This window comes from Atheta coriaria, unplaced genomic scaffold (assembly GCF_025399875.1).
Source record: "Atheta coriaria isolate IRGN ID8LTWV9N9 unplaced genomic scaffold, Caltech_Dcor_3.1 hic_scaffold_10_pilon, whole genome shotgun sequence".
Lineage (NCBI taxonomy): Eukaryota > Metazoa > Arthropoda > Insecta > Coleoptera > Staphylinidae > Dalotia > Dalotia coriaria.
The window spans coordinates 3594603-3709574 of record NW_027045452.1 but is presented as its reverse complement, the minus strand read 5'-3'; the positions used below and the strand labels follow the sequence as shown (position 1 = coordinate 3709574).

Genomic DNA, 114972 nt, shown 5'->3' with positions numbered 1-114972 from the left:
ACTTTTAAAATATGAACTAATATGAATTAAATTTTATAACCTTTACACCACGACTTATTTTCTTGTCGTATCTTATAAGGAATTCGTTTGTTGCTATCTCTTTTAGTTCAAGAGATATTAATTATCAAAAATCGTCTATAAAGTATCAAGCACCCCCCCTTGGCACTAGGATGCACGTTTACGCGTTAAATATTGCTTGTCGGTGGTAGTGAGTGCACACCATGTCCGTGTGCGACCACGCGATTTCGCACAAGAGATAAGTTTGTTTACCTGCAGATATCACATCGTTGTAGTTTATATTGGCATCGTAAATTTAAGCAAGTATTCTTCAATTCTCAAATCATGAATATAACTAACAATTTTACATTAGGTGTAATAGTTTATTATAAAAATCATCATCAGCAAAACATTTTTATCTTCAGCAGATGACTTAAGCAGATATCACTTAAATATTTGATGTAAAATCTGGCACTTTGTCCGCATACGAAATCATAATTACGCAAATCGAATTTTAATTTTTCATTAAATTTTCATTTAATTTTACGCAACAATTAAGTTTTCTTTTGCTTTTTTTGTTGGTTTCTAGGTCTTTCCGTTTTGGTAGCATTCATATTAAACTGCGTGTATTATTTTTAATTTATTGAGTATGAGTAGCATATTTAAATATAGGTCAATAATTCGGGCAGTGGTGGCAGTAGGCATTTATTTGCAGTAAAGATGATTTGTTTGTGGTAGTATGTGCGCATTGTGCCGGTGTGATATCACGCGATTTCGCGCAAGAGATAAACTTGTTTACATACAAAAATCGAATCTTCGTTTTACGCTACGAGTTCATTCTAAGAATTATCGTCGTCGAAAAAAAGTATCAAGCACCCCCCCCCTTGGCATTTTTTTCTTAGGAATTAAAATTTTATCTCCCAGTTTTCCGTTTTAACTAGCCTATCTTATAGAGAATAGTCCGTAGAATAAGACGCAGCGATCAGATCTTAATTATCTCTTTTAGTTTACGAGATATTCGCGTTTGAATAAAATGGGCAAAAATTGAAAAATGTCACTTTTTAGCACTTTTAGTCGCGTTTTTCGACCTTTTACTGTAGGAAATATACTTATTTTATATTTTTATCCGATAGGGAATTTTTCAATCTTTCATAATCAACGATTCGTTGGTAGCTATCGCGTTTAGTTTAAAAGATATTAATTATCAAAAATCGTCGAAAAAAAGTATCAAGCACCCCCCCTTGGCATTTTTTTCTTAAGAATTAAAATTTTATCTCCCACATTTCCGTTTTAACTAGCCTATCTTATAGAGATTAGTCCGTAGAATAAGACGCTGCGATCAGATCTTAATTATCTCTTTTAGTTTACGAGATATTCGCGTTTGAATAAAATGGGCAAAAATTGAAAAATGTCACTTTTTAGCACTTTTAGTCGCGTTTTTCGACCTTTTACTGTAGGAAATATACTTATTTTATATTTTTATCCGATAGGGAATTTTTCAATCTTTCATAATCAACGATTCGTTGGTAGCTATCGCGTTTAGTTTAAAAGATATTAATTATCAAAAATCGTCGAAAAAAAGTATCAAGCACCCCCCCCTTGGCATTTTTTCTTAAGAATTAAAATTTTATCTCCTACATTTCCGTTTTAACTAGCCTATCTTATAGAGAATAGTCCGTAGAATAAGACGCTGCGATCAGATCTTAATTATCTCTTTTAGTTTACGAGATATTCGCGTTTGAATAAAATGGGCAAAAATTGAAAAATGTCACTTTTTAGCACTTTCAGTCGCGTTTTTCGACCTTTTACTGTAGGAAATTTAATTATTTTATATTTTTATCTGAAAGAGAATTTTTCAATCTTTCATAATCAACGATTCGTTGGTAGCTATCGCGTTTAGTTTAAGAGATATTAATTATCAAAAATCGTCGAAAAAAAGTATCAAGCACCCCCCCTTGGCATTTTTTTTCTTAAGAATTAAAATTTCATCTCCCAGATTTTCGTTTTAACTAGCCTATCTTATAGAGAATAGTCCGTAGAATAAGACGCTGCGATCAGATCTTAATTATCTCTTTTAGTTTACGAGATATTCGCGTTTGAATAAAATGGGCAAAAATTGAAAAATGTCACTTTTTAGCACTTTCAGTCGCGTTTTTCGACCTTTTACTGTAGGAAATTTAATTATTTTATATTTTTATCTGAAAGAGAATTTTTCAATCTTTCATAATCAACGATTCGTTGGTAGCTATCGCGTTTAGTTTAAGAGATATTAATTATCAAAAATCGTCGAAAAAAAGTATCAAGCACCCCCCCTTGGCATTTTTTTTCTTAAGAATTAAAATTTCATCTCCCAGATTTTCGTTTTAACTAGCCTATCTTATAGAGAATAGTCCGTAGAATAAGACGCTGCGATCAGATCTTAATTATCTCTTTTAGTTTACGAGATATTCGCGTTTGAATAAAATGGGCAAAAATTGAAAAATGTCACTTTTTAGCACTTTCAGTCGCGTTTTTCGACCTTTTACTGTAGGAAATTTAATTATTTTATATTTTTATCTGAAAGAGAATTTTTCAATCTTTCATAATCAACGATTCGTTGGTAGCTATCGCGTTTAGTTTAAGAGATATTAATTATCAAAAATCGTCGAAAAAAGTATCAAGCACCCCCCCTTGGCATTTTTTCTTAAGAATTAAAATTTCATCTCCCAGATTTTCGTTTTAACTAGCCTATCTTATAGAGAATAGTCCGTAGAATAAGACGCTGCGATCAGATCTTAATTATCTCTTTTAGTTTACGAGATATTCGCGTTTGAATAAAATGGGCAAAAATTGAAAAATGTCACTTTTTAGCACTTTCAGTCGCGTTTTTCGACCTTTTACTGTAGGAAATTTAATTATTTTATATTTTTATCTGATAGAGAATTTTTCAATCTTTCATAATCAACGATTCGTTGGTAGCTATCGCGTTTAGTTTAAAAGATATTAATTATCAAAAATCGTCGAAAAAAAGTATCAAGCACCCCCCCTTGGCATTTTTTTTCGTAGGAATTAAAATTTTATCTCCCAGATTTCCGTTTTAACTAGCCTATCTTATAGAGAATAGTCCGTAGAATAAGACGCTGCGATCAGATCTTAATTATCTCTTTTAGTTTACGAGATATTCGCGTTTGAATAAAATGGGCAAAAATTGAAAAATGTCACTTTTTAGCACTTTTAGTCGCGTTTTTCGACCTTTTACTGTAGGAAATTTAATTATTTTATATTTTTATCTGAAAGAGAATTTTTCAATCTTTCATAATCAACGATTCGTTGGTAGCTATCGCGTTTAGTTTAAGAGATATTAATTATCAAAAATCGTCGAAAAAAAGTATCAAGCACACCCCCCCTTGGCATTTTTTTTCGTAGGAATTAAAATTTTATCTCCCAGATTTCCGTTTTAACTAGCCTATCTTATAGAGAATAGTCCGTAGAATAAGACGCTGCCATCAGATCTTAATTATCTCTTTTAGTTTACGAGATATTCGCGTTTGAATAAAATGGGCAAAAATTGAAAAATGTCACTTTTTAGCACTTTTAGTCGCGTTTTTCGACCTTTTACTGTAGGAAATATACTTATTTTATATTTTTATCCGATAGGGAATTTTTCAATCTTTCATAATCAACGATTCGTTGGTAGCTATCGCGTTTAGTTTAAAAGATATTAATTATCAAAAATCGTCGAAAAAAAGTATCAAGCACCCCCCCTTGGCATTTTTTTTTCTTAAGAATTAAAATTTCGCTAGGTCAATCAGATGCATATTGCTGCCATGCTGCTTCCTTAGGAGGTCCCTTTGGGTAATAGTCGGTTAGATGCCACTACGATGCACGATTTCGCGTTAAATATTGCTTGTTGGTGGTAGTGAGTGCACACCGTGTCCGTGTGCGACCACGTGAATTCGCACAAGAGATAAGTTTGTTTACCTGTAGATATATCACATCGTTGTAGTTTGTATTGCCATCGTAAATTTAAGCAAGAATTCTTCAATTCGCGAATCATGAATCTAACTTACAATTTTACAATCGGTGAAATACTTTATTATAAAATTATCATCAGCAAAACATTTTTATCATCAGCAGATCACTTAAGCAGATATCACTTAAATATTTGATGTAAAATCTGGCACTCTGTCCGCATAAGAAATCATAATAACGCAAATCGAATTTTAATTTTTCATTAATTTATCATTGAATTTTACGCGACAATTAAGTTTTCTTTTTTTTTTTGTTGGTTTCTAGTAGAGACCGACCGAAATTTCGGTTTCGGTTTCGGTTTCGGCCAATTTCGGCCAAGAATTAGCCAAGAATTATATTCGTCATCCGCAGAAGATAGAACCGCTTGAATAATTTTACCAATCGGAGTATTATCACAGGTAGTCAACATTTTAATGTATTATTTCCGTTGGATGCGAATTTAGTAGTATATTCGCCAGTACGTGACTAAGGAATACTTGCCGACGGGCCGCAGATTGAGATAAGATTTTGATTTACCAAACAAGCGCAATATTACCATATTGCGCGTGGAACCCGGAATTGCAAATTACGCAGGTGTTTTCCGTCGTACACGTTTCATGCCGCGTACAGTTTATTCTAGTTTAGTTTAGATCACCTGTATTGTGCCTATGGATAGTTGCCTGTTTTAAATTTTTTTAAAGTTCAACGCGGCGTTTAGAGATACAAAATTAAATTTCGGATGGTATTTATTTGTTGCCGGAATTCGACCTGCAACCCGCGAAAATTTGTTTAAAAGTCTAATTTTTCAACCCTTTTTTGTGAAATGTTTGTGTTATTTCGGGTTTGCACGACATCTGGGCGACGTAGTAATTTTATCGTGGCGTCTAGAGATGCGAAATTGAATCCTTCGTCGCGTGGTCTTTAATTGTTGCAGGAATTCGACCTGCAACCCTCGAAAATGTGCAGATAAGAGTAATTTTTCAACCCTTTTTTGTGAAATGTTTGTGTTTTTTCGAGTTTGCACGCGATCTAGGCGGCGGACTAACTTCATCGTGGCATCCAAAGATGCGTAATTAAATTCTCCGTCGCGTGGTTTTAAATTGTTGCAGAAATTTGACCTGCAACCGGCAAAAATTTGCATATAAGAGTCATTTTTCCACCCTTTTTTTATGAAATGATTGTGTTTTTTCGGGTTAGCACGCGATCTGGGCGGTGTAGTAATTTCAGTGTGACGTCTAGAGATGCGGAATTAAATTCTCCGTCGGATGGTATTTAATTGTTGCAGGAATTCAAACTTGCAACCCGCGAAAATGTGCATATAAGAGTAATTTTTCAACCCTTTTTTGTGAAATGTTTGTGTTTTTTCGGGTTTGCACGCGATCTAGGAGGCGTAGTAATTTCAGCGTGACGTCTAGAGATGCGGAATTAAATTTTCCGTCGAGTGGTATTTAATTATTGCATGAATTCGACCTACAACCAGCGTAAATTTGCATATAAGAGTAATATTTCAACCCTTTTTTGTGAAATGTTTGTGTTTTTTCGGGTTTGCACGCGATCTGGACAGCGTAGTAATTTCAGCGTGACGTCTAGAGATGCGGAATTAAATTTTCCGTCGAGTGGTATTTAGCTGTTGCAGGAATTCGACCTGCAACCCGCGAAAATTTGCTTATAAGAGTAATTTTTCAACCCTTTTTTGTTAAATGTTTGTGTTTTTTTGGGTTTGCACGCGATCTAGGCGGCGTAGTAATTTCAGCGTGGCATCTAGAGATGTGGAATTAAATTCTCCGTCGCGTGGTATTTAATCGTTGCAGGAATTCGACCTGCAACCCGCGAAAATTTGCTTATAAGTGTAATTTTTCAACTATTTTTTGTGAAATGTTTGTGTCTTTTAGGGTTTGCACGCAATCTAGGCGGCGTAGTAATTTCATCGTGACATTTAAAGATGCGTAATTAAATTCTCCGTCGGGCGATATTTAATTGTTGCAGGAATTAAATCTGCAACCCACGTAGATTTGCATATACGCGTAATATTTCATCCTTTTTTGGGAAATGTTTGTGTTTTTTTGGGTTTGCACGCGATCTAGGCGGCGTAGTAACTTCAGCATGGCGTCTAGAGATGCGGAATTAAATTTTCCGTCGAGTGGTATTTAGTTGTTGCAGGAATTCGACCTGCAACCCGCGAAAATTTGCTTATAAGAGTAATTTTTCAACCTTTTTTTGTGAAATGTTTGTGTTTTTTCGGGTTTGCACGCGATCTAGACGGCGAAGTAACTTCAGCATGGCGTCTAGAGATGCGGAATTAAATTTTCCGTCTTGTGTTAGTATTGCTTTAAAAGATGTCATATAAAATTATAATTATTTGTAAATGTATTATTTATTATGTTTCTCTCCCCGCACATATCACTTTTAGATATCCAGGAGGAAACAGTTAATAACACTTGTATTTTTGATTTTCTTTTTCTATCACCTTGTATATAAATTTTCTTTAATGCCCAGTGAAAAATGAGCAATCTATATTGTTTTGGGTGATTTTCTTTTTTAATTGAAGATTTTCTTTTGATACACCCTGTATATAATTTTCCACTGATGTCACGCGAAAACAGGGCCTAATTTGCTATTTTCCAGTGTTATCTTTTGTAATTTCGCAGCAGTTAGCATAGCGCGGCTATGCAGGTCATAAACATGTTTTACAATGACGTCATTGTTCTCTAGATATTGAACTTGCAAGTTCTGAAGTTGTATTGTATTTAATTTGTTAATAAAGAAATGTAAAAGGCAATGGTAATGTCATATGATTTGTGCACCTCTCCTTTCTATCATTTCAGGTATAGGTCAGAACAGGAGTGCATTTCTTAGTTAGTTTTGTCGTCGATTCTGAAAGAGACGACACTTGGAAATATATCTACAAGTCCTTATAAGGAGTTCTCCCACTCGGGGGATGATCCCCACTATAAAAATTGTTAAGGTATCCTGTATGATTTGTGTACTCCATCTTTCATTTCAGGTACAGGTAAGAACTTGTAAGAATATTTTGAAGTGTCCCCTCCCTTGAGGCGACTTAAAAATTAGAAATATTTTTACAAGTTCTTAAAAGGCTGTCCTTATAAGGAGTTCCCTCTCTCTGGGGATGATCCCCCACCATAAAAATTGTTGATATGCCTGATAATTCCGGGGATGAAGCGCAGAGACATCGTAGCTGTAGGATGGGCCGGGAGCAATGGACGCATCGAAGCAGTGGGCGATGTCTTATAACGACACGTGCCAAAAAATTTAAAAATTCTGTCACCCCTATTCTCTTTTCTTCCTGTACTCTCTTCTCTATTCTCTTCTTGTTTCTCCTATTCTCTCCTGCTGCCTCTCTACTTACTCTCCTTTTTCCTTACTCCTCCGCCATCTCTTCTACTTATTCTTATTGTTGCTTCGTCGTACTCTGCTTTTCAAGATATTTCTAACAAATGAATCTTGAATTTTGGTGGTCTGCAACCCACATTTCGTAAATTTCTTATTATTTAATAAAACTACTTCGTACAACTGAGATTCGATCCATGAACCTCCAGCATGCTAGCATATGCACATGCCACCTGAGCCACAACGCTCACTTATCAAATGCTATTCGTTTCAGGTATAAATGTTGTTCTATACCTAACCTTTTTAAAAACATCAACATTTATACATCACTTATACGCATTTCAAACACAGGTAATCAAATATAATTTTTAAATCAAATCCTGAAAACGACAATAGGAACACAGAGAGATAACTGCTTCAAAATATACTATTAAATTATATTTTATTCAAACTCATTTAATCAAGACAGTACATACACAAATTTAAGTACATGTGTTCAACGTTACTTACAAAAGTGACTAAAGTTACAAGTTACACTTACTTGAATGTTTAATCTTCACAAACTGGTACGGATTAGATTTTACGGACTTCATTCCACACGGGAAACAATCGAAAATATTTCCACGTTTGAATTATTTAATAAATGTACTAAAATATATAAATCCAGTAAGAATTCTTCGTGTCGATATCCGACGGCCGACGGCAAAAACGTGCGCACAATGTAAAACTGCACAATTCTGGCTTCCACGCGCGATAATCCATTAACTGCACGCCGCACTAGCCCGTTAATTCTAAATGTTATCTTTGCTGATCGATTCTAATTCAACTATCGACTTAAAATCACAAGAAACGCGCAAACTAGTTACGAAGATCGACTTGTGATCCAAACACGTGTATACCGAACAACATCGCACGATCGACTAAACAAGGAAAAGATATAGCAGGCTACGTGAACGGAGCAGATATAAAAATGATAAGAATTTCAATACTCACAATTGAATGCGGGCACGATTGCACGATCTCGTGCACCGAGATCACGTTCAACTCCTTGACGTCTAAAAACAAACACAAATTAGATGCGCTGTGATTTGTGACTTCAATTCATTTTTAATTCGCAAATTTAACTAAAACTTTATAGCACCCAAATATAAAGATAACAAAAATATGATTTAATATGGTAATAATATATTACTTACTATGTAAATTTTCTCATCACAATAGTCTTCAACAAATGTTGCATCCACATTGTAATATCCGCCTGAAGAAACTTACAAGAAGACAATAAATTAGCGCATTTATGAAAATTTCAAACAATTAATCGTAACTCATTTGTCATTAACTGCAGTTGATTGCCAATTGAATATTGCACTTTAAAAACACGAGATGTAATACCACGGATATGCGCTAAGACTGCACAATTAACACTGCCGGAGCCAAGGACAGATGACAATATTGAGTGCGCAAGCAAAGTAAAGTATGCAGCGCATGCGTACATGATGGATTCTACCGGTAAGTGCGTATATAGAAGGAAACATAGAAACAATCAATGGGAATTTATATCTGTAAAAGTTGTATTGAGGGTTTTTGTTTTCGCCGCAAGAATCGCAGCCAATTTCTTCATCATAATCGTTCTTTTTTTACAATAATCATATTGATATTCATTATAAATCGTTTAAAACACACAACTCAAGGTGCAAGCAAACATAAACAGAAGTAACAGACACATTAGTACATAGGGAAAACAACACAAGTCTCATACACAATTAAACAAGAATTCAACTTCAACATGAATAACACAAAGAAGGCAAAAAAAAGGAAATGTAGAATACAGGATCACACGCACATACACAAAATGTATCTATGCGCACACTGCTGCCTAAGCTTTTATAATAAACAATGACAACCCGACGGAGAAGTTAATTCCGCATCATTTAACGCCACGCTTATGTTACTGAGACGACGAGACAGCGCGCAAACCCGAAAAAACAATGAAAAATCACAATTTTAAGCAAATTTTCGCGAGTTGCAGGTCGAATTCCTGCAACAATCATATACCACGAGCCGGAGAATTTAATTCCGCATCTCAAGACGTCGCGCTAAAGTTAATGAAACGCCAAGATCGTGTGCAAACTCGAAAAAAAAAAAAACATTTCACGATAAAAGGTAAGAAAATCGCAATTTTATGCAAATTTTCGCGGGTTGCAGGCGGAATTCCAGCAACAAACATATACCACCCGACGGAAAATTTAATTCCGCATCTCTAGACGCCGCGCTAAAGTTAATGATCCGCCAAGATCGCGTGCAAACCCGAAAAATTACAAACATTTCACGATAAAAGGTGAAAAAATCGCAGTTTTATTCAAATTTTCGCGGGTTGCAGGTCGTATTCCTGCAACAAACAAATATAACCCGACGGAAAATTTAATTCCGCATCTCCAGACGCCGCGCTGACGTTAGTGAGCCGCCTAGATCCCGCGCAAACACGAAAAAATGCAAACGATTCACGAGAAAGGTTGATAAAAATCACATTTGCATGCAAATTTTCGCGGGTTGCAGGTCGAATTCCTGCAACAAACAAATACAACCCGACGGAGAATTTAATACCGCATCTCTAAACGCCACGCTGAAGATAGTGAGCCGCCTAGATCGCGAGCAAACCTGAAAAAACACAAATATTTCACGTAAAAGGGTTGAAAATTTACACTTATTTGCAAATTTTCGCGGGTTGTAGGCCGAATTCCTGCAACAAACAAATACCACCCGACGGAGAATTTTATTGCGCATCTCTAGACGCTGAAGTTATTTCGCCGCCTAGATCGCGTGCAAACCCGGTAATATACAAATATTTCACGAAATGGAGTGAAAAAATTACCCTTTTATGTAAATTTTTACCGGGTTCATACGGTGCCCTGAACACGAGTCACTGCTACCGCTAGTTTCCTATGGTGCCCTGAATCGAGTCACTTCTACCGCTAGCTTCGTAAGATGCCCAGAATCGGGTGACTTCTACCGCTACTTTCATACGGTGCGCTGAACACGAGTCACTTCCACCGCTAGCTTCGTAAGGTGCCCAGAATCGAGTCACTTCTACCGCTAAAAAATACAACCCAACGGAAAATTTAATTCTGCATCTTTCTACGCCACGGTGAAGTTACTGAGCCGCTTAGATTTCGTGTAAACCCGAAAATATACAAATATTTCACGGAAAAGTGTGAAAAAGTTACCCTTTATGTAAATTTTCGCGGGTTACAAGTCGAATTCTTGCAACAAACTAATAAAACCCCACAGAGTTTAATTTGACAACTCTAGAGACGCCCCCTTCGCGAGTCAAAGCTAGACGACAACAGTGCGGCAACTACCAAATACCCTTATCCGAATTACTACCAACAAATGAAACGCAAACTCGCCCCATTAGCGCGACAAGCAATAATGCGATACAGTAAAAGTCGTGAGGCGATTAAATGTGCAATACAATGTAAACTCTTGATAACATTGTTTTATAATGACCTAGAAATATGTAGACATTTTGTGGCAAATTCCGTCCTATATCAACTAATTTTAGTAAGAATCGTTATAAAGAGTTTACACTGCATGTTATTCCACAAGCATTCATCAAATTAATTATCAAAGGGCCCTTAATATATACCATTCTAATTATAAGTGAAATAAATAAATGCGTTCGTGGTTTATAAGACGGGAAGTATTTTTTGTCTCCTTCCTTGTGCGCATTATTTGTATTAGTTAGAAAATATTGTCCGGGCGCAAGAAATGATTGCAAGATAAGGGACAAAGATATCGCATCCCATCAAAACGTAGCTGCTCTCCACCAGACAGGTAGGTGTTCTTTTGGTTGATGTCGGGGCAGGCGATTCTCGAGTGTATTTTCCACCGCAATATGCATCAGTGGATGTTTTACACTCCAAATTCTAAAATTAAATAAATATTAATCATGATAGAAGTGGACAAGTGTACACATATAATATTGTAATAAAAATACATGTGATGCTAAATTAACTGGCGCGTATAAATGAAATGGAATTGAATATAAACAGTATATACTAGACACAAACAGAAAAGCATGTTCACAACAATAACAAGATAAGATATTGTTCCAACGCGACATAAGCGTATCGATAAAACTTTTAGAACAATGAATGCACGAATAAGTGAATTAAACAAGGACAATAATTTCAGAAAACGAAAAAAAGAAAGTCTGCATTTTACCGTTCTTTCTAGGCTTTCATGGAGAACATTGTCCATGTTCCCGGGGCAAGATTACTTGCGTACATATAGTCAGCAAAATTCCATACACTAACTAAATAATATCACAACAAACGTTGCAAGACGTTGCAGGTTCATACTACCTGTACCTCGCGAGCGTTAAGTGTAAACAAGTTTATAGCAAAAAATTAACGATTGTGTATGGTTGACACCCGATTACCTACTAATAAAACACTAAACACGTCAGTAATAACTAAATATAGATGATGGACAATCGAAATGAACGCGGTTTACCGAATTACAAATCCAATACAAACAACGCCGGCACAAAACTACGCTGAGCACCCCACGCACGACATCAGCGCCGGCATGCTGCAACATTCGATAATACTGCGCGAACGCCGCAAAACAACACGCACAACAAGGTCGCATGCAAGATAGCCAACTCAGGGAATGCGACTAGAAAACTTGTTTAGTGGAACTCCGCATGCAAAATCCAATTAAAAAGTTTCAATACAAATGGCAAAAATGAGCACAAAATGCAATCGCCGAATTATTGCATTAAACGAATGAAACTCTTCAAAATACTTCGTGTGACGATAAATGCGTATAAACCAGCGATAGGAAGTGACTCGGTATATTGGAATAATACTATTACCGAATTAAGAAATAACCTTGGTGAGCAGCGACTGCCATCACTAAACGAGGAACAAACTTTAAAACCGGCGAACGTCGTACAACGACGACACACAAATTAAGACTGACTGAAAATAAATTGCAAAATAAATAAACATGAAAAAGCAAACATCGCCATCTATCGGCACACATAATGACGATGAAAAAAGTAACATATCATTTTAAAAGGCATGTAATTAAACGAACTTTATTTTTTCGATTTTTAACTTGTCAATTCATTAAATGCACTTATAAATAATGTTTGCACTTAAAAATACAGAACTGAACTTAAAAATAAATATTTGCACTTTGAAAAATGAATTCCACTTGAATAAAATGCTTTCCACTATGAAATAAATACTTTGCACTTATAAAACTTGCAGTATTAAGTACGTGCCGTACTCTTAGCCGGCCCCTTCTATCACCCTCCGCCACACAAATAATACCAAACAAGGTAGCCTACCTCGCTAAACACGCTCGCTACCACGCTAAAGTAAACAATTCTTATCCGCCATTCATATATTTCCTACTGCAGAGGAAGAATGCAAGCACGTATAGGAGGATGTTTGACATTTTGCAGTTTTGCAGTTGACTAATGCATAGTGGCGCGCTCTATTGGCGAATGTTTGGTTAAGAATACGGCACGTACTTAATACTGCCAGTTTTATAAGTGCAAAGTATTAATTTCATAGTGGAAAGCATTTTATTCAAGTGGAATTATTTTTTCAAAGTGCAAATATTTATTTTTAAGTTCAGTTCTGTATTTTTAAGTGCAAACATTAATTATAAGTGCATTTCATGAATTGACAAGTTAAAAATCGAAAAAATAAAGTTCGTTTAATTACATGCCAATTATAAAGTTTCAATTTAAAAAGTTGATTCAAAGCAAATTTAAGCTTAAACCTGAATATATAAGTGCATTGTATTAAAATATAAGTTATACAATCTATAGTGCATAATATGCATTTCTTAGTGCAAAGTATGAAAACTTAAGTGCGGCTGTTCAAGTGGATTGTATTTTAACTAAAGTGCATTTAATATATCCCCATTTTAAAATTATTAGCGCCATCTAGTGGCAGATGTCGGAATGGCTTGATTTTTCTAGAAAACTGTAATTGCGTACAGTATTTGACCGGAACCTGTAATGTTTTTTGTGGCGTAACCAGATTGACATCCGCAAAAAATTTAATTCAACAACAATTTTTATACAATGAAAAATTAAATTTATAAGAAAGGAAACTTAATTGTCTTACTTTTGATATGTGTTCTAACCATTATAGTACAGCCCTTTGAGCTGTTTAAGTTTTAAAACAAACAAAAAACATATAAATCAGACAAAACATGCAAAAACATTCAAATGCCTTGTATTAATATTCAATCAATTATTTAGATAATCCATTGATCACTGTTTGAGTTTTAAATAAAACCATGAAGCGATAAATTTGACTAATTATCGATGAGTATACAGATCCGTGGTATTCCTTCATTATCAAGGGTTAACGTAGCCTTATAACTTTCACTTTATAAATGTTATAACCTGTTCAACTTGCTCGTTCCCGTCCCCTGGCCCTTGAAAGCTTTTTAAGCCATAGACATATTTTTCTTACAATGCCTACAAACGGCGAGAAATACACGTTTGCTAATTTAATAAGCGAAATTAGATACGAGTAATACTGTTTGATTTCCTAGAACTTGAAATTATTTCACAACATTTCTGATTGTTTTAGAAAACTTCATCGATCTTATGATATTGCCCTGAGGACAGTGCAAATTGTAGAGGAGATTATAACAGATGAAGAATGGAAAACAGCTCAGTATGTCTCACAATATTGAATACTTCTAATATTAAATATTTATTTTTAGAGAGCTTATAAACATTATTAAGGAACAACTTAATCTCATCACTGAAACACTACCTTTTGCCACAATCCCCACAAATGTAATAAGACACATTCTAAAACTGATCAGGGAAATCTACACAACAACCTACAATGCTGAGAAGCATAAGCAGGCACAGAGAATTAATGATTTGCAGCAGTCATTGCATCATCTAGTTACAGCCCATTCAACTGACAGTATGGGTAATTTTAATCAAGAGCTGGTTTCTTTAAGGAGCAGTTTAAAGGACCACTTGTCAGAATACAAGGTGGAGCTTGAAACAGCTGCTTCCAATATAGCTGAACAAGCCTCTGAGCATATTCATTCTAATGAAATAATTTTAACTGTGGGCAAATCAAATTTGGTAACAAGATTTTTGAAGAATGCAGCCAAGACAAGAAATTTTCAAGTTATTGTTGTAGAAAATGCACCAGATTATAAACAGGTATATTATTATTACATAATTATGAAGTAATTTTCAAATTGAAAGCAATTTCAGGGCCAAATGATGGCAACTGAATTGGCAAATGGTAAAATTCATACTACTGTTGTGCCTGACAGTGCTGTATTTGCTATTATGTCCAGGGTGAATAAAGTCATCATTGGCGTGCATTCAATTATGGCTAATGGTGGATTGAGGGCTTCAAGTGGAGTGCAATCTGTTGCACTGGCAGCTAAGGAATGTTCAGTACCAGTAAGATAAATAACTAGATTAAAATTATTAATATCTTGTCTTTAATTTGTCTATATTTATATAGGTAATGGTTTTGTCACATTTATACAAGCTAACACCACAATATGTGTGTTCCTATGAGCAGGAAGCCTTTAATAATATAGCATCACCTTCATATGTTCTGCCATATTCGAGTGGTAAAGTGCTTGATGTTGCACATGTTTATAATCCAGTATTTGACTATGTGCCACCTGAGTTGGTTACTTTGTTTATAACCCATCAGTAAGTAAAGCTCACAGTGCGTGATTTTTAATGTTGTTTAATAATTGTTTTATGTTATAGAGGTGGCAACGCAACTTCTTATGTCTATCGATTATTATCGGAGTTGTACCATCCTGATGATTATCAGTTATAATTTGTTAAAATTATTGCAGTAATAAAAAGGTGAACAGTTTTTTTTTTCATTTTAATTCGATTTTGTTTGAACAAATAATATCTCTGCGCCGTAGAAATATTATGCAGTGAGAAGTTTGTATGTCGAACAATTTATTCGACAATTATTTTAAAATTTCGGTTTAGTCATAATTCGTACACATTTTTTTACCCAGGTGGCTATTACTCAAATGTATCTGAACTAACGCTAACATAATTCTATCAAAAATGATAGTGGCTTATTGAATTCCCATTCCAAAAACTCATTTGAATATTGTGATCAATTTGCTTTTATTTATTCATAAAACAATGCGATTGAGTTCAATTAAACGATCATTTTGCTTGATATAATTATAATGATACAAACGTATAAATTAAGGATAATATCATAGAAAATATTAATACGTGCGGAGACGCAGTAGAGAATGTTGGCGTATAGTATAGAGTTGTCTCTAAATTTGCTCATAAAAGTAATTGCTACTGTTAATTTCCAGCATGATCAGTGTATTGCGCATTACAGCCCTAATCCACGCAGCATTTCACCTTTATCAGATTCATTTCCAGTAGTTCTAAATGACTATCAATGCAAACACGGATGCCGTCAATATATAGTTGAAAACCCGCTCAAGTATATTCCAAATAATAAGCGTGGTCAAATCAATTTTAACCCATTTAAAACCTGCATGGTCCAACAAAGGAACAGCGATATGAAAGCAATCATTATTCTGAATACCAAGTCCCTTCAGGCGTATCTTAACAATCCTGGTAACTTCGGCATCAATGTAGTTATCATTATGTCAAACGACAAATATTTCTATATTTTTGGTCATACTGATCTCGCACGAAAGAAACTTGTTGTATTGAATCGCTGGGAGATTATAAAAACTCGATTTACGGATGAACCTGGTTCGGTTGGTATCGATGGGTTCTTCGATGATAGGTGGACGAAGTATCCTAATGCCGCTATTAAACTTCAAATTCACGCATATTATCCACTCAAAATAATAACAAACTCAGGGTATTTACATGGAGTAGACTCATATATCATTGAACACTTTGCAACATATTTAAAAGTTTTGCTCCACCCAGAAGTCATAAATGAAGATTTTATTGCAATTGCAAATGAAAAAGGAGCATTTCTATTAGCCGACAGGACCTCAAATCAAGCTCAATTTCCACAAACATATCCAGCCACTATTTTTTCACAAGTATTCGTAGTTCCAAAACCAGGGTAAGTTGCAAAATATAGTATGCACTACAATAAGAGTGTGTCGAGTAATAACTTTGTAATTTTATATAAAAAATCGTAGATTAGCCAATCATTGGTTGCAACTCATACAAGTGTTTGAAATTCCACTATGGACATTGATACTACTTTCAGCACTATTTACATTGGGATACTTTTGGTTAGAACTAGGTCTAAAGCAATCTATTGCCAACACACCAGTTTTGATCGTTTTGCGTTTGTTTTTATTGCAACCATTGACTAACTATGAAACACCACGTCATTTCCGTCCCCGTTTTATCCTTGCCCTTGTATTAATGTTACTAGTAATATATTCATCATTATTTTCATCGAGCGTTGTTACTCAAATGGTGATGCCTAAGTATGAGCCTGGAATTAAAACAGAAGATGACATTGAGAAACATGGTTTGATAAAAGTTTTTATAGCACGTTAGGTAGTGCAATATTTGATAAAACGAGAAATGTTCTTGAGGTAAGTTCGTATATTTTGTATGCTCAATAATGACGTTTTCTATTTAATTAGAACATAAATGAGTTCAGAAAAATTGCTAAATACGCTATTGATCTTGAGCGAAAAGTAAAGAATGGTGCTCGAGTAGCTGAGCAAACGTTTATAACCGGAACAGGAAGTACGGGATATGCGATAGGTTTGGTATAATTAATATTTTTATGTGTTCGTTCTAGTTTCATTAGATTTACGTACAATCAATGTTATAAACTATCAACTCCTAAAAGATGGAACTCAATTGGCTTTTACTCATATTATGGCACGAAACAGTGTGTATGCTTCTTTACTACCCGAATTAAATGATTTTATCTTGAGATGCAGAGAAACGGGATTAACTATATTCTGGGAATGGCATATGTACCGGAAACAGTTTACAATATATGAACTTTTAAGGTTTTTAGACCACAGCCCGGAAGCAATCCAACCAAAGAAACTAACACTGGAAATCTTACAAGCGCCATTTTGGTTTTTACTTATTGGCACGCTCCTTGCAACTTCTATTTTTTTGGTTGAAATGATGTGTAGCTTGGTTAAACAAATCAATGGCTTAATTTTTATAACTATTTAAAAATCTCACTGTTTGTTAAAATATGTTTGAATGTATTAATGTTTGTAATTTAGTAAGAGCTGCACTACTGAAATCTATATTAGATATGGCATAAATATGATTAAAATAGATTATTATCTGCGAGACGTTTGCTGAAAATTGTTGTGATTGTTCTGGATTCATTTTATCACAATTTTACATGGGGCTCATTTGTGGCTTAATTGTGGTTGCCATCCTGATTACCACAATAAGCTTTTCCTCATACTAGCAATTCTGCAAAGACTATCAAAGGAGACTAAAGAAAAGTTACTGCGCCCAGCAACCTATTTTATAAAAAACCCTCAAAACATAAATCTAGGACTAAGAAAATATCAACCGAATAATGCAATACTGAATTCGCGTGAATTTTGTAGTCTAAAAATTTAAGAGTTATATAAGAGAGTTATATATGAGAGTCACTTTTACCGCTACCCTTGTACGGTGCTCTGAACAAAAGTCACTTCTACCGCTAGCCTCGGACGGTGCTCTGAACCGAGTCACTTCTACTGCTACCCTTGTACGGTACCCTGAAAAGAGTCACTTCTACCGCTACTCTTGTACGGTGCTTTGAACACGAGTCACTTCTACCACTACCGTCGTTCGGTACCCTGAATAAGAGTCACTTATACCGCTGCCCTCATACGGTGCCCTGAACACTAGTCACTTCTACCGCTAGCCTCGTACGGTATATATATATATATATATATACATATATATATATATATATATATATATATATATTATATATATATATATATATATATATATATATATATATATATATACCGTACGAGGCTAGCGTTAGAAGTGACTCGTGTTCAGGGTACCGTACGATGGTAGCGGTAGATGAGACTCGGGTTCAAAGCCCGTACAAGAGTAGCGGTAGATATATATATATATATATATTTAAGAGTTATATAATAATTCTAGTGAGAGTTACATTTCTGTATATGATTCAAGAAATAAACAAATAAATTATGTTTGAAAACAAATTTAGTAATGATATAAAAAATATTGTATTATTTGCGATATTATACACATTAAAAAGAAACATTGTTTTTTTGGCAACCTTTGAACACATTATTCCCCAAGTAGCTATTTATCAAATGTATTTGAACAAACGCTAACAGAATACTATCAAAAAAGAGAGTGGCATATCGAATGTCCATTCCAAAAACTCATTTGTATAAAGTGATCGATTTGCTTAAATTTACTAGTAAAACAATGTGCACAAATTCAATTAAGTGATCATTTTACTTGATCCAATTACAATGATACATACGCATAAATTATAATAAATTAATTCTTTTAGAACATGATATCATTGAAAAATATTAGTACGTGCGGAGATACCGATGAGAATGTTGCGGTATACTGTAGAGTTGTCTGTGAATATGCTTATCCGGTTAATTGCCACTGTTCATTTCCAGCATGATCAGTGCATTGCGTACTACAGTCCTTTTCCATACAGAATTACACCTTTATCAGATTCCTTTCCAGTAGTTCTAAATGACTACGAATGCAAACATGGATGCCGTCAATACATCGTTGAAAATCCGATCCATTATAAACGAAATAATAGGCACGAGGAAGTCAAATTTAATCCATTTCAAAACTGCATGATCGAAAAAAGGAACAGCGATATGAAGGCACCGAAATCATCTTTAATGCTACCGCACGCGCAAGCAAAAACATTATAATATCAAATCAAAAGCCGGCTGGGTCATCTTCACCGACGCCGGCGACGGACGATGCGCCCATCAGCATCATAACCAGGCAAATTGTATAATTATTTTAAAACCCTGGTCAGCATCGCCGCAAAATAATGGGCAACACTGCTGCCGTGACAATGACTTTGCAAATGCAATTATTTTAATGGAAACAAATTAATAAACAAATTGCCGTGCAATTAATAAATTAATTAAAAAAATATGTTCATGGAACAGTCATGTTCAATTAACATTTTAAATAATGGAAATGAATGGACACGCCGCAAAATGGAATTGAATTTTGTGGAATTGGAATGCTGGAAAATTTTTAACACTTTGTTGTGTGTAACTGGAATGGAATAATGGAATATGGAATGTTCTTTTGTTAATTTTAAAATTGTCAATTGGACAATTTTGAATAATTATTTTAAATGGAATTGGACAATGGACAAATGCTGCAGTTTCTGCAGACAAAGGTGGGGTAAAAAATGGACAATTGGTGTAATGGAATAATTGAATGGAAATGCATAAATTTAATTTTATGTCAGTGGCAATTATCATGCCAAATGGGCATTACGTTGTTATCGAAACACTGACTTACGGTTAATCTATTTTAAATGAAATATAAATTGCCACGCACACAGTTCTGGTAATGTTTGTTAAATGGTGCATTTTAAATGCATAACGCAGTGAATGTTAAATTTTAAAACTGCCGCTTTAAATTGCACTGAAAGCGTTATCGAAAACGTAACATGTTGGCCTACCTGCCCGCAAAATGCAGTCTATTGAAAATGCAATGCACGCGAAAATGACAACCTACCCACTTTGCCAACGTTGTATCATCTACAAACCATCACCGGACGTCTGACGTCACGTTTTGCGGATGCAAAGGAACTGGCAAACACTGCTGTGTCATGAAATTTCGCAAAATTAGGTAAAAATTGGCAAAAATAAACAAATTAAAAATAATGGAATATTTAAAACGGAACAATAAATGTGTTTGATTTAATTAAAACAATTTAATAACAAAAAATAATTTTAAATATGAAATAATGCCTGGAAATATCTATGTCACTTTTGTTGCCGCACACCGCTTCTGGCCGCTACCGGCATTTAACCTGTTATGATGGTGCACACGCCTGCTGGTTACATTAACTCAAACGTCACTGTGTTTGCACTTGGTAATGACAAATTGTTCAACTGGGTAATTTGGTTAATTTAATGGTCATGATGCCAATTGTGATCTGGACACTTTGATGTCCTGGACTGCCATAACCAGATTCAGCGGAATAAATACAGGAGAATATTATACAGTAGAGTCCGGCTATAATGACATCGAAGGGAATTCGCCGACAAACACGTCATAATAAGACGTCATACAAAGCGTTTGTGAAATGAAACCTCTTTTTATGTAAATATGTACATATACATACATATTAAATCAAAATCAAAATTGCACGTAATCAGCATATTATAACACATACAAGTGTATTTTTTACTTCAAGTAATCTGTAATTTTTGTCTGCTTTTGTTTTTTCATTTAATTAATTTTCAGGATTTTCGAAGCCTCTTCGGTTTCAAAACATTTGAATCGAACGATTGCTTAATGCGGTTCTTGTTTTTAAAAGCATTGAGATTAAATGAATGACCCACGCCAAATTCGGATTAATTGAAAATACGGATTAAGTCGTGGACAAGGTACTGCTGCCCGAATGCTTATATTTATTATTTAAGCATTTGGTCTTTCCGATAGTAAATACATAAAAGTAATTTGACAATCATAAAAGAAATGTAGCAATAAATATAAAAAAGTTCGCCACGTGTCGAACGTCGTCGGGTATCAACGAACATTACCGGTGGTGTAAAGAATCATGTTGGTCAATATAACCGGACATAATCTGTTAAAAATGGGTCATAATAAGCGACATGTCACTGTAAGCGAAGTCATTATATCCGACTTTTTTTATACAGAATTTTATATGAAAACCAAACTTGGTAGTGTAGGTACGTCATAATAACCGGTTGGTCAATATAAGCGGAGTCATAATAAACGGATTCTACTGTATAAACAAATTTCTAGTTGGTTCCTAATTGGAGTTGCTTTAGGTTTGTAAGGGGATATCGTCCGCCATGTTTCAAGTTGGATCGTTGGAACGCCTTTATGTATTCTCACCTGACGGCAAGGCTCCTCCTTTGCAAGTACTTACTCGTACATGCTGTAATACCAAACGCACATGAACCGCTCGACTTAATATTATCAATAGAGGGGCTTGGTTCCACATACCTGGTTATAGACGGAAACAACGACTTTTGTCTTGACCATGCCAAGCTGCTTTTCTACTTGTGTTTGTTTCTTCGTAGTTTCTTCCTTGCTTTTTCTTGTGTTTGGTTGAAAATAATGAAGTTTTAACTCTTAAACTGTAGCAAATCATTTAATTTTTGTATTTAATATTAGTCCGTTTTACATATAAACATTAAAAACAATGATCATATCACACATTACTACATTCCTCTGAAGATTTGTCATGTTTTTATTGTTTAGTTTTATTTTAAATTATTATGCACTTACAAATGTAGATTTTACGTTAAAAAAGTGTTTAAGATGTAGTTGAAATTACCTGTAACTGTAAAGTTAAGTTGTTTACAATTAATTTTAAGAGTTAAATGCAAAAAATCATTAATTTTATTATTGTATAAAAGCCCTATCCTTGGCCTGTAATCGTAGGTTGCAGAGCGCCGCTTTTATTTTAATCTTTATGGTTTATATTTTAATAACGGGCGGTCAAAGCACACGCGCACGGTATTTTATGGTAACTTAAGCACTTTTGTGTGATTGTATGATGCATTGATATGTCGTAATTTAATGATGTAATTCATTTTCTGTTGATTATTGCTTCTCCAGCATACATTTTGCGATTAAAATAAATTACAAAACACCACTTTAATAGTTAATCTTTCATTAATTTTAATAATCTAAATCATAATATAGAGTTGTATTGTTTATTCCTATATTTATTGGCAAACGTGAGCATTCGACACGAGAATTATATTTGTTTTGAATACAATTTACACTTTCTTATCGCATTCCCGTGTGTCGTCGTTGAAATCTCCTCACGCCACATGCAACATATTCAAGTTTAGTTTAGATCGCAGGTATTATGCCTATTGCAATTCACGCACAAGGTCACCGAACGTCGCACCACCCCAACGCACAAAATAAGACTGAACATAATTTAAATAAATTGTAGAGTAAAATAAACTGTAAAACAAGCATGCAGCGCCGTCTATCGGCCCACGACATAACAACGACGAAGTCCACCTGATTACACACACTCCACCTTCACCTAACCTTCTTCTGATGATTACAAAAACAAACTCACATGTTTACATGGTAAATAACCAAGCGACCATGGAAGATGAAATAGATGTGGATTCCAATAATGACATGGCTGAAAGAGTCATTAATCATCTCAACTCAATTATTAAAAACCCAATTACAATGTAAGAAGTTATCATCTTGCTTGTCCTACTTGCTTTAATGATAATTAAATTGTTTTCAGTGATGATTTCAGTATCATCACTTCAACAACGAATTCGCTAGACCGTAACGTCTCACCAGTCCATTATGTCGAGTCTGAACATTGCCTTGGCTTGGAATCATGGTGTGTAAAGCAGGTATTCAGATATTCTCAAGTTCAAATCCTAAAGTTACGTAAAATGATTATAAAAAGGCCTACTACTGAAGATGTTGAAAATCTCAACAAGTATATTAATGTAGCTCTACTAATTCAAGCAGAGGTAAATACTTTTTGGAATATAAAGAGAGAATTATTTACATATTTGTCTTATGAACAAGAAATGCACTTTACCAAGTTAGTTTTGAGCTATAAACCAAAATCCCTACAAGCCTACACATACAGAGTATGGCTAATTAATAAACAGCAACAATGTAATTATTCTGAAGTTCTTGCCAATGAGTTTTTAATAATAAAAAAGGCTGTTGCTGCCTCAGCAAACAATTACCATGGTTGGAATCATAGAATCTGGTGTATGGAGAAATTATTCCCACTCATTCATGATTCTAATATCATCATAGATGAACTGATTTATTCACAAGAGTTTATATCTCAGCATGTTTCCGAGCATTCCGGTTTTCATTACCGGCAATACGCTGTGCGTCAATTTAAGCATAAAATGTTTGCTTCAGAAAAATTGACTCAGATATTACATAATTTTAGATTTGTTGATTATTATCATACTATAATGCCTTTAGACAATGAAGGGCACAATAATATTGATGTGAAATCTTTTGTGATGACTAACCATTACTTGAATTTGTTACTGTATGAACTGTTTGAGGTGTGTAAGCAGTTGCATGTGTATTATCCAGGGCATGAAGCAATTTGGTATCACAGAAGGTTTATTTTTTATGAAATAATTTCATTGTTGAATAATATTTATGGCATTAACAGGCATACAATGCAATCTGTATCACTTGTTTGTAACTTGGGCAGGGAAAATGAAAATATGAATATGGAAAGTGATGGTAGACTACTTGTGATGCACGAGTCGAAACTGTACAAGAATTTGGTGCGTTACGAACAAAATTTCATTAGTTTTCTTTGTACAAATAATAAAAATAATGAGAGTGATACTAGAAATATTGAAAAACATCAGAGATGGTTGATGCATTGTCTACGTATTGATTTAAATGCTAATATTTCTCTGAATAATGGAGAAGTGTTGTTTCAACTGTAATTATTTGATTTTACAAGTTGGATTAATAAAGGATTTATTATTTAAGCCCTTTACAGTTTTCCTACTTTTCCCATCATCAGAAGAGTAATGAAAATAAAATTTTCATTGGTTAATGTATATATTTATATAATATTAATAAGAATCATCCGAATAATTTTACAATTATATTAAAAAGTAATAAAGCAATTGTAGAATTAAAGAATGATCAACAAAACAAATTTACAAATACATAAATATAGTAATCATATCACAGGTTCATCTAGATAACTATCATACTTAAATATTAAATCAAATCAAATCAATCAAATTGAATTGGCCTTCAAATGTACTTTACAAAACATCCGTTTGGCGATATTAAAATAACAAATAAATATTAGTGTTAATCATCATACCAAAGCATTATACAAAATAGTGTAGTACCACACGAACGATATTGTATTAAATCAACAAGAAACAACAAAGTGGACATCAATTATAATGAAAAGATCAATAGTAAAGTCTGATCCATTTTACTATTGGCTGACATATTCTTAATGTTCACATTGGTTTACAGCTGTTACCAACACAGATTTGATATCAATCCTATCTCAATACAGTTCTACGGGTGTGAACGAAACAAACTGTTTGCTCTTTTTTTTTTCAAACAGCGATGGAATTTATATAATATATAATGATGGTAAAGTTACATTTTGTATTTAGTTACGCCCTTGCATCTGCGCAAATGTCTGGATTACCCTAAACATTCATATTTGTTAATGCAATCTAAGATTATAGTTAAACTTTGAAAAGAATCGTTTGAAACAATAAACATGTCATCACTCGGATTCGGTGTGTTGTTGAATATGCACGCCGAGAATGTTTCGTGAAAACTTGAAATCAACGGTGACTAGAATTTGAAGTTGCCTATTGCACCCAATTAATTGGTAGACAAAGTTGCCACAACATGTATGAGGTGTGAACAAAATGCATCTTCTTTTTTATGTTTATAACAATAAAATCTGGCAATTGTGCAGTGTGCCATTCATTGAGCTTGATAGTTGTAATGGTCGGCCCAAATTCCAAAAATTATTACCGATTTGTTTTCAATATGAACTACTTCATTCGCAATACAATTCACAATTGAATGAATTTAAAACGAGTTGAGCGCATATGTTCCTCCTAAACACACCTCGTGTCGCTTGTAAGTACGATTTCCCCTTAGGCTTCCCAAACTTATTTTTTTCATTGTCGCTATCCGTTGACATCAACAGCAAGTGTATGACCAACGTGTTTGCCACTCCCATCGTATTTATCACATTGTATACGCATAACAGGCAGTCTTGTAAATTGCTAACCCCATGCACCGTCATCGTACTCAACTACTTCATTCTACTGGTTAAGTTCACGTTTAGTGTATTTTATCCCATAGCTAATCAACACTCGATTTTAAACTTAGCTACCACATTGAGTTACTTACTCTCTTCTTAACCTGTTACAATAAATTAACTAACACAATATTATACAGTAGATCTCACTCAGTTACAGCAATCAATCCTTCAACATTGGATTTACTTCTAAAAACCAAATAAAAGCTAAGTTTCGTAAAATTGCATGTTATGCTGCGCGTTGGTTGGTTTCAACATGTCTTTTTAGTGCCAATATTAAACATGAAATTAAAATATATTTATATAGAGAACATTTCTGTCTGTTCTGACAATCTCTGGCGTGGTTTCTTGTTGCAATTTCTTACATGTGTGTCCTATTACCTTTTAAATTAGTTTTCAGTACGCTAAAAGGTATATCCACTAGGTTGTAATAGTTAAACATCAATTACATTTATCGATAGCTTATCACACAAGCTACGACATGCGCCTAGTACAACCAGTTACTCGTTTGTATTTGACAATTAAATGTAAAACGTTTCCTGGAACTTCATATTCATAAAGTTACTTGATTTTTGGCCACTGCAGTTGTTAACGACGCTACCCTAGGCGTTACAACATAAGAGGTACATTCAGTTTGTCGCATCGACGCTCAGATGACGTGTTTCATTGCGCGACGTTCGATTGCAATGAACAGTAGTGTTGGTTAACTGTTGTCGGTGTCGATCGGATTCGCGGCGGTCGTTGAGCCACCACCGTGACCGTTCGGTATTAATAACGTGGACAGTGCTTCTAACGACTGTCTTACCTACTCATAGAAAATATAATAATCATTCTTATAAGAAATTTATCAAGAAAAACTTACTTTGGCAATTTGATCTAAATTCGTATCAAGAAAACTATGCACGGCGCCGGCCGACTTGGAATGTAAGTGTGTTTGCCACTGCAGCAGCTCACCGTATACATCGTCGCTGTCAGACAATACAAAATTATCCTAAAACAAATAAAACAAATAAAAAAATGTTACTTTTGCTAGAAATTAAAAAAGAAGCATTTGCAGTTGCATACCTGTAGTGCCTGAGTATACCTATTCTGAACTTGGCCAATTCTATAGAGTAATATAGCTGCAGAGAGGAACAATATGATGAGAATGAACGTCGTCACGTACAAGAACATGTTCTGTCGACTCGCTGAGGCGAATTTCAGATAGGTCTCCCTGAACAACGACGGTTTTTCCTCGACTGCCTTTTCCACCGTTTTACCTGCAACCAACATAGCACATCAACGACAATTCTTCACCGCTGATTTACAATGGCACATACTTTCCACTGGAGCGTAATTTTCAGTCGGTTTGTTCGTGCATTTCCTGAAGCGGGACGTCACGTCCGACGCCGACTCTCTCCCGCTCTCCTCGCGCGTCTCGCTGCTTTCGCTCAGGTCGGAGACATGCTCCTGCAAATTTAGAGCCAAATTTAATTTCCTTGTGTGAATCGTGGACATCTATGCCCTACCATTAGTCCTTCCGATGGCGGAGGCGACGGGATGGCGTTCTCGTCGCACATCTCCTTCTTGGCGGTCTCCCACACCTCGTTCATGTATCTGTAGGTGGCATCTCTGGATATCAAACTGCCGAAGACGTGCTTGTCCTCGAAAGTTTTAATGCCGACGGCGTTCGGGATGATGCGTGCGGTTTTCTCTTTGGAGATCGCCTCCACTGATTGCATCGGTATCAGCAACTACGCACACACAACGGTAATTAGTTACCTTATCTTATCGAGAATTACAACAGCTGGGCAAATATTGCGGGCGAATGAGTAAAAGCCTAGGTTTGGTTGAAATTACAACGAAATAAAAATGCCTAGTTACCTTTGTTACATATCCGAAAACATTCGAATAAAACGCGAAGTAGTTCTTGGTAATATAGAGATGTCCTTGGAGCAGAATGTCGCCGATAAGGGCGCAGGAATAATCTGCGAATTATATTAATTAGTACATGTTTTGAGGAAAGTTTTTTTTTTATTTTTTTGCAAGCGTACAGTTTAAGACATCGTCCGTAACGGCGGCCGGAAAATGGCGGTGAAACTTCTTCTGTTTGGCCTTGTAAGGCACCGCCTTGATCTCCTTGACGCCCTTCGGGCTCGGCGGTTCAGGCGATTGAGCTTGGGCAGTCATGATGGGCGCCGAGGTCGACAGTTGTTTTATATTTCCTCTGCAACAATCAAAAATCACGTTATGTGTGTTTTATGCTGAATAGTTGGAGAATAAATCGAAAACTTATCGCAACTTTGTACATTTCGCTGTGGAATATTGAAGGAACATCCAAAAGAGGATGTGCGTACAGTTTGCAATAAAATTAAAAATAACCCAACGTAAAACTTCTAAAAAAACATGAAATGTAACTGAACGCAATAAAAATCATCACGATTGATTTACATTCATTGATTCACGCTTTCATGTTGCCGAAATTAGTTTTTTTTATGCTTGTTTGTAATTATTAGATAACGCTCATAATTGCAAACCTAGATTTTCGATTACAGCATTTCGTTCGCTCTCAGGCGTCTACAGCAACATTACTTTATGATTTATTACTTAACTTGCTTGCCGACAGGCCGGGCGGCTCTTACAACAACTTTTCATGCACAGATTTGTTTGAATTCAACATGCCATTAATAACGTCCGCGGCAATTACGTCTCTTTATGGCAACAATAACGCACAATTAAGCTGAGTTCGCGCAAAACGAACAAAATTGCAAAACAAACAGAATGCACATTTTGCAAGCGCCTTCAAAACGTTATCACAAGTTAGTTTAATATATCCATATCTTCATCAAATACACCGCAAATTAATAAAATAAATATTTTCGATCAAAGCTTACTCAACAATACAAAAGTCACTCTGTGAACTACGCGGAGAATTATCTCTGGAATCAGCGTTACTGCCCTCCTCACTTTCGCTTCTTTCTTGTTGATCCGCATCTGCATCACCATCATCATCCTGTGTGGATGATTTTTTATAGACTGCGGCGTCAAGGTTTCGACTGTTCCCGCTGCCGCTGTTACCACTCATGACTCTCATCATTCTTCGAAATGAAACGCGCACGTCCACTTTCATGGATTCAAATACACTAACCGCTATTTCAAATTCACAACAATTCACAAACCATGAATTAAATTCTCCACAGCTCAATGTTCCGGAATGAGTACTGGAAATCACACATCGAATCCGCTGGCGAAAACATAACAAACACCGTAACAATAAATTAACGTGTATACGCTGTTCTTCCAACCATTGCACTTCAACTTTTATTATTTCCCGGTTTACGTGTCTCAAATGAATGAAATCAAACTCGTTTCGTCGGCGATACTGCGTCGTAAATGTAAATTAATTTTACGTAATTTTGCGGCGTTTTATGTGTCGTGCGCTTTGCTTTGGTCGCGAGTCTACTGAATGAATGCCAAAATGAATCCGAGAGTTCCCCCGAAAACAAGCCGTACGCGACGCACACCTGCCATTTATTTATTCTGTACTATATAGAGATGATGTTATCACCCGAATGATAACGTTAAAACTAAACATGAGAATATTCTACCGCTTGTATAGAAACTTTTGAGTACTATCAGGTATATTTAAATTATAATACAGTTATTTACTTATTAATATTATATGCGCACTGTATATGTAGATAAATATTAAGTTAAAATGTTTTGCATGGTGCAGTCTTTGGAATAACAGATATTTATGTTACTATTTTTGTTACAACCGAAAACGTAGAAATTTCATAGAAATTCCGGTCAAAAATCAACTTCCAAGTAATTTACAGGAAGTTTGCATAGTGTAAACATTTCTGTGATTACGTCATTTGTGATATGACAAGACTAGAGTTAAATATCTCATTTTCTTAATGGAAATAAAGTAAAGACTGATTACAGTCAAGTAAAATTATTTAAAAAAAGTTTTTCTTTACTAAATATTATAATTATTTAAACTACCTGTTGTCATCTGTTTGCTTCATAATACATAATCCAAAACACTTTTTCATGAAGCGCACACACACAGTTATTCAAATTTTATAATTTTCCGGTTTTCCGACGTCAACCCGTTGATTTCGATGAATTTCGTCCATCGATTTGCTTCGATTGCAACCGCACAACTGCTTCGACATCATCGAACCACCTGACGAACCAACGTACAAGTTGGTAATAAATGTGCACCATGGCATCACATACAACTATGACCATAATTGATGACATTGAATCGACGCAAAAACTAAACCACACAAAGTCCAAGTTGATGTATAATTTTCCAAAAGGATTCGATCATTACTCGCGATGATGGCAGCAAAATAAAAATAAAAAACAACCGATGATACAACTTATAATTATTATACTAATGACCTAACGCAAAAGCAAAACATTTGTTTTATGCAAACACACGTAAAATGACCGGTTTTATGTAAATCTATTAAATAATTGGTGGAAGTTGTAAAACCAGTCGTGAAACGCCTTCATAGGTATGTCATGGTAAGTCATAAAAATTTAAAAATACATTAAAACAATGCCTATCCAAAAATATCGATCAGATAAAAATGATTAGAAGCTATTAATAAACACATACTTTGTGACGTTTAAAGAATTAGCGATTGCACAAGTATATAAAACGTAGGAATAAAAATATAAATAATTTACTCTAGGCTACACCTGCCTAGAGATTATTATCAATTGAATAGTTCTCAGGTGCGTCTAGCAGGTGGTTTTTATCACATGTTACGTGTACCACATGTTTGATTCAAGTGACGTATGAATTTGTAATTGATTATTTGTATGATTACTCACTTATCGGATTTGGAAAAGATGCTGTGACTTGGACTCCGCGGCAAACTGCTGGGTGGCGATGCGCCAGGATTGCATTCAGAGGCGATTCCAGCGAGTAGTGACGGTCCGATCGCTGTTGTTTGCGGGGTACTTGGAGCAGAACGCGCCCCCGCGCTCCCAAAGTTACCCGAAGACCTGCAAAGTGAAATAATTTATTTGGTTTGATATTAAATTTAGATATTAAATACAAAAATGGAAATATGAATTACTAGCTTTAACCCGCGGCTTCGCTCGCGAATATCTAAAATAATGAAGTTGCTTCCGTACGCGTCTGTAGTCACAGAAGAAGTAACAATGAAGTAGAATGGCGGGAAGTTTAAAATGGCTGAGAGTGTAGTCTATGGAAGTATAGTGTACAGTCTCCATTACGGACGGACTTTGCTGGTGATAATGTGGGTTGCTGGATGCAGATTCAAGTCGGGAAAGGACCATGGGCATCAGAAGTATCTGGTCTTGTTAAAATTGGTCAAACTATGACTATGGTCTTGGCTATCAAGGACGACGACTCTAAATTTGACATGTTGGTCCGTAACTGTATGGCCCATGATGGTAAACGGGCACCAATTCAATTGGTTGACCAGAAAGGTTGTGTAACTCGGCCGAAATTAATGTCTAGGTTTACTAAGATTAAAAACTTTGGAGCTTCCGCTTCAGTGCTGAGTTACGCCCACTTCCAGGCGTTTAAATTCCCTGATTCCATGGAGGTACACTTCCAATGTACAATTCAGATCTGCAGATATCAATGTCCCGATCAATGCAGTGATAATACCGCGCAGATTGGTTTACACAGTGGTCTCTTGGATGTTTCTTCTCATCAATCACCGGATACGCAATATGGTCCCCCACCTGCCTTACCACATGATGCCTTTTTACACGGAGGTGTTCCACGTGATGAACGCAGAGTACGAAGAGCAGTAGACCCCACGGATCCTGAAAAAGAAGTTGGCGTTAATCGTATTATCCGCGTTGTGTCAACTGGTGACCTAACTTTCAGTTTGGATGAAAATAGCACGACACCAACGCCACCTACAATGGTATTCCCTGCGAAAGAAGAACTCACACAGGGTGGGCTTATCTGCATGACAACACCGGGTTTCGCGGCGACTTTGGTCGTCCTTCTCGCCATACTTGTCGTTTCGTGTTTGATGTCTGCTTTCCTCTGCGTGCGGCTGCGGCCGTTTGCCAACGACAAAACCGCTGGCTTCAATCATCCGCATCACTCCAAGGATAAGAAACTGACGAAGAGCAACTGCTTCTATTCATAGAACTAAATAACAATCAAACAAGCGTATAACATAGTAATCTCGGCTACGTGCATGATCGAACGCCATATTCACTCGCGTGATTGTTCAGTTTTTGACAGAAAGACTGCGCAATCATTGAGGTTATAAATTGCAACTTGTGTGTCACTTGAAAAGTAAACGAAAAACGCTTTGATCATGCATCGTATCCGCAAGTTCTTCAATTTTTTGGAAGAATTTATAACATAGTTAGTTAGGTTACCTAATACTAAGCAAAAATCACGTTTATAGATACAAACAAACGCTTAAACGACAACAAAACAGTTTCAACAGTAACTAACTACTAGATAAGTGCACTATTCGCAGCCAAATGGGTTGCCTATCAGACAGAACAAGAAAGAAAACTGTAAATATAAGACTTCTATGCATAGAATTAGTGCGTAAGTAAAGGATTCTAATCTAATAATTTTTACGTTTGGAATTATCAGTACGATGTGGTTTCGGTCGGTTTTGGTTTTAATTATCGAATTAAATTAATTGGTGCGACTTGAATGCGTTGAATTTATTTAGCAGCGATGAAAATTAGATTCGCGCAATCAGTGAATGTGCGTGACTAACTTATTTATTTATTTATTGAAAATTTATTTATTTATTTATTTATGCATACACACAGTACGTAACAAAATTAGTACCTGTAAATGTTGTAGTTTGAAGATGAAGATAAATGAAAAAAATGAAGAAAAAAAACACATACAGCAATTGTTTTATTATTTTATTATAAATTCTGATTCTATTTTTGTACATTCAGTCATATAATTAAAAAAAACAACTTTAATTGGTGGACTTTACTGTTAATAATTTTATAGCATTTTAATTGATCCTGAATTTTAACGTGAAATGCAGAGCAGACGGTTTATAAATGTTTATGTAGAGTGGAACCAAATACAGAATAAAGAGTATAATAACGTAAGAGTGTAGTACGTCTGATGAATGTTTATAATTATTAGCTGTCAGGCTAACAGAGCTAATTATTTTAGTAGGTAACGTTTTGCAGACGTGCCGCATCTGCCCGCCGGGCGTCGAGAATTAAATTACAGTGTTTGATCTTTGGTTTATAACGCGAATTGTAGTGTAGTCAATTGGATCTGATGTTGACGTAGCTGTCGGTAATACAGTGTGATAATACAGTGTGATGGTAGTATAGTACTTAGGTTTGAGCTTCATTGCTGGAATGCTAGATGGCGTTAAAGTAGTCAAATAGCCAGATGCAGAGGTATTATTGGCTAAACAATTTCTTCATTTTATTTAAAAAATAAGTTTTTTTATTAAATAAAAAGTAGCCTATTACCATTCGGGGACCACTAAGAATATGTGTACAAATTTTCATAATGATCGGTTAAGTAGTTTTTGCGTGAAAGTGTAACAAACATCTGGACTTTCGCATTTATAATATTAGTAGGGATTTTACAATTGGGTAGTGCAGGGCTTTTGTATGTGTTAATTTTTGATTAATTACATTTGCAGGTCGAAATTAGTTTCATGCAAATAAGTAAGTATCAAAATAAACAATTAAAATACGACACCAGTAATAATTGACGATATATCAAAAACGCGCGACCTTGACGTTGAAAATTTAATTGTTTACGTATTTAAATGAACAAAATTAAATTACATTTTATTCATCATTAATTAATGAAGCCATTAAACTAATTAAAACCCACTTTTCAGCTTAAATTAATTTTTTTTAAGTTAACAAAAATAATATTCACACAGTTTATAATTTTTATTGGTTTAAAGTTCTATTTTTTAGCACACCCTGTATAAATTTCCAGTCCAGTCAATTGAGATCACACACAGTACCAACGCGAATTGTAATTCCTAGGATTCTAAAATATCCTGCATTTGTATTTACTAGTGACCCACTTTTAAAACTCAAACACCGCCCGACAATATGCGATGTTTCCAAAACGTCGAAAAACGAAGTCAAGACATCGAAGTAAACACATTCACCGCACTATTATTAGCAAAGTTTAAATGCATTACGAGTATGCGTACGACAAACATTTGAACCACTTAGCGAATATGATAAACCAACTCATTATGGACGCATGTGAACCCGACTTATGCCCACAACGTCAATGTTTACATAATACATCTACAAACTGCGCTGATTTATTAATGACACTAATGCACTAGTTGCATGTCGCGTTCACATCTCATACTCGTACGCTATTTTTAAATTAGGTATAAGATTATAGGATCAGTGACTGCACTTTCGTTTCATATTTATGATAAATATATGTGTAAATACGTTTGTAAATATAGAATAAAACTGAAAATTTTCGGTTATGTGGTATGTAGAATGTTTGTGTTGCAGTTATAAGAGGTGGAATCCTTGGAGATGGCTGTGAAATAAAGCAGCGGGATGAAACCGACGGAAAGCAGAAATAGCTGCATTTCATTACGTTTTAAATTGTGCGAATATTGCGACCATGGAGAATGAAAGCGTGAGTAACTGATTCTCGGAAATGTTCTAATTGGTTCTCACTGAAAGTGATTTGACTGCATATTATTTATAAATATTTTTTTTTCTGAGGAAAAATGTGCCAATTGTGTTGAGCAACAAAGAAAATAAAAACGAGATATAGAAAAATATTTTTTCTACTTCCACCTTGAAAACGGCATTTTTTCTATGGTTTTGAGACACAAAAAAGTGGTACTCTAAACACGGACAGCCAAAACCGTGACTAAAGTACTTTAAAAATGAGTTTTAGTCACAGGGTGGCGCTTACACGAAAAACAAAGCAAAAGTTTAAAAAATTATTTTTATAATTAATATGCAATCGCGAAAATATTGAAATGTTGTAGGAAATGGCCCCATTACATATAATTTAGGAAACTAAAAATATGTTTGAAAATAAAATGCGAAATTTATTATTGAAACCGCCAAAATCTAGTTCATTGGCATTCAAATAAAAATATAAATTAATAAATCTCTTTCTGGCAAATCAAAAATAAACCAATTTGACTAATTTTCAATACTTCTCTTCCTCTTGATTTTATTACAAAATATTATTGTTATGAAACTAAAATAATTGAACCAATTGAGCTAAATTCATACGTTTGCCCAAAATATTTCCAACAATTTAACTATAATATAGATCTATGTCATCATTCTCACCGAGTCCACGTCCATTTAGCAATTTATTTTAATTTGTTCTCATCCTGTTTGTCTCACCGCTAGAATTCGTCACCTCCAGCCCATGAAACAAAAACACAGCACCTATTTCAATAGAGTCGAATATATTTTTGGCACTCCTCGATTTTTCACATTAAAATTCACACCGTGTCCACTGTATCGCACAGGTCGCCGAAACAATAGAATATTCTAAGCTTCACGAAATGCTGGCCAATTTATACGCAATGTGTTCCATGCCCCGCCTGCACGTGTACACTTCCATTATGGTTTTGAAAGCGGTTAAAAGGTTGCACTCGAGAAAAATACAATATATCCTATGTTACACACACAATGTTGCCACTCGGAGCCGCATTTTGTTTTCGTTATTTCACGTGGGAGCCTAGTGTAAACTGTACAACCCGCACAGGATTTGCGAATACAGCAGCGCAAGAGTCTGCGCACGGCCTTGTTTCATGACCTCCATCATTCGTTACAATTACGGCGAGTGTGTCGCGAATTTTATAACGCCCACGGAATTAAATTACAACCGAACAACACAATGGGAGAATATCATGAATCATTCACAGTTCAATCTGCTCTTTGTTAACACCGAATTAAATTCCAGGTTTTTATATGAAAAATATAAGAAAAGATTGTAAGAAATAAAATTTAAAAAAAATTCTCAACTGAATTCGTTTTGATATAAATTTTGTGTTGTTGTCGTAACAGTTTAATTGAGCAAACAGGAAATGGACGTTATTTCAAAGCGATTGAAGACGATTATTAAACATAACCATGCGTTGAGTTAAGTGCGTCGTGCGTAATATCCGTTTGTCTATGGGCAATGTTTAAATATTTCAATATTCAGCCACGCGTATATTATCCACGTGCTTATAACATAAATATTATGTTTTATCTTGATTTTCTTTACAATTATCCTGTTATAAAGGATATTGCCAAAGAAACAAAATTACACTGATTAAGTTGAATGTAAAATTTTGTAAATTAAACCATTTTTTATGATTTTTATTGGAGACTAGCTTTAATCCGCGGCTTCACTCGCGAATATTTAAAAATAATGAAGTTGCTTCCGTACGCGTCTGTGGTCAGAGAAGAAGTAACAATGAAGTAGAATGGCGGGAAGTTTAAAATGGCTGAAAGTATAGTCTATGGAAGTATAGTGTACAGTCTCCATAGTGTAGTCAATTGGATTTGATGTTGACGTAGCTGTCGGTAATACAGTGTGATAATACACTGTGATGGTACTATAGTACTTAGGTTTGAGCTTCATTGCTGGAATGCTAGATGGCGTTAAAGTTGTCAAATAACCAGATGCAGAGGTATTATTGGCTCAACAATTTCTTTATTTTATTTAAAAAAAAATTTTATTAAATAAAAAGTAGCCTATAACCATTCGGGGACCACTAAGAATATGTGTACAAATTTTCATGATGATCGGTTAAGTAGTTTTTGCATGAAAGTGTAACAAACATCAGGACTTTCGCATTTATAATATTAGTAGGGATTTTCGATTTTTTTATTTTATACGATAATATAACTAACGTCTTATAACTTTTAAAGAAAAATTATTCATTTGTTTTACTGAATGTCCGTGGTGGTTTTCATCAAAAACGTTAACAATTTCGCGAATTTATTCATGCGAAGTTTATTCGCGGTCGTTGACTATCTCGACTCCTCACAATTCGTCACTGCGTTCCGTCTCAACGACGGAAAACACAAAGAAATGAAATGTTATAACGACCACCGTAAAATCCGCACACTCATCCGTTATATTTCACTGTTTCATTAAATTAGCACGCATCGCATAATTTCAACAAACTGCGTTGTATTTTTGCTCAAAAATCACTTCCGACGTGTCATTAGCATTAGCATATTTAAACAATTGATAATAAACAAAATTATGCATATGCGACAAAACCACGTACACAGACATGTAGGTATTGATAATTAATTATGTACCTATTATTATTATTCTAGACACTTGCTCAAACGTCACTTTCAATTGTTTATATTTTTGTCTAGTAATATGCTGATGTATTGAAATATAAATTGAGGTTTTGCATGTTTTGCTTTCAAAACATATTTAGGAGTTCAATCGAATACATTTGTTCCAAAATAACTTCGAAAGACAAATTATGTTCGGGTTGACACTAACATATTATTGCATTATTTCACATAATGACTTTTAGTTTCCGTTTAACGAATAATCGTGGATAACAAGAATAATTTATTACCGTCCATCAGTAGTTCACGAAAAGTGTAATCAGTAAAATCATAAACATATGATTAGGTAATTATCAAATATGTCAAGAGACCGACAGGTGTCACGTGTAAGTGAATCACATGAAAGTTTTTTTTCAGCTATTCAATCTGATAAACGATATGAATCACTAAGAAATAAGTGGGAAAGTTTTTAAAGAAAAGGTTTTAAAGATTTAAGGAGAGTTAGTTTCCAACTGTCCGAAATCCGAAAAACTTTCAGGACGTTTAAATCATTCTAGATCATAAACTTTTAGTTAAAAAAATAATTTGTGGCAGTAATTGACACTATTATTTCTTTTATCGATGTTAATATTTAAAATTAAGTAAATTTAAAAGTAATTTCAATAATTATTTCGATCTGATCAAGTAAAGTGAAAAGAAATATTTAGACTAGACTAATGGGACAAAAATGCCAAAACAAGCATGACGTCAACTGTCAATCAACGAAAAAAAAATAGGGAACAACACTTATTTTACAAAAATGTTTGTTTAATTTCCGTACACCTATAGAAAGAAAATTTTCTAGTCCATATTATAGTCAAGTTCTAACAACCTTTTTTATCCGACAAAATATTATTATTATGCAGAGTCTGGAAACTTCCGCAGCTCATCGAATTTTCATGAATATTGTGTGAACGGTAAACACACATACATGTCACGTATGTGAACGCGAGGACAAGGACACAATTCGATCCTTAAACAGTTCCCACGACCTTTTCTAATGAAAATGAAAATCTTTAATTATTATCGATAGAAACACAGAGTAGGCATACTTGTTGACAATTCCTAAATAATCCGAAAAAGGACATTAGTTTACTTTTTCCCCATGTTTGTATCACATGAAAATCATTTTAAGAATACGTTTTATTGAAAACCTATCACTATAAATGATTGGTGGTCATTTTGTAACCATTGTAGGTGTACATAAAAGGAATGTCCTTTATTTCCTGTTTCATCGATTGCGATCGAATGTAATCGAACCCATCAAAAGGTTTATAGTGTTGTGTTCATTCAAGCATCAACGAGTGGCTCAGGTAATCATTTTTAAGTAAATTGATTTATCGTTTGCTCAATGACCTTTTATCCAATCAAAACAAAACAAAACGCGTTGTTATTATTGAAAAACACGTCGATATTAATATTTTTACGTTGGTAGTTGAAATTGAGATGTGGGCTATCCAAAAAATTAGATTATATTACAATTGGAAAGATTCTGTGCGTAACAAAGCAATTGTTAAAGTCACCTTGACTTTTTGTGATCGTTGTGTTAGAGTACTTCGCCGTCGTGTTAATTACACGCTAGTAGGTCATTGTTACTGTTGCGTCCGAGGGGTCTGACACGTTTGCATTGTTTACTATTCAATTATTCAAATATTTTAATATTTTCCATTACAACCCGATCATTTATTGCAAAATTTGTGTTCCAATGCATTGTTAATGTTTTATAGTAAAATATGAATATTCGGTGTGTTATGAAACTTTTACACATTTTTACACAAAATTTAACAAAAAATATATAAACACTTTAATATGTTGTGGGAATAAAAATTTAACGAATTGACGCATTGGTCGCAATGTAATTTTTACAGTGTTTATGTCTATGTTGAACGAAAATATTTTATTTTTTACCCAGTGTCAAATATCTTTTCTGCCTGCGTGCCTGCTTGGCAGTTAATAAATCTTGGGCGTATTTCACATTCGTAATTTATATCTGAGACGCAGAACTGGCTCAAAACGCAGTTATAACAAGCAACGGCTCGGTGGTTTGGTGGAATTGTGAAAATCTCCAAATCCACTTCTAGCGCCCGTGTAAAAACTGCCGCTGGCAAGCGATAAGGATTCGCGTTCCTGGCGGTTCCTGCTGCCCGACAAAGCACACACGCACGCACAGGCGTAACGAAAATGTACGAGCTGTTGGTGTTTCATCATTACGGCGCGGTCGCGTAGAAAGCAAAAGCACGTTTTCGGGAGGAGTGTGAGGCGGTTTGCGGGCGGCAGCGACAAGCCGAAACACGAATACGAGGATATTTTGATGTGTTCATCATGGACTGATGCCAGATAATGCTAAATGAACGAATTCTAACATTTCACACAAAAATAATAAACAAAAGTGAAATAATATGCTAATAGCATAGCGCCTAAATGTAGGCAACTTAAAATTCACAACATTTACATTATTGGCTAGTTTATCGATGTGTTGATAGTAAATAAATTAACACGAACGTAATCAGATGAATAAATAAACACGAATTGTAAATGTTCAAATTTTCAGAAGAAATCAGAAGTATTTGTGTTGTTTTTCGCACAAATATTATTCCTTGAATCATCGTGCTAAATTTCCACGAAAATCTTCATTCGAGAAAAGTTAAGATGAAACAGCGGGAAATTTTAGCTGTCATCCCAGAGAGAAAAAATTATTGTCCCGCATGAGTGGACTGGCTATTCTAGTAAGTTGACCTTTATTCATTAATATTGCGAGAGGCTGCGGTGACTCAGTTTATGTTGTGAAACTCACCCAACATGATAGTTTAGATAATTATTTTGATCTAGGTGAAAATCTGATAGATTACCAACATACCTGCAACAGAACAAAAATAGATTATTAATTAATTGGAAAATAAATAATAAAATGCATATTAATATAATTAAACGACGTGAATTGCTTAAAATGCAAACAATTTAGCATTATATTCATGTGTATCAAGGAATTGTATTCAAAATGGTTTTTGGACGCACAAAGTTAAAGTATAGCCTAAAGAGCCAAAAGTACGCAATAAACATTGGAACATAAACTAAAGTTAGAAAATTTGCAGCGCGCAATTCGTTTTTAAATGGGTATTATGTTGCCATGCAACAGGAGATTAAAACGGCAATTTTTAGCCATTCCGACTTCATCAGTGGCCGTAAAATTTAATAATCTAAACATCAAAAGTATCGCTATAAAGACAAACCAACATAACTCCCGAATCTATTAAAATTAAATTCACCCTGAAAGAACCTATATTCCGCAAACTAAATACTAAATAAAGTGATGTCATGTATGTACCTACTTAAATTTAATACTAACAAGCCAAGAATGTGCAAATGGTAATGGAATGTGAAAAAGGTATTTTCTTGGAATGACGTGTCCATTTGGTTGTTTTCATTAAGCTATTTTCGATTTAATCCGATGCATGAACTCGTGTACCGCATAGACTAGCCAAGTTAGCAAATAATCAATGAATAAAATTAACGCTGAATGAAAATTTATTCGAGAGTGAATTGCGAATATTAGTATAATGTAGATTAAATTTTATTTTTTACGTCCTTTGACGCTGGGACTCTTTGAAAGCGAATATTTGGTTAACCCTGGCGAATTTAAAATTCATTTCGTGTGTTTCATTGAGAATATCAATGCTTGTGTGAGTTGCTTTCGAATAATAAACAAGCCACGTATTCGCACGCTGCGTAAACATTTCATGTTGGGTTGTTTCAGGCGAGGGTACAGTGATCTTTACTTTTTTCACGCATTTACACTAAATATCTTAAAAGAAATTGTAAAATATTAAATAAAAAAGTGCAAAATGCGTGTTGATGAAAGTTAACGCAATTAATATGTAATTTATGCATAAGGCAACTGCGCAGCCGCAAACTCCATCCCGTGACTAAAGCCCGTGACTAAAGAATTTTAATCACGGCATTGGCCGTCCGTGTTTAAAATACCACTTTTTATGTCTAAAAACGGTGAAAAACTGGCGATTTTAAAGATGGAAGTAAAAGACATTGTAAAATATTAAATGAAAAAGTGTAAAATGCGTGTTAATATCTCAAAATTAACGTAATTAAAATACAATTTACGTAAAAATTCGAGAAGTATTACAATGTATATAATAAAATTATCATCTACCCTCTAACCTGAGTTAATTCACAACAATAATCATCAGCAATAACTTAATCAACTATTAATACAAATCAATACAAATTGAAATTTTAAATATTAATCAATTTTACCAACGCAACATCGAATACATTATCGAACATGGTGAATAAATAAACTCGCAAGTTGATGTTTCAACCCGCGACACATTGAGTTAAGCGCGCGATGAATAAAAAAAAAAATCGAATTGGACGAGCATTACAAATCGCCGGCGATGATAATTAATGATAATCGACGATTGTCCGATGAACACATGCGCCATCGAAAGTGTATACGCATCGAGGTCAATCGCATCTAATCGCCAAACAAACTGCGCATTGCGGACAATGAATGAATCACAACAAATCCACGCATGTGAAATTTTTAAATATTTAGAAAGGAAAAATTAGCGAATACAGGAAGTTGCTTAAGGTAGCTTGTTATTTTATGTCATCCTGGATTTATTTATAAATTAAGAAAAAGGATAAGAATAACAAGTGCGGTGGATGATTTAATTTTAACTTCTTTTCATCATGCTACGAGTACAAAAAGTTGTATATGTATACTTGTATAGTCTGGCTGTCAGGATATCTTCGTGTCAACTCTCATCGTGTGAATAACTTGAGCTTAAATAAAGCAAATATAGAATAGAAATAAACATGTTCAAACGTTAATTATACCACATCTTGTCTCATTAGTCACTTTGGAATAATTTTAAATATAAAATGAAAGTTGGAAGTTAACTAAGAACAACTAAAATAGAATTTAAGGCGGAAACTAAGCAGCTAAGTCTTCCTGGTGACAGGAATGTGAAAAAAGATCTGAGAAGTGTAATTTAATCTCTAAATCAAAGTTAAAATTAAATTTACAAATAGACAAACTCGTAGAGAATTTAATTTGCGGATATATGAACGTTTAGAAGGCAGGTAGAAGCAGCTGTTGGAACTTGTTTCGTTTGCAGTGCATGTAGCAGTTTGAAAGGTTTCAGAGCAGAGTGCAATGGACCTGCAGTGCGTGCAGAAATTGCACCTGTCGGATACAAATCAAAGAAGTGTAACTTTTTGAGTGTTAATTTGTATAATATATTTGTAGGAAGTAGCCACAGATGAGTTAAAAGTTAGTTAACAACTAAAATTGATATAAAAGACTTTGCGTGATAAATTTTGTTGAGTTATTCGCGCAGTTATGCAACTGTAAATGTCGTTCGTTTCTACTGACGAAGTTACGGAAGATGTAATTTAATTATCACCTTCCATCTTTTGCAGTAAAATAAATGTTATAATTTAATGATGAGAAAAAACTGTCTTCTTTTTTTAATGGGTTATTACGTCAGTAGAACTCGTTATATTTGATGATACGAGTGTGAAGCGCAACACCGATCGGAAGTTGTGCAATCATTTATAACGACGTTTTGATATTCCACGAATATTGATGATTTGGGACTGGGGCATCAAATTCAATGCATGGATTTAATGGTTATGAAGAGCATCTACTAAGAAATTGTTAATTAAATTTATAGTGGAATTAAAAAAGAGAATTTATTTTCAACTCTGATTGAAAGCTCCTAGAATATTTAATTAAGCCAGGAAAAAAACATAAAAATGTGCAATGACGATATTTGCAGAATAAAATAATCCATAAATATTTTATGTATAAAAAACGTTGTTAGAAGGCGCAAGCTCCGCCCCGTGACTAAAGCCCGTGAGTAAAGTACTTTAGTCACTGCCTTGACTGTCCGTGGTTAAAATACCACTTTTTGTGTTCCAAAACGTAGAAAAACTGACGTTTTAAAAGTGGAAGTAGAAAAAAATACATTTTACAATCGTAAATAAAAATAAAAACTCGGAAATTGTAAAAAAAAATATTTAAAAATCGCAATAAACACAATATATCATGTTATCATCGAGTTAGCATGTCCATCCTATCGGTAAATTCGAATGAACAGATGAGTGCAATTTGAATTTAAATAATAAATGCATCTGCATTTATTACAAATTCATAAACATTCATTTAACTGTAAAATCATGCAACATGCCTCCACGAGAATAGCGAAATTAATGCGTTTATTCATTCATACGTTCATTCATTTTCAAATTTCATTTTCATATAAAATAGGTACCTACAAAAAACCGGCAAATAACACACATTAATAAAATTCGTGTTAATTAAATTCCACATGTAAAACACTATTTAAAAACTACATTTTTAATGAATCCATAACATACATAATTTCGCACATCCTTTGAAAAACTTTCTAACCGACTAACCTAACAACTTTTCACTTTCTACAATGTCTATAAGTTGTTAATTATGTATTTTTAAGAATTTGAATAATTGAATTGTAAAGTGTACATTATCCATTGCAAGAAAGTTGAAAACTCCCACACAAGAATGAACATTTAATGTATTAATTAAAATTTATATGGATTAATCAATAGAATACACTAAGGTAAGGATTAATTCTCATCAAATGTATGAGTATGCACCTTGCAAAAATTCGCATAAGAATAGTAATTTTTGAAAACAGGTTTCTTATTTCTTATGACTTGCATGTCAAACTCAATTACAATCTACATAAATCAGTAAATCTGTGGTGAAAGAAATTATGCAAATCTAAACTGTAACGACCGATAAGGAACTTAAGTGTAATAACTACTTAACAAATGTATATTATACACACTCATTAATAAATTACGTAAGAATTATTGTTTCCAGCATAAAAAAATGTTTAACCACTAATCAGATTTAATTTACTATTGAAAATCGTAGTAAACTTAATTGGATTTAAACATTTCATCAGTTCGTACATGGTTAAGTAAGTATCGCAGCAGTCGTTGCCATCATGGGGCGCCGGATATGTCGCCACTTGTAGGGTGCATCGATTTCTCATTAATATTCCATAAAAAACGTGGTGTGCAAGGGCGTGGGTGGCGGTTCCACGTAAACGCAGGAAACACGAGAAGGGTGTTACACAGGACACAACTCAATGAAAGCAAAAAATAATAATAATAAAAATTGCAGTACAAACATGGTGAGTAATCCTCGCAAAAAATACCAACTGCAAAAAAACTAATCAAATGAAATTGCAAAGCCCTTTGGGCTTTTGTATTTCGAGTTCTTTCAACCTAAACCAACATTATAATTTACAACTAGGTAAAAAACTGTTTTTCATCAGTGCTGCTCGTAAATATTTAATGGCAATCTGGACTTTTCCCAAGATTGGATCGAAACAATCACACAATGTGAAAATCCACATTATTTTTGATTTAAAATAAAAAATAGAAAAATATTCATGAAGATGCGCATTTTTTCCGAAACTCTTTGGTTTGAAGTATAAAGAATCGTATAAACAAAGTCGACCTTCATGGTCTGTTGATTTCTCAGACTCATTTCCGTTTTTTAAAGACTACACAGCAATTGTAACGTTTTTTAATCTCCTTCGCAATTGTTAAGATCTACCTTATTGTAGATTCCGCTTGTGAAATTGAACAAATACGAGCTGTAAATCAGCCAGCCAGTTATAACGCTAGCAAGAATTATCGTTCGACTGTTCTACAAACAAGTAGTTCAGCTACTTAGTACTGGTTTATGCTGCTGTGATGAAATATTACATTCGTTAAACTACCGCGGGCATCGTGACAACATCATAACTTGATCTTTGTTGACTGCGAGGATTAAATGTCATCACAAACCATAATATAATACTAAGAGGTCGCAAAAAGAAGAGAAATTAACACGGCTTACCGTGACTTTCGCAGGAATTTGTTTTTGACCATGCGTAATTTGTTCTCTTTGATATCCTTCGTCGTAATCCCATCTTTGTTGTCCTTCGCCTCGAAGGATTGCACGAAACACAACATCACAGAGTCACTGGTCGTCGTGGTCATGCATGTGTTTTTGACGTTGACGGGTCAGTTATTTCAAAAAAATGCCAAATTCTACTCTACTGCGACGTATATTGGCGAATATGTGCACGAAAGCAAAACGTTCGCGTTCCAATTTCTATTTTATGCCATAAACGGTTTACAAAACCACCGTCAGCTAGAGTTTGATCAAGAAGTGTTGCCACGATTACGCGGAGAGAAGGTGAACAACGCAACACAATGAAAAAACCGCGTGTACCAGAACCGAGGAGAAACAAAAATTGCAAAACGGTTTACGGCGGGCCGGTGCTGGTTACGGCATTGTTGCTGATCGAGTTCGTAGCCGACACGGAGGAGGAGATCGGTCGATGGTCGGCCGCACGCGTTGCGGACTCTACTAGCACGTGAAGCGCAACCAACGCCCGACGGAGAACAACTGCGGCATGGCTGGTACGGAGTTCCGAATGTGTGCGGTGTGCGCGGCGCACACCAAAGAAGCAGCGACGGCGCAACTTCCATGCCTACCAGTCCGTCCGTCCGCACAGTCAGCTGCTTGCGAGCTACGCCTGATATGAATTCAAAGCAAGTAGTCACCATTCACAACAGAGTTGGACATTCACCTAGAGTGTGATAGTGACTGCGACGAAGCGAAGACGACTTGAGACAAGTCGACTGACTTTACTTCACGACAAACGGATACAAACAAAAAATAAAAATAAAAACGTGCGGTGAGTGCTAAGAAGAGACAATTCAGGCAACCAAACTTACACACAACAAGAATACTAGGAGCCACAACCGCCGCAAAATGACGCGCCTGCGCAATGGCACTTGGTCCTTTTTTCAACATCTCAAAACTTGATAAGTGTGAAAGCGGAGAAGAAAATCGAGCTTAGCCTGCATAGAAATCAATTAGTTTTTAAAAAAAGTTGAGTAATTCGTTTCCTGGTATTAGCAGCAACGGTTATCCCCCAAATTGACTTTACTTGTATAGAATTTCAATGCAGACCACGGCGTTCGCTGGGTCTCTAACCCCTTTCGGCGCGCATCGACGTGAAACGTTTTCGCACTAAATTCCCTTCTCGTGTAGACGTCTCGCGCGCATCATCAGTTATTCGAGAACGTTCCTCGGCGGCTTCCATTTTCATGGCGTTCGGTTTCGCTCGTTTAGCTAATGCGGCAAAAGTTGCTAAAGTGACAAATGGATTCTGTGGCCCGGGCGTTTTTGATCCACGCACAATATATTAGACGCGTTTGATCAACAAGAGACGCATTTACTTTCCGCACGCAATGAAGCAGCGCAAATTGTTGCAAAGGGCAAGAAACCAGCAAGCAGCGGCTTCAACTTGCTGATGAGATGATGAGATGTCATTCCGGTTTTTTTTCGTTATGATGGCAATTTATATAAGATATTAGGCAGTTAGAGATAAAAAAAATATTTTTTAGATAAATATTTATCTACTGAGTTTAATGTAAATAAAATCCCATTGTCCAGTGGCAATAACCTTAAACTTTAAATAATAATATTCTCTATCTGTTGAATTAAAATAAACAAATTTAATTATTTTTTTCTAATGAACTTGATAAACTTGAACTTTTTAATGGATTATAACGCGATATAAAGCATAAAATATGTAGCTAACAACATACTAAAGCAATTATACTTATTGTACATCGTTGGCGCAGTTTTCATGAATGAAAACATGAAAATTGCGTGCGACAAATCACATTGGACTTTGTTCCGACATTGTACTGGCCTAAGGTTGATCGTTGGTATTAATGTCAAAAGGGCTTTGACCACAATACTGTTTTGTTATGATCCAATATAAAAATGTAAACAATGGTTACATTTTTTCATTATTTGCTCACGTCCCTACTAATATTATAAATGCGAAAGTCCTGATGTTTGTTGCACTTTCACGCATAAACTACTTAACCGATCATCATGAAAATTTGTACACATACTCTTAGTGGTCCCGGAATGGTTATAGGCTACTTTTTATTTAAGAAAAAAATTATTTTTTAAATATAATAAAGAAATTGTTTAGCCAATAATACCTCTGCACCTGGCTAATTGACTACTTTAACGCCATCTAGCATTCCAGCAATGAAGCTCAAACCTAAGTACTATAGTACCATCACATTGTATTATCACACTGTATTACCGACAGCTACGTCAACATCAAATCCTTTTGACTACACTATGGAGACTGTACACTATACTTCCATAGACTATACTTTCAGCCATTTTAAACTTCCCGCCATTCTACTTCATTGTTACTTCTTCTGTGACTACAGACGCGTACGGAAGCAACTTCATTATTTTAGATATTCGCGAGCGAAGCCGAGGGTTAAAGCAAGTATGCTATAATTTCATGGTAATATTGAACCAAACAAAGTATATTATAGTTTATTACTAACATGAAACAAAAGAGAATTCAGTAGATGGCAAACTGCACCGCAATGCACTAAAAATTGTCGCGAAAAGCTCTAAAATACGAAAATTACGATCTAAAGCGCAGATATCAAAAGCTTTTACGTTTAATTAACGCGAAGCCAAACAAGCCCGCCTTCCGCTTTCATATTAGAGTTATCGTTATCAATTTATTGTTTGCTTCAACTGTTTCCTTTATTCCACCTACCGTCATATACATATACCAACTGGTTGAGTATTATACAACTACCAGTTATACAATAATATTAAAGTATAATGTGTTGCATACTTAAATTTTTTCTTCGGTAAATTAAATAATTTTAGAATAATTTTTATAAATTTTATAGATTTATGACTGTTATAAAGACACACTGTATATTTAAGTATAATATGTGTAGGTGTATGATGAAAAGGACCATGATCATGATCGTTAAACAGTGCAGTCAAAACAAAATGGCTTCGCGACTGTACGAACCCAAACAACAAATCTATTCAGCATTTCTACCGTTTATTAGATAATAGCCGCGGTGCTGTCGGTTGGAGTAATTGGCTTCATTCAAAAAACGCTTTCAATTAAAATTTACGATTCATTGGTGCACTAAACAATAATTACGCTAAGTGATATCAAGCATATAATGTTAAAAACAACATAAAATGGTTTTATTTTTTCATCAATTGCACCAAATTGGATTCTCTTTAGAGGATTTGTGTTTATCTGCGCGTTATCTGCTCGTTCCAGACTTCCATTTATTACAGCTGCTACTGTTTCATCTCTGCGCTCATTTCGGGCAGCGTTTAATCGACATCGTCGAATGATATGATGTCGAGACGGGTACTCAATCGAGCGCGTTCATCGCTTTACGATGTCCCAGCGCATCAACGGTCGACGACACGAAATCGCTGATTCGTTCATATTAATTATTTGGTCCAGCTGCAGCGATCAACGTAATTAAAACCGGCGCATTTTGAGATGGCTAATTTTCGCAACTTGCAGCAAACAACGTGAATGATCAAAGGTTGAAAGCAAAAGTGACAGCGACGAAACAGTATAAATACGTGTTTGAGGGCAAACTTGAACAAGGCTTAACTAGTTGTTGTATATATCGGTCTTCCCTGGCTCTCCCTGACCCAAATACGTTTCGTGGGCGGGTACGCTCATGTCGCTAAATTTACGCTTGCAACGCTTGCAACTACTCCATTCAAACGAATTCATGTTTGCGAACGCGGAACACACCGCATATTTCTAGTTGGCGAAAGGCACACGCGTGTAATTAGCTTTGGATCAACTTCAAATGCCCACCAAAATCGGAAATAATTTGTGTTTTGTGAAAGTGGGTTACGCGAATTCAACTCCCACCCTATGTTTAGTCATTTTGTGTAAGTAAGTTGTAGTATCTCGTAGCAATGTTGATTTAGTGATTTGGAATCTTTATCGGAAGTGATCAGCAAATATTATTAAAGTGCATTTACATGCAATCTCTAAATTTGATTGCATTTTCGTATTAATGTTGGGAGAATTAGCAAATTGTAACTGTTAAAAGTTATTTACGATTGAAATTAAACGAAGGGGATTCAAATAACTGCCCTAAATTGATTTTCCACTCTGATCCACATCCAGCAGAATTGCAGGCGTACTGCTTCAACAAAACATGGGCTTGAGTGCTGCGATTGACATACTAATCTAATTCTTTTAATTGAACTAATTCCTACTGAAAATCCACATAATAATCCAAAATAATTCAAAATATTTACGTTAAATTAAACGCTATTATCTTCTCTACGCAAATGCAGGTTTTATGTAAGCCACAAATTAAATTTCAATTGCATTTGGTTTTTATTCTCCTAGAGTTTGGTATAAAATAGCATTTAAAGTCAAATGAAAAAGGCATGCTCTGAAAATTGTGCCAATTCCTGGCACAAGAGTGTTGCCATGCTCACAGCCACTGAACCAACCCCCACTGTAGAAATGTGCGAAATTCTGCTGGTGGTTGTGGTCCGCTGCTCTCGCCGAACGAGATCGATAACCGCGTCTGGTACAGGCTGTAGGCGAGAAAGACTCAACCAGATAAAACAACCATGCTGATTAAACACCGAGTGTTATCATATTACACGTAGTCCAGCATTATCCAACCATCAATAATTACAAGAGAATTTGATAGGTATTTAACCAAAATTAAACAAAAAAAACATAAAAACTGAAAAAGTACGAAATTTAGTCTACCATTGAGTTACAATATGTTTAGAGGTAATAAAACCGATGGAATATACGTGTAATATATTCTAGCTGGCTTTCCACGTCGTCTATCAAGCTTATTATAAATTTTTTCCTGCAATCTCATCGTAAAGTTGCATTGCATGACAATACAATTTTATTGCGTTGAATTTCAAAGCTGACTCCTGCAAAATTCCCACCAGTGTTGAATTCAATGTCAGTAGATCAATATTACATTTCCCATGGTTCATAATGAATGGATGCAAGCCAGCCGCCCCTGTTCCATAATTAATGCCGACTTTCTGCTTTATTCGCCATGTCAGTGTTTTGTGTCGTCGCAGGAGACGCGCAGTCATGCCCGCCGGAGTTATCCTTTTGATATCCCAATAAAATTAATAGCGTCCGGGTTCAAGGAACTGTGCGCCGGCGAGCTTTCCAGTTTCATGTCTGGAATTGCAGCCTTTCTTAGATAACTTGATATTTTTTGTGACAATGTCCTCTAGAACTTTATCTCTAGGGTTGTGTTGCCTAATAGGCTGGAAAACTCAACATGAACATCAAGAGATAGATGAAAAACTTACAGCGAAAAACAATATAACCATAAATGAAAGTTGGTAGAGAAGATGAAAATCGAAAGCAAACAGTTTCTGAGTTAGATTTTCGTAGTTGTTTGATGAAAATAATGTATTAAAATAATACAAATGTCAACAACACAGTTTTATTCAATATTTTAGGTTAAATATTAAATTTTAGGGTAGAATGCAAAACCGGCTAGCTTTTTAACAATAATTTGTTGTAAACCAAATGTATATTTACCTAAACAACTATTTTATGCAATAAATCTATTATAAAACGTTTAACTTCAGAATAATTGATTAATAACTGCGAGTTGAAAACTTAAATTGTATTTGTGACATAGGCAACCAACACTGCATCACAATTTCCTACATTCCCACAGATTTCTTCCATTCAAAATTTATCCGTTCGTTTATTTTATTATAAATTCCGTAATGTAACCTTGCGTTTGCCCGCGGCTGTGTTATGTGTTCATTTCGACTTTTGGTTTGTCTACATAACCGCTCAAAATTCAACAAACACCAGCTGTTTGCCGCATACTCACCAGAACGTCCACGATGAGCGCCTTTTGATTTTCTTCTTCGTGTATACAAGCACCCGCAGCACCGGCATACTGAATCTCCGCTTATCCTTGCCTTTATCCACCAACTTAACTTTCTGTTTGTTTTTCTTCTCCCGCTCGAGTTTGCGCTTCTTTTCGTGGTTCTTATCAAGCTCCTCTGAATCTTCATCGAGATTATCATCTTTTAAATCCATTATTTTGCACTAACTTAATTAAAATCAACGAATTCAACGATCAACATTTCACTACAAACGTCTGGCACGAATCTCAAAAGTTGTCCACGTTTAGTTTTCATAACGACTGGGTGATCATGTTCCGAGTGTTGAGCGTTCGCGCTCAAATGGCGTTTATAAAATAAAAGCGTTAGTTATACCACAGCCGGTCGTCCTTCGCACGATTTTGGGAGATTTCGTCGCGATGTGTGCGTGTTGCTCGTTTCGATACTTTCGCGATGCCGAAAAAAAAGCACGTTGACTAATACTCAGCTGTGACCCAGCGTAGGTGATATAAATCAAGTGGTTTTTAAACTTTTTATCGCCCACACACGAAAAAATTCACTTTTCTTGAATAGATATTTTAATCAGTGTCAAAAATTTCGAGCGGTACGCGCGCGAAACCGTTAAAACGCAAATTTATTGTTCCAAAGTAATTAGCGCGAACATATAACACAAAGTCGCATTTTACGAACGTATGAAAATAGACTTCTACCGGCGAGTGTGCTTCACACGGCAAGAAATGAACAAGTCATGCGAAAAATTTCACTACACTTCATTTATACACCACAGCAGAAACGGAATTAAATTTTTATACTTTTTTTTTACTTAAGTTAATAGTGCCATTTGCGTTAAATCACCACAGAACTACTAAAGTCACTAATGATAAAATTACAAAACTGGATTTGCATACAACTACAACGAATAGTTTAGCTTTATTTGAACGAATTTCTTATTTGCATCTTGATGGTTTTAGCGTTGTTTTAATACTGTCCGCTAATGTTGAATTAAGCAAAATATCACGATACGCGCAACATGTTGCGTCAAACATTCTGGAGCATGAAAAAAGCTTTGTGACGACAGACAGCCAGCAGAAGCAGTGGAATTGTCGCTGGTGATGCGTACACACATGGGATTGTGATCATTTTTGTTTATTTTCGCGCATACAGTGCGACAATAATCACCACAACTAACTAGTTGAACAAAAGCAATAGTGGTTGATATTGTAACACTTTGTATTAACGTTTAACTCAGCTCAAGTTATGACTCCGTTGAGATTTCCTATCGAGGTTATCGTAATTCATATTTTATCCGCATGTGTTTAAATTTATTGGATGTGTGCTGTGTAAATCGTTGAAAATTATAATTTATACTCCGCTAAAGTTATCCTTGATAATTTTATGTTAAATTCTCGTATAATTTTCGTCATTTGCATTGAAATTTTTGGTTTTGAATGCTTTGATGAAGTTTTCGCTTGGTATGCAACTTGTTATACACGTATAACTTACCCATTAAGGAGCGCGGGATCGAGATGATGTTTTATGTCTTCCAGAGCGTCGCCGGCGTCGTCATTATTGGCACAAGTTTTGTCTTTCTCTTCGGAGAATACACAACTGTCAACTGGAAAAAGCGCAGCTGTCTCGGCTGTTCCAGTACTAAAACACAAATAAATAAATTAAATTTTAATATTTTAACTCGGAAATATTCTTAGATACTAAATTGATTGTTCAACTTACAAACATTCGGAGGGTAAATTTATCATGCTTCTAGTTTTAGTCTTAAATCTTATATTAAACATGTTTTTTTAAATAAAAATTAAGAAAAACGCGCAAAAAATGAAAGATTTTTCACTCTTGGAAGCAGAAAAATAAGCTGAACCAACATCCGTCGGTAATCACACACTATTGATAACAGAATACAATGGAGCGACTGTGATCACCACAGTGTGGAAGCAAACAATACACGCGGTAATACTTTCTTGTTTCATAACGACCACGTTTTACGTCTCAATTCGTACGTATCACAGGTATAATTTAATATTTATTTGCTTTAGAATGCGTAAAAATTTAGCACATGCGTCATCACATTGAAATATATTTAAATACACATAAATTTATGTTCATTATAAACTTTATAATGAAATAATAATGAAATATAATCCTCGTGTTGATGATTTTATTAACGATTTATTTTGATTGTTTTAGTTGCAAGTTGTAAAACATCCGGACACTTATCACTATGTGGACGAACACGCCATTACATGAACGCGGAACGAAAGTATTATATGTTGTACTGTTTTACTGTTGGTGAAAAAAAAAAAAAAAAACTGTTGGTATGGAAGCCTGATAAGTACGCCACATGAAGTATTACGGTATATAATTATGTGTACATTAAATAGGTTCGTATTTGTTGAGAGAAAAAAATATACAAAACACGTTGGAAACGTTGCGCAACACGGTGAAACTTAATTAACACCTTCTCGTTCATGAACTTGGTCGATATCGTAACGAGCCAACAAGATTACATGAGTAAGTCCAGCAGATGAAATTAACCTAACTTCAAAAATGTTAAAATGGTGTTTCGGCAACTTGTAAAACAATAATTCACAATTTATGCGGGAAAGTGATAGTTTCTTTCATTATTCGATAGGTGGCGCTGGTGTGGATCAAATTATGCCACTTTCTAACCACATTTGAACAAAAAAAAATTTTGCGTGAATAAAATATTTGTATTTGAAGAATTTTCATTCATTTTTCGAAATAGTATTTGCATGGCCTTTAGAGATTCGAATTTCATCACGATATTCAAGGTATTCTGAAATCCAGTAAAGCATGCAAAAAAATAATGCGCCTGTTTTGTTCACATGAACATGCATCACGTGTAATTGGCCCTGGCAAGTCGCTAAGAGCGTAATATTTCAGTAGACTGGATGACATAAAGTCGATTAAACGCTTTTTCATTTTTAGAAGTTTCTACCTATATTCATGTTGGTTATGCTACCAAAACGAGCAAATAAACTGAATCGTTACACATAAAACTCGTAAAACGTTCTGGGAGCATTACATTTTCTATAAACTGCTTCTAACAACGCATTAACATTAAAAATACACAAAATATTATATCATACAGCAATTTCCGTAAAACTGTAAGTTGGGTTGCATAAATTTATGATATGATTTTTAAAAATCTACGTCAAAATATTGCAAAGTTTAGTGTTACTTGCGTCTAAATATAGATAGTCGTTAAATTCTGGTTAACAATGCACCCGCGCGCGCCCACATACAATGCATTATGCAAAAATCGCTCAGATTCCGCCTACATCCCCACGTTTCGAATTGCAATCATTAAAAATAAAATCCGAACAAACCAATACAATATAAAAATGATATATGCAACTTTTTATGCATATGTGCATTAATCTAACCTTAAAATAAATTATAATAACTCAGAATATACATAATTGTTAAGTGTGTGAATAACTGCAATCAATATTTCAATGAATACTTCGCATTGCGATTCAAAACGATATTCACATCGCTCACGATTCTCTCATTCTCTTGTTCCAGCATCTCCACATCCTGCAAACGGTGAAATCTGGCTCGCGCTCAATTCCATCCCGTTCCACTATTCAGCCAGCGAACATCTCTAGACGTCCACAATCTAGAACAATCCGAGGCACGTTCGCTTCTCTGAACTGCCTCCTACGAATGAAACCCGGGCGAGAAACAAGAATAACGAATGGCTGCTTGCGCCTTTTTTTTCTTTCACTCAAGGTCAAAAGTTTTCCACACAATTTTCAACACATAGCATTCGTTAATGTAAAACGGCAAAATTTAAACGAAATTTTTAATCAAAAAAAGAATAAAAATTCTAGACATTTATTAAATGCATGCATCTAATGGAAAAATATAACCTTGAAATATAATAAAATACCTTTGCCGAGCTTTACGCTCGTGTTACCGATTAATCACTATGATTTTAAGCAGCTAACCACAGTCTTTATATTTGGGAACACGTTACGTTGATTTTCAGTTGTGTGTGTTTGTTGTGTTGTGCGTTTGAATTGCAATTATTACTGGTTTTGATTTGCTTGTGGAGAGTTTTGAGCTTGCATTTGTTTAGCGCCAAAAGATGCAAATGCGTATGAGTGTGAATTTTGAGAGTTGACTTGGTCAGACCGCCCGACCGCTCGACGAGCGATAGTAAAATGGTTGTTTTGGTAGTCGGCTGGTCTGGAGCGGCCGGGCATCGAATTGGATCCTGCGTAGTGGATGAACTTGTGCAGGACACGGCCGGCTGGATCGTTGCGAGCTACGCAGTCGCGCAAACGCTGCCACCACCATCACTAGGGACCGACTGGTTGCCGAGGTTTGAGGCGCGCCGGTCACTTAGCGGATTACACGGCTTGATTATTACTATTCTTAAAGTATTTAATATTAAACTAAATAAAGCTTGTTATCGCATCAATTAATAAATTCTAAATACGGAATTTGGCATATTATTATTAGATTTAATATTATTTTTGATTTTTAACGATTTTTTTCAATAAATTTCAATCAATTTTAATAAATTTCAACTAAAATATGATTATTTGCACATATGGTTGCATATAGTCGTGTTTTTTCCCTCAACGTAATTTATTTGCACATTTTTTGCACAAAAATAGATATTTCAATGCAGGTTTTCTAAAAAAAAAACATTTTTCTCCTTTGAAGTCATTCATTCATACATTTTTTTCTTGCCCATTGTATTCAAATTGTATTTGTGTGTCTCCGCACGTGTCTTATCGACATAACAAGCCCCCGGCCTGACTGAATCTTTAAATGCGAGATAAAGCATTAAAAATTGTGTGTGCTTTATCGCCGACAAATATTCGAGATATCCCTGGCCTCGAGCTAAATCGATACCAGCCGAGCAGACGCAATGAGCGAAGACGTGGGGTGCGTGGCGGCGCGGGGTGGAACCGGAAGGAAATTTCCACATTCAACTACCACTTCGAATGCGCTAAGCATGACACTCGCACACCCACCACTGCAAACACTGATAGTGTTGATAATAGTGGTGCAGGAGACGAGAATGCAAATGATAGTGAATGATAAATTCAAGGTCGCGTATACAATTAGTCAATATTACTTGTTTACAACTTGTAATCAATGCATATCTAACCTCTGGGTTGAGATTTGTTATTTTTTTAAGTTAAATATTAATACTTACACGAGTAAATTGATGCAGTTTGGTCTTTCAGGTCTTTTTCCGTTTGTTTCATGATTTAATGGACCTGCTGATACAGCACGACGTTCCCTGGATCTACCACGCACGCGTAGAACGACATCTAACGGCGAGGAAGATGGACGTTCATCTGGAGTTTTAACTGGACTTCCATTCGGTGCTTAAAATAACAAACACCAAGTAGGAATATTAAACAATCTCAAAATTATGTTTTAATTTATTATATGCAACCAGTTACACGTGCTGCGTGTTATTTTGCTAATAAATCCCTACTAATATTAGAAATGCGAAAGTCCTGATGTTTGTTACAGTTTCACGCAAAAACTACTTAACCGATCATCATGAAAATTTGTACACATATTCTTAGTGGTCCCCGAATGGTTATAGGCAACTTTCTATTTAATAAAAAAATAATTTTTTAAATAAAATAAAGAAATTGTTTAGCCAATAATACCTCTGCATCTGGCTATTTGACTACTTTAACGCCATCTAGCATTCCAGCAATGAAGCTCAAACCTAAGTACTATAGTACCATCACACTGTATTATCACACTGTATTACCGACAGCTACGTCAACATCAAATCCAATTGACTACACTATGGAGACTGTAAACTATACTTCCATAGACTATACTTTCACATAGACTATACTATAGGTTATACGAGTATTCAACTAACCTGAACGTATTTCAATACTTTTAGACCGGAAACTCATGCGTTTACTCCATGTCCGTGTCAGAGTTTTCCTAAACGAACGTTTTTTTCGTTATTCGTTGCACTTCTTCATCTTCTTGCACTTTACTTAAACTGTTGCACCTGCGCCGTGGACCTTCGCTCTCTTCCTGCGGCACTTCTAATAAAATACGCGGTGGTAACACAAGTTGATCAACCATTTTGCACGCAAAATATTATCGCAAACAGCACGATGTAATTAATTGACTTTTTTTGTCATTGATTTATTTTTCTATTCACTTAGATTCACTTGAATGGCTTGTTGAGTTCGCTCAATTAGTGAAACAAGTGTGCATTGTGTCGAATATGTGCTCTGCGACCCTCGATTAAGCCACAATTACCAGTTTCTTATCTCGTTTATCAAATATCTAGTGCTGTACTATTCCAATGATAAAGATAATTTGTTCATTTGTTTGCTGATTGTATATGTATTAATTTCACAAATTTGCTTGTAATATTTTTGTTGATATATTTTCCATAATTCCATAAAATATGTTGCAAGCTCACTTTTTATTTACACTTTTATTTATATTTCATTTATTCACTTTGCTTGCTTAGTAATTTTCCTGTTTTCTTTCATTTTCTGTTCCAGAATGCACGCGCAATCAATCGAATACAACATAAACGTGATTACAATTGAATCCACGAGATAACTCCGTCGACGCACGTATTGTTCATCATGTATTCCGTAATAACAAAATATTATCTCTGTCTCGGTGCGATGATAACGAATAATACAATTTATACGCACTGCTGCAAGCCGAGTGATGTTTGGTAACGGTCACTGTAACCGTTCGCGAACTTTGTAGTGCCGAAAACGCGATTCACGCGACTGAGACTCAAGTACACTACTAAACTTAAACGATTATATTTTTGTCGCATTTATTACACCAGGTGCTTTAGTGTGTTCAGTCTTTTTAGTGTCTGATAAACACTGAGCCTTTAAATAAACACAATAAAATAAAATCAGTATTATTTCAAGTGTGTATTGTTGGTTGCCTATAGTCACTGCTGGTAAATTCAATTTTTAAGTTTTTAAATCACTAATTTAACGTTTGATAACACCCTGAGATGGGAATTCATGAACGTTGGCAAGCTATCAACCACACAACGTTCATTACAGAACTAAAACAAACCACCAAGTTATATTTCAAGTGTATTTGTATGCCAGGAACACGTTTGTTTACTTAATAACAAAGCAATAAATTCCAACACTTTATTTAAGCACTTTTTTTTTTGCATTAAAATTATTCACTGCAGTATTAATGATTGGTGTGTTGGTGCGTTTAGTTAGTCGATCGGATGTTTGATTAATTCATGTCTATCTATTGGAGCGAGTTAACGGAAGCTTTGGTCGAAACTCCTTTCGGAGCGGGCACGCGCTGACTGGACAGTGGTGTCGGCAGTGGAACGAACAGAACACTTATTTACTATTTATCTCTACCCCGGCGCGTGACGATAAAAGAAATCGAATCAAATCGAATCGAAGCTATCGAAAATGAAGGCGAGTGACGGCGACAGCGACGCATCAAACGGAAACAAATTGACATTGGGAGTGTGCGATTGCGATTGCTATTGCCTCAAGCGCCAAAGGACGATTTATATTCCTATATATAAATCTTACTACGCGTGACATTCATGGTGCCTTTTTTAATTTTGGATCGTCTATTTCTGTTAGTTTTTTAAAGGTTCAGTTAAAATATATTATAATAATAAAACTATAAGAATACAATACTTTACCGTCATTTTTTCGTTGAAGAAAATGCTTGTAAACTTCGAAATGAGTTTAAAATTATTTTATACGTGTCTAACACACAAACTAACTCATTTTGTACCATTTGGTGTTTAAAATAAGAAACGTCAAGTAATATTGTCAAACAACCTCCAAAAATGACATTTTCATTTAATATATGCAACCAATTACACATGTTGCATGTTATTTAGCAAGTCTAGGTTATATTCAACTAATCTGAACAATTTTCGATACTTTTCAATCGAAAACTCATACGTTTTCTCATTTATAATATTTATAAGTATAAACCAATACTTTTTCCTAAATGTTTTTGAAATTAAAGGTTAGTTTAACACAAAATTTGAATTTTTATAACCTTATGCATCTTAAACGTGCATGAAACCTGTTTCTTGTTAATAACTAAATTAATTATTTGAAAACCATTGAAACCATTTATTAATTATATACATTTACATACTGCTTCCATAATAATAGTGTGTAATTGTAATTATTGTTAATATATGTAAGAGTAGTTATGTGGTGTTTGTTTTTAATGTAAGTGCGCCTGTCACAGAATACTCGCATCACTACAATGACTACAAGTTTTTTTTATCGAGTTGATAATTAGTCTACGTGTGTATCATTTGCTTGTTTCGTTTGTATGCGAATTCAACAAATATCCAACAATCTAATAGGAATACACCAACAAAAAACTATTCATCACTTAATTATTTAAACCTCCGAATGAATAATAAACCAAAAACAGTGCATGTTAAGTTGCATACATTAATCCGCATAGAAATAAAATATTTAACATTTACATATCATAATTTCTTAAGTATTTAATATTACTAATAATAAATTAAACTTATAGTACTAATAAAGCTTAGATTTGTTGTCTGCAACGTCAACATATTCAAAAATAGCGTCAAGCGTAGGAAAAGTCCGCTTTAATTCAAAGGGTTAAAGATTAAGATGAAAAAATATACAACTATTTGTTTCTGCATTGTTTAAAGTGTCTACAAACTACCGTTAGTGTTTGTATCTTATTTGTTTCATTGATTCGTTTACATTTTACATCATTAAAAGCTACTTTGACTAATAATTACGTTTCCACCATGTTCTTTCTTTTTGTGTCATTCTACAAGACTTGTTTATGTACAAAACTTAGTTTTATAAACTGAGCATAATCATAGAGCATTAGTTTAAACTTTTAACGACCGAGGAACAAGAACTATGTTTTATGTTTTGTTAGAAACTGATGTACGAACAAAAGAGGTGCTCTAATTGTTTATTCGTCCATGTGTCTTTCATTATTTGTTTAATGTACTGGTTTTTAGTTTAACTACCACTCACTGCTTAAGCCTATATCACAAACCCTTGTTTTACACTTTAATTTTGTTTCATTTTAGTACCAACCAAAACAAAACCGAAAAACTATGCTGATTGTTATTGAAAACATCGCTCGCAAAAATATCAATCCTCAATTGTTTTATTCTTGCATGTTTTTGCAATATTTATCTGATTATGTTGAAATAATTGATTTTGTCATCGCCATTTTGTAATTTTTGGATTTTATGTAATTTTACCTTAGAGCGTTTTTATCTCTGCATTCAAGAAGAGGAAATAAGCGTCGTACAATTATTACACTATTGTTATTACATATTATTTGCCTATCTACATTAGAAGTTTATTAATTGTTGCATGTTACCAATGTGTGTAATGTGGGTGTATGAGTGTGTAATAATATCTAAATGTAATTCTGTTCATCTGAGTATCTTGCACGTTGTATTCGTTTCGTTAAAAATGAACAAGTTTGTCAAAGTCAATTCAATTACAACATTTGGAACTTTAACATTCTTGTATGTTTTTTTCAAGTTCATTGTCTGTTTCTTTATAGGTTATTGTATGTCCAACATGGCGTACATTTTCTTTCACTTTCTTCATAAAGCATCTTAAGGTTAAGTTTTGTTTTTTTTCTTCTTCTGCGGGTTAACAGAGCACATTTATTTGTTTTGCATATTCTAATGAAAACCAATCACATTCACATTCGACGAATATGAAAGTTTTGTTTCTTGTTGTTGTTTTTTATACTTTTTTAGGTTTTATATTAGTTGATGCATTACGTTTTGGTTATACATAGAATAATTGGTTGTTGAGTAAAATGTATAATATTATCAGTCTAGGTTATAATTGTGTGTTGTTTAGCAAATGTATGTTCTCTTTTTTGATTCGATGACATTCAAAACAAAATGGCCGTTTGATGACTACTACCACTATGAGTGTGTGAAACACAATGACTAAAGCACCTATTAAAAATCCGGCACTATCTGTAGCACTGACTACAAAGGCCACTAAAAACTCTAAAACGGCGGCCATTTTGGTTGCAAGATGACAACTACAAGGACACTACACATTTGGTAATGCATATTTTTGGCTTGGGGGTTAGTTTGCGTTTGTGGGAACTAGACTGATTTGTACGCGTGTGTGTACTTTCACAATAGGCAACCAAGTTTACTCGCGCAGCTTGTGCCAGTCTGCGATTTGACGGCGCGGCGAGTTGCACACTTCGTTCCAGTGATGTAACGCTGAGCCAGTGCATTTAGATCCACCCAAATCCAACCTTCCAATAACCTTAAAATCAGTCAATTTATTAAATGCATTATTTGTAATAATTAGTGTAGAATAAGTTGCCTACCTCATTCTTAGTTACTCTATCCCAATCCAACAGCAAAAACTCCAAACTGACTTGTTCCAAAGATCCCTCGCCGTTGGCAGGGATGTCAAAAACAAAGCTTTCATTGAAGACTGGACTAAGCGTACGCTTCTTCACGTGAGTCTTCTTTTTGGCAATACGCTGACCATTGTAAAGCAAGTAGATCTTAACGTACGGATCAGCCAAACCAGTGACGTCCATTTTAGGAAGATTACGAGCCTTCAACACTACAACAGTAAGTCGAGTGGCCGCTGGTTGCCAACAAAGAGAAACCAAGAGTTCTCCTCGACCTTGACTTTTAATCTATAATAAAACACCCAAAAATTAATACATCATCATTTTCAGAAGAAAAAAACTAATACCTTCAAACTACGTGGTTGAATCTCTCGACACAAAGCCGTCTGCTGTTTCTCTGCCTGCGATAAATCCACGGTATTCAAAGCACAGAACACCTCGCCGATAATATCATCACGAGAGTATCGATCGAAACTCAACACAACAAAGTGCAGAGTAATACCCGGGAGCTGATTGAAGTTGAGCCCGTAAAAAGTAAAATCTTCATCGTAGACAGGGTTTCTGGTCTTGCGCAGGACGCGAGTCTTCACTTTGTGCTGCTTATCCGGAAGCAATTGCAGTTTGACATAGGGATCACTTGATCCCAAGTTCGGATCCTTCGCTGGTAAGTCACGACAACGCACGACGGAAACAATCAAAGCATTTTTATCCGTTTTGTACCTGAATAATCAAAATTATTAAAAATAGTATTAAAATGTACACAGAATTAAAGTTAGGTTAACTAACCTCAATTTAAAGACCAATTGTCCAAGATAACTTGCACTTTGCGCCGTGTTTTTCTCGTTTGTTTCGACTTCCTCACGATTTGGAGATTGCAGCTCGGTTTCAGTGGTGAAAACAATATCCTTCTGTACCGGGAGGTGGTTCACCTGGCTCACCTGGTCCATATGACTGTTGACACCCGCCTCCAATGCGCCGGGCATATTCCCGGTTGGACTGGGCGTGTTGTGCCCAGACATCTGCGCATAAAAATTGGTCATAACCTGACGACCTTTCAAACAGCACGCGAAGTAAAACTGCTTTCGTTGCAGTCGTCACGAACGGAAGCGGTCATAAAACTGGAGTTAAAGTTTAATATGCTGCCATAGATCATATTAAAATGCAGCTCTTGGAATATTTACAACATTGTGTAGTGTATACAATGAAATTTAGTCTAAAGTTACTTACACCAGGTGGAGAACGTCCTGGACCAGTCGGAGATGGACTCTTCTTAAGGTAGTGAGAACTGGCACCCGCCGGACTCTTGACGGCCGTTGGGCGGCGATGCGAGTGAAATGCCAAGGGTTGTTCAGGGCCCTGCCGCTTACCGTTCGCCGCCCGACGGCGGCGATAACAGAAGCACGTTGCCGCTACCATGCACACCCCGAAGACAGCTCCGGCCAAACATAGTGCAATTACCGTCGAGGGATTCACTGAAAACATTAATTAATTAATTTAATAATTTATTTCAGTAACAATCGACTAAAAATGATTAAAAATTTATTTTTTTAGGAACACACTGTATATATACGCGTGTTGGCGTGTGTAAAACGGGTGGAGGGTGCAAAACGTAATTATGTTTGCCTGCGTGCTACTCGACGCGGCCTTATCGATAAACTATGTGTGTAATAAGGTGAAAAATCTCAAATTTTAATTATTTAATTCGTATGCCTCAATTATTGCCTCCTGGTTCCTGGGGGTGAAATATTCAAGGATAAATTTAATACAACATTGTTATGCCATGTTTAATTTATCGATTTCAACAGAAACAAAATTCCATTTGAATTTATATTCAACTTTGTTATACAATCCAATTAACTGAAAAGTTGTATAAAAAATGTTTGCCTAATCAATGGCGGGTTCCTTTTTTTACCCAATTTTATCCTGCGTCCTACACCCACATTCAAAACCCAAATTAACATTTTTTGTTTTAACAACCCTGCGAAACTTTAGTTATCGGTGAAAGTTTGTCGTTCGATGTTCAAACAACGTTTATAAAGTCCTGTTTAAAGTTTGAAAGTCCTGCCTGCCACACAATGGCAATCATAACAACATTACAGGCTTTTTGTTGAAAAGTACGGCTTCTTTTCTTTAGAAACAAAAGTCACAAGGTGAGGGAATAAAGGCGACTTGGTAAATCATGTTAAAACTTTGGTATTTTATTCTTGTCGAGTTGACTTTGTGTGAAAACATTCAAAACGTTAATTTTCTCTTAATTTATTAACAACTTGTTTTCAGCTTTGGTTTCTATAGAGTACTTGAATTTCCATGTACTTTAAAGCAGGATTTCATGAATAAAAATGGGAAAATCGTTTAATATTTGCATTCTAAAGTTAAAAAATGCCAGAAACATCAGTTTTTATTTTAATATGTGATTAAAATTAAAAGACGTGACTAAAACCTGTGACTAAAGTACTTTAGTCACGGTCGTGTATAAAGTACCATTTTTTGTGTCTAAAAACAAGAAAAATAGAAAAATTGTAATTAAAAAGTTGAAATGATTGCAAAAAATGCGTCTCAGCGCCATCTATGAAGTATTTACTGAGATATATTACCGACAACTATTTATTTCATTATTCACCTCTAGGAACAAATTATTTTATGTAAAACTTTCTCCTAAATCTAATCCCATTGCACAATTATTGGTACTTAAAGCACCATTAGAAGTATTCTACAATTAATTAGCACAAATGTACGAGTTATCCAACATTTACTTATAAAGCGATATACACTCAACAACAAGTAGTAGGTAACTTGTTGATTACTCTGTTTGTTGTTGTTTTGTTTTACTACTCAACAGTTGATTGCCGCTTGTTTTCGTTTATCTACGTCAGAGTGTATCAATAATGCCGCGCTATTATGTTGTAATTTCACCGAGTTTGCTTTGGCTATTGCCCTGATCATTAATCTGCACTCAAGATGTAACAATCAACTAATTCATTTACCGATTACCCAATTAGAAAGTTGAATGTGGGTTGAATTGATTTTCCTCTTGATTATTGTTTGTTCAACACCCCTGGAGATTGAATTCGCAGCCAAAGATAAAATGAGATATGAATCAAGGATACAAAATGGCCGCTGGTGTTGTATGTTTGTTTTGTACGAGTAGACAATTAAATCAAAGCTTTGTGGCGATTGAATCTTGTACAGACACGGACAACATGAGATTAGTAACTATACAAAGTGTCACTTGAAGTTTAATTTGATTGTAGTGCAGCATAGTGTATGTAATTACATTCTGGCAGCGAGTTAAGATCATGGGCGGGCGAGGAAATTCGAATAATTCGATTTGCTGGCAGCGAAGCTCAGTTTTGGCGTGGGACTGAACGTTGACTGAACGTCGTCAAGCGGTACATCTCCAGAAGACACGAGACGATAGATAATTAAATTTGTAATTAAGAGTTGAAATTGCTTTACAACTTTTTTCGTCTAATTTTCTAACACAGTAACAATGTTACCGCGATTTACATTTAATTTCATGTTCATACTCGTACATGATAAACTTTTTATAAACACGGACAAAAGAAAACATGACTAAAGTAAAATACTTTAGTCACGGGGTTTAGTCATGGGGTAGGGTTTGCGCATGCGCATAAAAAGATTATTTTACGATCTTATTCAAGGATAATAAAGCGATGAAAGTTGATTTTCTTTGACTTTGTTTACAATAAATTTGCATATATATTACTTATTATTATTATTATTATTAATTATAAACAATGATGTGCTTGGGTATGTTGAAATTCTGTCCTCGCGGGACCCGTGACAAACGTGACATTTGCGAACGCTGTAAATAATCTACATAAACACATAGACACACATAGTTGTTGCGAAGGGAAACGAAAATCAAAAGATAACCGAGATTCATCCCGACGTATAAGACTGAACGCAAAAGGTTTTACTCTTCGTAACAGAATAGTACAAAGGCAAAGCGAGACCAATAGAAAACTGAAGAGCGTATTCCTTTGAACTGTTTTTTGTACACAGGTATCAAAGAACAAAATCGCAAACTACTGAGCATAATTGACAAAATTCAAAACTACAGAATGCACATTTATATAATATAAAAATTGTTACAATCATTATAATAGAAAATTATGGAGTCAATTACACATTTTGAATCATTAATAATGCAAAAATGTAAATTATTACTGAGCAAAAACCCGCCTGGAATTTTTTGCTCTTCAGTCTGTTTTTGCATTTTTGTATGTTTTTTTTTCCTTTCGTCGAGTTCGCTTTGCATGTAAATGAACACGACGTGGCGGTTCTCTTCGTATACGCGTGCCCGGAATTGAATTACCACTCGAGTCAAATCTGCAGATGTCTACAGACACGCGTTTCCCTTCCGGTGATGATGCCCTGATCACGATTCCCACCTATTTCAGCTTTCAACATAATCTCATATTTTTCACATTGGTTCAATGCGAAATGAATTCCCTTTGGAGAAAAACGCAATAACTATCTAAAAATATGCAGATTGGAATTTAAGATGGCGCGTGGCATTTAAGATGGTCTTGTGCTGCACTGTAGACAAATGCGCTGGCGTAAACATTCCATCGTGACTAAAACCCGTGACTAAAGTACTTTAGTCATGGCCTTAGCCAAAATACTACTTTTTGTGTCTCAAAACAGTGAAAACCCCGTTTTAAAAGTGAATGTAGCAAAATATAAGTCAAGTTTTATTGAATTTGCTATCAATTGGAAGCGGAAACTTGATTTTAGTAACTCGTACTTCTAAGGTTCTTTCAGCATGCCATATTATAAAATAGAAAACTAGTTTTTGTAATGCAGTACGCGTATACATTTCTGCGCGTGTCTACCGCCTCTGATCAATGCGCCACGAGTTTCCGGTTTCTCTAGAATTGGAGAAATGAAATGAAATTGCTGAAAGACCTTTCCTACTAAATGTCAGCGTATCGCAAACCTCCAAGATACATAAATCACAGCACTCAATTAAGCCCGAGATGCATTTAATTTGAAATTGAATCTAAAAGTATGGATTCCACCCTGAATTATATCAAAAACATTCATACCATAACTAATTTCTTACTTTAATAAAGTCATTCGTCATATTTTATTAATATACTTAGATGTAACTTGAGATTATGTACAATTTTTTCTCTTGAAGTCCAATTTTACCACCACCACCCACATTAATGCAAATACTTACACCTGTATTATCATCATGATGAAGTCTAGTAATTTTAGTGCAGATAAATTTAATATAGGCAACCAAATGTACAAAACTTACATAACCACAAAAATACAATAAAATTTGAAGTTAATTTTTATAAAGTGATTAGATACTTGTTTATTGTATACTGTCGGTATGTTTACCAATTGTGACCCGAATTTCTCACGCCTCCACACAGCATGGATAAGAACATGAGTTATGAGAACACCGGACGTGATATCGACGTATACAACGTTAGTGACTCATCCGGAAAACTTCTCCCAGGCGTACACCGTAAGTAAGTGAAGTCGGAGTGAAAATTATGTGTCATTTTAGTTCGTCATGTTTCAATTTTTTATATCTTACAAAATGGCTACCACATGTCAAGATATATCTTCAATAATATTTTTCGACGCCGTCCGCTTCCGAACTTGATTTTTATTGTCTCGGTGTTAGTTTCTGTTTTTGTATTGAATCACCGTGGGATTTCACTTCGAGTTTGCTCCGACGCTGTCATTCAATAGGAATAACACAGTTTCATAGCCGAAACTATCATCATCACGAGTATCCGAACAGCGGGAAAACAACAAACATTGTGGTGCTGGTGAGTACCTATACAACATCCAACATGGCTGCTATACGTGTTGGAGAAACACATTATTGGTGCACGTCCAAAAATAGAAAACTGAGCAGAATAACATGAAACACAATTCCAATAAGGTAAACTTTATTTTGCTTCAATAGATTAGATTTGATGATTTAAATTTTTAGACGGGAATTTCCATAAGGTACAAAATGGCCGAGCGGACGCGAGTTGAATAATTAATAATGACGGACGCGAGCCAGACTCGAACATCAACTCAACTCAACATCATGAGTTTCAAGAGCTGATGAGATGAAACGCGACAGGCGAAAATGTAGCAGTAATAAGGTAATGGATGCTTTAAAATAATGCAGTTCATCATGTCGCCTTTAATTAGTATCACTATTATTAAATTTTAGAATTTTAATTTAAAGAAAACGTAAAATCGATAAAATTCTATGAATTTCCTAGAAAAAGTGGGTGTAAATCATTATTTCTTTGAAAAAGTGACATTTTAGTCAAAATTATGCCGTTTTTGTTGAATTTTTGTTAATATATAAGAAAATAAGTATTAAAATACTTGATTAAAGTTTTTGTTTTGCTCATTATTGGTATACGTGTTGATAGGATAAAAATTGAAATACATTTTTTGCAGTATTTAACACGTACTGCTTTGATAAGAGCAAAAAATGTATGTTGAAAGTCCTAAAACATGGGTTCTATTTACTGGAGTAGAAAACAATGTTGGGCACTTTTATGTCTTATTTTATAACAAATGTCTTCGCTCGTAATAGTATTCTCATGTCAGTTTTTTGCATCATTATTCTTTTTTCCTACGCTTAAAAAGCCGTAATAAATAGCAAAGTATGCAACAAAAATAATCCAACTGAAAACAGTGAGTGTGATTCAGCATTACAAGAATTGATTTTTTTTATTGTGATTGTGATAGGTTTTCCCGATTACCAACACGTCAACAACACAGTCAATAAAATACAATACAACACAATAAACAATAAAATACGAGTACTATTATAATAATAATGTAATATTTATAAATGTGTTATTTGAATATGAATAAATGTAAAACTCACCCCTGTCAAGGGCTTTTATCTCTGGCCCGTCCTGCGACATGGCGCGCCTTGAGCTGCGACTCGCCAACCAAAACGTCTAACCAAAAACGGCGTTTCCAATCGAGAGTGAATGTACAGACAATGTACAGCCGGAAAATTTCAACGATGTGTGTGTTAACTCGCGAACTAACCACCGCTTAACCCGTAGCGCGGAAATAATATGGTGTTAATTTTAAGTTGAATGATTTTTTTTGGAGGAAAACACAATCCGAACGCGCGATCGACGGCGCAGAAGACTGGCTCGTGTGCGCTTCGACGACGCTTGTTGTGTCGGCGCCGCCAACCCTGCCTCCACCATCGCAATCAATATGTGCGCGGGGGGCGCAAGCGCGCATGATGGTTCTCGGTGGTGAAGAGCGCGGAGCGGCGTGACGTCACCTATATAGTCGAATTGCATTCGTTGCCATCGAAGCGAAGGTTGTGTGGGTTGCGGGTTGAAGTCCCGCGGAGTATTTCTGTTGATATTATTAAAAACATAACCGTGAATAATAAATAAACCTAAAATAAAAAAATTTAAAAAAAAATTATTTTTAATTAAATTTATTAAAATTAAATTATATTTATTAATTTTCTGTTTGAAAACAATTTGTGACACTTTGTATACCCGCGTCAAAAAAGCCGATATTGAAATGATGGACGAGTACAATGCGGAAAATGTTGCGAACGAAAATCTCGTAAACTGATCCGCCATCAGCGGAGCGATGGTGGCGGAACGAGCGATGGTGGCAGCGCCGAAGGGTGCAAGTATTGAGTATTATGTCCACGCTCAACATGGAAACGAATCGAATCGCCTTTCAATATAAATCCGCTCTGAGTATGCAAATGCGCAACAAGCAACAAATCCATGTAGACGAACAGGACAAGCACATTCAATCAAAGTCGAAAATAGAATATCCTGAAACAGGCCACATTTACAGCTTTACTGCGTCTTGCATAAATCTCACGTGGAATCATTGACGTCATATTTATATAATACGGATGTCAATATTTGTTTCATTGTGTTTGACACGACTAATTACTTGATTAGGTATCGAGTATCAAGTATTGAAAAGTCACGCACTATAGGCAACCATACATACACCAAACGTTTGCATTTTAACTTTAATATGAATTTAATACTTAAATGATTAATATGTTGGTATTGGGTGTTTAATTCACGTGTATTGTTGGTTGCATATCCTGTTCAATCATCTGTTTTAGTAAAATATGTTGAATTGTAAATGAAAACGAAAAGAAAACACACGTTGCCAACATTATTATTAGAAATTATAATTACCAGCGTTATAAGTTATTAAAATAATCATAATTACAATAGTTTTACAGTAATAATAATAATAATAATTTAACGATGAGTACTTTAACCGTAAGTATATGCGTTTTGTGTGTGTGTGTATTGATTGTAACATAAGGTTGTTGAAGAGAATCAAAATTTGTCATCATTCTCACTGCTGCATTTAGTCAATAATTTATTGTACAAAGTAAAAGTTGAACGTGATATGGTTCAGCATGTTGCGCATCGTGATTTATTTCAAAAAGCAACAATGATTGATGTGATGTGCCAAACTTAAGTGACGCAGATGATCGTAGGTATTATTATTACATTAACAAAACAGCGATGACAAACTGTGCGCGAACATCTCTCATCTCGATCTGGAAGTTTTCGGATGTTTGTAGATGTTGGTGATGAAAGCGATGGATTGATTTAATATCCGGCCAACTCGGCGAAGGTGGAGTCCATCTCGTCGGCCAAGGACTTGTACCTGTCCTTGTTGATACCAAGTTCGTCTGAAATTCATCAACACCTTGAGAATTAATACCAGAGTGACATAATGTGACGGGTCGTCAAGATAAAATAATGTTAGCAGCACCACATTGAGCGTGTTTTACCTTGCGGTCGTTAAGATCGTTAAGATTGCAAAGATCGACGGCGGTGGCAGCGGTTAGGAGCTTAATTAGGCGTGGGTTGCTTTTAAGCACACTAGGGCTTAAATTTAGCAAGCAGGCAGGCGAGAAGCTAAGAAGCGTTAGAAGTGAGGCGTTAGATGAACAGAGCGAAGCGGAAAATGTAAAATTATGAAAATTATGACATTGAAGGCGTTTGTGGGGTTTGGTTTCACATTAAGTGGAAATTACGGTTTGTAGCATACAAAAGGTCAAAGGATTAAACTGGAATCTTGGAAAAAATTATTTTTCATTTTTGACTGAAAACACATTGTATGTTCGATATGTTTGTGTTAGTATGTAGTAAATTTTCATTATTTGCGCGTTTTTTTTGGAAAATGTGTTTTAGCACGTGTTTTTCATTAGTCAAGCAGCAAATTGACTTGTAATTGCTTAATTTCACAAGTATTATGTTAATTACGATAATAAAATTAAGAAAATGAATAGAGTAGATGTTAGGTTAGGTTAGCTGCTAGTTTTTGCTCTGCGAAGACATTTCGACGAATGTCTTGTCGATGTCTGTGACGATGCCTTCGTATTTGGCTTTTTCACGCAGAATTCCATCTGGAATTAGCAAACAACATCTAAGCATTTGTTAATTATTGATGAAAATGTTGTAAACGATGCCAAAATTAGTAACTAATGCTATTTTGCGATGTATATGATTGTTAGCTTATGTTAGCTTCTACTTTTGGCTCTTTGAAGACATTTCGACAAAAGTTTTCTCGATATCGGTAACGATGGCATCATATTTGGACTTTTCTCGAAAAATCCAATCTGCAAGAAGCAAAGCAAAATCAAAGCATGCGTTAATAATATACATGTGCAAAGTACTAAGTGTTCTAGAAGAGAGAGAGTATTGATATTGAAGCTAAAGCGTGTTTAACTATATTTTCTGACAAAACATTGAGGTTAGGTAAGGTTGTGTTAGCGGGGCTTCTACTTGTTGCTCTGCGAAGACATTTCGACTAATGTCTTATCCATATCTGTGACGATGCTTTCGGTTTTGCCCTTTTCGCGCAGAATAGCATCTGGAATTAGCAAGTATCAAAGCATTTGTTAATAAGCATTCAGAATATGCAAAATCCCCGGTTTTGCTGTAAAAGGAAACTGGTTTAGCAATTTTAGTTGGTTGGGTTTTACCTTCCAGCCTGTCGACTTCCTTCTGGAGCTTCTTGACGGTCTTCTCGGCGAATTCGGCACGAGCCTCGGCTTCCTTCAACTTGACAGTGAGGGTCTTCAACTGCTTCTTGAATTCCTCGACTCTTTGATTGGCCTTCTCTTCGGAGACCTCCAGAGACTTGAGGGAGTTACCGACGACCTTCAACTCTTCCTCCAACTCCATGATCTTGGCATCACCACCCTTGACACGATCCTCAGCGACTTCCAACTCGTCTTCAACGAAGGCCAGCTTGCGGGAGACTTCATCGGACTTGTTGTCGGCATCCTCAGCCAACATCCTGGCTTCCTTCAGTTGGTTGGTCAGCTGGTCCATACGGGCCTCATCCTGTTGGGAACGGTTCTCCAATACCTGGCACATACTAATCATCAAAATAATTAAATTTTTATTGAATTTAAAAAAAGTATTTGTATGGTTACCGGGAAGCTTCATCGGCAGCTTGGGAGGCTTCAGCCAACTTGGTCTGGGCAGTGTTGGAACGCTCCTCGGACCTTTCCAAGTCCTCCTCAATGAGCTGGACTTTACGGTTCAAGGAAGCAACTTCAGATTCAGCCTAAAACCCAAAATATTTTCATAAACATTAATCTACACCTTTTTGGTTGTAGTATTATATCAACTTACAGCAGTCAAAGCCTTCTCTTTGTTGTCCAGGTTGGTGTTGCCCTGTTCGAGCTTCTGCTTGTTGGTGGCAAGATCCTCCTCGACTTGGCTGAGCTTCTTCTGGCACTCACGCACCTCCTCGTTGACCTTTTCAGCACGCGCGTTTGCGTCCTTGTACTGGTTCTCCATCGCGTCGGCCTTGTCCGAGGCGTTGTCCTTCTCAAGCTTCATCGCTTGCATCTTCTTCTTGATCGCGTCCATGGTGCTGGCTTTTTGGTTCTTTTCGGACTCTCACAAGAAAAACACGATAGCTGCAACCACATCAATCAAATTCAATTCAGGTTAATCACTAATACCACGTAAATATTATGATCAAATCATTTACCAGAGTTTATTACGAAATAAACGCTGTGCTAAATTTAACCTAATGTCTACGCTATTTTCATTTCTGCAAACTCGAAAACTGGCAAACCGACGGATTTGTTTGTTTTGGGCTAAATTTAGATGAAAATTTTAAATATTTCTGGATTATTTATTTATAATTATTTTGGTGGTGAGCGTGAAAGTTTTATTTTATTAAAATTAATTTCGAATTTTTTCCAGAATAAAAACATCTGTTGAGATATAGAATAGTTGAGAATGTGGGAAGTTTTGAATGTGTGTACATGATCGTGGTACAGCTTGTCGCCCGAAATAGCCCGCTCCTGTTTTAGCCCGAACGACCGGCCCGACATTCCTGCCGGCGTTCGCGTGCGCGCGTATCAAGTGTGCCTTCCTCGCCCGAGCGTGAGCTGATGCAACCGCGCATGCGCACCACCAACGCGCGTAGGTGGCGCCTTTCTTAAATTTAACCGACCCATATATCGTAACGTAATCGAAACCCAATAAAACTCAACAACGAAAAAATTAACAACATCAACAACAATAGAAAAACAAACAAAAATCATTCAGATGTCAAGCTTAGCATTAAAAACATTTTGGATTATTTCGCAGTTTAATATAAGCTGCTATGAAATGTTTGCAGCATTAGCGTTTGTGGTAGTTTTTTGCAGAAGAGCTGGTTAGATGGCTGGCGAATTTTGTTTCACAACAGACAGACACAGATTTGAAAAATGAAAGTTATTTGACGGAAAAACGAGCACGCATCACCTACCTGTGGCCGTTCGCGAACAGAAGCTGCTGGTATCCTCTCAGCTACAGGCGTCGCGACGCCGACAGTCGGCCGCAGCCCGCCGCCCCACCATCGCCGAGCTCGATTCCCCTTCGACGCGCCCGTCGATCACTACGCATGCGGGACGGGATTAGCAGCATGCGGGCGATTCCCAACATTTTTCTTTTTCACGCCGCGCCATTTCCATTTCTATTTCGTGTAAGAATACGATTTCTGTTGCAAAACAGACGGAAAACGCGGGCGGAACGATCTCAGAACGTGCTAGTTTCTTTTAACGTATTCTTAGATTATTTTTTTGGATTTTTATCGTCCTGTTAATGAAAGTAACGAAATATTTGGGAAACATAAGTTTTTAAAATGTATCATAAATAATGTCAGCTCAAAAAATATCAGAAAAACTTAATCAAATCATTCATAAATTTTATAAACAATTTATTTATGTACATAAACGTTTTTTGTTTACGTTGTTGAATAATGTACATCATTTTTTAAAAGATTTTTGTACCACCCATCTTATATAAATTATATTTTGAGTTTAGGTAAATTTTGATGAGAAAAAATCAAAAATTAGCAAAAAAAATTTTAAAAAAAACTTTTTTTAAACTTTTTTTGAATATTCACGTAATAATATTCATTTCTTTTGAATTGCTGACTTAAAATTATAATAATTACTCTACTTAATAACTCTACTTAACAAAAAATCATAAATTAATCTCTGCTACTTACGAAAAAACCTTTAAACCAGATTTTGTTTTATTGCACATGTCCATGAAAACCACAAATAAAAAACCGTCTCTATAAACTCTAGATAAATCGCAGCGCGGTGTTACCAAAGTGAAAAAGTGAACTTGTTTAGCCATATTTGGGCAAAAACACGCAAACACTTGAGATATTCACGTTTAGACCGCACTTTTCCGTAATCTTTTCGTGGGCGGTTGGGTTTTTGGTGGCGGCGAGTGCGGCGCGTAAAAATAAACCTGGTGCGATGGCGGCGTGATGAATTATAAGGGATGATCGCAGCATTTGCGTCGGCGTCGCGCGCTTTTGATGCGAAAATATCGGTCAGTGGGTCGGCACCACAATGCACTCCGGCGGCTGCGCAACACGACGACGTGTGTGACTTTGCGCGAACATGATCACCATGATCGGCGTTTATAAAAACATAAGATATTTTTTTATTTCAACAAAGAAGTGCATAGAAATTGCATTAAATATGGAAATTAATATTATACACATAAATCTTTTTGTTATTAATGAAATTATTGAATTATAAAAAATAAAAAGTTAATGTAAACAAAAATAATGAACCAGAATAATGTAAGTTGAAGGTTTATTTGGGTGGCAAATAATAATTGAAAGCATGCGGCGCACTTTCAATGTCACTTTCGTTTTTAACTCTTCAGTAAATGCAGGTTTGATTGCCTACTTAATTTATAATAACCTTCAAATTTTTCATAATCGGCAGCATCATTTGTTTTTAAAATTGTAGAAAATAACTATTAATAATATGTCTGTTATTCGTTACCATAGCAACACAATTTGGTTATTATTTGTATTTCCCCCTGAAATATAAAAATAAAACTCTGATTAATCAATTTGTTTGTTCTTCTGGTTGCCTATGAACTGAAAATAGGTAACAATCCCTACTAATATTATAAATGCAAAAGTCCTGATGTTTGTTACACTTTTACGCAAAAACTACTTAACCGATCATCATGAAAATTTGAACACATATTCTTAGTGGTCCCCGAATGGTTATAGGCTACTTTTTATTTAATAAAAAAAATAATTTTTTAAATAAAATAAAGAAATTGTTTAGCCAATAATACCTCTGCATCTGGCTATTTGACTACTTTAACGCCATCTAGCATTCCAGCAATGAAGCTCAAACCTAAGTACTATAGTACCATCACACTGTATTACCGACAGCTACGTCAACATCAAATCCAATTGACTACACTATGGAGATTGTACACTATACTTCCATAGACTATACTTTCAGCCATTTTAAACTTCCCGCCATTCTACTTCATTGTTACTTCTTCTGTGACTACAGACGCGTACGGAAGCAACTTCATTATTTTAGATATTCGCGATCGGATCCGCGGGTTAAAGCTAGTATAAAAATAAAACTCTGATTAATCAATTTGTTTGTTCTTCTGGTTGCCTATGACCTAAAATAGATAACCATAGTCAATATTTTAAAATTCAATTATTTTAATTGAACAATATGCAGGCAAATATAAAATTTCAATATAAAATCATTTAACAAAATATATACTCGGATTTTTCAATTTAAATAAATATAAATATTCATAAAAATAAAATAATTGCATTTAATATGCACGGAATCCATTTCATAGCAATAGAATACGAATCTAAAGTAATAAAAAATGAGTTTTAGTTTTAGAATTAAATTAAATGTACCGAGTAATAGATATATTCATTAAACTTCTTTCTTTCTACGTTTAATTATCATTAACATAGAAATTTCATATATGGTAAACTCTAATTTTGCTTCAACTGACGAAAACACAACAATAATCTAAATATTAACTGGTCCATGAATTTGATTTCGATCTCGATTTTCACCACACTGCCACACTCATAAACCAAATCCACTCCGATTGCTTCGCACTTTGAAAAACATTACATTCGATTCTAATTACAATTATAATTACATTTTACCTTTTAGATTTGCGTTGATAACTTTCGCATGTATTAAAAGTCTTCATTTCACCAAAATTGTGTCCGTAAGTGGTCTTAATCGAATTGGCGTATGAAATAAAAGCATTCGAGTTTCTATTTTAAATTAAAAGTTAATTAATCATTAATGGCACACGTGTTCTGTGACAACAAGACACCTTAACGTGTTGTTATGATTATGGCTTGGTAAAGATATTTTTTATGTTGATATTTTGGTGAGTTTTGTATCAAACACTCATTAAAAACGCAGTTAAAACAATTAAGTATTAATTAACACACGTGTTACAATACTATAAAGATAATCGTAGACCGTGTTAGTTTTTTTGACAAGATAAGTATGGTATGTTGCCTATAGTCGCTATGAAAGCATAAAAATTAAAAAAAATATATATTTTGAAAGTAAACTAACCTCAAATATTAACATATCGCATATTTAATCAATTTAAACAATTTAGAATCTATTATTACATTGAATTACTTGTTTTTAACCTATAGTTTATGATTTTTAACAAAATAAACACAAACTTAACAATTTATCCGCCAGATGGCGCCACTCAATAAAATACATTATATTCGAATTCAAAATGAATTATGTTTGTTTTCAATGATTCTACCTACAGGTCACAATATGAATCAAGATGGCTGACCTGGTTCCATCCACGAACTTGCCCAAAACACACAGCGTTTTAATGAATAATTCAGCCGCAGTCTAGATGTGCGAAATGGTAAAACAGTTTGGCATGCGCTGTGCGCTGATGCTTAAATTAGTCCGAAACTATTTCGGTGCCGGGGCGGCGAACAGGCCCCACCAAGCCGACCGCCCGCCCGCCCGGTATGGTGCCGCGCGGCGTAAACTGATAGCTGAGCTCTAGTGCTCGCTCAGTCGCCCTGAGACCGTGTGCCACAGACGCGTTCACGGTGAGTTTTCTGCGTCAATCACAAGATTTTTGCGCCACGCTTCGCCATTTTCATTGTGCTTTGCCATCTAACCAACAAATAACCCGTACAATCAGATATTATCCAGCAGGTAAGTGCATATAACGATAACTGCATATCTATTCGACGCATTTGAATCTTAATCTTAAGTCCTGAAGAGTACATTCTACGCAAGTAAAATTAACTTTACTCGAGTGTGGCAGAATGGCACTTTGCCAAAATCTGCTTTAACATTTAAGCGGTGAAGATTAAAGCGGTCTAACATTGTGTAAAGTTTAATAATTAGTTTTATTGTTTTAAATATGCTTATGAAACTTAGTTATTCCTGTTATGTGTAAATTTGGTTGCCTATATCAACGCAGCTGTATGTAAACGAAACGATCAAAATTTTAATGAAAACGAATAAAATGTCTTGTATAAAGTTAAAAATAGCAGTGGGTTGGAATGTTACACGTTTACTACTGCTCTGAGGCAATCTGGTGTGCCGGAAAGTCGGGTAAACTTAAAAATAAAAAAATCGGTTTTCATTACTGAGCATGCGCGTGCTTTGCGATTGCTTTAAACGGATGTATGGAAGCTGAAAAGTTTTTGTAAACACATGAATGCTATTAGGTTACATTTTAATTCGGTCAAATTTTGCAGAAAATGAGTTGTAATTAAAACAAAACCACACAAAAAGAATACTTAATGAGTTAATTATTTTCTGAACTTCAAAATTACTCATAATTTTAGTCATAATTGTTTTCAAATGTTGATATGATGATGAAATGGAAACAATTGAAAAATATTGTACCTAAATGCATTCAAATTCATCAATAGTTCATTGTGAAACATTCCAATGTCAATTCAGCAAATTGTTTTACACAGCAATCACTCATTAACAACAAATTATGCCAAAATACAAATACGAATGAAAGAAACGGAAATTGAAAATTGTTCATTTGACATTAATCCAATGTCACAAAAGTTTGGGTCAAATTTAAATTCTGTTCCAAATGTTTACGCAGTTTGTTTAAAACAATTACAGATTAATTCCACATTCAACAATTGAACTGCATTCAATACGTGATTTGTTTTAAATAAATTGCATATTTATTCGACTTGTTTGAAACATATTGCGAATGTGTAACGACTTTTGAACTTGTGTGTTTTGCGTTCGGTTGTTTTTATTATTCGAACGCGACCCCAATTACATTACGTCGCGGGATTGCTTCATCGCGTATTGCATTATTAGTCACCGCCGTTGGTGTCCTCGTCGCGAAGACCATAAATGGATGCAATTTGCGCTCGCGTTTTATTTTTTCTGCGTGAGATTTGCAGTATCTTCCCATGTGAACACATGTGAGCCGAGTTTTATCGATCGCGAAAAAATCGACTCGTTAAATTAAAAGAAATTGCGAATAAAACTGATTATGATTGCTTATTGCTAAAAATGGCAGTGAATTCACTATGATTGCTAACAAGTCTAACTTGTTACTAGAGCTTAATATAGGCAACAGAAATTTATCTGCAGTGGGAAACCTGTTGCGGCGTGAGTATAGGCAACTTTATTTACAAGTTACATGTCTTAATTGGGTATATATAAAGTGTAACTGTTTGAATTGATCAAAATCTTGTTTTTTGCTGTTATTTTTGACGTATTGCAAGTAAATTATATAAAAACAGAATTAAATTTTGCATTTAATTGCATAAATTTATTTTTATTAACTAAATAATGTTATTTATAAATTATAATTATGATAAACTAACCAAAATTAAATTTTTTGTTTATTTAGTCAATGTGGAATCTAATTATTTAGTTTTTAATGATATTTTAAAATATTTTTTAAAATTAAACAGTTTTAGACTATTTTATGACATTTTACTAATATTAAAGTTAAAAAATAGCAAATTTAGGCATTTTCACAACAATAAAATTTAGTTAACCTCAAAATTCGCTTTAAAACAATAAAAAAAATCATATTTAACTTAATTGATATGCAATATATTATAAATGCCTTTCCTTTTAGTTTTCTTATTCGGTTGACAAGCAAGACTCAACAAGCCATTCACCATGGACGCGATCAAGAAGAAGATGCAAGCGATGAAGCTTGAGAAGGACAACGCATTGGACCGCGCTGTCCAGAACGAGCAGTTGGCCAAGGATGCCAACCTTCGTGCTGAGAAGGTGCGTTTTACCAACATAAACACCCAGTATATCCAAAACTAATGTGAAATTTGTTATTTTGTTGATTAAAGCTCGAAGAAGAGGCTCGCTCTCTCCAGAAGAAGATCCAGAACATTGAAAATGACTTGGATCAGACCCAGGAGCAGCTCACTGCCGTCAACACCAAGCTGGAAGAGAAGGAGAAGGCTCTGCAGACCGTAAGTGCCAATTTAAACTGTTAATATTTTCGCGAGAACCTATTCGATTACATTCCTGGCAGCCATCTTGATTTTCATCGCCATTTCCGCTATTTTGTAAAAATATTTAATATCCTTGATGTTTTATGGTATTCATTGGGTATTTGGTGTCCTTACGGGTTGATCCGCTTGCTGTGCGAATGTTTGAAGGTCATTTGAGAGACTTTCGAGCTTGATGAAGTAAAAATAGTTGCGTAACGGCGTAAAAGCTGTTGTGCCAGTTGTTTTCGAAGAATCTTAAACTTTCCAAGGATTTGAATGGAGTATTAGAAAGTAAGCTGCTGGGTGGGTTGACTTAGCCAGAGCGATGTGTATTATTTTACGGCCTAAAAATAGCCGCCCCCCGCGTTACCGCCGTCCGTGCCGCGGCTCGCCCCGCCAAATATGGACGCGCAGTCGACCGCCGAACGTGCCACGTGACGCAATCGAACACACACCGCATTTATAAATAAAACGATGAAACTATGGTATTCCTTCCATTTTCTGCCAGTTTATGCTCAAAAACAAACCAAAACCAACAATTCCATTAAAAATATATAAATACATCAAAAAACTATTTAGATATTAATATATATGATAAATATCTTATTTTAAAGTGCTTAGGATGACTTAATTGTTTTCTAGGTGGTTAAAATTACGTTAAAATGTACATTTTAATTAATTGTTTTTTGAACCGGCGGCAACAATGCTTGCTTGCTTTCGTGTATGGTTGGTTGCCTACATCTGTGTACAGCGCTTTCTCTCCCACAAACGCATAGGTCGGCTCGCTGTGAGTGAGTCGGACTCGTCGTCGGGCAGTATCGGCCAACATGGCTGCGACGACGGTCATGTGCGCGGCGGGCGCTCGCATAGCGCAGTGAGCGCGATGTCACAGCCGCAGCGCGCGACGCCCGGCGGCGGGCGAAAGCGCGGCCACCAGCACCATCCGCGCAACGCCGGCACGCGCTTGCCGCCTCCACACAACAACCACTGCGCCGACCTAACCTCAACATCGACAACCTGTGGGGCCAACATCAACATCAACAACAACAATCATCAACGCTCGTCCGCAACAGCAACTGCTTTAATTAGTGATACGCGTACACCACTCCAAATACTATGTGATGATAGTATAAGCATAGGTAGTAGTCATAAATTTGGCGGCGGTGGTGGCGGCACGACCAAGTCTTCGAAAGACGCCGCCAACCAGCGCTTACGTACACCGTCCGCATTAGGCAATCTAGATTTAAGCAAGTCAAGCAACGACGGTAACAATGGTAACATAGGTAACACGAGTAACTTAAGTAACATAAGTAATAATGACGAATATAACGATAGTAGTAGCATTACGGTAAACACAAACAACGCTAAACAATCAGATGACGATCATATGATCGACTTCGACGAAGACTTCAATAGGAACAAGCTGCACGAGCACGACAAGTCCAACTCGCCGGACATGTCGAAGATCTTTCGTCCGTCAGCTGACGGCTCAAGTCAGAGCGATCAAGAGGATCCCGAGTACGAAGAACTCGCGCGATTGCGATGTACCTCGGAGCGGACGGAAGTCGTCGCTGAGCGCGAGACACGCCGAAGGAAACGACGATGCGCTGATTATCCCGGACTTGCATTCGGCAGTTCCATCTTTAGCTCGGACACCCTCATGAAGTTCTCCATCATACGCAACGAGCTGCACAATATCATGAATACACAACTCAAGCGGGTATGTTTTATTCACAATCTTCACTAGCATTTAAAGAATATTGGGGGTAACGCACGTTGCTAGGCAACCAACCAACTTGTTTACAACATAATCTATATAAAGAATATTTGATGCATCGAATAGAAGCGAATGCATCATTTCGTGCTGAATGCAGTCGCAGTCTTGAATGATGAATGCACACGCATCGTTAATTTTATTTGTGGCGCGTGTAACTAAACTTATACTTTGTTTACTCGGTGCGCTGTGTTTGGCAGTGTTCAAATGGAAATTTGGCTTTGATTTCAAAGTAGCAGGGGAATTCGCAATTGCGTTGTGGAAATCATAGTATTGTTCACATTTTAACACATATTTTCTAATATTTTTTTCTAAATTTGTTTGAAAATATCTGCTAAACTTTAATCTTTTGATTTTTATTCTCTATTCATAGCTTTTCTTATTTTTCTCATCATTTACATATTTTAATTAATCGTCTATTCATGCTGTTCTATTAAACATCTTTCAATGGTCATCTTTCATAGGCGTTTTTTTCTTCTTCTGTGAACATTTCCGTCGTTACGTCAGTAAATTTCAATGTGTGTTGACTTGTAAGGCGACACGCTTGCATTCATAGTTCAAAAGTTAAGCTCACTTCTTGTTGAACACACACCACGTGCGGCACTCCCAGTTAATTGATTTATTCATTCTTATATGTTGTTATTTATTAGGGAAGTCGTGCGTGATGCTAAGCATCGTCAGAACTTCAAAAATATTTTTAATTTATTTTTAATTAAATTTCCCTGCGAATCTTTTTAATTTTTGCTTGTTTTACGGATTTTAAAGATTAATTCTTTCAATATTATGATCAGACACACTTTACTTTAATTAAAGTTTAAATATTTTGCCACAATTTGCAATATGCGTCACATTTATGCCAACAATTGCTGACGAAATTCACGAATTTAAATATTTCATTATTCATACATAATTTGCAATGTTTCCAAACATTTAACTCTATATCTCCATCAATTTGAGACTTACAAACACATTAATAGCTAAATACCATTGAAATTTAATTATTTAGCCAAATATTTATATATTTGTTGAGATAAGCCTGCATTTGCTATAGATATCATTGTATTAATGGCATTTCTAGCTAACTTACTATTTATTTATTAACTGTACACGTTCGTGTTTGCGAATAATGTGCATTATCATATTAAATTTAATTACGATTAATTAACGCTTAGTACTTGTATTTTCACGCTTTCACACCTGCAAATTGCGACGCGCCACGATTTTTCGCCACGCTCAGCGCAATTTTGCGAATGAATGACATCGGTAACGAGTTGAGAAGTCTTAGAAACGTTGTCTTCACATACGCGTAATCTTGGGCTTTGGTTAATGCGCTGTGTTTGAAGTAGGTTGCAGTGGAACAAAAAGGTTTCACAGTGACAATATTTAATGATGCATGTTCACGTCAAACTATCTCACGGCACAACGCATCGAAATTATTCACATCAGTGGGCTTATTTACTTACTGCACAAAAACAGTACTTATGTTACTTCAGTTATCTGCATAAAACATGATTCTGTTCATTCTGTTGTTTTCAACGAGTTAATGTGCGGCGAGTCGCTGTATTCGTGGGTACCGTTAGTTTCACGCCTCGTTTGTGACGAAAACGTCGCCTTAATTGTTTACATTTGCATTTATTTCTGTTTTTAGTATAGGAGTTTGAAGTTTGTTTGAAGTTCATTTTAATTTGTGTGCACTTGTTGTATTGCTATATGTATATTGGGTTGTCTAATTGAAAGGCTCGACAGAAGTTGTTGGTATTGTTAGTAGATGGCGCTAGCGGTACCGTGTTGGGAAATAAAATCCTACGCGCGTTTCTTCGCCGTAGCCAGATGAACCCACGAACTTTATACGCTCGTAAAACGCATTGATTTGCCATAAATGGTATAAATAGAAATTGATACAAGCAATGCGGTCATCTTTTATGTGTACACGCGACACGAGGAATGTTCTTACGTAGTATAGCGCTGGATAATGTTTTGTTTTGTGGGAACAATGGCGAAAAATGAATCATTGTTTGCGCCCTACTTCAATTATCCGCAGTCGTACGTAATCGTGGAATGATTGAATTAAAGTCGTATTTTGAGGGCATGTATGAGTTGGCCGTGTTGCGGGTGTGGCTGTTTGGTGATAACAAACACGCAATACTCAACCGGCGAAATTCGCAAGCGACCGGTCTCGAGCCGCCGGTGCGCGGTGTTGAAAAATTCGAATCGTTCGCCACATCGCTCCGTTCACAGGTGGCTCGCAGCGGAGCACATGCGCCGGCGCGCCGCGCACTCGTCAGCCATCTTGCAAACGACCGGCTCGCCCAGTTGATTGTCGTCGCGCCGACCGAAAACGCCGTTTGTGCATCCGCTTCGTCGAAAATCTAGCCCCGCGCGCGCTCACCCGCACAAATTCAACCACCGACCGACAAACGTCGCGTACAGTTTCCAGTTAGCGAGGTGTAGTGTGGTAAATATTACGTGCGGCTGCGTTTCTGAGTTCTCGTACACGGCGCACACACATCATCATCATCATGACAACGAATATCAGCCAAGGAGGCTCCCTACTGGATGTGCTCAAGAAGAAGATGCGCCAGACGAAGGAGGAAATGGAACGGTACAAGGACGAGTGCGAGGAGTACAACAAGCGCATGCAGGTCGAAGTTATGAAACGCGAAGAAGTAAGTTATGAATCATCAGCATACCAAACGCCGGTGGTGATGATGTTCATGATACGCCAGCGCCCGAATTATGCATTTGTGATTTAAGGGCTATCCGAATATGTTTAATCGCGCAAGGTGGTTTCCGATGCGCAGCACTGTGTGACACATGTAATGTTGCGCCCGTTGCGCCCAACAGCAACAGAAACGTGGTCAGGCACTCATGCTGGCTCGCCAACGGACCGCGGTGGATGTGTGGTGTAAAAATTACATTCACTACGGAAAGTCTGTTGCATGTCACGCCCGACAGTACACTGCCCATACAGAATAGTCGAAAACAAATGCCTGACAGTGCAGGAATATTATTCTAAACTGTGATTTAAGTACAGGACAAAGTTTAGCGTTTGAGTGTCAGGACATTACGTATGCAATTGACCTTTATTTCTAATTTTACTCGCGTGTTTGCTACGAATTCCTTTTCGGATGACAAATTTGACAAAACCACCCACAACAAGTGCTTCAACACTATTTTGTAAAATAGTAGCGTCATAGTAGCTAAGTATCATTTTGATTGAAATGGTCTGGAACTAATTTCGAGCCTCACGTTATAAATATCCGGTGATTTCATTATTTTATCGTCATTGATGTAAGCGACATCAAACAAGCCGATAACACGAACAACACTGATAACGCGATGATATCAAAGTTATGAAACTAACGTCGATTGATATTGATCCAGTTGGAATATGTGATTAATTCACAATGATGAAAGAAAGCGGAAGGAAGCATGGCCACAACCGAAACATCCGTTGTGCATTACTCTTCATGCGTCAAACGAAACTAACTAAAAGTTTCAAACAAAAATCATGCTGCTGGTGAACATCTGAACGACGACGGGGCCTGTGCGTTTCATTACATATTAATTTCAATTCCACCACAGTCGTCGTGTGCTCGTAAATACAAACAAAACACGAGCAGCGCCAAGTTCATGCTTCAACATGCATACAGCGAACATGTTCATGAATTGAATTGGAGAGCAAAACAATAAGTGCAGCACAGGAGTGCTGCACGCGTGCTCTCGCTTCCATTTCGCTTTAATTTCTTTTTTTTGACGCATAGCGTGGGTGGAGTTGAGTGAGTTTGTGCGTTTGATTGTTGGATCGTTGAATGGATAGGATGTGTAATGTGTTACGCAACAATGGATCTTGGCGGATTATTATCAAATGTTCCAGCACAAGAACACCTGTGGGGAGCTGGCACAAATTGTGCGTGAAATTGACATTCAGGCGCATTTTGTTCAACGTTTTCCACACACATTATCCAAAAAAGTTTAATACGCGTCATTTGCGCACCTTGATAAATGAATAGACATATTTTGAAGTTTCAGAAATTTATACTCAAACTTCCCATCGATTTATTTATCTATATTATTGTGACAGTGATGACTAATACAATTTCATTTTACCTTTTACGGTAACATTTGCTTTATGCTCATAGAAAATCCCACAAAAAGTAATTTATTCGCAGAAAAATTCCTTTAAAAAAAAACTCGTTGGGCATTCAGACAAAATTAAATGCGACGCTACGCGACTTCCATAACAAGTAACAAATCATTTATTTGTTTCACTCGGTTCATAGCATTTACTACGATTAATATAGTTAAATATTAACAATAAGCAAATAAATCTCATCATGTGGGACATCAGGCGACTACATTAAAAGTTAAACAATTTCTCGCTATTTGCGGTTAACACTTTCAACTTGTTAAGAAATGTATATCATGCAGTGAGCATGAATAATTCTGCCTTGCTGACTCATAACAAGTATACTAAAAAAATAAAATAAAAAGATTATGGAAATTTTCACTGAATGTGTTGACGGTTGTTGTTGTTTTTGGTCAATGGCAAGACAGACGCAGAAGCGTTCAGGTCGAATCTTGACCAAAACCTATTGGAATATGTGATTAATTCACAATGATGAAAGAAAGCGGAAGGAAGCATGGCCACAACCGAAACATCCGTTGTGATTACTCTTCATGCGTCAAACGAAACTAACTAAAAGTTTCAAACAAAAATCATGCTGCTGGTGAACATCTGAACGACGACGGGGCCTGTGCGTTTCATTACATATTAATTTCAATTCCACCACAGTCGTCGTGTGCTCGTAAATACAAACAAAACACGAGCAGCCAAGTTCATGCTTCAACATGCATACAGCGTACATGTTCATGAATTGAATTGAAGAGCAAAACAATAAGTGCAGCACAGGAGTGCTGCACGCGTGCTCTCGCTTCCATTTCGCTTTAATTTCTTTTTTTTTGACGCATAGCGTGGGTGGAGTTGAGTGAGTTTGTGCGTTTGATTGTTGGATCGTTGAATGGATAGGATGTGTAATGTGTTACGCAACAATGGATCTTGGCGGATTATTATCAAATGTTCCAGCACAAGAACACCTGTGGGGAGCTGGCACAAATTGTGCGTGAAATTGACATTCAGGCGCATTTTGTTCAACGTTTTCCACACACATTATCCAAAAAACTTAAATACGCACCTTGATAAATGAATAGACATATTTTGAAGTCTCAGAAATTTATACTCAAACTTCCCATCGATTTATTTATCTATATTATTGTGACAGTGATGACTAATACAATTTCATTTTACCTTTTACGGTAACATTTGCTATATGCTCATAGAAAATGCCACAAAAAGTAATTTATTCGTAGAAAAATGTTTTAAAAAAGCTCGTTCAGCATTCAGACCAAAATTAAATACGACGCAACGCGACTTCCATAACAAGTAACAAATCATTTATTTGTTCCACTCGGTTCATAGCATTTACTACGATTAATATAGTTAAACATTAACAATAAGCAAATAAATCTCATCATGTGGGACATCAGGCGACTACATTAAAAGTTAAACAATTTCTCGCTATTTGCGGTTAACACTTTCAACTTGTTAAGAAATGTATATCATGCAGTGAGCATGAATAATTCTGCCTTGCTGACTCATAACAAGTATACTAAAAAATAAAATAAAAAGATTATGGAAATTTTCACTGAATGTGTTGACGGTTGTTGTTGTTTTTTTGGTCAATGGCAAGACAGACGCAGAAGCGTTCAGGTCGAATCTTGACCAAAAACCTATTGGAAATTTACCGTTCGCGTTCGTTCGTTCCAAGGCGGCGAAGAAGAACATTTTGACTTAACTCGTCTGCGCGTCTTTCGTCTTCTTCACACACACTCCCGGGAGATATAGAGAAACGAGTATTCGATATATGTGTAGGCCAAAGAGGTTGTTCAACGCGGCGTGCGAGCGTTCAGTTCGACTGTGTTTCGCGTTTACATGCGAAGCGTTTGTTGGGCGTTTGGTTATTGCTCGCTGCGCTAACGTAACGTTAATAAGCGATAACAGCGGCGGGACCTTCACTCATGCATGACTGAAAGAAAGCATACGAAGAACGAACTGGTTGAGGTGTAGCATTGTGAAGAAATTAACGACGACCTTGTAAGGTCGCAGCGCGCAGAGTTGCATAAAACTTGCGCAATTTCTTTTCTTGATGAGTGCATGCGGATGGAAGTCGTGCTTATTGAAGCATAGCGTAAGCGTATTTTATCACGTGTTATGTTGATGCTACCATTAGGAATGTAATCGAACTGGTATTTGATAAAAATCGAAAGTGTGTGCTTAATTCTATTACCTACCTATGAGACTTGTTTGGTTTGCAAATTCATGTGACGTGTTTTTGTTTGCAGGCTGAGTCCGAAGTCGCCGCCCTCAACCGTCGTATTCAGCTCTTGGAGGAGGACTTGGAACGTTCTGAGGAGCGTCTGGCCACCGCCACCGCTAAGTTGGCTGAAGCCTCCCAGGCCGCCGACGAGAGCGAACGGTCAGTTTTTATACACTATCATCCATACGTGTATAAATTACTCTTCGGATAATCCGGCAACTTCTGCACGAAGTTGTTTTTTTCGTTTTCGTTTCTGACGATTCGACGATTAGTTATTTTATTTTCAAGTCGGTTAGGTTACGTGCGATGCCACCCGATGTTTGTTGATGACCTGAATTTTTTCGAAACAACTTGCTGCGCGTTGCACTTAAAGAGAATGCTCGAATAAGAAATGATAAAACGCAGCATATACACAAATGGTATTGATTAAAGTTCAATTAGACTGGAATGCTTAATGTTTACCATTCACTGCTCTACGAGTTCAACTCGTAAATCACTAAATCACGTTCGTTGATGAATTAATTGAAAATTGAAATGTAAACCGGGTGGCAGCGCATGCTGTTAATTGAATCTTCTCACTGTTGATCGTGTTAATTTCTTCACATATACAAAGGATGATTTTATTATTAGGATACGCAAAGCGTTAGAAAATAGGACTAACATGGAGGACGATCGAGTGGCCCTTTTGGAGACCCAGCTAGCGCAGGCTAAACTAATTGCTGAGGAGGCCGATAAAAAATACGAAGAGGTATATTATTACTCAACAATATTCAATTTCTCGAATGTGCTACGCGATTAGACTGTGTTAGGACTGAGGACACAAGTATATGGTCCTTGTAGGGTGATTAGGCGTTTCTTGATTTTCTTTACAGCGCTTCAACGACCCGGCCGGCACATGATGATGATTCTCAGTTCTTGTTACTCTTTTGCATTGTGTTTTTCTGCGAGAGGTAGAAATTTGCATGAAACAAGGTCGCGACGTGGAACGTGAACAATTGCGTTGAAGTTAAATTCTTATCGCATTACTCATAAAAATACGACTTGCGTAGAGTCGTATTTAATACCGCGCGCGGTCAGAATGTGAACAGATTAAGGTGTTGCATACAATTGGCTTTTTTGCAGTGTAACACCTTAAAATGTGATTTTTTAAATGGTTCATGCTAAATTACTACCTACTCTCACATTTACCGATAAGAACAAGACAAGTGCGTAGAAATGTGATGTAAAACTGCTTTCCTATATTGTCTAGTGCCCGCAAGGTGCTTGAAAACCGCGCCTTGGCCGATGAAGAGCGCATGGACGCGCTGGAAAACCAGCTGAAGGAGGCCCGTTTCCTCGCTGAGGAAGCCGACAAAAAATACGATGAGGTCCAGACTTAGCGTTGTTTACTTAATCTCTATTTTACCACATGCTACTACTATTCGTTTTTGTTACCTTGTTTTCTGACCTACCTGAGAGTGGTGTACACACTAATTCGTCTCTCAAAGCTGCTACCAAAAATACTATGCAATGATAATGCGAGATATTGATGCGTACTAACTCTTACTTGCGGTTGGCAATTGTTGCGCGACGTTACCGATACGACTCAACGACGTTTTAAATAGACAGAAAAAAAACTTATTTAAAGCGAAAATTACACGAAATATATATGCTCCTAACGGGATTGGGAGACCATGGAACTTAGTATTAAGTATCGAGACACATGTTATTTGTTAATATTATTAATACAGACGAGTAAATTTTGTTACTAATTTCATAGATAGATATTAACGCAGTAAGTAAAAGTGATATGTGTTTTGTAACTTTAATTTGTTAAACGAGACAGTTATTGTTACATGTGCCTAATGTAAATGCTGATTACAACAACGGTGCCTTAAAAGCCTTAAAAATTATTATTAGTACAACGGGAGTGCGGTAAAACAAGTGTCTTGTAATCGGTTAACTAACAGTTTTCGAACTTTGGACAGACGGAAATCTCATCCAAAAGCTTTATCTCAACGGTGACATTAAACAGAAGTACGTTCCATGGTCAAGTAAATTGAAATTTATGCCTAGTTTAGAAATAAGCGGTTAAATAATTGCATATGTTGCATTTGTGTAAAACAACAGTAAGAAAACAGGTTGCAACAAGACGAATAACGACAAAAAAACATGTAGTCATTACATAACAACGCATGTGTTCATGTTTTAATTAATGTTTTGTTTCAGTTTGACGATTGTGATAGCGCTGAAATTACAAACGATTACTTTTAACAATTGGCAGATAGTTTAATAATCAGTGTTTCCGAGTGTTTTATGTACTAACGCACTGTCGGTGTGTGATGAAAAGCTAATTAATCATGTTTTTATCATAACTTTAGTTTTACTATTAATTCAGATGTTTGAATGTTCAAGTGTGGAGCCGAATTTTTTATTGGTAATTGAAAGTATTCAATTTAGAAATTTCACTGATAAGCTCTGCATTTTAACACATAATTGAATGATTATCGTTAAGACGTGAACATTGTTTGCGGTCTGGTGTTTCTTGAATTAAACGAATGAATACTTGCATAGGTCGCCCGTAAATTGGCCATGGTTGAGGCTGATTTGGAGAGAGCCGAAGAGCGCGCCGAAGCCGGTGAAAAGTATGTTACTCGAATCTTAAATTGGAATGATTCGTTTTGCTCGGCATGCGTTTTGCTCTGATGGCGCTATCATTGTGTTCCAGTGTTTTAATAATACGAGTACACTAAATGCTCAATGCAAAACAATTTAGCTAATTATTTGATTGATTTTTTTTCTGTGTGTAAGATTATAATTTTTGTGTTTTGATTTTATGAGACTTATGTATTAATCGCTTGTGTTTTATTTTTGCACGATTTGTTTAATCGCGTATCGGCTAGGTTGCCCGCAAATTGGTGCTCATGGAGGCGGATTTAGAAAGGGCCGAAGAGCGAGCCGAACTTAGCGACAGGTTGGTGCGCTTTGCATGCTATTTGTTTTTATTTCTATATCAAATACTTGATTGCATGCTGATGCGAAACGTCTTCATCAATGTGATGACTAATATGTTCTTGTAATTTTGCAGCAAGATCGTAGAACTTGAGGAGGAACTCCGCGTCGTCGGCAACAACCTCAAATCCCTTGAAGTTTCTGAAGAAAAGGTAAAAAATGATTTGAGTCATTGTTTGCTACATGAGACAAGTATATTCTCATGTACTCGTACATATATCAATTCGCAGGCGTAATTTTATGCAGATTACAATTGAACAAGGTTACGGCAAAGCAATCAACGTGAGTCTAATTGTTTTGTTCACAATATGAGAACAAAATAATTACACTCGAATTTGTTTTAATTGATTTAATTTCGTTTAACTTAATTACTTAGGTTCTCCTGGGTTTATTCTTGATGATAAAATTTTTGTTTCATTTGTTATATTATTATTTAGGCCAACCAACGTGAGGAAGAGTACAAGAACCAAATCAAGAACCTTACCACTCGCCTAAAGGAGGTATTTAGACCGTTCACGCGTCTAACTAACCATCCTGTTTTTAGAGTGTGTTTGGATTTGTGCTGATGATAATCACGATACTAATAAATCGTGATAATCATTTTTAGTTTTCTAAGTTTGTTGTTCAATGCGCATTACGTAACCGCCCAACTAATACATTTCGATTTTTTGTTGTTGTTTTGTGGAATTAATCACTAATAGGCGACGATACGAGAGGAGGAATACATGGCGAGCATTAAAACGCTCAGCGGCCAACTGAGAGAGGTAAACCTGACGAAAATCTGCGGAATGCATTTTGTGTCTCTTAAGTTCTAGTTCTAGTCGCATCCTGCCACTCTGACCTGTTTTTTATTTTGTTGTTGTTAATGATTATAACAAGATACACACTCATTTCGGATCGACTTTGGTGAAGTGAATGCAACAAAACGCTACTTACCATTTCTGGTAGAGGACTATCGTAATCAGACTATCTGTTACACTCGCATGATGTTTGTTTTATTTTTTATTCAGGCGTCCGCCACGAGAGACTCAAACGAAGATAAGATTAAAGTAATGGCTGACAAATTGCGCGAAGTAAGTTTACGTTCAAACACATTTTACCGAGGGATTTCGGGAATCACATTATCACATTATGTGCAAAACACAAATTCTATTTATATTTATCTCACACCCAGTATTAGTATATTAGTTATATTTTCCATTCCTATGCTTCGCAAATCTCTATATTGTTCATATCTTACCAGGTGGTTGGGTATTCTTTGTAAGTATATTGCGTTCTGTGGGTTTCTTGCATGCTGCTTGTTATCCTAAACTCAAAACTAGTTTGTTTGTTTGGATTGAAATTTGAATTAATGCACATTAATCACAATGTCGAATCGATCATTCTCTGCTTATTGCTTGTAATATCGGTGAACGATCGATTCGACAAACTTGGACCACTTGACAATGTAAACTAATAAATTCTGTATAATTTTAGGCTGAAGCCCGCGCTGAATTCGCCGAACGTTCCGTTCAAAAACTCCAGAAGGAGGTCGACAGGCTCGAAGGTATAATTTGTTACTTTGACATCTTACGAATCAATCTCTTTGGAAGACACGTCGAGTTTTATGTCGTTTTAGTTGATAATATTTTAATTTTACTAAAGCGTGATATTTTTTCGTTTTGCTTGCTTGACTTAACACAATTCACCCACTTACAGATGACCTCGTAGGGGAAAAGCAGAAGAGCAAACTGTTAGAGGACGAGATGGAAGCCACTATGAACGACATTGCAAACATGTAGAAGCGCACGTCGATTGAAAAAAACGATTCATTTCTTTGCACGAAAACAATGACGAGCAAACTGATTCGAACACCAGCACGAATCGCACGACATAACGACCACGAAAATTGTTTACGTTCTTGTTTATTTTTTTATTTTTTAGCCACGCGTTTGTCCGGAACATGCGCTCCCGTTTTTGTTGTTTGAAGAAATGAACGGATAACTATTTACACAAAATATTTATAAAATTGAGGCAAAACTGTATTTCTCTCTCTCTTTTAAGTGCAGCCCTAATTATTAAGCTAAAACACACACAGAACATTCAGGGCTATTTATATCTACAGTTATTTATTATATTATTAATATAACATCCAGCAAACAACACAGACACACACAGAGTAGGTGCTTCAGCTTTCTTCCAAAAATAAGTTTCATGAGAAGCGCAACACTCAAGCACAGAGTGTTGATTTCTCAGCGTTTGTAAACTTGCGACAATAACTTTGCACCCGATCGAAAGTAGCATTAGATCGATGAGTATGGTCCAACACTGCCATAATAAATCAATAATGATTGATGAATATTCTACATTCCGCAGCTGCTTCCATAAACGTTCCATTTAAGGACCAAAACTTCATTTCCATTAATTAAGTTATCATGGATAGTCAAAGCATAGCATGTCCTAATGCGGCGCTAAAGTGTAATAAATTGAATTGGTTATTAATTTCGTTTTCACTTTTCGGATAAATAATTTGTAAATTATGTTGGTAATAAAAATGAAGCGAACTAAGGCTTTCTACGAATGTTTATGAAGCATAAGCAAACATGCATTACCTTATTTTATAAACAATGAGTTCATAATCAGCATTTATAATTACACATTCATAAGTTGCCTCTGGTGTCAGAGGCAGACTCTATTAAACTATCAAAGAAGTAAATGGCAAGAGGAAAATATAGTCCTGTTTATATTTTATATAATTATTATTTCTAATTTCTATATTATGTATTTTTAGCGTAAAGAAATTACTAATTATGGTTACATTATAAAGATGATTTTAATAGCCAAATACGTTTGATTTCAATCATATTTATACGATCGTCCAAGTTTGCTCGGCATTAATTATGGTTACTGCATGCAGTTTTGATGTGTTTTTTGTATTATTCGTTTGGCTGCGTTTTGTTGTGTGATGACTGCGTGTCACATTTCGAACACGTCTCCGTTCGATTTCAGACGACCTCGTCGCCGAGAAGGAGCGCTACAAGGAGATTGGCGACGACTTGGACACCGCCTTCGTCGAGCTCATCTTGTAAATTGTGCACCCGCCAACCAGTTATCGCAACATCCACACACCTATTTATTGCAATGTATTGATTACCGAATACCATTTTTCACATGTGTATATAGTATATCGCGACTTGTTATATGTTCTTGCGAATGCACCAGGTTTTCAGCGACTCACCACCAACAACTCTACTTAGGACAGCGCGCAACAACAATAAATGCAATCAAATATTATATTTTACATTAATTCTTATTTGTATTTGTGTTACAATTATAATTAATTTATTACAACGTGTATGAAATATGCACCAGAATAATAACTATCACTAAGTAGCTGTTACATTTATGTGATATAATTTTATTTGAATTTTGTTTCCTGAAATCAGTTTTAGTTCTTTTGTTACTTTTTTTGGTAAGTTTAGTTTTGATTTTAAATTCAATTAAGTTGCAGAATCGATTTAATATTTAACTCGGAATGCCTGTATTAACACACTAACATGGAAATGTTTGATTTGATTTTTAGATGATTTGCTTGAGGAGAAGAACAACTATAAAGCGATCGCCGACGAGATGAATCAAACTATGGCCGACCTAGCCGGTTACTAATAAGTTGAAAGCCCTGCTTCACTAACACCTGAATTAACGACTTCCCGAACTTGATTAGCAATGTTCTACTATTTGCCGAAGAGGACAAGTCGAGGAATCGCCGAGCGATTTAGAAACGAAAATAACTCCATAACTATAATTACGATTAGATTTTTATGCATTTTATGTGGGAACCAAGAAGCGCGAGAGAGAGAATGTTTACTTAACACTGCCGATTCATGATTCCGTGCGCTTTCGCCTTCCGCTTTAGTTGTTTAAGGGTAGATCATACGGATTGCTTTAAAATCAGCACTTTTTCTTCTGATTTTCTTTTTTGCCTCTTGGAATTGCCATTGTTCAGTGTTTGTTGGATCCATCACCAATATCAAGATTTTTACATCATTGTTTTTCTTTCATGGACAAATTTTGTGGCATTTACTGTAGTTGAAGAGTTTTTATAAGAGATGTCGCTCACTGTCACGTTGTTCACATAAATCTAATGCAAACTTGTGGGAAATTGAAGATTTCTAAAATTAATAAATATTTGAATTGTGCTTCAATATTTGTTTATAATTAGAGGTTGATTATTAATATTTTAGGTATAATGTTGGATTTTAAGGATATTAACTTACAAAACTTTACATTGGGAAAGTTTCTGGCTAAAGAGTAACACAAGCATAAAATATTTCAATTTTCAATGTTTACTTCATAATACGCTACATATTTTGGTAACAAATCATTTATTTCTTATTTTTCACAAGTTTTAACTCTGGTATTCCTTTCTGTTTTAGTATCTTATTACTACCACCAAAATACTTTTGTAAAACCTTAGGAATTTCAATTGTACCATTATTATTTTGAAAATTCTCTACTATAGCTATTAACATTCTTGGTACCGCGCACGCTGTCCCATTGATGGTGTGCAAGTGTCGTGTTTGTCCATCCGATGCCTTGTACTTGATGCCCAAACGCCTCGATTGATAATCCGTGCAATTACTGCAACTCGATATCTCACCATACATATTCCTTCCTGGCATCCAAGCTTCAATATCATATTTTCTATACGCCGGTGCTCCGAGTTCATGGGCTGGCATGTCCAATGTTTTATAATGCAAACCAAGTGATTCAAAATTATTTTCCTCTAGTTGGCGAAATTCTTCTAAAGTTTCGTCTGATTTTGATGGTTCAACCAGTGCAAACATTTCCACTTTGGTAAATTGATGAACTCTTTAAGTAGTAATTAAATATTATTAGGAATAATGATATATTGAAGTCAATATTATACCTAAATATTCCTCGTTCTTCGGCAATACTTGAAGCTTCCGCTCGGAAACAACGACTCACAGCAGCTACTTTCATTGGTAATTTATCAGCAGGAAATACTTTGTTACTAAAGTATCCAGCTAGAGCCATTTCAGATGTGCCTGACAGACACAAATCACCTCCATGTTTTTCATAATCTAATGAATAAACCTGAAAGTATTAAGTCTCAAAAATATAAAAAGCATAATAGATATTTTATACTTGTGTTCTTTCCCCTTCTGTATTCATCCCACAACTCTCAATAATTCGTCTATCTAGAATGTCAGGTACTGAAACCAGCTTAAAACCATTTTTCAGTAAAGTATTTAGTGAAAACTTAATTAGTGCAGTTTCCAATGCTGCTAAATCACCATACAAGTAATAACTTCTTGAGCCTGTTAAGGTGCCTAGTTGGTCAGTTCTTGCCAATTGCATTCTCTTTGTTATTTCATGAAAATCCCTTGGTTTAAAGTCAAATTGTCTTGGTTTGCCTACAGTTCTTAAAACTTTTGGTTCTTCAAATTGTGCATTGGGATGTGTTTTATTTGGTAGACTTAACATTGCCTTCAATAGTTTTTCTTGAATTTTAGTTTTTCAGATTGTGGGGCAATGGATAATTCTTTATTGTACTCATGAACTAAATTTATATCACCAATACCTTTTCGATCATTGATATTTTTTGATATTTCATCAAAGTTTTTGGCATTGCAAATGTATTCAACATCTAATTCTGGTTGACATGCATTGTAGATTAGACGAATGGAAGAAAAACTTTTACTTGATGATAATACTCCTCTTGTAAACATTTTAATTATTTTTTGCCTCAATTTTTTTCAAATCACATAAGAACTAAAAGGAAGGTTAAATCAGGAGAAGTAAAACTAGCGAGATATATTGTAGTATCCCCACCGTTTTAACGGTGTTGCCACTTCCAATTCCATACAAATGCACTTTAATTTTGTTTAATGCCTACATACAACATTTATTAACTTATGTTCTTGTATGCATCGGTTTATGTGTTTACATATGTGTTCTATGCATTTATTCAACTATTCTTACTATAAAATTAGGTGTAAAATAATATTCTAAAACTAAACCAACTTCTTATGCAAATCGAAATTAAGTACACTATTATTTAATAATTACAGATATCAAGTTTAATAAAGTAGTTCATCGGTTTATTGAACTTAATTCATTTTATGATGAAACTTGATTGCGTTCTTGTGCTGGCAAGAACGATTGACATATCCGCAATTAACAAATTACATAATTGTTTATTACCACAAAATGCAATTTTCTAAAATGGTCTAAACTTCACTATTATCAAATAAAACTTGCTATATGCCTTAACCGAACGACTTCTGAATTACCAATGTGTTTTTTTTTTTCAAATCAAAATTAGTTGCCATCTCGGCAATAATGAGATAATAAGCAGTCAATCATATATTCTATTATATCATCAAAGATCGCGCCGCTGATACATTGATGTCGTTGCCGTGGTCGATTAAAACCGAAAAGTGAAAGTGGTTTTTGAAAACGCGAATCGGGTAGATCGAGTTGTTTGTTGTTTGGCACATAAAGTGGTCTCTTTTTTTATGCGTGCGCTCTCAACCCGTCCAATGGGTCAAACTTTTGAAAAGCTCTTCATTAAACATTTAACGAGTCTCGAGAGCGGCGCAGTCAAAGGCGCGATTCGTTCCAGTACAGAGTAACGTCTGCAAAATAAAAATGATTTGTTTTCGATTTTGCGTGTTGGCCGTTTTGGTACTTGGAGCTTCGGCGTTCCCAGACGGTGCACCGATTGATGCGTGCGTGAAACCACGCACAAATCAACCAAATCATGGTAGGGCCAGGTCACAGGCACCAGAAAGCAGCCCATATCAGATTTTGGCATCTGGAAATGTGTATGGACCAGGATCACAAATTCAAGGTATAAATTTATTAAGTTTTGTTTTTTAAAAATTTAAGTTTCTGGTCTAACGTTAATATAAAAATTCTAGTAACCATCCAAGGAAGAGACACTTTCAAAGGTTTCCTTATTCAGGCGCGTGACGCCGTGACCAATGAATGGATCGGAGGATGGTTGGAGGGTCCTAACTTCAAAATCCACCCTGAATGCAGTGCTGTTACTCACGCTGATCCCAAGGAAAAACAGCAGGCTACTTTTATTTGGCAAGCACCACAACACATTTCCCAAGGCTCGGTTTATTTCACGTACGTTCATTTTTATTTTACAATGCGTATTACAATTATTTCATTCTTTATATTTCTATCGATTGCAACAACACACAATTACAAATCTATGTAGTTGGCACTGTGTAGTTTGATTAATAAGTTTATCTCATATTTTCAGTGGAACAGTGCTCAAGGAGTACAGCACTTTTTGGTCAGACTTAGTCAGCCAAGTTGCAGCGAAATAAACATCACAATGTTACAGTGTTAATTTAAAGAGCAATACTGGTTTCTTTCGTAAGTTCTGCACGATTGCGTCGAAATGAATTTATACAAAAATCGAGAGAATACTCTTACGCAACACACATAAATCAGTCATGACATCAATTCACGCTTACCAGTGTTTATATTATATACGTATTACGACAGTAACATTATAGTTTAAATAAATTGTTTTTTTAGTAAGCTTTTGTTTTTACTTAATATGTATTACTCTTGATGGCGCATACAGTGCTGTTTTTAAGTAATGGGTATAAGCCTGGGGTATCAATTAATTTACTTCTAATTTAATTAATTTACTAATAATGCATAATTTACTTATCTATGTGTGTGATATAATCATTCGAAAGGAGTAAACTCCAATCGTGTGTCGAAGCTGACACACACGCACACTTTTTTTATGTTGTTCAAATCTTGCAACGTCTGCCTGTGTGTTTCCACAGTTCACGTCTTGGTATGGGTGAATATATGTTTCAACTTTATTTTTAAATTCAATGTTTTACTTTCTTTCCCTAAATAAAGTAAAATATGGTACAATTTGATAATATTAATTTTATGAGTTTTTCATGATTTTTGTAAGATTTCGACTTTATCTCGGGAATCGGTAATGCAATTTCAAGAATTCTTATTATAACTTATCGACGGACTATTCGACATCGCACAAGAATCGCTCAAACTCTTACATGAACTTGTGTGTTCTCGTTGTATATATACGATTCAATTGATTTTTGCCCTTTATTTTGAATTTTTTATTCTCTGAGTTGGCCATCCTGCATGCGACATTGTTTGTTGCAAATAGTGTGCGTTTTACTGTAGCGTGCGCGCAGGTGCGTCTGTCGTGCGCGTCGTGCGCTATCGCTGATTGCGCTGCGTGGTGCACTCAGCGCAGTTTTGTGCCGGTCGTTGGTTGTGTTGTACGTGTTTCTCGAGGCGGTTATCATATCATTTTGAGTTTGTAATTTGGTAAATCGCGTATATATCGGTTGTTCATCGACTGCATTTAGTTATTATTGACTTGTATAGCGTTTTATTAGTAGATAATCGGGTGTCGCATATGCAAAATGTTTAATTTTCTTTGCGTTCGTTGTGCGTATTGCAAGAATGACTGCGTGCTATTAACTTGTTTACACCGCGCGCTCGCGAGTTATAGGTAGCATGAATCTGCAACGTCTTACAACGTTTATTGTGATATTATTTGGACAGTGGATTGAAACATGGACAATATTCTGCGTCGAAACGGCGAAAGAACGGTAAAGTGCAGACTTTCTTGATTTTAATTCAACTATTTGTGCATGCATTGTTTTAGAAGTGTTATTCATACCCGGTGAGTTAAGTGTTTGCTAACGCCGGGTTAGGCCGATATCTTATCTTGTTATTGTTGTGAACAGACTTTTCGGTAGTATTATTGTATTTAAATGTGATTTATTTTTAGTTCTTGGTGAATTCAGCGACAAATATTTTCCCGAGGATCATCTTTTTGCTACCAGGACTTGCGTCCGTATTGTCCATGATCCAGAAACCTTCACGCACCGCGGGAAAGAATGGTAAAGCGCACATTTTCATTGTTTTTGTTTATTAAAATTCCATTTAGTTCATACGCGGCAGTTAACTTAGTATTACATTAAATTTTTATTACAATATCAAATTTAATTTTAGAATTTGGATCGTAAAACACCCACTGATGCATACTGTGGTGGTAAATACACTCGAGAATCGTCTGCCATTCGATGTGATCGGATATTATTGGGTTTGTTACGATTTCAACCAAAGGGACACCTACCAGCCTGGTGGAGGGCAGCTGCGTTTCCACGGGATGCGCTACCTCTATAATTTGTCGCTTATCTTGCAATCACTTCGCCCACACATTATTTTTCAAACCAGTACAATTAATGCACACAAGGAAGGGCACAAAACAACGTCCCGATTTTTAAACCACGAACGCATTCTTCACTTATAATTAGAATTGTATATATTTAGGTACCTTTGACATTAACGTTGATGAATGCATGTGGAATAACATGCATTGTAAACTCTTTTTAACGATACTGCCTAAGATCTAAGAAGAGTTGATTTAATGGCGGATTTTACTCATTCAGCCGTTTGCCACAAAACGTGTACATATTTCAATGTCATTATAAAAAAGGTATTCAAGAGTTTACATTGCATTTCACTGTTAATCGCTTCACTAGGTTTAATGTATTGTATTATTGCTTGTCGGGCTAATGTGACAAGTTTGCATTTTATTTGTTGGTATTGTAAATAAGTTTGGTAGTTGCTGCACCGTTGTTATCTAGCTTCGACTCGCGTACGGGGCGTCTCTAGAGTTGTCAAATTAAACTCTCTGTGGGGTTTTATTAGTTTGTTGCAGGAATTCGACCTGCAACCCGCGAAAATTTGCATAAAGAGTAATTTTTCACGCTTCTCCGTGAAATGTTTGTATTTTTTCGGGTTTTCACGCCATCTAAGTGACTCAGTAACTTTACGGCGGCGAAGAAAGATGCGGAATTAAATTCTCCGTCGGGATGTATTTGTTAGCGGTAGAAGTGACTCGATTCAGCGCACCTTACGAGAGTAGCGGTAGAAGTGACTCGTGTTCAGGGCACCGTATGAACCCGCCAGTTTGCATAAAAGGGTATTTTTTTCACTCCTTTTCGTGAAATTTTTGTATTTTTTGATGGCTCACTACCTTAAGCGCGGCGTCTAGTGATGCGGAATTAAATTCTCCGTCGGGTGATATATGTTTGTTGCAGGAATTCGCTCTGCAATCCACGAAAATTGGCATTAAAATTGATTATTTCACTCTTTTTTTCTGTAAATTGCAATTGTTAGCACTTTTAGTCGCGTTTTTCTATCATTTACCTCATTAAATTAAATTATTTAAGATATCCATCTGATAGAGAATTTTTCAATCTTCCATAATCTGCAATTTGTTGGTTACTACCTCTTTTAGTTTGGAAGATGTTCGCTATTGAAAATAATCGATAAAAATTATCAAGGGGGGGGTCTTGACAATTTTTTTAATGGGAATTCAAATTTTGTCTCTTAAATTGCTAATTTAACCAGCTTATTTTATAGAGAATTGCCGGTAGATTAAGACGCTGCGATTCGATCCTAATTAGGTTTTTTTTAGTTACGTGACTAAGGAATACATGCCGACGGACCGCAGATTGTTACTTTCTTGATAATATTTGTGCGTTACGTTAAAATGAAATATCTTGCATTCTCAAATACTGTGTGCCTTAAAATTCCTGATTATCACGTTATCAATTATTATTTATTAAATTCGAATTAATTTTTGGTCGCAGTCAAATTTATTCACCTACAAGCTGTATATTTTTATTTTGAATGATATTTAATCAAATACAGTGTAATATAATGACGAATATGATGCGCGGAAAGTAAATTGGCTTGGTATTTATTCAAACTATTCCTAAAATCAAAAATTATTTTAGATATAAAACTAGTGACCGCATGAGACCTCGAACAACACGCATTTTTATCTAAAACTCTTCGAATAGAGCATAGATTGCGCTAGGATGCACAAAATTGAATAATATTAAGTCAGGTGATTTCTCAGCTTATGTTTGCATGTGTCTGTTAGTGGCACTCGTATACGTGTGAGCTCGCGCTGCATGCTGCATGCAATACTATTTGCACGTTCTTTTCTGCTTCATAAACTTTCATAATCTTTGATCGGCTGGTCCTAGCGCTCTTAGTTTCCATTTGTCCTTATGAATTATTTCAATTATTTCTCTTAGATTTCCACTTTAACTAGCTTAGCTAATAGAGAATGGTAGTCACTTCTACCACTACCTTTGTACGGTATCCTAAATGCGAGTCACTTCTACCGTCACCCCCTACGGTGCTCTGAATACAAGTCACTTCTACCGCTACCTTCGTAGATTATAAAACATTTTTTATTGCTTTTTATTTAAATTTTTGTTCTATAAATTTTTTAATAGAACAAGATAATAAAATATATTAAGTTCAAATATTGTCGCTAAAAGTGCAAATAGGAGAGATTTTTCGTGTTTTTCCCAGATTTTTTGTAAAATCTTTCATTAATTTTAATAATCTAAATTACTGGATTACTACCTGTATCATATAGAGATGTCACTGGCATGAACTAAAAATCATAAAATAGAATTGTATTGTTTATTTCTATATTTATCGGCAAACGTGGGCATTCGGCACGAGACTTGTGTTTGTTTTGAACACAATTTACTTTCTTATCGCTTTCGCCGCGTGGAATGCATTGCATGAGATTCACGAGTGTCGTCGTTGCAATCTCCTCACGCCGCGTGCAGCATATTCTAGTTTAGTTTAGATCACATGTATTGTGTCTATTGTCAACGACGCACCAGAATTGCGCATCTCTTACTTTCTTATTGTTGTTTGTCGCGTCGTTGTTTGCTCGGCTACGGCATGCGCTATCAATGATTAGCAGTCAGTTTCGTACCGGTCGCTGGTAAGTTTAGACGTGTTTTGTGCGATTCGCATAGTTCGTTCGGACTTCTGCTTTCTAAATTTGCATTTTATTCGATCATCAATCGACAACTTAATTTACATTATTGTACAAAAGTGGAAGATACTTGATTGCGTCTCGTATCGTCGGTCTCGAAATGAATCGCCCCAACGTAGATTTATTCATCATTATCCTTGTGTAAGTAACTTTTAATTCAACAACACACATCGTATTTTTTATTATTTATGAATATATTATTGTTAAATCTTATGAAATGTTTCAACTTCTTTTTTAATTTCAGCACGTGCTGTGCCTTGGTAACTGATGCGCACAATTCGTAAGTTTTTAATTCAATTCTCGTATATTTCATTTTAATGTACCCGACAAATTCATTGCCTCATTACGTATCTCAATATGGCCGCGAAAGTTGGCGCATTCTTCGATGTTTTCAAGACTTGTGTTGGAAAATGGGGCATATCTTGGGGACAATTTAGGGCATTTGCACGTATTTTTTAATTATTTTAAAGTTTCATCGTGGAAATTGGGTCATATCTCGGGAACACCATGGTGTATTTGTACGCTTTTTACTTCTAATAGGGCGAGAATCAATCAATATTCGCATTCCCAGAAACAATTTGCGAAGTACCTTAAAATAGCTATGGAAAGTTCACTTTTTTAAATTTGTTAAAAGCACTACGCGGCTAGAGATACGAAATTAAATTCTCCATCGGGTGGTATTTATTTGTTGCAGGAATTTGACCTGCACCTGCAAAAATTTGTTTAAAAGGGTGATTTTTTTACACCTTTTTCTTGAAATGTTTGTGTTTATTCGGGTTTGCACGCAACTTTGGCGGTTCAGATACTTTAACGCGGCTCGTAGAGATGCGGACGTACATTCTCCGTCAGGTGGTATTTAATTGTGGCAGGAATTCAACCTGCAACCCCCAAAAATTTGCATATAAGTGTAATTTTTCAACCTTTTTCGTGAATGTTAGTGTTTTTTTTGGTTTGCACGCGATCTAGGCGGCGTAGTAACTTCATCGGGGCGTCTAGAGATGCGGAAGTATGTTCTCCGTCGGGTGGTATTTAAGGCTCCCCGCACACTACAAACTTTTTATCGGCCGATAGTTTGGTCGGGCTTATAATCAGTATGAAGATGTATGCAAGTCCGCATTCTACAACGATTTTGTATCGGCCGATAAACAAGTTTGATGGGCTACCCAACTGCGTTCAAACTAAACTATCGGCCAACCAGGCCAACTATCGGCCGACTGCGATATCAGTATGGAGCTCGTCGCAAGCGCGCACACCTACCGATTGTTTAGTCGGCCGACTTGATCAATTTAGTTCGCTCAGAGTATTGGTGCAGTCGGCCGACTGTTGTCTAGTGTGCGCACTCACCACAAACCCAACTGTTCAGTTGGCGTAGTGTGCGCGCTCACAGCCCAACCCGATCAAAATATCGGCCGATAAAAAGTTTGTAGTGTGCGGGGAGCCTAAATCTGACAGAATTTCTACCTGCAACCTGTGAACCAACCTTACATATAAATGTAATTTTTCAACCTTTTTTCGTGAAATGTTTGTGTTTTTTGTGTTAACTCGCGATCTAAGCCGCGTCGTAACTTCAGCAGGGCTTCTAGAGATGCAGAATTAAATTCTCCGTCGGGTGGTACTTAAATCTTGCAGGATTTCTACCTGCAACCCTCGAAACTTTGCATATAAATGTAATTTTTCATCCATTTTTCGTGAAATATTTGTGTTTTTTTTTTGGGTTAGCTCGCGATCTAAGCGACGTAGTAACTTCAGCAGGGCTTCTAGAGATGGGGAATTAAATTCTACGTCGGTGGTATTTAAATATTGCAGGAATTCTACCTAAAACCCGAGAAAATTTGTATATAACTATAATTTTTCAACCCTTTTTGTGAAATGTTTGTGTTTTTTTGGGTTTGCACGCGATCTAGGCGGCGTAGTAACTCCAACGGGGCTTTTAGAAATGCGGAATTAAATTCTACGTCGGTGGTATTTAAATGTTGCAGGATTTCTACCTGCAACCCGCGAAAATTTGCATATATGTGTAATTTTTCATCCCTTTCTCGTGTAATGTTTGTGTTTTTTCGGGTTTGCACGCGATCTAGACGGAGTAGTAACTTCATCGGGGCATCTAAAGATGCGGAATTAAATTCTCCGTCGGCTGGTATTTAAATCTTGCAGGAATTCTTCCTGCAACCTGCAAAAATTTGCATATAAGTGTCATTTTTCAACCCTTTTTCGTGAAATGTTTGTGTTTTTTCGGGTTGGCACACGATCTAGGCGGCGTAGTAACTTCATCGGGGCGTCTAGAGATGCGGAATTAAATTCTCCGACGGCTGGTATTTAATTGTTGCAGGAATTCGACCTGTAACCCCCGAACATTTGCATATAATGTAATTTTTCAACCCTTTTTCGTGAAATATTTGTGTTTTTCGGGTTTGCACGCGATCTCAGCGGCGTAGTAACTTCAGCGGGGTTTCTCGAGATGCGGAATTAAATTCTCCGTCGTGTGGTATTTAAATCTTGCAGGAATTCTACTTGCAACCTGCAAAAATTTGCATATAAGTGTCATTTTTCAACCCTTTTTCGTAAAATGTTTGTTTTTTCGGGTTTGATCGCTATCTAGGCGGCGTAGTAACTTCATCGGGGCTTCTAGAAATGCGGAATTAAATTCACCGTCGGGTAGTAATTAAATCTTGCCGGAATTCTGCCTGCAAGCCGCGAAAATTTGCATACAAGTATAATGTTTCAACCCTTTTTCGTGAATTGTTCGTTTCTTCGGGTTTGCACGCTCGATTTTATGTCTTTTCAATATTATATAAATTGTATTACACAGGCATACCTGAATGTTTCTTCTTCCACTCTACGCGTGGATTGGTGTTTGTATATAAACAACTTTCTTATCGCTTTGAACCAGTTCCACGCTCCGGTCGTGCGACGAGCATTCGAGCGTTTCAGTTTGTTCTTATTTGCACGCGACTTCTCTCCTTTCTTTCATTTCAATTCTATAAATTGCACTTTAACGTTAATTTTCGACATAAATTCCGACACGTAATGATAATTGACTATTTAGTGTTATGCTTATAATGATTTGTGCGTGAAACGATGGGTTTATATTTGTGCGTTTGTCGGTTAAAATATTGCGTATAATACAAGACACTATCCGACGGGTAAACTTAATACACGTGTTTTTTTCTGTTTCAGTGCTTCCTTTGATTACCCTTTGCCCCGGTAAGTTGTTAAATCTTATTACAGCATTATCACATTGATGTCTTTAGTCGCGTGTAACGACAGTACCGTAATACTCGTAAGTCAAAATTGTCGCTTGCCGTCGACTGCGTTTTCGATCTTGCCTGAGAATGTGATTTTCACTGTTATTCTCAGCTCTTATTGTTCTTTTGCATTCAAAATACTATAATCGTGTTGACGCGTTTAAAAGCGATTTCAATATCTTAACTCAAATCGTGTATCATGCCGTTGGTTGCTTTGCCTTCTTTTCATTTTCCGCAACGAATATCAATGTTGGGAAACTTGTAAAATTTTGTAGTTGTTAATTTTGTTGATTATTTTTTGCGATTTTTTTTAAATGCATTGTCTTATTTTCCTATTTGTAACATCCTGTATATGGGCTTTTCTTGAACAACAAAAATTTATAAAAATTGATCTTTTTGCGTGTTTTGATCGTGGGATTTTATATTAAATGTTTAAATTTTCCTTATTTATTACTCTGTATATTTGTTTCCCCTGATTTCCAGTCAGTACTTGACTACATTTGTTTCTTCCACATGTTTTCTCCTTGTTCGTAGTATTTTATTTTTAAATCTAGTAATTTTCCTTTTGTATCACCCTGTATACTTGTTCTTCATTTATAATATGTCACTGACCAAATTAGTTGTCCGGGTGTTTTCAATTTTGAACTTTATATTTTCTTTCTGTATCACCCAGTATATCACTTTTCCTTAACATACTTGTTAATGTGGGGAAAATTTATTGTTATACTCGTAATGTATTGCTCTTTTTCTAAATCATTGGTTTTCTTTTTGTAACACCCTGTAGATTAGTTTTCCTGTATTTAATTGCTATTTCATAATCATGTACATAGTATGTTGGTGTTTATAATTTGGTACTTATGTGCATGTGTGAAACGCAGGTCGTAAGACTTGCTTCAAGATGGCGGCCTGAAATTTGTATGTATTATGTTATATTATGTTATGTATTTACATTCTGTTATTTTATTTGTTAATAAAGAAATGTAAAAAGAGGTTGTGAGTGGTATTATTCGTGCACCCCTTCTATCATTGCAGGTTCAGGTCAGAACTTGTAAGAACATTTTTAAGTGTCGACTCTCGAGACGACTTAAAACTTAGAAATATTTTACAGTCTTCATAAGGAGTTCTCTCTCAGGGATGATCCCCACTATAAAAAATTGTTAAGGTATCCTGTATGATTCGTGTACTTTCTTCATTTCAGGTACAGGTCAGGAACTGGTAAGAAGTAAGTGTCACCTCTTGAGGTGACTTAAAACTTAGAAATAGTTTTACAAGTCTTATAAGGATTGCCCTTATAAGGAGTTCCTCTCTGGGATGATCCCCACTCATAAAAAATTCGTTGATATGCCTGATACCCGGGGATGAAGCGCAGAGATATCGTGGCTGTAGGGATGGGCCGGAGTAATGGACGGATCGAAGCAGGGCGATCGACTGTGAGCGCTCATGCTTCTGGGGAGATCGACCGTAAACTGTCTTATAACGACACGTGCCAAAAAATTTAAAAATCTCATCCACTCCTCTGTTCTCTTCCTTCTACTCTCTCTCCTCTCTCCTCTTCTCTACTCTGTTCTCTTCCTTCTGTTTTCTACTCTTCTCTGCCAATCCTTCTTCTACTTCTCCCATTTCTCTGTTCTCCGTTTCTTACTTCTCTTTTGCATTGCCTTCACTTGTATTGGAATTTCTCTTATATTTTATTTGAGTTTACATATGCAACCCAAATTACACCTGTTATTTCTATATTTGAGAAAAATGCCTTCCGCACCTGAGATTCGATCCGTGTGTACTAGCATGCCAGCAGGTGCACATATCCACTCGACCACCGAGTGATTTCATCATTGTTATTTGATTCTTTCTATTTATGATTCTACGTTATTCAACTTTTTAAAAACAATAACACAACACAAACAACAGCTATGTACTCGTATTGTACACGCTCGACGCACTTAAGATTTATATGGAATATGATTTAAAACATCAATTCTGCAAACGGCAAAGGGGAAACCAGAAAGAAATATGAAGAAGTATATAATATTACATTATGTTTTATTACCAACATTAAAACCTACATACACTTATTTAAAATCGAAAATCATAGGCAGCTCTTAAATCTCTTGAAAGTAAAACTTGCCTTGTAATACGCACATCTCTAGCATTTCTGCGACGGTAACGGTACAGTCCTAGGCACAAGTGCTTCTAAACTTCTTCAACAGGCATCAACGTTGTTTATTTATACTAATTTAAATACACAACACAAGGTGCAAGCAAACAACTAAAAACACAAACAACTATAATACAATAATAAACATTTACATATAAAAACACTATATTTAAATCACATTTAAATATAGTAATACTAGAAACGGTCAGATAAACATGTTCACAACAATAACAAGATATTGTTCCAACCTGACCTTAGCAAAGACTCACGCGTGTGAATTGTAGACCGATGCATGCGCGAATAGGTTAATTAAAATAAAGAAAGACTGCCCTTTACCGTTCTTTCTCGGCTTCCACGCAGAGCAATGTCCATATTTCAATCCATTGTCCAAATGATATCACAACAAACGCTACAAGACGTTAAAAGCTAAATATTAAAGGTAAACGTGCAACCATATAAATTAAAATATCATAAATCATGCCCGAGACTTTGAGCGCGAATTGCATTTGACACGTTACCTGTAATAAAGATGCAAATATCGTGTAACGGGTTGCATGTCGAAATCCTGCAACAAACAAATACAACCCGTCGGAGAATTTAGATTGCGTGCATATCCGAAAAAATTCAAATATTTTACGGCAAAAAAGGAAATATCGATAAATTACCATTTATGCAAATTTTCGTCGGGTGCATACGAGCCACTTCTACTTAGCACTTTTAGTCGCGTTTTTCGACCTTTTACTGTAGGAAATATAATTATTTTATATTTTTGTCTGATAGAGAATTTCCAATCTTTCATATAATCAACAATTCGTTAGTAGTTATCTTTTAGTTTAAGAGATATGAATTTTTGAAAATCGTCACGAAAAAGTATCAAGACCCCCTCAAGTACTTTTTCTAAGACTTAAAATTCTCATCTCTCAGGGATTTTAATTTTAAATAACAGCTCTTCATCTGATAGAGATTGGCTCGTAGATTAAGACGCTGCGATCAGATCTTAATTATTCTTTTAGTTTACGATATTCGCGACATTGAATAAATGGGCAAAATTGCAAAAATGTCACTTTTAGCACTTTTTAGTCATGTTTTTTCGACCTTTTACTGTAGGAAATATAATTATTTTATATTTTTGCCTTGATAGAGAATCTTCCAATCTTTTCATATAATCAACAATTCGTTAGTAGTAGCTATCTCTTTTTTAGTTTAAGAGATATGAATTTTGAAAATCGTCAAAAGTATCAAGCACCCCTTGGCAATTTTTCTTAAGACTTAAAATTTCATCTCTCAGATTTCCACTTTAAATAGCCTATCTGATAGAGATTGGTCTGTAGATAAGACGCTGCGATCAGATCTTACCATTCCCTTTTAGTTTACGAGATATTCGCGATTGAATAAAATGTGGGCAAAAATTGCAAAATGTCACTTTTAGCACTTTTAGTCATGTTTTTCGACCTTTTACTGTAGGAAATATAATTATTTTTATATTTTTGTCTGATAGAGAATTCTCTCCAATCTTTCATAATCAACAATTCGTTAGTAGCTATCTCTTTTTAGTTTAAGAGATATGAATTTTTGAAAATCGTCGAAAAAAGTATCAAGCACCCTCTCTTTGGGCAATTCTTTTTCTTAAGACTTAAAATTTCATCTCAGATTTCCACTTTAAAATAGCTTCTTATCTGATAGAGATTGGTCTGTAGGATTAAGACGCTGCGATCAGATCTTAATTATCTCTTTTAGTTTACGAGATATTCCGCGATTGAATAAAATGGGCAAAATTCGCAAAATGTCACTTTTTTAAGCACTTTTTAGTCGCGTTTTTCGACCTTACTGCAGGAAATATATAATTATTTTATATTTTTGTTCGATAGAGAATCTTCCAATCTTTCATATAATCAACAAATAATTCGTTAGTAGCTATCTCTTTTAGTTTAAGAGATATGAATTTCTTTTGAAAATCGTCGAAAAAGTATCAAGCACCCCTTGGCAATTTTTCTTAAGATCTCTCTTAAAAATTTCATCTCTCAGATTTCCACCTCTTTAAATAGCCTATCTGATAGAGAGATTGGTCTGTAGATTAAGACGCTGCGATCAGATCTTAATTATCTCTTTAGTTTACGAGATATTCGCGATTGAATAAAATGGGCAAAATTGCAAAATGTCACTCTTTAGCACTTTTAGTCGCGTTTTTCGACCTTTTACTGTAGGAAATATAATTATTTTATATTTTTGTCTGATAGAGAATCTTCCAATCTTTCATAATCAACAATTCGTTAGTAGCTATCTCTTTTAGTTTAAGAGATATGAATTTTGAAAATCGTCGAAAAGTATCGCTAACCCCCGGTACCTTTTTTTCTAAGACTTAAAATTTCATCTCTCAGATTTCCACTTTAAATAGCCTATCTGATAGAGATTGGTCTGTAGATTAAGACGCTGCGATCAGATCTTAATTATCTCTTTTAGTAGCCCTGAACACGAATCACTTCTACCGCTCTCACCCTTTTATGCAAATTTACGCGGGTTGCAGGTCGAATTTTTGCAAAAAACAAACACCACTCGACGGAGAATTTACCTCCGCAATTTCAGCTGCAACGCTAAATTTACTGAACCGCCAGGATCGCGTGCAAACCCAAAAAAAAAACACAAACATTTCACGTAGAAGGGTTGAAAAATTACATTTATATGCAAATTTTCTGGCGTTACAAGTCGAATTTATGCAATAATAAAATACCAGGCCGACGCAGAATTTAATTTCGCATCTCTAGACGCCCCGCTGAAGTTACAACGATGTAATTTGTGTTCATTTGCTAGATCACGTGCGAACCCAAAAAAACACAAACATTTAACAAAAAAGGTTGAAAACTTACACTTGTATGCAAATTTTCGCGTGTTGCAAGTCGAATTCATGCAACAATTAAATACCACCCGACGGAGAATTTAATTCCGCATCCCCAGACGCCCCGCTGAAGTTACTACGACGCCTAGATCGCGTGCAAAGCCGAAAAACACAAATTTCACGAAAAAAGGCAGAAAAATTACACTTCTATGCAAATTTTCGGGAGTTTCAGGTCAAATTCCTGCAACAATTAAATACCCCCCGACGCAGAATTTAATTCCACATCTCTAGACGTCAAGGTGACGTTACGACGCTACCTAGATCGCGTGCAAACCCGAAAAACACAAAACATTTCACGAAAAAGGGTTGAAAAATTTCAATTATATGCGAATTTTCACGGGTTACAGGTCGAATTCATGCAACAATTAAATACCACCCGTCGGAGAATTTAATTCCGCATCTTTAGACGCCAAGGTGAACTTAATTCGCGGCCTAGATCGTGTGGAAACCCGAAAACACACAAACATTTCACGTAAAAGGGCCAATACTAAATTACACCAATATGCACGGCTGCGGCGTCAAACACCCTGCAACAATTAAATACATCTCAACGGGAGAATAAAATTCCGCATTCAGTAAGACGCCACGCTAAATCACTACGCTGCTTGTGACCGCGTGCAAACCAAACCTCAGCTGAAAAACCCAAACATTTCACGTAAAAGGCTTGCTGAAAAATTACAATTTATATGCAAATTTCGGAGACATCTGCAGACGCCATGCTAAAATTACTACGCTGCCTAGACCGCGTGCAAACCCGAAAAAACACAAACATTTTACGAAAAAGGGTTGAAAAATTACACTTATATGCAAATTTTCGGGGGTTACAGGTCGAATTCCTGCAACATATAAATACCACCCGACGCAGAATTTAATTCCGCATCTCTCGACGTCAAGGTGAAGTTACTATGCGGCCTAGATCGCGAGCAAACTCAAAAAAACACAAATATTTCACGTAAAAGGGTTTAAAAATTACACTTATATGCAAAGTTTCGGGGGTTACAGGTCGAATTCCTGCAACAAATAAATACCACCCGACGCAGAATTTAATTCCGCATCTCTCGACGCCAAGGTGACGTTACTACGCGGCCTTGATCGCGTGCAAACCCGAAAAAGCACAAACATTTTTCGTAAAAGGGTTAATAAATTACATTAATATGCAAATTTTCACGGGTTGCAGGTCGAATTCTTGCAACAGTTAAATACATTCCAACTAAGAATTTAATTCCGCATCTGCAGACGCCATGCTAAAATTACTACGCTGCCTAGACCGCGTGCAAACCCGAAAAAACACAAACATTTTACGAAAAAGGGTTGAAAAATTACACTTATATGCAAATTTTCGGGGGTCACAGGTCGAATTCCTGCAACAAATAAATACCACCCGACGCAGAATTTAATTCCGCATCTCTAGACGCCAAGGTGAAGTTACTACGTGGCCTAGATCGCGAGCAAACCCAAAAAAAACACAAATATTTCACGTAAAAGGGTTGAAAAATTACACTTATATGCAAATTTTCAGGGGTTACTGGTCGAATTCCTGCAACAAATCAATACCACCCGACGCAGAATTTAATTCCGCATCTCCAGATGCCATGGTGAAGTTACTACGCGGCCTAGATCGCGAGCAACCCCGAAAAAACACAAATATTTCACGTAAAAGGGTTGAAAAATTACACTTATATGCAAATTTTCGGGGGTTACAGGTCGAATTCCTGCAACAAAGTAATACCACCCGACGCAGAATTTAATTCCGCATCTCCAGATGCCAAGGTGAAGTTAGTACGCGGCCTAGATTGCGAGCCAACCCAAAAAAGCACAAATATTTCACGTAAAAGGGTTGAAAAATTACTCTTATATGCAAATTTTCGGGAGTTACAGGTCGAATTCCTGCAACAAATAAATACCACCCGACGGAAAATTTAATTTCGTATTTCTAGACGCCGCGTTGAACTTTTAAAAATTTAAAAAAGTGAAATTTCCATAGCAATTTTAAGGCACTTTGCTAGTTATTGTTCGGAATGCCAATAGCGTATCGTTAAGATTGATTTTCGCCCTATTAGAAGTGAAAAAACCGTACAAATACCCCAAGGTGTTAGATCTGACCCAATTTCCACGATGATACTTTAAAATAATTAAAAAATACGTGCAAATACCCTAAATGGTCCCCGAGATATGAGCCATTTTCCACCGGAAGTCTTGAAAAAATCGAAGAATGCGCCAACGTTCGCGGTCATTTTGAGATACGTAATGAGGTAATGAATTTGTCGCGTAATTTAAAATGAAATATATAATTGAATTAAAAACTTACGAATTGTGCGCATCAGTCACCAAGACACAGCAAGTGCTGAAATTAAAAAAAAAAGAAGTTGAAACATTTCATAAGATTTAACAATAATATATTCATAACTAATAAAAAATACGATGTACGTTGTTGAATTAAAAGTTACTAACACAAGGCTAATGATGATTAAATCTACGTTGGGGCGATTCATTTCAAGACCGACACCGAATCAAATATCTTCCACTCTTGTACAATAATGTAAATTAAGTTGTCGATTGATGATCGAATAAAATGCAAATTTAGAAAGGAGAAGTCCGTACGAACAATTCGAATCGCGCAAAACACGTCTAAACTTACCAGCGACCGGTACGAAACTGGCTGCTAACAGCGGTAGAAGTGACTTGTGTTCAGAGCACCGTAGGGGGTGACGGTAGAAGTGACTCGCATTCAGGATACCGTACAAAGGTAGCGATAGAAGTGACTCCCGCTTAGGGCACCATACGAAGGTAGCGATAGAAGTGACTCCTATTCTCTCTTAGCTAAGCTAGTTTAATTGCAAATGTAAGAAACGTAATTATTCATAAGGACAAATGGGAACTAAAAGCGCTAGCGACCAGCCGAACAAAGATTATGAAAGTTCATGAAGCAGAAAAGAATGTGCAAATACCAGCATGCAGCGCGAGCTCACACGTACAGGAGTGCCACTAACAGACACATGCAAACATGAACTGAGAAATCACCTGACTTAATATTATTCAATTTTGTGCATCCTAGCGCAATCTATGCTCTATTCGAAGAGTTTTAGATAAAATGCGTGTTGTGCGAGGTCTCATGCGGTCACTAGTTTTATATCTACAATAATTTTTGATTTTAGGAATAATTTGAATAAATACCAAGCCAATTTACTTTCCGCGCTTAATATTCGTCATTATATTGCACCGTATTTGATTAAATATTATTCTAAATAAATATATACAGCTTGTAGGTGAATAAATTTGACTGCGACCGAAAATTAATTCGAAGTTAATAAATATTAATTGATAATGTGATAATCAGGAATGATAAACAAACGCACAAATATTATAAAGATGTAACTCCCGAATAAAAAGGACAATCTGCGGTCCGTCGGCAACTATTCCTTAGTCACGTACTGGCGAATGTATCTACTATTCACGAATCAGCGGAAATAATTAAAATTAAGTAAACACTTACTGGCCGCTATACCCTCACAATATCCTTAAAACGATATTTTTACTAAACCATTACAAGTCAATACAGAAGTATTTGTCAAACATTGACACAGTAGTTTTAGTAAAAATATCGTTTCAACGATATTATGAAGTATAGCATACAATAAAATGTTCTTACCAACTACTACTACCCTCTCATTACTACCATTTGTATTTCAGCAAACATTTTACGAAAATGGGTTGAAAAATTACACTTATATGCAAATTTTCGGGGGTTACAGGTCGAATTCCTGCAACAAATAAATACCACCCGACGCAAAATTTAATTCCGCATCTCTAGACGCCAAGGTGAAGTTACTACGCGGCCTAGATCGCGTGCAAACCCGAAAAAACACAAACATTTCACGTAAAAGGGTTGAAAAATTAAACTTATATACAAATTTTCAGGATTTACAGGTCAATTCCTGCAACAAATAAATACCCGACGGAGAATTTAATTCCGCATCCCTGGATGCCGCGCTGAACTTAGTGAGACGCCTAGATCGCGCGCAAACCCGAAAAAATACAAACATTTGACGAGAAAGGGTGAAAAATCACCCTTTAATTCAAATTTTCGCGGATTCCTACGGTGCCCTGAACACGAGTCACTTTTACCGCCACCCTACTACGGTACACCGAATGAGACTCAACTATACAATTGTGATGAATTGCAATATAAAACTAAATAAACAAACAGAAACCAATGTCCTTGATTTAATATTCAAGTCAATAAGCTTAAGTTTAACCGTCTGGTCTCCCAAAAAATGTAAATGTTCGTCGCGGTTAGTTATAAAGCAACACCATGCTCGATTTTAATTATTATGTGATTATAAATTATACTTTTCTTATCTAGAAAAAACTCAGTTTCAGAAGAAACGTGTAAAATAAAGAAAGTAATTCACGTAAAATTAAATTATTATAAAATTAAACCCAAAATATTATTCAGGTATCTATCGACTAATCAAAGATAATGATAGATAACAAATATCTTTTAAACTAAAGGCGCTAGCGGCCAGCTGATTGCAAATTATGAAAGTTTGGAAAATTCTCTATAAGATATGACAAGAAAATAATTAAAATTCGGGCGTAAAGGTTGAGAAATCGTGTTTAAATATGAAATAAAGATCGCATTTTTATTTTTTATGAGTTTTTCCATTCGCAGTTTTCATATCCCGTACTCTTATTATAGGAAGGGACGAAAATTATTAATCTACGGGTCATTCTCTACGGGTATAAGACAAAGAATTAAAATAGTGCCTGCTGTGCCTCAACATGTAAACAAAATCGCGACATTTCATAATATTATAAGACTACCTGCTGCCCGAACGCGTAAAGCCGGCGCACGAATGGCAAACGACCTTATGCACAAATT

General features: G+C 35.8%; 9 protein-coding genes and 7 long non-coding RNA genes across 41 annotated transcripts; 10 read left to right on the top strand and 6 right to left on the bottom strand.

The window, feature by feature from the left end:
- Positions 1-7760: 7760 nt before the first annotated feature.
- Positions 7761-12306, bottom strand: LOC135801224 (uncharacterized). Of its 3 annotated transcripts, none has more exons than XR_010550329.1 (4): positions 12215-12306; positions 8532-11261; positions 8329-8390; positions 7761-8255 (listed from the first exon to the last, which is right to left on the bottom strand). It is a non-coding gene; the product is annotated as an uncharacterized lncRNA (long non-coding RNA). The 3 variants fall into 3 exon arrangements; XR_010550328.1 differs by having other exon boundaries at positions 7761-8390; positions 8532-8602; positions 10982-11261; XR_010550327.1 differs by having other exon boundaries at positions 7761-8390.
- A 1423-nt stretch (positions 12307-13729) lies between these two features.
- eIF2Bbeta (eukaryotic translation initiation factor 2B subunit beta) lies at positions 13730-15236 on the top strand. The gene is made up of 6 exons (XM_065314613.1): positions 13730-13898; positions 13959-14045; positions 14095-14554; positions 14609-14803; positions 14868-15064; positions 15125-15236. The coding sequence occupies exons 1-6, from the start codon at positions 13840-13842 to the stop codon at positions 15195-15197; spliced, it is 1071 nt and encodes a 356-aa protein (XP_065170685.1). The 5' UTR covers positions 13730-13839; the 3' UTR covers positions 15198-15236.
- Positions 15237-16483: 1247 nt separating this feature from the next.
- On the top strand, positions 16484-17482 carry LOC135801227 (uncharacterized). The gene is made up of 3 exons (XR_010550333.1): positions 16484-16932; positions 16984-17089; positions 17145-17482. It is a non-coding gene; the product is annotated as an uncharacterized lncRNA (long non-coding RNA).
- Positions 17483-22568: 5086 nt separating this feature from the next.
- Positions 22569-24066, top strand: temp (protein prenyltransferase alpha subunit repeat-containing protein tempura). The gene is made up of 2 exons (XM_065314610.1): positions 22569-22764; positions 22824-24066. Exons 1-2 carry the CDS (start codon positions 22622-22624, stop codon positions 24019-24021), a joined length of 1341 nt encoding a protein of 446 aa, XP_065170682.1. The 5' UTR covers positions 22569-22621; the 3' UTR covers positions 24022-24066.
- Positions 24067-24120: 54 nt separating this feature from the next.
- Positions 24121-57375, bottom strand: LOC135801214 (GRAM domain-containing protein 2A-like). 6 transcript variants are annotated; one of them, XM_065314604.1, is made up of 11 exons: positions 56396-57375; positions 55703-55877; positions 51997-52143; positions 30216-30389; positions 27419-27591; positions 27249-27352; positions 26894-27118; positions 26705-26834; positions 26451-26644; positions 26248-26376; positions 24121-26190 (listed from the first exon to the last, which is right to left on the bottom strand). In XM_065314604.1, the coding sequence occupies exons 1-11, from the start codon at positions 56430-56432 to the stop codon at positions 26089-26091; spliced, it is 1590 nt and encodes a 529-aa protein (XP_065170676.1). In that variant the 5' UTR covers positions 56433-57375; the 3' UTR covers positions 24121-26088. The 6 variants fall into 6 exon arrangements, with proteins under 6 accessions (XP_065170676.1, XP_065170678.1, XP_065170677.1 ...); XM_065314606.1 differs by lacking the exons at positions 55703-55877; positions 56396-57375 and adding an exon at positions 52225-52371; XM_065314605.1 differs by lacking the exons at positions 51997-52143; positions 55703-55877; positions 56396-57375 and adding an exon at positions 50478-51340.
- Positions 30629-32047, top strand: LOC135801218 (uncharacterized). Its single transcript, XM_065314614.1, has one exon. The coding sequence runs from the start codon at positions 30659-30661 to the stop codon at positions 31517-31519; it is 861 nt and encodes a 286-aa protein (XP_065170686.1). The 5' UTR covers positions 30629-30658; the 3' UTR covers positions 31520-32047.
- LOC135801225 (uncharacterized) lies at positions 47464-50471 on the bottom strand. The gene is made up of 2 exons (XR_010550330.1): positions 49939-50471; positions 47464-49804 (listed from the first exon to the last, which is right to left on the bottom strand). It is a non-coding gene; the product is annotated as an uncharacterized lncRNA (long non-coding RNA).
- Positions 52375-54310, top strand: LOC135801226 (uncharacterized). 2 transcript variants are annotated; one of them, XR_010550332.1, is made up of 3 exons: positions 52375-52501; positions 52693-53016; positions 54055-54310. It is a non-coding gene; the product is annotated as an uncharacterized lncRNA (long non-coding RNA). The 2 variants fall into 2 exon arrangements; XR_010550331.1 differs by having other exon boundaries at positions 52391-52514.
- Positions 57376-58610: 1235 nt separating the features above from the next.
- Syt4 (Synaptotagmin 4) lies at positions 58611-68104 on the bottom strand. The gene is made up of 6 exons (XM_065314225.1): positions 67799-68104; positions 62140-62384; positions 61699-61931; positions 61260-61632; positions 60880-61200; positions 58611-60815 (listed from the first exon to the last, which is right to left on the bottom strand). The coding sequence occupies exons 1-6, from the start codon at positions 67836-67838 to the stop codon at positions 60696-60698; spliced, it is 1332 nt and encodes a 443-aa protein (XP_065170297.1). The 5' UTR covers positions 67839-68104; the 3' UTR covers positions 58611-60695.
- On the top strand, positions 66422-67793 carry LOC135800888 (uncharacterized). The gene is made up of 3 exons (XR_010550233.1): positions 66422-66844; positions 66896-67055; positions 67657-67793. It is a non-coding gene; the product is annotated as an uncharacterized lncRNA (long non-coding RNA).
- Positions 68105-69077: 973 nt separating the features above from the next.
- Tm2 (tropomyosin 2) lies at positions 69078-72851 on the bottom strand. Its single transcript, XM_065313586.1, has 5 exons — positions 72712-72851; positions 71580-71869; positions 71378-71511; positions 70922-71319; positions 69078-69622 (listed from the first exon to the last, which is right to left on the bottom strand). Exons 2-5 carry the CDS (start codon positions 71817-71819, stop codon positions 69540-69542), a joined length of 855 nt encoding a protein of 284 aa, XP_065169658.1. The 5' UTR covers positions 71820-71869; positions 72712-72851; the 3' UTR covers positions 69078-69539.
- A 3377-nt stretch (positions 72852-76228) lies between these two features.
- Tm1 (tropomyosin 1) lies at positions 76229-93277 on the top strand. 17 transcript variants are annotated; one of them, XM_065314638.1, is made up of 10 exons: positions 76229-76353; positions 78381-78538; positions 78610-78735; positions 86933-87066; positions 88157-88274; positions 89461-89531; positions 89975-90050; positions 90336-90398; positions 91375-91444; positions 92887-93277. In XM_065314638.1, the coding sequence occupies exons 2-10, from the start codon at positions 78425-78427 to the stop codon at positions 92964-92966; spliced, it is 852 nt and encodes a 283-aa protein (XP_065170710.1). In that variant the 5' UTR covers positions 76229-76353; positions 78381-78424; the 3' UTR covers positions 92967-93277. The 17 variants fall into 17 exon arrangements, with proteins under 17 accessions (XP_065170710.1, XP_065170711.1, XP_065170717.1 ...); XM_065314639.1 differs by lacking the exons at positions 88157-88274; positions 89461-89531 and adding exons at positions 87538-87655; positions 89790-89860; XM_065314645.1 differs by lacking the exon at positions 88157-88274 and adding an exon at positions 87538-87655.
- A 930-nt stretch (positions 93278-94207) lies between these two features.
- SerRS-m (Seryl-tRNA synthetase, mitochondrial) lies at positions 94208-95825 on the bottom strand. The gene is given in 4 exon segments (XM_065314646.1): positions 94208-94749; positions 94808-94995; positions 95047-95411; positions 95414-95825. Coding segments are annotated over 4 exon segments (1257 nt in total). The 5' UTR covers positions 95631-95825; the 3' UTR covers positions 94208-94262.
- Positions 95826-96369: 544 nt separating this feature from the next.
- Positions 96370-97534, top strand: LOC135801237 (putative defense protein 3). The gene is made up of 3 exons (XM_065314647.1): positions 96370-96754; positions 96825-97038; positions 97178-97534. Exons 1-3 carry the CDS (start codon positions 96553-96555, stop codon positions 97242-97244), a joined length of 483 nt encoding a protein of 160 aa, XP_065170719.1. The 5' UTR covers positions 96370-96552; the 3' UTR covers positions 97245-97534.
- A 610-nt stretch (positions 97535-98144) lies between these two features.
- LOC135801238 (uncharacterized) lies at positions 98145-100573 on the top strand. Its single transcript, XR_010550337.1, has 3 exons — positions 98145-98525; positions 98708-98819; positions 98932-100573. It is a non-coding gene; the product is annotated as an uncharacterized lncRNA (long non-coding RNA).
- A 1123-nt stretch (positions 100574-101696) lies between these two features.
- LOC135801112 (uncharacterized) lies at positions 101697-106032 on the top strand. Of its 2 annotated transcripts, XR_010550301.1 has the most exons (3): positions 101697-101938; positions 102042-102077; positions 104975-106032. It is a non-coding gene; the product is annotated as an uncharacterized lncRNA (long non-coding RNA). The 2 variants fall into 2 exon arrangements; XR_010550300.1 differs by lacking the exons at positions 101697-101938; positions 102042-102077 and adding an exon at positions 102804-104163.
- The last annotated feature ends 8940 nt before the right edge of the window (positions 106033-114972 follow it).

Excerpts from the sequence above, each read along its gene's own strand:
- LOC135801214 (XM_065314604.1), bottom strand. The coding sequence starts at position 56,432 with ATGAGTTTCCGGTCTAAAAGTATTGAAATACGTTCAG. Across the intron at positions 27,353-27,418 it reads TACGGACGATGTCTTAAACT|ATTATTCCTGCGCCCTTATC; the intron begins GTACGCTTGCAA and ends TATAATTCGCAG. Across the intron at positions 27,119-27,248 it reads TTTTCGGATATGTAACAAAG|TTGCTGATACCGATGCAATC; the intron begins GTAACTAGGCAT and ends GTGTGTGCGTAG.
- Tm2 (XM_065313586.1), bottom strand. The coding sequence starts at position 71,819 with ATGGACGCGATCAAGAAGAAGATGCAAGCGATGAAGCTTGAGAAGGAC. Across the intron at positions 71,512-71,579 it reads AAGAGAAGGCTTTGACTGCT|GCTGAATCTGAAGTTGCTTC; the intron begins GTAAGTTGATAT and ends TTTGGGTTTTAG. Across the intron at positions 71,320-71,377 it reads GCTGCCGATGAAGCTTCCCG|TATGTGCCAGGTATTGGAGA; the intron begins GTAACCATACAA and ends TTTGATGATTAG.
- Tm1 (XM_065314631.1), top strand. The coding sequence starts at position 79,640 with ATGTCACAGCCGCAGCGCGCGACGCCCGGCGGCGGGCGAAAGCGCGGC. Across the intron at positions 87,656-89,789 it reads CCGATAAAAAATACGAAGAG|GTTGCCCGCAAATTGGTGCT; the intron begins GTATATTATTAC and ends CGTATCGGCTAG. Across the intron at positions 90,972-91,374 it reads TGGCTGACAAATTGCGCGAA|GCTGAAGCCCGCGCTGAATT; the intron begins GTAAGTTTACGT and ends GTATAATTTTAG.
- LOC135801218 (XM_065314614.1), top strand. The coding sequence starts at position 30,659 with ATGCAGATTCAAGTCGGGAAAGGACCATGGGCATCAGAAGTATCTGGT.
- LOC135801237 (XM_065314647.1), top strand. The coding sequence starts at position 96,553 with ATGATTTGTTTTCGATTTTGCGTGTTGGCCGTTTTGGTACTTGGAGCT. Across the intron at positions 96,755-96,824 it reads ACCAGGATCACAAATTCAAG|TAACCATCCAAGGAAGAGAC; the intron begins GTATAAATTTAT and ends TAAAAATTCTAG. Across the intron at positions 97,039-97,177 it reads CAAGGCTCGGTTTATTTCAC|TGGAACAGTGCTCAAGGAGT; the intron begins GTACGTTCATTT and ends TCATATTTTCAG.
- Syt4 (XM_065314225.1), bottom strand. The coding sequence starts at position 67,838 with ATGTCGCAGGACGGGCCAGAGATAAAAGCCCTTGACAGGG. Across the intron at positions 62,385-67,798 it reads GATAAAAGCCCTTGACAGGG|TGAATCCCTCGACGGTAATT; the intron begins GTGAGTTTTACA and ends TAATGTTTTCAG. Across the intron at positions 61,633-61,698 it reads CAATTGGTCTTTAAATTGAG|GTACAAAACGGATAAAAATG; the intron begins GTTAGTTAACCT and ends TTGATTATTCAG.
- temp (XM_065314610.1), top strand. The coding sequence starts at position 22,622 with ATGATTACAAAAACAAACTCACATGTTTACATGGTAAATAACCAAGCG. Across the intron at positions 22,765-22,823 it reads ATTAAAAACCCAATTACAAT|TGATGATTTCAGTATCATCA; the intron begins GTAAGAAGTTAT and ends AATTGTTTTCAG.
- eIF2Bbeta (XM_065314613.1), top strand. The coding sequence starts at position 13,840 with ATGCCTACAAACGGCGAGAAATACACGTTTGCTAATTTAATAAGCGAA. Across the intron at positions 14,555-14,608 it reads ATGCACCAGATTATAAACAG|GGCCAAATGATGGCAACTGA; the intron begins GTATATTATTAT and ends AAGCAATTTCAG. Across the intron at positions 14,804-14,867 it reads CTAAGGAATGTTCAGTACCA|GTAATGGTTTTGTCACATTT; the intron begins GTAAGATAAATA and ends ATATTTATATAG.